Below are 121,078 nucleotides of genomic sequence, written 5' to 3'. Positions count from 1 at the left end.
ATCCCAGTACTTTAGTGGGACTTATTTCACCCCAAAATCAGGGGGCATAACCCTAATACAAGCCCCTGGAGAAGCCCCATCCAAGCACCTAAATGGGACTTATTTCACCCTAAAATCAGGGGGCATAACCCTAATACAAGCCCCTGGAGAAGCCCCATCCAAGCACCTAAATGGGACTTATTTCACCCCAAAATCAGGGGGCATAACCCTAATACAAGCCCCTGGAGACGCCCCATCCAAGCACCTGAATGGGACTTATTTCACCCTAAAATCAGGGGGCATAAACCTAATACAAGCCCCTGGAGAAGCCCCATCCAAGCACCTAAATGGGACTTATTCACCTCCAGAAGCAGAGGGGCACAACCTCAGTATGAGCCCTCAGAGAAGCTCCATCCCAGCACCTAAATTGGATGTATTCACCCCAAATCCAGGGGGGCACAACCTCAGTATAAGCCCTTAGAGAAGCCCCATTCAAGCACCTAAATGGGACTCACTGACCCCAAACCCAGGGTGTCACAACCTCAATACGAGCCCCTGGAGAAGCCCCATCCAAGCACCTAAATGGGACTCACTGACCCCAAACCCAGGGTGTCACAACCTCAATACGAGCCCCTGGAGAAGCCCCATCCAAGCACCTAAATGGGACTCACTGACCCCAAACCCAGGGTGTCACAACCTCAATACGAGCCCCTGGAGAAGCCCCATCCAAGCACCTAAATGGGACTCACTGACCCCAAACCCAGGATGTCACAACCTCAATACGAGCCCCTGGAGAAGCCCCATCCAAGCACCTAAATGGGACTCACTGACCCCAAACCCAGGGTGTCACAACCTCAATACGAGCCCCTGGAGAAGCCCCATCCAAGCACCTAAATGGGACTCACTGACCCCAAACCCAGGGTGTCACAACCTCAATACGAGCCCCTGGAGAAGCCCCATCCAAGCACCTAAATGGGACTCATTGACCCCAAACCCAGGGTGTCACAACCTCAATACGAGCCCCTGGAGAAGCCCCCGCCGCCGTTTCTCTGGTTTTTATTACAAAAGCAGCCGGTTTGGTGTCGCTTTGTGGAGTTTTCCGGATCAAACCCGAGTGGGAACGCCGGGAACAGCCCCGAGGGTACCAGGATGTGGTGGGTGTCACCACAACGCTGTTGGTTGTCACCAAAACGTCTTGGGAGATGCCACCAAATCGCTGCTGGATGTCACCAGAATGCATCGGATGTCACCAAAACGCTGTTGGCTGTCACCACAATGTCTTTGGTTGTCACCAAACCACGGTTGTTGTCACCAGCACATGTTGGGTGTCACTGGTACACTGTTGGGATGTTGCAGAATGTTGCTGGGTGTCACCGAACCATGGCTGAATGTCACCGGAACGCTGTTGGATGTCACCAAACCATGGCTGAATGTCACCGGAACGCTGTTGGATGTCACCAAACCATGGTTGCACGTCACCGGAACACTGTTGGATGTCACCAAACCATGGTTGCATGTCACTGGAACGCTGTTGGATGTCACCAAACCGTGGTTGGACATCACTGGAATGCTGTTGGATGTCACCAAACCATGGCTGAATGTCACTGGAACGCCATTGGATGTCACCGAACCATGGTTGCACGTCACCAGAACACTGTTGGATGTCACCAAACCATGTCTGAACATCACCAGAATGCTGTTGGATGTCACCAAACCATGGCTGAATGTCACCGGAACGCTGTTGGATGTCACCAAACCATGGCTGGACGTCACGAACCTGTTGGATGTCACCAAACCATGGCTGACGTCACCAGAACCTGTTGGATGTCACCAAACCATGGCTGAACATCACCGGAACGCTGTTGGATGTCACCAAACCATGGCTGAATGTCACCGGAACGCTGTTGGATGTCACCAAACCATGGTTGGACGTCACCGGAACGCTGTTGGATGTCACCAAACCATGGCTGAATGTCACCAGAACGCTGTTGGATGTCACCAAACCATGGCTGAATGTCACCGGAACGCTGTTGGATGTCACCAAACCATGGTTGGACGTCACTGGAACGCTGTTGGATGTCACCAAACCATGGCTGGACGTCACCAGAACACTGTTGGATGTCACCAAACCATGGCTGAACATCACCGGAACGCTGTTGGATGTCACCAAACCATGGCTGAATGTCACCGGAACGCTGTTGGATGTCACCAAACCATGGTTGGTCGTCACTGAACGCTGTTGGATGTCACCAAACCATGGTTGGTCGTCACTGAACGCTGTTGGATGTCACCAAACCATGGCTGCACGTCACCAGAACGCTGTTGGATGTCACCAAACCATGGCTGCACGTCACCGGAACGCTGTTGGATGTCACCAAACCATGGCTGGACGTCACCGGAACGCTGTTGGATGTCACCAGACCATGGCTGAATGTCACCGGAACGCTGTTGGATGTCACCAAACCATGGTTGCATGTCACTGGAACGCTGTTGGATGTCACCAAACCATGGTTGCATGTCACTGGAACGCTGTTGGATGTCACCAAACCATGGTTGGACATCACCGGAACGCTGTTGGATGTCACCAAACCATGGCTCACGTCACCAGAACGCTGTTGGATGTCACCAAACCATGGCTCACGTCACCAGAACGCTGTTGGATGTCACCAAACCATGGTTGCATGTCACCGAACGCTGTTGGATGTCACCAAACCATGGCTGGACGTCACCAGAACGCTGTTGGATGTCACCAAACCATGGCTGGACACCACTGGAACGCTGTTGGATGTCACCAGATCACCTTCAGACGTCACCCAAATGCATTGGTTGTCACCAGGAGCTGCATCGCGCTTGGGGTGGGGGGAGAGGAGCCGCTGTCGGAGGATTTGGGTTAAATCTGAGCAGATTTGGGGCAATTTGACTCATTTTAAGGACAATTGCAGCCATCTGGGGGCTATTTGTCTTTCTGGGGCAACTTCAGGGCTATTCTGGTCATTTTGGGCCTATTTCAGGAACTTTTGGGGCTATTTTACTGATTTGGGGATAGTTTCAATCATTCTTCATACTATTTCAGTCATTTTAGGGCTTATTTTGGGGCTATTTCAGTAATTTCAAGGACTATTTCAGTCATCTGGCAGCTATTTCGGTCATTTTGTGGGCTATCTCAGTCATTTTGGGGGCTACTTTGGTCAATCTAGGGGCTATTTTGCCCATTTTTTAGCTATTTCAGTCAATGCAGGGGCTATTTCTGTCATTTTTAGGTTATTTCAGTCGATTTTGGGGCTATTTTGCTCATTCTAGGGCTATTTCATCCATTTCTGGGGCTATTTCAGTCATTTTGGGGGCCATTTTCATCCCTTCGAGCCCCTTTTCCTGCTCCTGGGGCCTGTTCTGGGGGGTTCTCGCCCCCATCCCGACTGGCTCCTCTCTGCTGGGGGGTTCGGGGGGGGGGAATGGGGGTGCAGGCGGTGGGGGGGGGTCGGAGGTAGGTGTTTTTAAGTTGATTCTTACAAAAACCAGGCACATTCAGTCAATGGGACCCTTGGGGGGGGGGGGGTTGGGGTGTCCCCATGGTTGTTTGGGGCTGAAAGCGGCTTCTCACCCCCCCCCCCCCAAGCCCCAGATCAAACCCTGTGTGATGGGGGGGGGGGGGCACTGAACACACCAGGTCCAGGGGTTCTGCCCCATGGGGGGGGGGGTGGGGGGTCTAAGGCCTCGTCTGGGGGGGGGGTGGTAAAAATGAGGGGGAAAGGGGAAAATAAAGCAGGAAATGAAAGACTGAGGGCTCCAAAATGGTCAAAAGTGAACAAACCCCACCAAAACCTGAACATAAAACCCTAAAACTGAACGAAACCCGCCCAAACTGAACAAAACGCCCCAAATTTAACCAAACCCCCATGAAGTTTAACCAAGAAACCCCAAAACCGAACAAAAAATCCCCAAACCGAACAAAAAATACGGAATCTAATAACCTCCCCCATTTTAACAAAAAACCTCAAAACTGAAGAAAACCGCCCAAAATGTAACAATCCCCCCCAAACTGAACAAAAATGCCCTAAACCTAAGAAACCCACAAAACCCAAAACTGAACAAAAAGCCCCCAAAAAGGAACCCACCCAAAATTCATCAAAACCTTCGAAAATCAACAAAATCCCCCAAAATTAACCAAATCCCCCCAAATTTAACAAAGCCTCAAAACGGAACAAAATCCTCCCAAATCTTAAAAGGCCCCCAAATTTAACAAAGAAAAAAAGCCAAACTGAACAAAAAAAACCCCCAAATTTAACAAAAAGCTCAAAGTTTAACAAACCCCCTGAAATTTAACAAAAAAAAAATCCCGAAACTGCACAAAAAAGCCTCAAAATGAACCAAAAAGCCCAAAACTGCACAAACAGCCCCACCCCCCACCCCCAGCCCTGCATGTGCAGGGACCTGATGTGTCCCTAAGGAAAAGGGGGACGGGAAGGGTCTGGAACGCTGCAGGGCAGGGATGGGGCTGGAAAGCCGGGAATGGCAATGGGAAAGGCGGCCCTGTGCCATGTGCAGCAATGGGATCCATAAGGATGGTGGGATGTCACCATGGGTCGTGTCCTACGTGGTTGTGAGGGGGGAGATAAAGCCTCATGGGGCAAAATCCCATCAATCCCAAGCCTCTTCCCAAGGGACTGAGAGGAAGAAATCCAAATCAATGGAAAACCAAAGGGAAGGTTTAAAAAAGAGGGGGGTGGGAAAGGGGGGAAATGAAAGAGGGAAGACCCCAAACCAAGAGGGAATCGTGTGGAACGGGGGCATCGGGAAGCGCATCCCAACGGAGCGGGATCAGGAATTGTTCTGGTTCTGGTAGATGGAGGCTTTTTCCTTCAGCAGATCCAGACACAAGTGGCAGCTCCAGCTCCCTATGGATAGATGGAGATGAGGGTGAGCCGGGAGTATTCCCATTGGGAATGAACCTTCCAACCTTCCCCGTTTAACCTCCCTGGGAAGGGGGCCAGAGGAGGGGTTGATAATTAATCCTGCTGGGATTAATGATCCCTGAGGGATCATCAGGGTCTCCTGATGGGAACACTGGGAGGGGATTTCTGCTTGGAAGGCGTGAGTCAGCACAAGACCAAGAGGGGAGGAAGAGGAGGAGGAGGAGGAAGGATCCTGCTTGGCTTCACCAGCCCATAGGGAGAGCTTGGGATGGGAGGGATGGATTTTCCCACCCCCAAATCCATCTCTCCCATCCCAAAATCCATTCTTCCCATCCCAAAATCCATCTCTCCCATCCCAAAATCCATCTCTCCCATCCCAAAATCCATTCTTCCCATCCCAAAATCCATCCTTCTCACCCCAAAATCCATCCTTCCAATCCCAAAATGCATCTCTCCCAAAATCCATCCTTCTCACCCCAAAATCCATCCTTCCAATCCCAAAATGCATCTCTCCCATAATCCATCCTTCCCACCCCAAAATCCATCTCTCCCATCCCAAAATCCATTCTTCCCAACCCAAAATCCATCCTTCCCACCCCCAAATCCATCTCTCCCACCCCAAAATCCATCTCACCCACCCCAAAATCCATCTCTCCCATCCCAAAATCCATCTCTCCCACCCCAAAATCCATCTCTCCCATCCCATAATCCATCTCTCCCACCCCAAAATCCATCTCTCCCACCCCAAAATCCATCTCTCCCATCCCAAAATCCATCTCTCCCATCCCAAAATCATCTCACCCACCCCAAAATCCATCTCTCCCATCCCAAAATCCATCTCTCCCATCCCAAAATCCATCCTTCCCATCCCAAAATCCATCTCTCCCACCCCAAAATCCATCCTTCCCACCCCAAAATCCATCTCTCCCACCCCAAAATCCATCTCTCCCACCCCAAAATCCATCTCTCCCATCCCAAAATCCATCTCTCCCATCCCAAAATCCATCCTTCCCACCCCAAAATCCATCTCTCCCATCCCCAAAATCCATCCTTCCCATCCCAAAATCCATCTCTCCCATCCCAAAATCCATCCTTCCCATCCCAAAATCCATCTCTCCCACCCCAAAATCCATCTCTCCCACCCCAAAATCCATCCTTCCCACCCCAAAATCCATCCTTCCCATCCCAAAATCCATCCTTCCCACCCCAAAATCCATCTCTCCCATCCCCAAATCCATCCTTCCCACCCCAAAATCCACCCTTCCCACCCCAAAATCCACCCTTTCCACCCCAAAATCCATCTCTCCCACCAGAGCAGAGGAGGAACAATGGGAAGAGCTGGAATGCTGGAGCCTATGGCATGGGACAGGTCCCTGGCTCCCCTCCCAGAACCATGGGCAGAAGCAGGTGGGAAACCTGCACTGAATTCCCAGTGCTTTTCCCATTCCAGCATGGGAATTCCATTGGGAAGGGGCACTCACCCTCGGGAGGCTCCGACATGGGGGGGGTCAGGCAGTACATGTGGTACCCGCGGTCGCAGTCGTCGCAGAACAGCAGCTGATCCTGAGCCAAAGAGGGGGAAAAGTGGGAATATCGGGATGATTCAATGTGCCTTCGGATGGGGACAACAGGGAAGGGACAAGGATCCCTTGGGATTGGCAGCGACCCCAGAGCTGAAGCCCTAAGATCCCTCCAAGACTCTCCCATTGGTTTTGGGGGGGTATTCCCTTTATTTTGGGGGTACTCCCATTGTCCCAGGGGTTATTCCAGCTGTTCCAGGGGGTTATTCCCATTGTCCTTGGGGGTATTCCCTTTGTTTCTGGGGGTACTTCCATTACCCCAGGAGTTATTCCAGCTGTTCCAGGGGGTTATTCCCATTGTCCCTGGGGGTATTCCCTTTGTTTCAAGGGGTACTTCCATTATCCCAGGAGTTATTCCAGCTGTTCCAGGGGGTTATTCCCACTGTCCCTGGGGGGGGATTATTCCCACTGTCCCAGGTCAGTATTCCCATTGTCCCTGGGGATTATTCCTGTTGTCCCTAGGCATTATCCCAACAATCTTGGGGTTCATTCCTGCTGTCCCTGGTCAGTATTCCTGCTTTCCCCAGAGGTCATTCTCAGCATCCCAGGTTGGCATTCCCATTATCCCTGGGGGCTCATTCTCACTGTCCCAGAGGGGGAGATTCCTGTTCTCCCAATAGTATTCCTACTATCCCCAGGGGATTATTCCCACTGTCCCCAGTTTACTCCCCTGTCCCTGCGGGGTTATTCCCAGTGTCCCAAGGGGGTTATTCCCACTGTCCCAAGGGGGTTATTCCCACTTTCCCAAGGGGGTTATTCCCAGTGTCCCAAGGGGTTATTCCCAGTGTCCCAAGGGGGTTATACCCACTGTCCCAAGGGGTTATTCCCACTTTCCCAAGGGGTTATTCCCACTTTCCCAAGGGAGTTATTCCCACTTTCTCAAGGGGTTATTCCCACTTTCCCAAGGGGGTTATTCCCAGTGTCCCAAGGGGGTTATTCCCAGTGTCCCAAGGGGGTTATTCCCAGTGTCCCAAGGGGGTTATTCCCACTGTCCCAAGGGGTCATTCCCAGTGTCCCAAGGGGGTTATTCCCAGTGTCCCAAGGGGTTATTCCCACTGTCCCAAGGGGGTTATTCCCACTGCCCAGGGGGGTCATTCCCACTGTCCCAAGGGGTCATTCCCACTGTCCCAAGGGGGTTATTCCCAGTGTCCCAAGGGGGTTATTCCCACTGTCCCTAGGGGGTTATGCCCACTGTCCCAAGGGGTCATTCCCAGTGTCCCAAGGGGTTATTCCCACTGTCCCAAGGGGGTTATTCCCACTGTCCCAAGGGGTCATTCCCAGTGTCCCAAGGGGGTTATTCCCACTGTCCCAAGGGGGTTATTCCCACTGTCCCAAGGGGTCATTCCCACTGTCCCAAGGGGGTTATTCCCACTGTCCCAAGGGGTCATTCCCACTGTCCCAAGGGGGTCATTCCCACTGTCCCAAGGGGGTTATTCCCACTGTCCCTGCGGGGTTATTCCCACTGTCCCAAGGGGGTTATTCCCACTGTCCCAAGGGGTCATTCCCACTGTTCCCAAGCTGTATTCCCACTGTTCCCAAGCTGTATTCCCACTCTCCCAGGCCTCACATCGTTCTCAGAGGTCCCACAGATGTTGCAGCACTTGCACTCGATGCACTGCCAGCGATAGGTCTTGACGGCTGCCATCATCACTGGTGTGAACTGGAGGCAGGATGGGTGTCCTATGGGAACGCGACTCGGCATCAGGAACAGCCAATTCCCATCTTTTCCCATGCTCCCACCCGGATCCACACCGCTCCCAGCCCTACCTGAGCGCCCACAGTCGGAGCACGACACCAGCTCCTCCGGTTGTCCCGTTTTCTTGTTGATCTTGGAATCCCCCAAGCAGAAGTCGCAGTAGTTGTTGGGCAGGGCCAACCCATCCGGACCCTTTTTAGCTGGGATAAAAGAGTGGGAATACTGGGATCTGTACAAGGGATTTCCATCTGGGACACCAAAAAAACGCTTCCCCACCACCACATCTTGATGTTTGGAGCTGCTTTTCCAGCCCCATCCAAGCGCTTGGGGGGATGCCAATGCATTGGGATGGGGATGCCGCTCGCTCTCGGCGCTGGCACATGGGATTTGGCAGTTTTCCCTTGGGATTCGGGCAGGGAAGGGGGTGTTTTCCTTACATTTCTGCTCCTCGGATCGCTGGGAAACGGGAGTCGGGGGTTGGGAATCGTCCTTGTCGTCACCTTCCTCCTCAGCCAGGTGGGAATGAGCGTAGTGGTAGCTCAATCCCGGCCGGTTCTTGTACCGCTTCCCACAGACTAGGGATAGAACCGGGAAGGAATCAGCAGGGAGCGGCATTCCCATAGATCCCAAAGCATCCAGCACCCCCCCCTCCCCTCCAAGGTCCTGTCCCTGGGCTTTGAGCATTGGGAGCTGCTCCCATTCAGCCCCCAGAAGCACTTGGGAGGTATTAATATCCACCTCGGAATTCCCTAAGGAAAGGGGGTGGAAGCTCCGGATCGGGGATGGAGAAGCCTCCGCTGCGCATCCCACTGGATTTAGTGGGTGTTTGGGAGCGAAGCCACACCGGGATCAATCCAAGTGGGAAACCCCTCATTGGAATGAGGCTCTCAGGGTGCATTTCCCACCCCAAACCCCGTCTCCTAAAGCAGCTGGCTTGAATTCCAGGCTGCTTCCGAGGTGAAGCAAGGGGAAACTTCCATGTTTTGGGAATCCAAGGGAACATCCCAGCTCTGCTCCCTCCTGGATCCATTCAGCTCTTTCAGATGTGCCTGGGGAAACCACACCAGGAACTGTGCACATTCCACCCTGTTCCTTAAGGAGCTTCCTTAGGGAAAGCTCTGAGCATCCATGGATTGGGAAGCGCCTTCCTGGCCAGGGAATGGGCTCCTCAGTTGCCATTTCCAGGGTTTCTTTTGGGAACTGGGAGGCTCCAAACCCCAATTCCCAGCCTGGATAGGCTCAGGCAGGAAGAGCACAGAGCCGGCTTCCCACAGCCAGCACGAGGATGGGATTGGGTTGAAATCCCTCTGGAAAAAGCCAGAGCAGGATTTAGGAGCAGATTTAACAATGGATTTCCCCACATCTTTCCATCGTGGCATCCGGGAAAACCAGGGAAAAGGTCACTTTGGGATGAGATTCCCTAAGCTTGGAGCTCTTCTGTAACATCCCAACCTTCCTGGATCCTTGTTTGAAGCATGGAAAAGGCTCCCAAACTAATGGGAAGCAGCCGGGAATGGGGTTGGAGCCCCATGGAAGCAGCAGCGTTGGGTTTGGGGGATCAAACCCCCTTGGGGCAAAGGGATCTGCTGGAACTCCGCATGGGCAGGTCTGGAATGCCGCAGGCCCAGCGGAGGAGGCCAAAAGCAGCCCCAGAACCAGCAATTACAACCTTATTACATGGAATTCCAAGGCTCCGGAGCCAAGCAGGGGCATGGCAGGGTCAGGGCCCGGAGCAGCCACCCGGAGCTGGCAGGAGGCGGCTCCTTCCCAACCCCCTGCAGCTTAAAAGTGCCTATTTCCAACCCCCAAATCCAGGCAGGAATGTGAACACAAACCGGGATCTTTCCAGCCTTTCCATGGGGAAAAAGGGAGCCGCTGCCACGGCCATTCCCAGCTTTCCAAGCCCCCCAGTATCCACTATCCCATAGCCGCTTTGGGAGCGTCTTTTAAGTGGGAAAGGGGTGTTGTTTTAGGCAAGAGAAGCAGCATTAAAGCCGTTGGCGGCTCTTCAAAGGCCGCGGCGCATCCCGGGATCCAGGAACCGGGAAGGTTTTAGTGGATGCTCCATGTTTTCCCTCCCAGCCCCGCAGCAGGAGAGGGATTCATCTTTGTTTTCCCTCTCGTGCCGGCACGCACGCCCGCTCTTCCCTGCTGGAAAAGGGTCAGGAGAGGAGCAGCGAGGTCGGTGGTGGCCTTTGGCTGTGTCCTTCCCTCCCCCTTTCCCCCCATGGGTGCAGTGAGGTTGAAAAAGGGGGGAGAAATCCCTGATTTTGGGAAGGGAATCGTTGGGAATAGGAAAGGCAGGAAGTATAAAAGCAGACAGAGAGTGACTACCTCGGTCGGGAGGTTTCAAGGAATGCTTTTGTTTGTAACTATCTGAAACACAGAAAGAGAGTCGTGAGAACACCCCACACGCACACACGCATCCCAGGCCATGCTTCCAACAGGGAAAAAAAGCAGGAAAAACACAACTCTTTTGGGATCAGGCTTGGGAAAAGGGGTTGGGGGGGGAGAAGGAGGTGGCAGGTCATGCAGGACAGGAGGAAGAAGACAGAAAGGGCATTCCAAAGCCTCACTTGCCCCTTGGGTTTGCTGCTTTCCCTATTAAATTCCTTAGTTTTCCCACCCAGTTCCTCTTGAGGAAGCATTGGGCTCGTGGAGGAGTGGGACTGGGAAGTGGATTCGAACCGGAGCGGGAGCGTTGCGTTTCACAGCTACAACCTCAGGATGTGGCTTTATGGATGGATGAGAGGCCGAGGGTGGGATAATGGGATCTGAACCGGATCCAGACTGGGCTGAGGGACACGGATCCCAGTAGGAAACCAGCACAGGGGCTGCTTCCCACCTTTCCAGGGCTGTTTGCAACACCAGGAGAGGTTTATCCTCATTGTTCCATGCACAGCCCTTCAGTCCGGGTAAGATGCCGGTATTCCCGGTGGGAAAACTCCATCCATCTCCACCCACCAAAGAATGGAGAGTCCAAGGGGGTCTAAAAACGCCCTCCCCCAGGATGTGTAAAATTCCCTGGGTTTTGGGGGTTCCAATCCCAAATCCAATGGATCTTCCCCAAACAGCATTCCCGGCTTTCCATACTCACTGTCGCAAGCGTAGGGTTTATCCCGGTCTTCCAAGATTGCTGCATCCAGCTTCTTCCGAGCCCCACTGACGCCTTTGCCCTGGTTAGGGTTAGGGTTGGGGGGAAGAAGAGGGAAAAAGTGGGAATAAGCCAAATTTGAGGGAAACTTGTGCCCCAAAAAGCTCCTGGATTGAGGACACGGACACGGCTTGATCCCACACTGCCACACAGTGGGAATAGTTGGGAATTGCCGCTGGATGTGCATGGACAAAGCATCCCTTGGGATGCTCAGTGACTCTTGCCCCACTTTGGGAAGGGGTAGGAACACCAACACCCCCCCTACCAGTGGATTCCAGGGTGTTGGAAGTGGGTTTTCCATGTCCAACGTTCCTTAGTGGTGATGGGACACGAGTTATCCCAAACCAAGGGGGGGGTTCCCTTTATCCCACCCACAGCCTCGAGCACATCCCAACACGGACACAGTGGAGCCCTGGGTGGTGTCGGGGCTGTTTTGGCATCGGCAAAGTCATGGATTCACTGGGAATTGCCACTGAAAGGCCTGGATCCAGCCAAAGCCCACCTTGGCCTTCCCCTTCCCTCGTCGCTTCGGCGTATCCTCCTCATAGTCTTCATCATCCAAATCATCCAGGAAATCATCCGGCTCCAGGATCCGCTAGGAAAGAGGAGAGGACATTGCGGATAACCCCTTGGGATTGAGGGGAAAAAGGGGGGGAAACTGGGATCTGGGATACTCCAGCATGGGCCCGGCTTCTTGGCAGCAGCCGAATCCATTCCAATGCCTGTGGAAGGGGTTAGTGGGAGACCAACCTCCCTTGGGAGCACTGGGATGGGAAGAGTGGGATTTGGTGGTGGTGGTCTCCAGCCCGGCATGATCCGGATCAGGCTGGGCTGGATCCATTAAGCCAAGCGCTTCCCACCCCATGGATCGTGATGGGATTAAAGTCCCATGTGTGGCTTCGAAGGGAAAAGGGGAACTGAGAATCCCAATGTCCATTAAGAACATTCCCCTGGGATTAAACCCCGGGAACTGCAAGAGGAAAAGGCCAAAGCATCAGCGGAATCTGCATCCCTATGGATTTCAGGATCAGAAATTTCCTTTAATTCTGATGCTGGAATCTCCCTTTCCCTAAATTCTGAGCCCACAATCCCCCTTTCCTTGAATTTCAGCACCAGAATCCCCCTTTCCCTTAAATTTGTGGACCAGAATTTCCCTTTCCCTAAATTCTGAGCCCAGAATCCCCCATTCCTTGAATTCCAGGACCAGAATCCCCCTTTCCCTTAAATCTGTGGACCTGAATCTCCCTTTCCCTAAATCCTGTGCCTAGAATCCCGATTTCCTGAATTTCAGGACCAGAATCCCCCTTTCCCTGCATTTTGGGACCAAAATCCCCTTTCCCCTTAATTTTCAGACCAGAATCTCTCTCCCCCTGAACTTTGGGAACAGAATCCCCCTTTCCCTGGATTCCGGGCCCAAAATCCCTGAATTTCTGGACCAGAATCCTCCTTTCCCGGAATTTTGGACCCATAATCCCCCCTTCCTTGAATTTCAGGACCAGAATCCCCCTGTCCCTGGACTTTGGGACCAGAATCCCTCTTTCCCTAAGTTTTCAGACCAGAATCCCCCTTTCCCTGCATTTTGGGATCAAAATCCCCTTTCCCCTGAATTTTCGGACCAGAATCTCTCTCCCCCTAAATTTTGGGAACAGAATTCCCCTTTCCCTAGATTTCGGGACCAAAATCCCCTCTTCCCTCAATTTTCAGACCAGAATATCTCTTCCCATGAATTTTGGGAACAGAATTCCCCTTTCCCCAGATTCCAGGCCCAAAACTCCTGAATTTCTGGACCAGAATCCCCCTTTCCTTGAATTCTGGGACCACAACCCCCCCTTTCCCTAAATTCTGGGCCCAGAATCCCCCTTTCCTTGAATTCTGGGACCACGACCTCCCCTTTCCCTAAAATCTGGGCCCAGAATCCCCTTCCTTGAATTTCAGGACCAGAATCCCCCTGTCCCTGGACTTTGGGACCAGAATCCCTCTTTCCCTAAATTTTCAGACCAGAATCCCCCTTTCCCTGCATTTTGGGATCAAAATCCCCTTTTCCCTCAATTTTCAGACCTGAATCTCTCTCCCCATGAACTTCGGGAACAGAATCCCCCTTTCCCTGCATTTTGGGACCAAAATCCCCTTTTCCCTGAATTTTCAGACCAGAATCTCTCTCCCCCTGAACTTTGGGACCAGAATCCCCCTTTCCCTGCATTTTGGGATCAAAATCCCCTTTTCCCTTAATTTTCAGACCAGAATCTCTCTCCCCCTGAACTTTGGGAACAGAATCCCCCTTTCCCTGCATTTTGGGACCAAAATCCCTGAATTTCTGCACCAGAATCCCCCTTTCCCTGGACTCCGGGCCCAGAATCCCCATTCCCTGCACCCTGACCCCCTCCTCCCCCCCCCTCCATCCCATTCCCAGCGTCGGGAAGCGGCACCTTCCGCGCGCGGCTGTTGGTGACCGGGAACTCGCCCAGGCTGTCGTCATCCAGGCGCGGGTCCGGGATGCTCCGCTTCTCCAGCGGCTCCGTGCGGAGCAGCGCCTCCAGGCTGCTGCCATCCTGGGCCAGGAGCCCGTCCTTCTTCAGGCTCTGCTCTGTGTCTGCAGGGAGAGCTGGGATCAGTTGGAATCCGGTGGGATCCCATGGAGAAACCCCCCCCCACCACCACCACCACCACCTCCCAGCCCTGGCTCTATGGAAGGTGGCCTTGCCCGTGGTGGTTGGATCTGGATGAGCTTTAAGGTTCCATCCAAGCCAAATCATTCCAGGATTCCAGGACCCACCTTAGAACTGCTCCTAAATGAGCCTCCAGATGGAAACCATTGACCAAGGCTATGACTAAGAGAAGATCCAGCTCCAGTGGGGTTCCATCAGGGCCTCAGGAAGGGATGGGACCCAACCTGAACCTCACAACCCAACAGAACCTCCCTATTCCCTACGTTGCTTCCATTATCCATAGCTACGCTTGGATCCAGCTCCATTAGGAGTTTAGGAAGGGATGGGACCCAACCTGAACCTCAAAACCCAACTGGGGGGGGTTGTCTCCATCACCCTGTGGCCTCTGTGTCCAGAACCTTCAGCTTGATGCCACCTCGATTCCCCCTTTGTGGGCACAAAGAGGGGAACCACCACAAGAGGACCACAGAGGTGAGGAATGTGAGGAACCACCGCAAAAGGAACATCAGGAACCACAAAGGAATGTGGAGGTGAGGGACATGAGGAACCATAGAAGAACACGGAGGTGAGGAACGTGAGGAACCACAAGAGGAACATCAGGAACCATAGAGGACCATGGAGGTGAGGAATGTGAGGAACCACCACAAAAGGAACGTAAGGAACCATAGAGGAACAACGACATGAGGAACCACAAGAGGAACATAAGGAACCATAGAGAAACATGGAGATGAGGAATGCTGAGGAACCACCACAAGAGGACCACAGGCAACCATAGTGGAACATGGAGGTGAGGGACATGAGGAACCCATGGAGATGAAGCCCATGAGGAGCCATCACTAGAGGAACATAAGCAACCATAGAGGACCATGGAGGTGAGGAATATAAGGAACCACAAGAGGAACATAAGCAACCATAGAGGACCATGGAGGTGAGGGACATGAGGAACCACAAGAGGAACATAAGGAACCATAGAGGACCATGGAGGTGAGGAACATGAGGAACCCATGGAGATGAGGCCCATGAGGAACCATCACTAGAGGAACGTAAGCAACCATAGAGGACCATGGAGGTGAGGAACATGAGGAACCCATGGAGATGAGGCCCATGAGGAACCATCACTAGAGGAACGTAAGCAACCATAGAGGACCATGGAGGTGAGGAACATGAGGAACCACAAGAGGAACATAAGGAACCACAGAGGACCATGGAGGTGAGGAACATGAGGAACCACAAGAGGAACATAAGGAACCATAGAGGACCATGGAGGTGAGGAATATGAGGAACCCATGGAGATGAGGCCCATGAGGAACCATCACTAGAGGAACATAAGGAACCATAGAGGACCATGTAGGTGAGGAACATGAGGAACCACAAGAGGAACATAAGGACCCATAGAGGACCATGGAGGTGAGGAGTATGAGGAACCAGAAGAGGAACACAAGGACCCATAGAGGACCATGGAGGTGAGGGACATAAGGAACCACCACAAGAGGCCCATGGAGGTGAGGGACACGAGGAACCACCACAAGAGGCCCATGGAGGTGAGGGACACGAGGAACCACCACAAGAGTCCCACGGAGGTGAGGGACACGAGGAACCCCCAGAGATGAGGCCCATGGGGAAGCAGAGGCCCGGGAGGTACCTGGTTTGATGGAGGGGAAGGAGAGGCGCGGGTCCTCCGGCGGGTGAGCGCGGCGTTTCTTCCTCCAGCGCCGTGCGGGGTAGGAGTAGAGCTGCCCAGCGGCTAAACCTGGAACCCAACCGAGCCCAGCCTGCTGTGAGTCCATGATCCAGAGGCCACGGCATTCCCATTCACAGTATCCCAGTATCCCAGTATGCTAGAGACTGGAAGGGACCTCAAAGGATCATCTAGTCCAATCCCCCTGCCGGAGCAGGAACACCTAGATAAGGTTACACAGGAGCCTGGACTCCACAACCTCCCTGGGCAGCCTGGTCCAGTGTTGTCACCCTCACTGAGAAGTAGTTTAAGTGGAACCTCTTGTGTTCCAGTTTGTACCCATTTCCCCTTGTCCTATCATTGCCACTGAGAAGAGCCTGGCTCCATCGTCGTGACACTCCCCCTTTATATATTTATATACACTAATAAGGTCACCCCTCAATCTCCTCTTCTCCAAACTATAGAGACCCAGCTCAGCCTTTCCTCATAAGGGAGATGCTCCCCTCCCTTCATCATCTTAGTTGCCCTAAGTCCAAGTGGATGACATCAATAGGTGGACGACACCAACTGCTCTACCCCTGTCCATCAGTTCCTTATCCCCATCATAGAAGGCCACCACATTGGTCAGGCAGGATTTGCCATGCTGGCTGTCCCCAAGCACCTTGTTGTTTTTCAGGTGCCTTAACATGCCTCCCAAAGATTTTGCCAGGCACAGAGGTGAGACTGACTGGTCTGTAATTCCATGGATCATCCATTTTCCCCTTCTTGAAAATGGGGGTTATATTTCCCTTTTCCAGTCATTGGGAACTTCACCTGACTGCCATTATTTTTCACATACAATGGACAGTGGCTTAGAAACTCCATTTACCAGCTCCTTCAGGACCTGCAAATGGATCTTCCCCAGCCCTACTCCCACGTACCGGGCCCACGGTGCCGCTTCTCCATCCAGATGTAGCAGTTGCTCTGGGCGACACCGGTTTGGGAGTCGAGGAAGGGGAGGCGGACGCTGCGCTCGGCGCAGAGCCGTGCGTTGTAGTTGTGGCACTGCTCCATGGCATCCCGGTAGTACTGCTCCCCCAGCCTGCGGGACATGGCATTGAGAGCTCATTCCCGACCCCATTCCCGACCCCATTCCCAGCCCTGGGATGCATCTGCACTCACCCAAACCCACCCTGGAGGAGGAGCAATGGGAATGGTTTGGGTTGGAAGGGGACTTAAAGCTCAACCAGGGATACCTTCCACTGGAGCAGGATGCTCCAAGCTGGCCTGGAACACTGCTGGGAATGGGGCAGCTCCTCCATTCATCCCATTCATGTCCCACCACCCTCCCAGTGAAGCTCTTCCTCCCAAGATCCCATCCAACTCTTCTTCCTTCCAGTTGGGAGCTGCTTCTCCTCATCCCATCCCTGCATCCCTTATCCAAAGCCCCTCTCCAGGTTCCCTGTAGCCCCTTTAGGACACCCCTCCCCTTCCCAACCATATAGGGGGGAAATTCCCACTCTTATGGGAATAAATGCATCCCATGGGATATGTAGGATGCTCCCACAGGGATATATGGGGATGAACCTGTTCTCTTGGCCTCTGTAAGACCCTCTCATAGAGATATAAAGGGATAATTCCCCCCTCCCAATAGGATACTTTACTGAAATGTATAGGGAAAACCCCTTCCTTGACCTCTATAGGACTCTTCCACAGGAATATAAAGGGATAATTCCCCCCCCATGGCCTCTATAGGACCCTTCAATTGGAATATAAAGGGATAATTCCCACACTCCCCCCCCCATGGCCTGTATAGGACCTTTCCACAGGGATACAAAGGGGTAATTCCTCCCCATAGTCTGTATTATGCCTTTCCATAGGGATACAAAGGATAATTCTTCCCTTTGCCCCTACAGGACTCTTCCATAGCAATATAAAGGGAAAATTCCCCCCCTCCATGGCCTGTATAGGGCCTTTCCACAAGGATACAAAGGGATAATTCTCCCCCATGGCCTCTACAGGACCCTTCCATAGGAATACAAAGGGATAACTCCCTCCCTCCATGGCTTGTATACAACCCTTCCATAGGAACATAAAGGGAAAATTCCCCTCCTCCATGGCCTATATAGGACCTATCCACAGGGATAAAGGGATAATTTTCCCCCATGGCCTCTATAGGCCCCTTCCATTGGAATATAAAGGGACAACTCCCCCCCCATGGACTCTACAGGACCCTTCCACAGGAATATAAAGGGATAACTCTCCAAACTCATGGCCTGTATAGGCCCCTTCCATAGGGATATAAAGGGAAAATTCCCCCCCCCATGGCCTCTAGGACCCTTCCATAGGGATATAAAGGGATAATTCCCACCCCCCCCCCATGGCCTGTATAGGCCCCTTCTATAGGAACATAAAGGGATAATTCCCACCACCATGGCCTGTATAGGACCTTTCCACAGGGATAATTTTCCTCCATGGCCTCTATAGGCCCCTTCCATAGGGATATAAAGGGATAATTCCCCTCACCTCCCCCATGGCCTGTATAGGCCCCTTCTATAGGAACATAAAGCGATAATTCCCACCACCATGGCCTGTATAGGACATTTCCACAAGGATAATTTTCCTCCATGGCCTCTATAGGACCCTTCCGTTGGAATATAAAGGGACAACCCCCCCCAAACCCCCCCCATGGCCCCTACAGGACCCTTCCATAGGGACATAAAGGGACAATCCCCCCCCCTTACCTCCACAGGACACCACCTCCCCTCCTCCCGGCGCCATTTTGAGGTCTCCCCTCACGCCCCCCCCCTTTTTTTACCTCAGCAAAGTTCACCCCGAACAATGACCGCCCCCCCAACAACCCCCCCCCCCCCCCCGTCGCGCACTTGGTCCCGCCCGCAACACAGGCGGGGCCGGGTGGGGGGGGAGCCCCGTTTCTAGCGCTGGACCGAACCATTCGGTACCCTGGGGGGGGGGGGGGGTTAAACCCGGCGGGGGCCGCACTCACAGCTTGACCACATTCTGTACCACCGCCGCCATCTTGCCTCCGCCGCTAGGGCCCGGCGCCGCCCAGCGCGCATGCGCGGCGGGCGGCCGAGGGGAGGCGGGGTGGGAGAGGGTGGCGCGGCGCGCATGCGCGCAGATGGGGGGGATGGCGGGAAATAAGGGGGCGTGCCGGGAAATGGGGGGAGTGGCGGGAAATGGGGGGGGTGGCGGGAAATTAAGGGGAAAGGGGAAAATCCGGAGGGAATGGGAGGGGATGAGGATGAAGGTGAAGAGGATGAGGATGGAATGAGGGATGGATGAAGGCTGGGGGGGGTGGTCCTCAACGTCAAATCCCTGTCCCTCCCCATAGAGATTCCCCATGGAAACCCAGCCTTACCCCTATAAATCCATGTGGGAACCTGAAGTTTTGGGGCTCTTTTCCTTTCCCATCAAACTGGAATTACCCTGAGATCCCAAACCTCATCCCATGGGATGCAGCCCCGGGAACAGCTTCCAGGTTGATTCCCCTATGATTTTCCTGCTCACTTCCACTTCCCAAGGTCTTTTTTCCCTGTTTGCTGGGAAATTGGGGGTTATTTCACCCGGGTTATCCAGGTGCTCCCAATGTCCCCATTGCTCCCAGCATTCCCATTGCTCCCAGTGTCCTTATATTCCAACACCCCCCAGTGCTCCCATTCACTCCCATTCCCCCCCTCCCAATTAGTGAGTCCCCCATTGACTGAGCCACAGCATTCCCAATCCCATTCCCACCTCCTGGAACCACGATGGGATAATGCAGGAATTAAAGGGTTAAGCAAACAGGGTGGGAGGAGCCAGGGGCAGGAGAATCCACAGGGATTTTATTGCTAATAATGAAAGATTAATTCCAGAAATGGAGTTTTGTGTAGCTCAAATGAAGAATTACACCTGGAAAAATGGGGGAAAACCGGGATTGGGATAATTCGATATCATTTGAAACCATATAGAGCCCAAGAGGGGGAGCAGGGAAGTGCCAAATCCATGCCCCAAATCCAGCATCTTAGAGCAAAGCTGGGGTGAAACAAGAGGATTTTGGGCTTTTACCTGCATGGGATTATCTCAGAATTCCCAATCCAGGCAGCAACTTTCAGGATTGCTGCTTGGAATTATGAGGAAGTTGGGCCAAAGGGGAACATCCCCATTCCAATGCAGGGTGAAATCCATGAGATTTGGTGTTTTCCAACCACATGAAGACACTGGAATACCAAAACTCCCATAAAACACTTGGAAAACCACCCAAAATTACCCAATCCCGTTTTTTTTCCCCTCTTCAGATTGGTTGACAAACCAACTGGGAGGAAAGAGGGGATTTGGGAATGGTGCTGGATCTCCCATTGGAGCTTGGATTGGGTGAGAACAGAGCTAGAAGAGCCTCAAGTGAAGCTGAAGCCCAACCCAGCGTCTAGACCCGGCTTAATGGAAAGTTGGGATTTGGGTGGAATTCCAGGTTTTGGGCTGTTGCCACCCAAAAGTGGCCAGAATTCCCAGAAAGGGTGGAAAATAGTGGGAGTTTAGTGCTGGAGTCCAGGAGATGAGGCCACGCTTGCTCCATAGCCAGAATGACAGCGGTTCCATGCGGATTATCCCATAAAAGCAGCAGAGCTCGGAATCCCGAAGCCTCTCACCTCTCATCCCTCCATCCAACGGGGATGAATGGCGCTGGTGAGGATGGATCCCACTCCCCAGCATGGGGAATGGGGCCTGGTGGTCACTCCTTGGTTGGGTTTCTTTTTGCCTTCCAGTTGCACCCCCCAAAACTCCAACCATGGATTTTATTCCCAGAATCCATCCCAAGAGGGATTTTGGCTTCCGGTGAAGCCATTTTTGCCATGGGAACGTTGGGATTTGGGTGATGCTCCAAGAGTGCCACCACCACCTCCAGGACTTGGGTGCTTGGTTGAACTTCACCATGGCCAAGCTCCAACCATGGCCCTTCTTCAAGCACAACCCCCTTCCCAACCCCCCCCCAAGCGAGTGTCAATGGCACCGTGTCCATGCTCTGGAGGTGGAGAATCCATAGGGATCCATTGAGGAACCAACTTCACCCCATAGAACACCCCCCCCACCCCACAACCAACCATTGCCCAACGTCTACCCCCATGGTTGACCTTCACGTCAAGCTCTCCTGCAGGCCTGAAGCTGGTGGAGATCCACCCCCCCCCTCTGCTTGGTGCTTCTCCATCACCTGCAGGACATCCTCCAGGATGGACGGTCCCAAATCCACATGGAGGGAGAGGAGGGATCCCGCGTGCGATAGGAAGGGCTCCGTGCTGCCGGCCTCTTCCTCAAGGGGGAATCCATTGGTTGGGGTGGTGCCCATCGCCTCCTCCTCTTCCTCACCCCTCTTCCCGAGCTCCTCCAGGTGGAGCCGGGGGGGTTTGGGAGGCGCCGGTGCCGATGGGAGCGTGATGGCTTGAGGACCACCGATGGTGGGCAAGGAGATGGCGTTCTTCAACAGCGGGGATGGAATTCCCGGTGTTTCGTGCCCGGATACGGTGGAGGTCCTGGCAAAGGAGAAGCTGGGCTGGGAACGGGGCAGGAGATGGAGCTTGCCCTGGAGGAAGGAGATGTCCCCAAAGGTGTCCCCTTGGCCGGCGCTGCCGATGTGGATCGTGTGCCTGAAGTCACCCAAAGGGGGGCTGATCATATCCGAGGAGAGGATATCCCGGAGCTTCTCCTTCTTCCCCTTCCTGCTGCCCCTCTTGAGGTAGATGGGGGCCTTGGTGGACATCTCAGTGGGTTCCTGAGCAATCCCGGTGTTGGCTCCGGAGCCGGTGGCTTCCCTGCATGAAACAATGGGAAAGAGAAGGAAAACTCAGTGGATTCCAACCCATCCCATGGGGATCTTCCAGGAAACTCATTCCAGATGTTCCCCAGCTCCGAGGTTATCAAGGAAATCACCCTAAGAATGGAATCTGGGAATTGCCTCCAGTGGGAAACCGGCCTCCTGAGCTGGAAATCCCAAAGGATTCGGGGGGTTGATGGGGAACCGTTGGGGCTGTGGGGGGGAGGTTGTGGGAAGCGGAATTCCAAGCCTCAGCTTGGAGGAGGTTTGGACGCTTGGATTCCTTCTCCTCTTGGCCACATCCAACCCCACAAATCCATCGGGATGGAGGTGGGAGGGGGAAGGAAGTTGGAGTTTTTCCCTGGTTTTAGTCCTATTCCCTCAATTCTTGGCAATTCCCACCTCAGTTCCAGGCTCATTCTTCAGCTGTGGGGGGGAAAATGAGGGGAAAAAAGGGGTTTTTTAGGGGATAACAACGATGCATCCGACTCAGAGCCGTGCCAGTGGGACAGGGAAAGGGATGGAAACAGGTTTGGGATGCTTGGGAAGCAGCAGTAAAGGGGAAGCTGTTTGGAATGCTGCTGGAAGCGCTGCCAGCTCATCCCAAGCCTCCACCCTGCAATCCATCCTTCCAACTGGCCCCAAAGAGATGGAAAACCCCACATTCCCCTTCCACCACCTGGAAATGGGATCGTCCTGGTTGTGTTGCTCCATTCATTCCCTCTTTGCCCCCCCCAATTCCCTCTGGGTGCTGAGGAAACCATTCCCATCACAAGCAGAGACCTACGCTAGAGCCGGAGCCGTTCCCAATGGGATGCCAGCAGGGTTGAGGGGATGGAGATGGAGAGGTGGGAAACCCCCCATTGAGCTCCAAAGGAAGCACCAGCATCGGGAATGCGGCTCCAGGGAGGAACAACAGCACCGGGAGCCCGTTCCCAGTGGCTCCAGTTGGGAATGGAGTGCTGACACTGCAGGATCCAGTGGTGTTAATCCCGGATGGATTAATGCAGTGATGCTGCTGGCGTGAAATCCAGGCGCCGGGAAGACACCGGGTGGGAAGATGATATTGGGAATGTGGATTGGGAATGCTGCTGGGTGCGGGGCTACGAGTGCGTCCCTTGCATGGGAAGCTGGGGGAAAGCATCAAATCCCTTAAAACCCCCCCAAAACAAGTGGATTTGTAGGAAGAATCCCCTTTAGTCGCCTGGAAGTGGTTTAAGTTTCCAGGATTTGGGATGATGCTGATGGGGATGGGGATTAGGAAGTGAGATTCCCCTGGGCACTGACCTGGAATCGCTCTCCCTCATCCCAGTTTCTTCCTCCTCTTCCCAGTCTGGGCTCCAGCGGATCAACCAGAGCCCCACTGGGGCTGGGAGGGTGCTGGGAACATCAGGGAATGTGGGAAGTGTCCCTCATCCCACAAAAAAACACCTTGGAAAAGGCCATTTGCCTCCAGTAGGCCCCAAAGACACTGGGAATAGCCCAGTTTGGACCCTTTTCCCCAGCATTTCCCAGTGCTGACAACCAAGCAGATCCATTGGGAACATGGGAGGAAAAGGGGATGGAAAAGAAACAAAGCTCCAAGACACCCCTGGAGAACTCATGGATGGGTGCTTCCGGCTGCCTCCTGCCCCACTGGATGCATCCCCAGGGATTTCAGGCTTTATCCCACTGATCCAAGGACTCCAACTCCATCCATGCCCCACATTTGGCTTCCCCACAGGAAGAAATGGGCTCAAAGTGCCTGATCCCACAACGCTCCACTGGGATACCCCCCCCCCCACCGCTCCCATTTGCCTTTTTTCCTTCCTTATGGAATAAAATCCCATCCTTTTCCACCCATTTCCATCATTTCCAGCATCAGCAGGTGCCGTTTGAGTGCTTTTCCAGCAATTTTTGGCCTTTTAAACTCTGCTTTCCAACCAAATTCCAGGTTTTCCCCCCATTTCCAAGTATTTGGGCTTCACTATGGGAAAATCCAGGGTTTTTTTTCACCCAATTCCAATTATTTCACCTCTAGAACATGGAAGTTTATTTCCTTCCCACTCCATTCCAGCCATTTCTGCCTCACTCAGGGAAAGCCAAGTGGGAAACAAACCCAATTCCTTCCATTTTTCCTGCTTTTTGGGCCTTCTTGAGGAAAATTTGCCCCTGGGAAGAGGTTTTGCTCTTGCATCCCCCTGGAAAAAGGGATATTCCCATGGGAAGTGAAAACACCCCCCCTTTTCCATGGGCTCAGCGAGGTGGGGTATGGAAAAGGGCCCTTTTGGGATGTGGATGATGGATATTCTGGAGCACTGGGAAAAGCCTTTTGTGGATACAGGTGTGGAGGGACTGATCCAGCATCATCCCAGTTAACAGAAGGGATGGAATCAGCTTCAATCCCAGGGAATCCCAGTGGGATCCTGGGGCTGTCCCTGTCCTACCTGGAGCAGCCGGCACCGGATTGGGATGAGGGACGAGCCGGTGTGGACACGGGATTGGGTCCTCCAGGATGAGGGGAACACCGAGATCCGGGATCTTTGCCAATAAGGAAAAGCCTGGGATGAGGAAATGCTGGGACACGGGTGGAAAACGCGGCTGACCCCGTCCCGTGCCTCAGTTTCCCCCCTGCGATGACCAATGGAAGGGGGGGGGAATGCACCCGAACGCAACTTAAATCCAGGGAAAACAGCTTAAATCCAGGGAAAACCGCTTAAATCCAGGGAAAACGACTTAAATCCAGGGAAAACAACTTAAATCCAGGGAAAACAACTTAAATCCATGGAAAACAGCTTAAATCCAGGGAAAACCACTTAAATCCAGGGAAAATGACTTAAATCCAGGGAAAACGACTTAAATCCAGGGAAAACGACTTAAATCCACGGAAAACAACTTAAATCCAGGGAAAACAACTTAAATCCAGGGAAAAGAACTTAAATCCAGGGAAAACAACTTAAATCCACGGAAAACAACTTAAATCCAGGGAAAACGACTTAAATCCAGGGAAAACAACTTAAATCCATGGAAAACGACTTAAATCACGGCTGGAAAACGCGGCTGACCCCGGGGAAAACAACTTAAATCCATGGAAAACAGCTTAAATCCAGGGAAAACCACTTAAATCCAGGGAAAACCACTTAAATCCAGGGAAAATAACTTAAATCCAGGGAAAACAACTTAAATCCAGGGAAAACAACTTAAATCCAGGGAAAACAACTTAAATCCAGGGAAAACAACTTAAATCCAGGGAAAAGAACTTAAATCCAGGGAAAACAACTTAAATCCAGGGAAAATAACTTAAATCCAGGGAAAACGACTTAAATCCAGGGAAAACGACTTAAATCCAGGGAAAACCACTTAAATCCAGGGAAAACGACTTAAATCACGGCTGGAAAACGCGGCTGACCCCTTCCCATGCCTCAGTTTCCCCCCTGCGATGACCAACGGAAGGGGGGGGAAATGAATCCAAACGCAACTTAAATCCATGGAAAACAACTTAAATCCATGGAAAACAACTTAAATCCGGGGAAAACAGCTCCAAGCCCCACCCGATGCCAGGGGGAGCGCCGGGAATTCCCGGGCAGGGAGGGCGGTGCCGGAATTCGGGTGGGATGAGGGCACAGGTCGCTTCCCTTCCCTTGGAATAGGGTGGGAGCCCGCTCCGGCTGCCCCAGCAGCGATGAGCCCTGGGTTTAAATGATCGTCATCCATGGATCCAGGGAAAAGCCTCCCTGGATAAAGCCCGGAGCTGGATCCGGCCTTGGCTATTCTGGGGATCCTATTTTGGGGATCCTATTTTGGGGATCCTATTCTGGGGATCCTATTTTGGGGATCCTATTTTGGAGATCCTATTTTGGGGATCCATCGGCTAATCTGATCCGGGAGCAGCTGGTGGCGGCAGGGAGGGGGGGATCCGGGGTTGTTCCCTTGGGAAAAGGAGGGATTCCCCCCCTCCCTCCCTCCCTGAACTGAGGGCTCTGGGATGCGATAGGGACAGGAAACCATCCCAAATCATGGATGCAACCCCTCCATCCTCAGCATCCCAACGCAGGGCCCGGATTCGGAAGATGGGAAGAGACACCCGACACCCCCCCCCCCACCATTGTTCTGCTGTCTCCATCCCCATCCCCACATTCCATAGGGAATGGTGCTTGGGATCTCACCGGAAAAACACCCCCGGAGCCTCCCGGCGTCTTCCTGCGGAGCCGGAGCCGAGGAGCGCGGCCGTTCCGATCCGTTCCGATCCGTTCCGATCCGTTCCGATCCGTTCCGATCCGTTCCGATCCGATGCTCCCAGCGCCGGCGCAGCCCCAACGCCCCACCCCGGGGCCTCCGCTTTTCCTTCCTGCTCCCTTCTCCTTCCCCAAAAAGCATGGAATTTGCCACCGTTGGATTCTCACCGGGATGAAGGGCGCGGGTTGGGGTTTTCCCTGTTATCCTCCCGTTCCCCAGCTCCGGCGATGAAGCGCTTGGATACAGGCAAAATCCCTAGGGAAAGAGAGAGAAAGGTGGGAAAATCCCTGCTGGCTCCAAAGGGGGATTCCCTATGGAGCAGAGCAGCTTTCCACCCCCCCCCTCCTCCACAACACCTCCCCAGTGGCCAACTGGGAATGCTGGAGCTGACGCTCATTTAAATCCCAAATGAGCCTCGTCCTCAAGGATCATTTAATGAAGAGGGAAACAAGATTCCAGCGCGTTGCTCCCGATGGGTTTGGATTGGGATTCCCCCCGATGCTGCTCCTGTTGGAAGCAAATCCGGTGGGTTTATGGGGGAAACTGAGGCAGGGATAGGAATTGGGGGGGGAAGCTGGAAAATAAGCTAAAACATGGGAATAAAGCAGCTTTTTAGCCACGTTAGGAAAAATCAGCGTGGATTTTGGGGTGAAAAGCACCAAAATGGGAAAAAACTTGGAATTGTGAGCATTGAAGGAATGGAAATGATCCCATTGGCACCGCCCTGGGATGTGGGGAGAAAACAGGGATTTTCTGGCCCATCCCAGAGTTCTGCAGTGAAACCGTATGGGAATCCCCCTCCCCGGATCCCATTTCCCCTCCCTTATGGGATTGGATGGGGCTTCCAGAGGGAGCCTGGAATGAGGCCTGGAATGAGGGTGATCATGTGGATAATGGAGCCACCTGATGAGGCTGTTTTCCACCCCACGGCGGAGACAGTTATGAAACATCCTCTTTCATCCCATTGGATTTAGCTTTATTCCAGCCCAAAAAAGCCTTTTCCCACCCTGGGATTGGAGCTTAAGGAATGTCGGGAGAACACTCAGATCTGAATTCACTTTCAGCTTCCCCATCAGGAATTGGAGGGGAAAAGGAAGGAAAACTGCTTCAAGCCCAACCCTGTGCTGGGATATTCCCAGTGTCATTCCCTGGTGCTGGTGGATTGTTTTCCAAGTGATTAAACTCCATATCCCATAATGAGGAAGCTCGGACACAAACATCACCCAGGGGGTGAATCCAGGACAGCCGAAGATTCCAGCCTCTTTTCCATGCCAGGATTCCCCTTTTCCATAGGGAACACCAGCTGGAGCATCCCTTTGTCAGCATAAGGAGTGGGACAACGTAACCAGCCCATGAACAACCCCACAAGCCAACAGCCGCTGTGCTGAGGGTTCATCAACCCCTCAGTGATGAACAGGCGGAGCAGAGCCCCAGCTGTGTCCGGGTGTTGCAGGAGGAGGGTGGGCTCCTCACAATGGGAGTGGTTGGGGTGTTGTTGAGCACAGTTCCAGGTGGGTTTGACCAGTCCTGGTGTAGCAGTTGGGTTGTAGGTGGTTGGATTGAGGAATTCCATCCTGGTCACTTAGATCTTCACAACCTGAGCGGTGACACAGGGGCTCCTGCGCTCACCCCCTGTGTTGTCCCGCTGTAGGTACAGGCGGCCATAGGTACCCCCGACCGTCCCCTTCGTCAGCCGCCCGGGGTTGATGCAGACACAGCCCAGCACTTCCTGTGGGGATACCAAAGCTGGGTGCTGAGGGCTGTTGACTACAGCTGATCCAATGCCAACACCCATCCGGCTACAGCCAATCCGGGTGCTGATGGCCACAACCCATTGGCTGCGGTCAAGCTGGATGCTGACAGCCACCCAGCTACAGCCCAACCGGATGCCAACAGCCCCCTGGTTACAGCTGACTGGGTGCCTATGGCCACAATCCACTGACTACAGTCGACCTGGATGCCAAGGGCTGTGACTTACCAGCTACAGCCCATCCAACAGCAACCCAGTTACAGCTGATTGGGTGCTGACAGCCAGGACCCCCCAGCTACAGCCCATCCAGATGCTGAGGGCTGTGACCTATTGGTTACAGCCGATCTGGATGCAACAGCCACCAGGTACAGCTAAGAACTGTCATCCATCAGCTACAGTCAGCGCTGTGTTCCGGCTGTAACCTGGGGTTTGCCCATGCCTGATGGGTTTGGGGGTACTTGAGCGGGTGTTTGTGCTCCGCCTGACCTTGACAAAGTACCGCAGCTCCGAGGGGGTGACGAGGACATCCGGGGTGACCGGTAATGATGCGTAGCTGTAGAAACTCTCGTAGTCAATGTTCAGCTCCTCCGAGGGGGGGTACAATGGGTAGTAACTACCAATGGAAGGGGGGGGGAAGAGGTTACCACCGTCAGGAACAACCGCGTCCGCCTGTAGGAACAGGCCTAGGACACACCAATGGGGTGGAAGTGTTGTTTGTGGGTGTTTTCGCCATCCCTGAAGCAACCTTGGGCTGGCTGACATACACCATGCTGAAGGATTTAGGGTAAAACCTTTGGAATCTGGTTGTTAATGGGGAACAAACCCCAAAAAAGCAATGCTTTAGGGTCAGGAAGAGACTTCCAAAGGGAAGATGGAGGGAATGACATAGAAAACCCCTTGTTTGGCCCCCAAAAAAGCCCTTTTAGGGGTCTGAGTGGTTGGAGCAAGGCCTCACCTCCTCTGTGTCAGGATGTGCTTCAGGATCCGCGTGAACCGGTCCGAGATCCCGGAGGAGCTGTAAAACCATTCAGGAAAGAATGGGAAAGGCCAAAGATCAGACTGTGAGTAACGAGACACGAGGCCATTTACAACCAGGAGCTGCTGTGCTGGGTGGGAACACCCCTGGATCCTGTGGATCTGGGGCTGGATCCATTCACCACCAGCAGGAGATTCCTGAATCCTGGCTTTGGGCCAGTACCCACCTGCTGATCTCCTCGGCTCCCATATGGAAGAGAAGGTCGGTGGAGGTGAGGCCCAGCACGATGCCATTCACCTCCAAGGTGCAGGGGTCCGATACGAAGTGCACGCGCTGTGGAGACAGGGGTGGGCTGTGGCTGAACCCACCCAAACCAGCCCTAAACGAGTCCCAAACCAGCCCTAAACCAGTCATAAATCACCCAAACCAGTCATAAACCACTCAAACCAGCCCTAAACCAGTCATAAACCACCCAAATCTGCCCTAAACCAGTCTTAAACCACCCAAACCAGCCCTAAACAAGTCCTAAACCAGTCATAAATCACCCAAATCAGTCACAAACCACTCAAACCAGCCCTAAACCAGTCATAAACCACCCAAATCTGCCCTAAACCAGCCCTAAACCACCCAAACCTGATCTACACCAGTCCTAAACCACCCAAACCAGCCCTAAATGCGTCCTAGACCAGTCATAAATCACCCAAACCAGTCACAAACCACTCAAACCAGCCCTAAACCAGTCATAAACCACCCAAACCAGTCATAAACCACCCAAATCTGCCCTAAACCAGCCCTAAACCACCCAAACCTGATCTAAACCAGTCCTAAATCACCCAAACCTGATCTAAACCAGTCCTAGACCAGTCCAAAACCAGTCATAAATCACCCAAACCAGTCATAAACCACCCAAATCTGCCATAAACCAGGCCTAAAGCACCCAAACCTGACCTAAAGGAGTCCTAAACCACCCAAACCAGCCCTAAACCACCCAAAACTGACCTAAACCACCCAAAACTGACCTAAACCAGCCCTAAACCAGACAAACATGACCTAAATCATCCCTAAACCACCCAAGCCAGCCCTAAACCAGTCCTAAGCCATCCAAACCTGCCCTAAACCACCCCAAACCCAGTCTAAATTGCCCCAAACCTGCCCTTTAAACGCTGTAATCACTGTTGAGTTTTCCTTCAATACCCCTGAAACAGTCTAAAACCACCCCAAACCTGACCTGAAACATCACAGTCACATGGAACTTTCTTTAAACACCCCAAACCCCATCCTAAAATGCCCCAAATCTGCCCCCAAATGCCCCCAAACCCACCACAATCACTCTGAGCTTTCCTTAAACCAATCCAAAACCACTCCAAATGCACCCCAAAATACCCCAAAAAGCTGCCATCACACTCAAGTCTTCTGGAAACATCCTTAAACAAGTCCTAAATCACCCCAAATTTATCCTAAAACCCCTTTAAACAGCCAAAATACCCCCTAAGGGCATCCAGCAGCATGGCTGGATTCCCAGCAGGAGCAATAAAAGCTGCTCCCTCGGCATAAAATGAGTTAAATCAAGGAATTTTAACCCAAAACAGGCTGGTTTCCTTGAGCTCCATTCCCTGTTTGCCAGGTTTCCATTCCCAAACCCCTTCTCCCTAAAGAAACGAGGTTTTTGCTCCCAAAAGGAATATTCTAGGGGCAAGAAATCACTGCTGGGTGGGAAAGAAGAGGGGGGAAACTCAACGAAAAAAGGGATTTCACCCCAAACTTCATCAGGATCGAAAGGATTTGATGGATTTGTTGGGATCAGAAGCATGGCAATGGGGGAAGCTGAGGGGTTGGTACCTGCTTGTCCTCCTTGGGTAGCTCTGGGTAGCAGAATGGGGGCTGTGGGTAGATGCAGTCGTGGTGGACATCGCGTGCCGAGGGCACGAACACGAGCTGGGAGCCGGCGCTGTTGGAAAACCAGGGATGGGAACAGGGAATTCCTCCACAAACACAGGAACGGCCTCAAAAGGGACCCCTTCAGGGGAATTCCAGCAGGGAAAAAGCCCCAAAATTGGTTGAAATCCCCCCAAAACACATTGGGGTGCTGAGGGTGGGGTGGTGCATTCCCCCATGAAGAGGGTTTGAGGGTGGAATGAGGTGGTTTGGGGTATTTTGAGGGGTGAAATGAGGTGTTTGGGGGTGACAGGAGGTGTTTTGGGGCATAATGAGGTGTTTTGGGGATGACAAAGGTGGTTTTGGGGCATAATGAGGTGGGTTTGGGTGTTTTGTGGGTGACAGGAGGTGTTTTGGAGCATGAAGAGGTGTTTTGGGGGTGACAAGAGGTGGTTTTGGGGCATAAAGAGGTGGGTTTGGGTGTTTTGGGGGTGACAGGAGGCATTTTGGAACATGAAGAAGTGTTTTGGGGGTGACAAGAGGTGGGTTTGGGGCATAAAAAGGTGGGTTTGGGTGTTTCAGGGGTGACATGAGGTATTTTGGAGCACGAAAAGGTGTTTTGGGGGTGACAAGAGGTGGTTTTGGGGCATAATGAGGTGGGTTTAGGCATTTTGGAATATGAAGAGGTGTTTTGGGGGTGACAAGAGGTGGTTTTGGGCATAAAGAGGTGGGTTTGGGTGTTTTTAGGGGTGACACGAGGTATTTTGGAGCATGAAAAGGTGTTTTGGGGGATGCCGAGAGGTGATTTTGGGGCATAATGAGGTGGGTTTGGGTGTTTTTAGGGGTGACACGAGGTGTTTTAGAGCAGGATGGGACATTTGGGGGTGTTTTGGGGTGTCCCCCACCCCTCAGCATGCATCACCCAGCATCAGGCCGTGTTGTTGCCTCCTTGCTCCTCATCCATGCTGTCCCCTCACACCACCCATTCCCAGTTCTTTTCCCCTTGGATTTGCCCCCCATCCCATAGGAACGTCCCCACCTTCTCGTCCCTTCGATGATCATCTTCAGGCAGAGCTTGAAGACCTCAGGGAAGGACCCCAGGAGTTGGCAGTTCTGGGATTTAGGGGGGGAAAACAATGGGATTTGCCCCATTCCATTGTCTTTTGGGGTGTACCTGGGGGATGACCCCCCCCAAATCCTCCCTCACCTCCACTTGCTCGTGTTTGGCATCCAGGAATGGCCCAAACTGGAAAGAAACAGGGGAAAATGAGGGAAATCCCAACAAGAGGGGACCCAAAGGTGGGGCTTCTTATTTCAACCCCCAGTTTTATCCCGTAATCCCAAAGGATTCAGGGAAAAGTGAATCTGGGTGGGAAGATGGATGAAAGAAACGTGGTTTTCCCAAGCAGGAACTCAAGCCTTGAATCATGGGGTGCCCAAAAAGCCAAATTTGCTCTTAATAACAGGAGAATTAGTCATTTTAGGGTGAAAAATGGGTTTTCTTGGTCATTTAGGGTGAAAAAAATGGGTTTTGGTCACTTCAGGATGAAAACAAAGGGGATTTGGGGCACTTTGGGTGAGAAATGGGATTATTTTGGTCACTTTAGGATGAAAACTGGGTTTGTTTGGTCACTTCAGGGTGAAAACTGCGGGGTTTGGGTCACTTTAGGTTGAAAAACGGGGTTCTGATCACTTGGGGTGAGAAATGGGGGTTTTTTGGTCACTTCAGGGTGGAACCTGGGGGATTTTGTTCACTATAGGGTGAAATCTGGGGACTTTTGGTTGTTTTATGGTGAAAACTGGGGGGTTTTGGTCACTTCAGTGTGAAAATGGGGGTAGTTTGGTCATTTTGGGGTGAGAAGTCTGGGTTTTTTGGTCACTTTAGACTGAAAACCAGGGGGGTTCGTCACTTCAGGGTGAAAAACAGGGATTTTGGTCACTTTAGGGTGAAAACTCTGGGGTTTTTGCTCACTTAGGGTGCCAAAAAGGTGGTTTGGTCACTTTAGGGTCAAAAATAGGGTGGGTTTTGTTCACTTTAGGGTGAAAATGGGGGTAATTTGGTCACTTTAGGGCGAAAACTCTGGAGGTTTTGGTCACTTTAGGGTGAAACACTGGGGTTTTGGTCACTTTAGGGTGAAAAGTAGGGGTTTTGGTCACTTTAGTGTGAAAACTCTGGGCTTTTTGGTCACTTTAGGGTGAAAAGTGGGGGTTTTGGTCACTTTAGGGTGAAAACTCTGGGGTTTTTGGTCACTTTAGGGTGACAACCAGGTGGTTCGGTCAATTTAGGGTGAAAACTGAGAAGTTTGGTCACTTTAGGATGAAAACTAGGGGGGTGTTCGGTCACTTTAGGGTGGAAATGGGTGTTTTGGGGTCACACCAAAGGCACCTCTTCCCCCCATGGCTGCCTGTGGAGGCTTTGCTGCTCAGGTACCACGTTACTGACACCAGGATCCAGTGGGGCCTCACCAGGATGCAGACATCGGGGCGGTCACGGGTGATGACGGTGACGAGGTCGCTGAGTGGGTCATAGCCGATGCTGTCGGATGGGGTATAGGGACCACAGGCCACCAGCACCATGCACTGCTCTGGGGGGGGAACAGAGGGGTGTGAGGCACCAAAGGGGGTTTAGGGGGTGGGAAAAGGAGGTTAGGGGGCAAAAAGGGGGGTTGTGGGGCAAAAAAGGGGGGTTTAAGAGATAAAAAGGGTGTGAAAAGGGGTGTTTTGGGGATGAAAAGGGGCGTTTGGGGGATGGAAAGGGGTGTTTGGGGGATGGAAAGGGTGTTTGGGGGATGGAAAGGGGCGTTTGGGGGACGAAAAGGGGCGTTTGGGGGACGAAAAGGGGCGTTTGGGGGACGAAAAGGGGCGTTTGGGGGACGAAAAGGGTGTTTTGGGGATGAAAAGGGTGTTTGGGGGACGAAAAGGGGTGTTTGGGGGATGAAAAGGGTGTTTTGGGGGATCAAAAGGGGTGTTTGGGGGCCTGGGTGGTAAAAAAAGTGGGGGATAAAATAGAAAAAGGGGTCAAAAAGAAGAGTTTGAAGAGCAAAAAGGGGGCTTTAGGGTCTGGGGTGGTAAAAAACAGGGAATGGGGGACAAAATAGAGGTTTGGAGGACAGAAAAGGGGGTTTGAAGGACAGAAATGGACAAAATGGGGGGGTTGGGGACAAAAAACAGGGTATGGAGGGACAAAAAGGAGATTTAAGGGGGTTGGAAGACAGGAATGGGGCTTAAGGGAACAAAATGGGATAATTTGGGGTGAAAAAGTGAGGTTTTTTGGGGAAAAAAGAGCATTTTGGAGGGCCAGAAAGTGGGGGGTTTGGGTTCACCTGAAGCCGGCTCTGGTGGTGTGTGGAAAGGAAGAGGCACCCCCTGTGGAGAAACCATCAATGGCCTCAAAATCCCCTTTTTTCACCCCAAAACCAGGCCCATTGTGGGGATGCTGCCGTCACCTCATAGAGTTTGGAGACCACCATCATCCTCCCAGTGCTGTTGGTCCCCTCCAGCGCCACCACCTATGGGTAGGGGAGCAACCAGGGGTGAGGAGGAGTGGGGTGAGGGAGGCTTAGGGGGGTCCCAGCCCCCCCAAAACCCCACCTGGCCTGGGAATAGGGAATATTCCCTCAGTTCCGATAGATCCAAGGGGATTTGGCCACCAGAGGAGTGCTCCCGGTCGCCCTCCAGCACCACAGACTTGGCATTGAGCTTCCCATTGGAATCGCACCCAATCTGGCCCAGCACCGTCACTGGTTCCTGTGGGACAACAGCACCCCCAAAACCAGTTGGTTTCACCCCAAAACATGCCCTTGGATGGTGGTGAGGGATCCAAGGATGCCTTTGGAATGGTGGGGATGGGATCACCTGTGCTGGAAGCGACACTGAGGTGAAGTCCTCGAGGTGATGGTGGTTCTTCAGTGCCTCACCGAGCTCCTCAATCCTCCACAACAACACTATGGGGTGAGGACAACCATCGGCTACACCGCAACGGTGACTGTTGGGGTTGCACCCCCCCCCAATTCCAGGCTCTGGGCATCACCTTCCCGGACATCGAGTGCTTTTTGGAACATGAATTTGTAGGTTTTGGTCAGGTTTTCCTCCGGAGAACCAAAGAGCCCCAAGGTACAACCGCGACCACCGTGCCCGCTCCAGGAGGGACCTTGGATGGAGCCGAAGGAGGCCACCACCTCCCCACGGCTGCTGCGCGCGCTGTACTTCTGCGAGGGGGTGACGCTGTGGGGACAACAGGCGGAGTGATGGTGACAACCCCGATCCGGTCCCGACCACCACCGGTGGTCCCCGGTGTCGTTACCTTAGGGAGAAGCTGCTGGGGGAGAAGAGTGTGTAAGGGGTACGGGAGGAGAGGCTCCGCTTGGGCCTTGGCGTCTCCGGGGTGGAATTGGGGCGTTTCTGGGAATTCTGATGGAGAAAAAGAACCATTCGAGGTTATTTTGAGGCAAAAAACGGGAGGTTTGGGGGTGAAGGCATTTGGTGCGCACCTTGGACGGCGTGGTGTAGGCATCCAGCAGCTCATCCTCCTCTTCCTCATCAAGGCTACCGGGTTGTTAAGGAGCACCCAAAGCTCTTGTTTATGGGGGACACACACCAACACCCCCCCCAATCCAATTCCTCTCCTTAACAAGAGCATGGAGCACCTTAAAGCCCTGTTTCTTTATAGGAATCACCCCCAAATCCATTGGGATACAGCTCCTGGAGAGAGTGGATGTCATGGAGACCACTGTAGCGGTTGTCCCTCTTCTGAGAGGCTCTGCTGCTGCGCTTGATGAGGACCTGGAGGAGGAAAGGGGTGAGCATCATCATCACACCCCCCCTTCCTCTGGGGTTATGGGGGTATTGGGGACCCCCCCACCTCATGCTCAAAGGCGTCGAGGCTGTCGTTGGAGAGCTCAGTGTCGAGGTCCTTGCTGGTGACGAAGGCCAAGAGCTCGTTGGCCAACGCCACCGGGCCCAGGCCGTGGGTCAGGCACAGCTCCACCACTGTGGGGAGGGGTAATGGTGTTCTGGGTGTAGCCAGAACCCCTGAAGCACCCAAAACCCCCTCCAACACCCCTAAACCCCCTCAAATACCTCCATGACACCTTTAAGCCTCCATTACCCCCCCAAACACCTCCATGGCACCTTTAAACCTCCATTACCCCCCCAAATACCCCCATGGCACCTTTAATCCTCCATTACCCCCTCAAACACCTCCATGGCACCTTTAAACCTCCATTACCCCCCCAAATACCCCCATGGGACCTTTAATCCTCCATTACCCCCTCAAACACCTCCACGACACCTTTAAACCTCCATTACCCCCCCCCAAACACCTCCATGGCCCCTTTAAACCTCCATTACCCCCCCCCAATACCTCCATGGCACCTTTAAACCTCCATTACCCCCCCCAAACACCTCCATGGCCCCTTTAAACCTCCATTACTCCCTCAAACACCTCCATAGCACCTTTAAACCTCCATTACCCCCTCAAATACCTCCCTGACACCTTTAAACCTCTATTACCCCCTCAAACACCTCCATGACACCTTTAATCCTCCATTACCCCCTCAAATACCCCCATGGCACCTTTAATCCTCCATTACCCCCCCAAACACCTCCATGACACCTTTAAACCTCCATTACCCCCCCAAATACCCCCATGGCACCTTTAAATCTCCATTACCCCCCCCAAACACCTCCATGGCACCTTTAATCCTCCATTACCCCCCCAAACACCTCCATGGCACCTTTAATCCTCCATTACCCCCCAAATAGCTCCATGGCACCTTTAATTCTCCATTACCCCCCAAACACCTCCATGGCACCTTTAAACCTCCATTACCCCCCAAACACCCCCATGACACCTTTAAACCTCCATTAGCCCAAACACCTCCATGGCACCTTTAAACCTCCATTACCCCCCCCAAATACGTCCACGACACCTTTAAACCTCCATTACCCCCTCAAATACCCCCATGGCACCTTTAAACCTCCATTACCCCCCCAAACACCTCCCCTATCACCCCACTGCCACCCAAACCTCCCTCAAACAAATCCCTTGACACCCCCGGAAGGTACCTGAGCCCCCTCCAACCCCCCCTCCCTCTCCCCGTTGTCCTCACGCCTGGCGGGGACGTCCTCGCCCCGGCAGCACAGCTCGAACAGCCGCAGCTCCCTCAGCACCGCCTCGGCCGACACCGGCTCCGGTGGCTCCGCTCGCTCCGGCTCCGCCATGCCGGCACCGAAAAGCCCGCGCGGGCGCGACACTGCCGCGCTTGACGGCAGAGGAGGAAAAGGGAGGGGGACATGCCTTATTAGGAAAGAGGCGGTGCCGCCCTGCGAGGGAGAGGCGGGGTTATGCAGATTAAGGGGGTGAACTGACCAATCGGAGGGGGTAGGTGGGGAGGGGGCGTGGCCGGGGAAACCCAGACTGCCCTAGTTCCGCGGGAAAGGGAAAAAAAAGGCGGGAAGTTTCCCATCCTCCCGGGGATTCCCTTAGCAGATCCCACAGGATCCATCACCAATAGGATCCAAACTTATCCCTAACAGGATCCACCCACAGCCCTGGAAGGACCCATCCCTATCCCGACAGAATCCATCCCTATCCCGACAGAATCCATCCCCTCCCTTTACAGGATCCATCCCTGACAGAACCCATCCCTATCCCGACAGAATCCATCCCCTCCCTTTACAGGATCCATCCCTGACAGAATCCATCCCTATCCCGACAGAATCCATCCCTTCCCTTTACAGGATCCATCCCTGACAGAACCCATCCCTATCCCGACAGAATCCATCCCCTTCCTTTACAGGATCCATCCCTGACAGAACCCATCCCTATCCCGACAGAACCCATCCCTATCCCAACAATCCATCCCTTTCCTTTACAGGATCCATCCCTGACAGAACCCATCCCTATCCCAACAGAATCCATCCCCTCCCTTTACAGGATCCATCCCTGACAGAATCCATCCCCTTCCTTTACAGGATCTACCCCTGACAGAACCCATCCCTATCCCGACAGAATCCATCCCCTTCCTTTACAGGATCCATCCCTGACAGAACCCATCCCTATCCCAACAGAATCCATCCCCTTCCTTTACAGGATCCACCCCTATCCCTGACAGGATCCCAAATATCCCTACAAAATCCATCCCTAAACAGACATTCTGGCACCTGGGTGGAAACAGGCCATTGGCTTCTCCTCAACTCCCAGTGGCTCGGAGCGGGAATGGTGGGATTCACCCCACGGGTACAGCTGGATGAGGGGGAAGGAGCAGTGGAAAACCACTTTAATGAACATTCCTTGGAATTTTATCCCTTGTTTTTAATTTATATTGTAAAAAATCACTATTTTGGCACCCGGGAAGCAGAAGATCCCTGTTGGAGGTGGAAGATCCCTGTTGGAGGCGGAAGCGGGAAGCAATGGCGGTTGTGCTGGGGGGTCCCAACACCCGGTGACCCCCACTCTGGCTCCTTCCGTTATCTGAAGAAGCACCAAAACCTTGGGAATTCCCCCCAAAACCTCCATGTGGAGGCGGGGGAAGGAGTGTTTCCTTGGCAAAGCGCGACCGGGTGTCCCGGTATCCCGGTTTGGGGGTGATTATGGTGCCTCACGCACCCCACCCCCCCCCAAAAAACACCCTTCTTGTGCTGGGAAACAAGGAAAAAGCCACCAAAGAGGGAAAATCCAGCGCGGTGACGCCGGTGGTTCCGGCTGGGAAGGCACTTGGGGTCTGCTCAGGCGAACATGGTGAGCTGGAGCCACTGCGAGGAAGAGGAGGGTTGAGGAAGGGGCTGGAGGGTGTTGGGGGGTGTTGTTGGGGGGTGTTAATGGGAGATGTTGGTGGGGGTGTTGGTGGGGTGCTATTGGAGGTGTTGAAGGGTGCTTGAGGGTGGTATTGGGGTGTTGTGGGGTGCTGTTGTGGGTGTTGAAGGGTGTTTGTAGGTGGTATTGGGGTGTTCTGGTGTGCTGTGTGGTGTTGTTGGGGTGCTGTGGGGTGTTTGTAGGGTGCTATTGGGGTGTTGGGGGTGTTGAAGGGGAAGGGTGTTTGTAGGGTGGTATTGGGGTGTTGTGGGGTGCTGTTGGAGGTGTTGAAGGGTGTTTGTAGGGTGGTATTGGGGTGTTGTGGGGTGCTGTTGGGGGTGCTGAAGGGTGTTTGTAGGGTGCTATTGGGGTGTTGTGGGGTGTTGTGGGTGTTGAAGGGTGTTTGTAGGGTAGCATTGGGTTGTTGGGGGGTGCTGGGGGATGTTGTTGTAGGGTGCTAAGGGTGTTGTGGTGTTGAGGAGTGTTACTGGGGAGTGCTGTGGGGTGTCAGCACCCGCCGGTACCTGCAGCAAGTCGAAGGTGACGACACCGTCCTGGTCCACGTCCATTGCTTGGAAGAACCCTGCAGGAGGGAACAGGAGGTGACTCGGTGGGAAAAGTGCAGAATGGGGAGGATTTAAGGGGAAAAACTGGGTAAAAACAGGATTTAGGGGGAAAAGTTGGGAAAAAAACAAGATTTAAGGGGAAAGTTGGGAAAACCTAGCAGGATTTAAGGAGAGAAATTAGAAAAACAGAGCAGGGTTTAAGGGGAAAAGTTAGAAACCGAGGCAGGATTTAAGTGAAAAAAAAAAAAAAACAAACAGGAAAATGAGGAAGGATTTAAGGGGAGAAACTGGGAAGAAATAGGATTTAAGGGAAAATATGAGAAAACCCAGCAGGATTTACGGGGGAAATAAAAAAATGGGAAGGACTTAGGGGGAAAGTTGGGAAAAAAACAGGATTTAAGGAGATGTCAGGAAAAAACCTCAGAATTTAAGGGGAAATTTGGAAAAAAGCACTTTTTCTGTGGGGTTTTGTCACACTTTTCCTGTTTGATTCCATGGAAAAGTTAAATTCTGGGAGAAGTTGGGAAAACTCCAGGGGAGCTGAAGGGGAAAATTGGAAACTGCAGTTGAACAGGAAAAAGTGCAAATAACAGGAGGTTTCAGGAGGGAAACTTGGGAAATCCACTTTTTTTCCCATTACAAAGTCCAAAACCCAGTTGAATTTTACTGGAAAAGCTGGAAAATGGGATTTAAGAGGAAACTGGGGGGGGTGATTGACTTTTGAACTTAAATCCTGCTTTTTTTGCACTTTTCCCCACTTTCCCCTCAACGCCCATGGGGTTTTCCCATGGAACCGAATGAGAAAAGGGACTAAATCCTGTCAATCCCGGGTTTCCCCCTTTTTCCCTGTTCCCAGGGTGGGAATGGCGCTCACGGAACATGGTCTCCAGGCGCACGAGGCAGCAGACGAAGTTGTCGAAGTCGATGGCGAGGTCGGGCTCTGCGTACCGGGTGATGATCAACTCGTGGAGCTTCTTGCTCAATTTATACCCTTTTGGGGCATCAAATCATCCATAAAACAAACTTAAAACCACCGGAGGGAAGGTGGGAAAGGTGGGAATTCCATCAGGAATCCCGGGACGTACCCGCCGCTTCCAGCGCCATCCGCATCTCGTAGCTGCTCATGCTCCCGGATTTATCCAGGTCAAACTTGCGGAAGATGGTCTGTGCCCCCCCCCAAACACACAGAAAGGGGTCACCAGGAGGGGGGACACCCCCAAATCCCAGCCTTATTCCCCTTGGAATTCTCCCCCCCGGTCCGGACCCACCAGGTAGTTGCGGATCCGGTTCCACAACACATTGAACTCCACCAATCCCAGCTTCCCGCTACCATCTTTCTGCAGGGTGGAGGTGTTAAGGGAAATTGGGGAATCCATGGGGGATCCATGGGGAATGGGGTGAGGGCGTTGCACCCCCAAACTCAACCCCATGGCCGGGGGTGGTGGATACATCCATGAGGTTGACCATGCTGCGGCAGGACTCGGCGCTGAAGCCTTTGGTTCGGAGATCCTTATCTGGAAATCAGCCGGTGGTTACTTGAGGGAATGAGTTTGACCCCATCCGAAGAGGGTTTTCCACTCGTCTTCCCGGTGAATCCCAAGATCCCGCCCCGGCGGCTCACGTTTGCCAATGATGCGGTTGAGGATGGTCTGAAGCTCGGTGACGCTGATCTCCATGTCCTGCGGGGAGGAAGGAGATGGGGTGTTGTCCGTTGAACCCCATCCCAACAACCCCCGGTGCGCCCATCACCGCGCTTACCGGTCCAGCCAACTGCTTGAAGAGCGCCTTGAAGTTGTCATCGATTTGGCTTTCAGAGAGCACTTTCTGAGGGAGAAAAGGGCTGGTTTGGTAAAGAGGCAGCACCACGGCACCGTGCAGGGGCCGGCTCCACTCACTTCATCCGGGAGCGTCGCTTGGATCTTGTCATCCATTTCCCTGTGGAGATAATAAAGAGGGGTTTGGCCTCTGGATCCGGCTGAGGGCTTCATTGGTGCTGAGGAAGCATCTCCCACTCACTCAGTGCCGGCTTTCTTCTCGGAGAAGACGCGGAGGACGAAGTCTCCCTCCCTGTTGGGCTCGAAGGTGGAGGGTACCACGATGTATTCACCCGGTGGGAGCCGGAACCGCGTGCTCACCTCCCGCAGGTTGATGAACTGCTCCGAGCGGGCGCGCGAGGCGTTGGCCAGGAAGAAATCCCGCTTGAGGTGCACCCCCGACTTCCCCACGTGCTGCCGGGAGGGAATGGAACGGGGTTCCCAGTGCAACAACTGAAATAACACCCGCCCGGCCCACCAAAAACACCCTCCGGTGCTGCCTGGTTTGGCGTTGGTAGCATTGATGCACCCACCTCAGGAGGAACCTGTAGGGAGAGGAGAGCAGAGGTTGAGGGCACGCAGTTGATGCCAGTTGACACCAACTAATATTGGTTGACATCAGTAGACACCAATTGACATTGGTTGACACCAGTTGACATCAGCTGACACCAACTGACATTGGTAGACACCAGTTGACATCAGTTGACAGCAACTGACATTGGTAGACACCAGTTGACACCAGCAGACACCAACTAACATGGGTTGACACCAGTAGACATCAGTAGACACCAACTGGCATTGGTTGACCTCAGTAGACACCAACTGGCATTGGCTGACCTCAGTAGACACCAACTGGTATTGGTTGACACCAGCAGACACCAACTGACATGGGTTGACTCCAGTTGACATCAGTAGATACCAACTAATATGGGTTGACACCAGTTGACATCAGTAGACACCAATTGGCATTGGTTGACACCAGCAGACACCAACTGACATTGGTTGACTCCAGTTGACATCAGTAGACACCAACTGAGGTTGGCTGATGTTTGCTGACACCAAGTGACAACAGTTGATGTCATCTAACACTGATTGACGCCAGCTGACATCAGTTGACGCCGGTTGACGCCAGCTGGCTTTGGTTGACACCAGTACCTCATAGACAGCGAACCCGATGGTCTCCATGTCCTTGCCGTAGCGGCGCTCACGGCGCCGGTTCTTCTGCATCAGCGCCAGGAGGAAGCTGCAGCCAGGCTCGCGCCCACCATCCTCATCCCTGGTGTCGTCCACCTCTTCCAGCTGGATCTTGAACTGTGGGTTTATCCAGAAAGTGGCTGGAAGAAGAGCCAAAAGGGGTTAAATCAACACCAAAACCGGTGGGTTTGGGGGTGAAACTCCTCACCAACAGCGCCTACCGGGGTAGTTCCTACAGCCGCCAGCCGTGCTGCCGCGGCGCCATGTCCCGTCATAGAGGCGCGTGTTCCACTTGCGGAATTTGCGGGATTGGAGCGCGTCCGGGGTGAGGTTACAGATCTCCAGGCGGGTGAATTCCCGCAGGAAGTCCCGGAAGGACATCCTAGAGGAAGAGGAAGCACCGGAGGGTGGGAGCGGAAGGTTTTCCCTATTTTCCTGGTGTGAAACAGTCGGGAAAAGGTGGGGGGGTTTCCTTCATCCCTCATTGCTCACCAGAATTCCCCATCCTCCATCCTGACCATCAGCTGCTGCCGCAGCGCCGGCTCCACCGCGTTCCACTCGGATGAGCTGCCGGTGGCAAACGGAACTCACCCAAGGGCCAACCCATGGTGTTACCACCAACGTAACCCCGGCTGGGTCCTCACCTATCGCTCCACGGTCCCGTCCACTCCACTTCTCCCCAGGGATTGCGCATACGGATCAGCCCCAGGGATTGCCCGCGGTAGTTGATCTGGGAACGGTACCGTCAATCCCCTTGATCCCAAAACTGCCACTTTTCACCCCAAAACAGTGTCGCCTCTCACCTGCTTGGCTCCCGTCACCGAGTACGCGTGTCCCTTCACCAGCTTCTTGAACGTCACCGCCTCCATGTCAAAGGCGCTTGTTATCTGCAGGGCAACACGGCAGTGGCGTTACCACCTTGCCACACCGGTGGTGAAAGAGCCCCAAAAGGTGATGTTTTTGCCCCAAAGCAAGGCCCCTCACATCGATGGAGCAGCCGAGCAGGGAGCCGCGTTCCAGCGCCTTGAGGATGATCTGGTAGAGGTCCGCGGGGGGCTTGCGGAGGTCGTACCACTCCGTCACGCCGCCGGTGAAGTCCTCAAAGCCCTCCGAGGTGCTGCCACCTGAGAGGGCCTCGTAGCAGCCGTTCACCCTGCAGGATTGCACCGTTCCAGGAGGTATTCAACCCAAAACGAGGAGGAGGAGGAGGAAGGGGACGCACTTGGCGTAGGCTTTCTCCAGCAGCGCGCTCCAGAACTCACTGCCCTCGGCTGAGTGCACGAAGAGCAGCTTCCCATCCTTGGTGGGCAGGTAATCATCCACCACCACGTCCAGCCACTCGCCGAACTGCCAGATCTGCAGAGAGGAGGAGGAGGGAACCCCCGTGGGTTTTGAAGCTCAGGATGGGGGGTTTTGGGGGAGAAAAGAGCCCTTTTGGGGGTCCCTGGGAGGGCGGTGCAGCAAGGAGATGGTGGTGGTGGCAAAGGTAGAGGGTGAACTTGGCAGATGTTTCGTGGTGGAAAGCGCCTGATTCGGCACCAAAGCAGTGAAGGGAGACAAAATTGCAGAGGGTAAGCCCAAAATGGCTGATTTGATCCCCAGAATCGTGGTGAGGAGCCCCAAATGAGGATTTGAGCCCTAAATGTGGATTTGAGCCCCCAAATGGCAGAGGGGACCCCAAAATGGTTGATTTGATCCCCAAAATAGTGGTGAGGAGCCCTAAATGTGCGGATGAGCCCCAAACTGGTGAATGTGATCTGAAAACAGTAGAGGGGACCCCAAATTGATGGATTTGAGCCCCAAACTGGCAGATTTGAGCCCCAGACGGGTGGATTGGAGCCCAAACGGTGGCACTGGGGGTTGAGCCGCTCACCTGGAAGTGGAAGATCCCGGCGTATCCGTGCTGGAAGCTCTGCCCATGCGGGACCACGCGGTGCAGGAGGGTCTCATTGAGCGTGAGGGATGCGATGGCTGCCAGCAGCCAACAGTCCCCTGGGGGCAGTGGCCACCGGTTACCGGTCACGGTGTGGCCACGGCCCACAGGTTGATCAAAGCCCCCCCTCCCTTCCATTGTCTGAAAGGGGTTATAAGGATGCTGGAGAGGGATTTTTGATCAGGGACTGGAGGGATAAGACAAGGGGTGATGGGTTCAAACTGAAACAGGGGAAGTTTAGGTTGGAGATAAGGAAGTTCTTCCCCTTAGGGATGGTAGGACATTGGAATGCGGTGCCCAAAGAAGTGGTAAATGCTCCATCCCTTGCAGTGTTCAAGGTTGGACAGGCCTTGGGTGATATGGTCTGGTGTGAGGTGTCCCTGCCCATGGCAGGGGGGTTGGAACTGGATGATCTTAAAGTCCCTTCCAATTCAAACCATTCCATGACTCCATGAAAACTGGGACAAGGCATCGTGGTGGCATTCCCTACCCAGAGCTCCTTGGCAGATGTCGGTGCGTGTGGCTCCATCCACGATGAACTGCGGGCGCGAACACAGCTCCTATGGGAAAAGCCACTGGGTCCATCACCAGAATTCACCCAAAACCCCCCCAAATGTGGAGGTTGAAGGGGTTTTCCAAGCACGGATCCGGAATTACATCCCAATTGGTGATGCTGAGGAGCGCCGCTACTCACTGTCGGCCTCTTCCATTGGACACCATAGGTTTTGGAGGTGCCGGGGCCGAGCTCGCGGAAGCCGAGGGAGCCGGGTGCCGGTGGGAAGGTTGGGTCACGGAAGAGGCTTCCGGAATCCCGGCATTCCTCGAGCAAGCGCCCGTAGTCCTGCCCCAGGTAGCGCACGGCGTTCTCATGCTGGCCCAATCCCAGTGCCTTGGCCCGCTGCCGCTGGACCTGCGCCGAGACGCCGGTGCAGTACACGGGCACGATGGGCGGCTCCGCCATCCTGGGATGCGGGAATACAGCGGGATATAGGGAAAACTGAGGGCTGGAACCACCTCTGCTGAAAGGATCAAGGGAGAATTGGGAATTTGGGGGAGATTTTGAGAATTTGGGGGGGTTTTGGTGTTTATTTGGGGTGGAATTGTGGATTTCTTGAGGGATTTGGGGGATATTTGAGGATTTTAGTGGGAATTTGGGGATATTTGGAGACGATACGGACATTCTCAGAGGGATTTAGGGGGAGCTTGGGGGTATTTGGGGAGGATTTGGCCATTTTGTTTGATTTGGGGGGGATTTGAGGACTTTTGGGGGGATTTGGGCTTTGGGGGGTGTTAGGGGATTTTTTAGGGGGCCTGTAGATTTTTGTGGGAATTTGGTGGAGGGTTGTGGGTGTTTGGGGGGATTTTCCAATCTTGGGGAGTATTTGTGAATTTTGGGGAGTCTTGGAGGATTTAGGGGGAAATTTGAGGGTATTTAAGGGGATCTGGAGTGGATTTGGGGATCTTTGGAGGGGGATTTGGGAATTTGGGGTCCTCTTTAGGATTCCCCAAGAGCAGCTTGGACAAAAAAGGGAGATTTTACCCCAAACTCCCCTTTTGGGTGTTACTAAACGCAACTCTGGCGATCCTGGGGAGGCCTGATTCTGGGGGGAAACCCCTCTAAAAGTGGGCTGTAACCCCCCCAAATGTGGTGCCCAGCCTGAGCCCCATTGGGGTGATTTGGGTGAAACCAACACTGCCATTTTAGGACAAAACCCCGGAATTCCGGGGGCGGGGAACCCCTCCCCCTCCTCACCCCCCCCTTTCCCCCCCCCCGCCGCAGCTGCTCCCCGTCTGTCACTCAGTGAGCCCCAAATCCTCGTGTTTCACCTCAAAATGGCCCCGGAGGGGATGAAGCAAACCCCAATGATGGGGATTCCAGCAGTGAGGAAGCCTCAGATGGTGCCGGATCCAGGGGGAAACGGCTCCAGGAACCGGTCCTGCCGGTCGAGGCGTGTGCCGGGGCCGCTCCCCGCGGCTCAGCCCCGGGCGCTGCTCTCCCTGCGCCCCTGAAGGCCTCAATGACACCCGGGGGAGCTTCATTAAGCACCCAGGAGTTAATGAGGTGCTCATTAGAGCGGCTCAGGGAGTGCCAGGGAGGTGACAGCGGGGCTGCCAGCGTGGGTCCCACCAATATGGATCCGGAGGGGGGGGTTCCGTCACCCCAAAACCCAGCCCAACATTGGGGGGGGGGGGCTGAGCTCCCAAAATTAAGGATTATACCCCCAAAAAGCACTAATTATGCCCCAAATTAGGAGCGAGAAGTGGGGAAAGTCCCTAATCCCCCCCCATCCCCACCCCAGAGCAGATTCAGGGGGGCACAGCTGAGGCCTAACTCATGGGGTGCTCATGGGACAGCCCCCCCTAGAGTGGGACCCCTCCCAAAACATACGGTTTTTGGCACAGCAGGACCGAAATTGGCTCTTTTCAGCCCGTTTCCAGGGTGCCGGCGCTCTGGCAGGTGCCGCAGGGCAGAGCCTGGGCCCGGTGAGGGCGGCACTTCGGCGGCCGCGTCTCCTCCAGCGGCACTGGGGAGAAAATGAAGATAAAACATCCCCCAAATGCCTCAATTCTGAGCAAAACCACTTAAAACCACTCAAAATCCCCCATTCCCCCCCTTCCCGGGATTAACAAACCCCAAAAAAGCACTTTTTGGGGGTAAAACAACAACTGGGAGGGAACACAAGGGACCCCCAAAGCTCCCAACCCCTTCCCAGTGCTGCAAATGGAGGAAACCAGGCCCCCAAACGCTGGGATTTGCCCGTTTTCCATGGGTTTTGCCCCGATCCGGAGTTGTGTAAGTTGCAGAGCAGGGAAACGGCTCCAGCGCTGTCACACAGCCATGGGGAAGCCAGGGACCACCCCCACCCCCCCCCCGTCACAGCCCCCCCCACCCAGGGACACTGGGACGTACCTGGCTGCAGGGGGGGGTGGGGACACACTCCCGGCCTCCTTTTGGGGTGAAATCAAGGGAAAAGAGGCAAAATCCCTTATTCCCCACAAGTCTTCCCCGAGGAGGAAGGAGAGACTGGGGTGAACCCGCCTCCCCCCTCCCCCCGACTCCGCCCAGCACCGCCCCGCCCTTGGGGGGGGAGGGGATGGGGTGAAAAGAGTGGTTTTAGGGGGTGGTTTTGGGGCTGTTTCTAACGTTTTGGTGTCTCTTGTGCTCAGCGTTTTGGCTGCAGGGGGCTGGGCAGTGGCACACGTGTGTGCTGAGGGCTGGATATGCGTGTGGGGTGTGTGTGCGGAGGGCTGGGACACACGTGACATGTGTAGAGGGCTAGGATGTGTGTGTGGGTATAGGCACATGCATGGGACACACATGTAAAGGGACAGAACACGCATGTGCGGGGTTGGGACACATGAGGACACACATGTGACATGTGCAAAGGGCTGGGTATAAATGCTACATACACCTGAGGACATGGCTGGGACATGTGCATGGGCTCAGGACATGTGTGGAGATCAACATGTATGAAACATACGTGTGCAGAGGATCAGGACACGTGTGCTGAGAGCTGGGACACATACACAGAGTGAACACACACATGCAGGGGGCTTGACCCCCACTGTGTGCAAGCCTGGGGCACATGTGGCATGTGCCAGAACATGTATGTAACACAACACGTATGTAGCACCTGTGTCCCTACCTGCCCCTGGGAGGGCTCCCTTATACTGGCAGCTGCTGCTGTGGGGAGAGAGGAACAGCCACAGGTTGGGGGAGCAAAGGGGGGCAACCCCCCTCCCCAGCCCCACATTTTGAGGTCCCACCAGCCCCTCCCCTCCCTTTTTACCCATTTCCCCTCTTTCCCCACACACAAACCACAAAAATAATCATTAACACATCACGTTTAATACTCTGTTGCCCATTTTCCCTGCTTTTTGAGTGAAAAAGGGGGTGGGGAGGTGGGTGCTGAGCCTCACATAAGAGGGAGATACATGAGTTTTGAGGCAAAACCCAAGAAAAATAGGGAAAACCATCAGGCAACAAGTATAAAACAAGCAATTGGAGGTGATTTTTATCTACCACGGTTATAAATAAGGGGGGATATGCCAAAATAGAGCATTAAAACCCCCTGCGGGGGGGAGACACACACAAAAAGGTGCATTGGGGGCACGGAGAGGCCCCAGTTTTGGCTGGTTTCAGCCCAATTCAGTGCCTTTTGGAGCAGCGGAGGATGAAGCCGTTGCTCTCCTCTTCCTCCTCGCCCCGGTGGTGGGGGCGCAGGGCCCCGCTGTACTGGAGGGGCCGCTCCCGCAGCCAGGCCCAGTGCTGGGGGGCAGCTGCCATCACCTGGGGGGGGTGCAGAGCTTTTGGGGTGAAACCCAGTGGTTTAGGGACTTATTGCTATAACACAGCTCCCCGTCCCTCCCACCCTCCCTGGGTGTTTTGGGGTGATAATAAGAGTATTTCAAGGGCAAAAACGCCACATTTAGGGATGGGTGTCAAACCCACCACATTTGGGGCTCAAAAATGCTTCATTTGGGGGGAAGGTGTCAAACCCCCCACTTTTGGGGAAGACTGTCTCAAACACACATGCTTTGAGGCTCAAAACCACCGTATTTGGAGGGGATTGGGTCCAAAATGCCACTTTTATGGGAGATTGGCTCAAAACCACCACTTTTAGGGGGAGATCAGCTCAAAGATGCCACTTGCGGAGGGGGACCTTTGGAGAAATGAAAACCGCTCCATTTCGGGGGTCGAAACCATCACTTTTGGAGGGGATTGGGTTAAAAAGGCCACTTTCACGGGAGACTGGCTGAAAGCCATCGCTTTTTGGGCCTCAAAGCCACCACATTTAGAGGGAATTGGGTCAAAAATGATACTTTCAGGGGGAGATTGGCTCCAAAACGCCACTTTTGGAGGGGGACTGAGTCGAACCTGTCCCACTTTGGGGCTGAAACCCACCCCATTTCATCTCTCTTTTGGATTTTAGGGGCTCCTTAAGGCCCAGTTTCCCCTCAGGGGGTGTCTCTGGATCATCCCTGTGATTTTGGGGTGAGTTTAGGGTGTTTGGGGGCTCTCACACCCACCTCCTCACAGGAGGACCGGCTGACGGCCGCCCGGTAGCTCATGCGGGCCCAGAGGCGGTCGCGGCGCTGGAGGAAGAGGGGGAAGAGCCGGCGCCAGCGGCGGCCCAAGGCCCATGGGAAGATGCGGTACTTGTGGTGCTCCTCATCCTCTTCCATGTCGCTCGCCAGGTACCTGCATGGGGAAGGATGGGCTGGGATTGGTCAATGAGAAACCAAACATGAGTTGGCTTTGGCACGAGCTCGAGCTCGGGAATCAACCATATCCTGGGCAGGTCCAAGGAGGGGATCCTTCCCCTTTGCTCCCATGAGATCCCACTTGGAGCACTGCCATAAGGATATGGAGCTGTTGGAGCACAGCCATGAGGATGCTCAGGGGCTGGAGCACTTCCTCTTTGGAGCCAGGCTGAGGACATTGGGGCTGTTCAGCCTGGAGACCTCAGAGCAGCTTCCAGTGTCTGAAGGGGGCTGCAAGGATGGATCCTTCATCAGGGATTGGAGCGATAGGACAAGGGGTGATGGGTTCAAACTTCAACAAGGGAAGTTTAGACTGGATATAAGAAACAATTTCTTTACTGTAAAGGTGCTGGAATGGGGTTGTCCAAGGAAGCTGTGAATGCTCCATCCCTGCCAGTGTTCAAGGCAAGGATATGGAATGTTGGGGTGACATAGTCCAGTGCAAGGGGTTTTGGAACTGGATGATCTTGAGGTCCTTTCCAACCTGAGCCATTCTATGACCCTAAATCCCAGGCGCTGGCAATGATGGGAAGAGGATGAGGTGGCTCCCAGGGTGCCATCATGGCTCAGGGTTGGGGGTCAACCCCATAACGGCATCATTAGAGCCTGGCTTCGTTAGTGAGCACCCTCATTAGCACCCCAAGGGCCCCACCAACAGCTCACAGGGCAGCGAAGAGGTTGATGCGGGTGTACTCGCTGATGGGCAGCCCAGCACGCTTGAAGTACGTCAGTGCCATGGCCAACAGGTACTGGAAAAGAAGGCGTAAAAAAAGGGGAATTTTAGGCAAAAAAGGGCTAAATTCAGGCAAAAACAAAGGGGTGTTTTTTTGTTTAACAGAACAGAACAGAAACAGAATTGTTTAACAGAACAGAACAGAAATGGGGGCTATTTGAAGGCCTGACCTTATCAGAGATCCTGCAGAATACATCCTTAGAGAAGAACTCCTTCACCACTTTGTCTTCTGCAAGAGAAAAAGAAACTGTTCTGTAAAAAATAAGGATTTTTTGGGGGGGAAACTCCCAGTTTTGGGGTTTCTAGTGGGGGGGGGGTTGGTTTTCCTGGTTTTCAGGGGATCCCGGGATCGGCTCTCACCCAAGAGGCTGAAGAAGGCATCTTCCTCCCTACAGTGCAGGCAGATGCTGCAGGGGACTCTGGTGGGGTTGGGGGGCTCCTCATCAGACCCCCACGTTTGGGGGTGGCTTTGTAGCAGGGGGTGCTTCATGGAGCGGGTTGCTTGTTCTGAGGGAGAGAGGAGAGGTGGGGAGCATCCCAAAGCCCCCCCACCCGAGCCTTTAATACACTTAAAGCAAGCTCCGAGTGCCCCCAAATGAAACCTTTAACCCCCAAAAGCCCCAATACTCCCCCAAGTCAGCCCAACTCGACCGCCAAAACGCTTGAAGCCCCCCCAAAACCAGACCAACCACTGAAACACCCCAAAGCCCCTCCAGAGTCCCCAAAAAGACTCAAGCTCCCCCAACCAAACATAAAGCACCCCAAAAACAGCCCAAATGCCCAAAACTGTCCCAAAACCAAGCCAAATGTCCCCAAGTCCCCCAGCCCAGCCCTTTAACTCCCCGAAAGGACAGACCAAGCACCCCAAAACCAAGCCCTTTTACGCCCCAAGCCCCCCCAACCCTTTAACACCCCAAAGCCTCCCAAAACTCTATCGCATCACACTCCAACCCCCCCAAAGAATAAACCATTCAAACCCCACAACCCTCCCCAAAATAACCCCAAATCCCTCAAAACCGACCCAAACCCCCCAAAAAACTCCAAAAAACTGACCCAAAACCCCCAAATTCGCCATCCAAATCCCCCCTGCCATTGAGCCAAGTGACACAGCAGCAGCATCTCGAACCCAACCAAAACCGAGCACTTTTAAGAGGCTCCTTTGTCTCAAATCCTGCTTTTTCCAGCAGTTCCAAGCATCAGGAACACCCCCCAACACTGGCTCCTTAGCGAGCGATAACCCCATTTGAAGCCCAAACCCACCATTTTAAGGCTGGGGGTCCCTTTCCAGCCATTTCCAAGCTCTTCAGACTGCCCAAATTTAGAGATTTTACATAAAAATGAGGAATAATTGTGGTTGAGGTCAATGTGCAAGCGAGTTTTAGCAGGGAATACCGAAGGCTTCATCCCTAGGGAAGCCTAAGGTTAGGGCTGACCCAATTCTCTCCCCCTATTTACTATTTTAAGTAGTTTTAAGGTGGTTTTCACCTTTATTATTAAGACAAAAGAAAAAAAAAGCCATATATTATAATATACTCAGGTTTAACCCACTGTGGTTATCAAACACCAAAGAAAGAGCAAAAAATTCCCTCCTTCAGCCCCAAATTTGGCTGAAATAAGGTTTCTCCACAAGAAAACCACCATTAAAGCCTCGTTTTATATTCAAATCACCTGAAATCCCTATTTTCCAGGCAGATTTTGGGTGCTGATGGTGCCAAAACACCCCCTTGAATCAAAGTCACCCCAATTTCTCCTCACCCCCCCATTTCCTCACTTCTGTTTGTCAATTTGGGGTGTTTTCCTAATATTTCATTAGTTTGGTGTTATTTTAGAAGCCAAATGAAGTGAATGGTGCCTGCTTCACACCATGGGGGACAAAGGGAGCATCCAGCCCAAATCGCTTTCAAAAGCCCCAAATGCCTCAAAACTCATCGACCCAACAACATAAACTATGAAATAAACGTTAAAACCCCCTTTTCTTTCCCATTTCAGGGCACAGCATGAGAATCACTCCCGTGTCCAGGCACAGACTGGGACTTTCCTCACAAACCATCACAAATGATGACAAAAAGAGGAGGTTTAGTCCCATATCAGCACATTCTTGTTCAGAATGATATATTTGTGCTCACGGACACTAAAATTCAGCGTTAATGCTGTGGAAAAAGGGTGTTTTTTATCCTCAGTCCCAGCCTCAGAGTTTCCGCTTCTCAAAGCAGGATTAAAAGGACATAAAACATGGAGACGGAGGCCTCAGAGCTTGGAGTCCCCCTCAACCCACTCCCCTCACCGCGATGAGCGCCATATTGCTTCCTCACAAATCAAGGAGAAAAAGGGGAAAAGGGGGATTTAAAGGGTTTTTTTCTTCACTTCGCAACACCGGAGCTCAGCTTCCCCTCACTAAATAAGGGAAAAAAGGGGAATTTACCTTACGGAGCTCCCTTTCCCCCCCTCGTAACAAGGATAACGAGAACGAAGCCCCACAGGGAGCGGCGCCGCTCTTCCCGCCCTTTTCCCTCACCTGAGCAGAGCGTGCAGAGAAACCACGCCCCCTTCCCCGGACTCTTCTTCTATAGGTTGCCCGTCGGCGGAGCCACCCAATCAGAAGGCGGAGACACCCGCCGGTACCTGTCATAGGCGGGGAGGCGGGACGATGGGTGGTGATAGCGAATCAGAGGAGCGGAGTGGCAGCCCTGGCGTCGCTGATAGGCTGGGTAGAAATGCGAAGGGTGGGCGCAGGAAGAGGGGTTTTGAGGTAAAAAAGGAGGAAAAAGGGGCGGAGTGTGGTGCGAGGGGTGGAAAAGGGGCAAAAAAAGGCGAATTCGGTTCAATTTGGGTCTGTCTGGGTGGCTATTGGGGGGAGCTGATGCCTAGCGCAACTCGTCTCCCTTTCCTCTCCGTCACCTAGCAACAACCGCCGATTGGTCTGCGCCACACAGGGGATTTTTCTGATTGGTCAAACACAGCGGGGGCTAGCCAATGAGAGCGAGACACGGGACTCTTGGCGTTTCCGCCCACCCAAAGCCGCTCGGACCGTACCAAGTACAGGCGCAGGGGGGGAGAAGCGCAGCGTGTTTTTGCTGTGCGGGGCTTCGTAACCCTCGTTTAAGGGGAGTAACGGGAAAGGAGAACCCGCAGCAGCCCCCTTGAAGGAAGCGGTGATGGCGCAGAGGGGTGGGAAGTGCTGGGGGGAAGTAACGAGGAAGTGACCCCCACCTTTTCCGACCCCCCCCCGGCAGCGGTTAGTAGGGCCCAGGCGGAAGTGAGGTGTCGTGCTCTGAGGCGGCTTCCGGTGGCGGAGCGGCGGCGGTGGCGGGGCTCGGTCCGAGTGAGTGCGGGGCTGTGGGGGGAACGGGGCTCCCGGTGACACCGGGACCGAGGGGCAGGGAAGGGCCGGGGGGGGCTCGGGAGGAGCCGAAGAGGAGGGAGGGCCCTTGGGGGGGCGGCATGGAAGAACCTGTGACACCGGGACCGGGGGGTCTTCGGGAGGAGCCGGAAGGGAGGGAGGGCCCCGGTGGGGGGGGACATGGAGGGACCGGTGACATCGGTGGAGATGGGGACGGGAGGGGAGGGGCGCGGGGCAGGGACATGGGGGGGCTTTTGGTGGGGTGGGGGGGAACCTAGGGACACGGGGGGGGCAGGTGGAGGGAGGGAGGGAGGGGGTGCATGGGGGTATTGGGGGTGGGTAAAGGGGTAGGAGCTTGTGGGGCTGGGGGGGCTATGGGTGGCTTCAGAGGGGAGCAGGGACATGGGGGGGGGGTTAAGGTTGGGAATAGGGTTTGGAGGGCTGGGATGTTGGGGGGGGGACACTTGGAGGTCTGGAACATGGAGGTGGCACCTAAAGAAGCAGGAGATGGAAGAGGGGGGGACATGGGGAGGCTGCAGTGGGATAAAAAGGGGAAGAGCGATGGGGACAGGGGCAAGGAGGTGGGGGGTGACACTGAGGATGTAGGGGCCAGGCTGGGAGCATTTTGGGGCAGAAAAGCTCCATTTGAGGCCACACATTGTTCATTTCCTGCAGCAATTGTTAGGTTTTGGGTCTCATGGTGAACCTAGACCCCTCCCCACCAAAGGGGTTTGTCGCTGTTTCACGAGGGGGGGAAGTGGCTTTTTAACCCCTCATTTTACCCTAAACGATGCTTTTTTCCCCCCAAAATCCCCTCTTTGGCTGGTTGGCCTTGGCAGGCCGGGCCGGGGAGATGCTCTGCACCGCGGTGGTGATGGTGGGGAGCCTGGCACTGACGACGGCCGTGGTGGCTCATGCCTATTACCTGAAGCACCAGTTCTACCCCACGGTGGTTTACCTCACCAAATCCAGCCCCAGCATGGCCGTAAGTACTCGCCTCATCCGTAGCAATGGGGCCTTCAGCCCACTTCTGCTTTTGGTGGCCAAAATGGGTAACTGAGACCGTCAACCCTGGGAGCCAAACACCCCCCCCCATGCATCCGGTTGTCACCGTGTTTCCTTCCTCATCGCCCCCTTTCCCCATCCCTCCCCATTCCCACTTATTCCCCTGCAGGTTCTCTACATCCAGGCCTTTGTGCTGGTTTTCCTCCTGGGGAAGTTCATGGGCAAAGTGTTCTTCGGGCAGCTGCGGGCGGCGGAGATGGAGGTGAGGGATGGTGGGAATGGCTGGAATTCCATGCTGGGCATGGGTGGATGAGGTGCTTTTGGAGGGGTCTTTGATGCCATTTGGACCCAAGGAGACTTCCAGCACCTTTTGAGGGGGATTTTGGACCTTAAGAGGTGTTTGATGCTGTTCTAGGGGGAGGATTTTGATCTCTGAGTGGTTTTTGACTCTGTTTTGGGGGGGGGGGGTTAAATCCCAAGAGACTTTCAGCACCATTTGAGGGGGGTTGAACCCCAAATAAGGCCTTCGTTGCCATTTGGGGGGAACTTTGAACCTAAGGAGACTCTTTGTTCCTATTTGGAGGGGAACTTGAACCCCAAGGGGTCTTTGATGCCCTGGGGGGGGGCAGTTTGAAATCAGTTTGAAATCTAAGGTTTTTGGTTCTATTTGGAGGGGGATTTTGAATCCCAAAAGACTTTTAGGTACCGTTTTGGGGGGGTGGATTTTGGACCCCAAAATGCCTTTAATGCCATTTGGGTGGAGCAATTCGCACCCCAAGTTCCATCTTTGATACCCCAAGAGACTTTCAGCTCCATTTGGAGCTGGATTTTGAGCCCTAAGAGGCCTTTAGCTCCATTCTGGGAGGAATTTTGACCCCCGTGAGGCTTTTAGGCACCAATTGAGGTGGGGGGGTTGACCCCTGAGAGACCTTGGGCCCCATTATAGGCTCAAGGGTGTGGGGCAGAGGCTATGGGGATCCCCCCCCATCACCTCCTCTTTCCCAGCACCTCCTGGAGCGTTCGTGGTACGCAGTGACCGAGACCTGCTTGGCCTTCACTGTCTTCAGGGATGACTTCAGCCCTCGCTTCGTTGCCCTCTTCACCCTCCTCCTCTTCCTCAAGTGCTTCCATTGGTTGGCTGAAGACAGGGTGGACTTTGTGAGTGCTGGAGGGGGGGGGGAATGAGAGGATGCCCCCCAAAATGCCTTTTTTGGGGGGGGAAATCTCAACCCTTCCCTTTTGCAGATGGAAAGGAGCCCAAACATCTCCTGGCTCTTCCACTTCCGCATTGTCTGTGAGTATCTCGGCTTCCAGGACCCATTCATTGAGCCCCTGGTTCCAACCCTGGAGGATCCCATTCTCCTGGTGGGATACATGTGGGATGTGACCCTCAAAGCTTGAGTTTTGGGGGGCTCTTCCACTTGGGATCTCTTCATCCTGATTCCCTTCCCCTCTTGCCACAGCCTTGATGTTCCTGCTGGGCATCCTGGACTTCCTCTTCGTCAGCCACGCGTACCACAGCATCCTCACACGAGGAGCTTCGGTCCAGCTCGTCTTTGGCTTCGAGGTAGGAGGTGGTGGCTTCTTCTGGAGGCCAGGCAGACCTCCAGGTCCTGGTACCCACCACGCTCTCCCTCCTTGCAGTACGCCATCCTCATGACCATGGTGCTCACCATCTTCATCAAGTACGTGCTGCACTCCATCGACCTGCAGAACGAGAACCCCTGGGACAGCAAAGCCGTCTACATGCTCTACACTGAGCTCTTCACCGGTACCTTTGGCTTCTGGCCCCTTATTCCCTTCTCATCCCCACCTTTGGGGCTCAAAGGGGTGGTTCCCATCTGGTTGTGGCCTGATAACAGTTATTAGGCCACCCATTAACAAAGAGGTGGAGTTGGGGGGTGCTCAGCAGCACCCCAAGGGCTGATCCATCGTTGTGAATGACCTCAGTGATGGAGCTGAGCATCCCCTTGGTGCCACCAAAGCAGGTGGAGGTGATTGATGCATCTCCATCCAGAGGGACCTTTTCCAGCTGGGAAATGATCCCAGGAGAACCTCATGAGGTTCAAGGAAGGGATGAGCCAAATCCAGCAACACACTGGGCTCTGGTGGACGCTGCCTTGAGCACAAGCCAACAGTGAAGGGTGAGGGAGGTGATCAGGGGTGGTGAGGCCACTTCTGGGCCTCCCATTCTGAGGGATACAGGGGCATCCTGGAGAGCATCCAGTAAAGGGCCACCAAGGTGAGGAAGGGAATGGAGAAGCCAAAAGAGCTGGGGCTGGTGCTCAGAGAGGTGGTAGCATCTCCAGCTTCTGAGATGCTCCAAAGCTTGTAGGTCCCCATCCTCAAGGAGCAGCTCTTGGTGACCTGCTTGAGTGGATGACATTGGAAATCCCATCCCACCTCAACCAACCTATGCTTGGCCAAGACCATGGGACGGGATGACCTTGGAATTCCCATCCCAGCTTAACGCACTCATGATTGACCAAGACCAAGACCTTGACGTGCTTCCTTCCTCCAGGCTTCATCAAAGTCCTGCTCTACATGGCCTTCATGACCATCATGATCAAAGTCCACACGTTCCCACTCTTCGCTATCCGCCCCATGTACCTGGCCATGAGGTGAGTTGGGCTCCGGCGCGGGCTCCGGCTCCGGCTCCATGGATCCCACCAGGCTCCTGTCTCCTTGCAGGCAGTTCAAGAAGGCGGTGACCGATGCCATCATGTCCCGCCGGGCCATCCGCAACATGAACACGTTGTGAGTGCCCTCCCTGGGGGGGTTGAGGGGGGAAACCCACCCAAATGGGAGGAAAATCCCTGATTTCCACCTGGGAAAAGGTGGGAAGGATGCTGGGGGGGGGGAGGGGAGCAGGGGGTACCCCCCATTCCTGCCAAATCCTTCCATTGAGCCAAAAAGGAGTGAGCTGGTGGGAAGGATGTGGATGTCCCACAACCTTCCCATATCCCCCTCAATCCCAATGGGAATGGAAACCCACCCAAATGGGAGGAAAATCCCTGCTTTTCCACCTGGGAAAAGGTGGGAAGGATGCTGGGGGGGGGGGAGGGGAGAAGGGGGTACCCCCCATTCCTGCCAAATCCTTCCATTGAGCCAAAAAGGAGTGAGCTGGTGGGAAGGATGTGGATGTCCCACAGCCTTCCCATATCCCCCCTCAATCCCAATGGGAATGGGCTCACCATCCCGGTGCTTCCCGGCACAGGTATCCCGACGCCACCCCGGAGGAGCTGCAGGCCATGGACAACGTCTGCATCATCTGCCGCGAGGAGATGGTGACGGGCGCCAAGCGCCTGCCCTGCAACCACATCTTCCACACCAGGTGGGTGCGGAATGCTGGTGCCGTTCCGGCATTCCCAGTGGCTGTGGTGCTGGGGGGGGGTCTTTGCCATTGCCATCACCATCACCCTATGGTGTGGTCGCCACCATCCATCTCCTCCCCAGCTGCCTGCGGTCGTGGTTCCAGCGCCAGCAGACGTGCCCAACGTGCCGCATGGATGTGCTCCGGGCATCCCTGCCGGCACAGCCGCCTCCGGAAGCACCGGAACAGCCCCCCCCACCCCCTCAGACCCCCCAAATTCCTCAGCCCCCCAACTGTGAGTCTCCTCCTTCAATCCCCCCTTCATGGTGGCACCGTGCTGGTCAAGCCTTGGGAACAGCCAACCCGGTGCCCTCTCTCTGCTCTGCTCTCCCTCCATAGTTCCCCAAGGAATCCTGCCCCCATTCCCACCGGGAATGTTTCCCTTCTGGCCCCCGGTTGCTCCCTTCCCACCAGTTCCTGGCGTTCAACCACCCAACGGTGCCGAAAACGCCGCCTCGGGCTCCGGTGCTGCCGCGGGTGAGTTCCGTCTCCATCCACAGGCTTGGAGCTGCCAAAGTGGGGCTCCCTCCTCTCCCTCTTCCCCTTCCTCTTCCTCTCCATCCTCCTCTTCCCTCTTTCCTTCTCTTCCTCCTCTTTCTTCCTCTTCCACCTCCTTTCCCTCTTCCTCCTTCTCTCCCTCTTCTTCCTCTTCTTCCTCTCCCTCCTCCTTCTTTCTCCTCCTCTTCCTCTCCCTCTCCTTCTCTTCCTCCTCTCCTCTCCCTCCTCCTCCTCCTCTCCTCTGTTTCCTTCTCTTCCTCCTCTTTTTCTTCCTCTTCCACCTCCTTTCCCTCTTCTTCCTCTCCCTCCTCCTTTCTCCTCCTCCTCCTCTCCCTCTCCCTCCTCCTCCTCCTCCTCCTCCTCCTCTCCCCTCTTTCCTTCTCTTCCTCCTCTTTTTCTTCCTCTTCCACCTCCTTTCCCTCTTCTTCCTCTCCCTCCTCCCTCTTTCTCCTCCTCCTTCTCTCCCTCTCTTTCCTTCTCTTCCTCCTCTCCCTCCTCTCCCTCCTCTCCCTCTTTCTTTCTCTTCTTCCTCTTTTTCTTCCTCTTTCACCTCCTCTCCCTCTTCTTCCTCTTCCTCTTCTTCCTCTTTCTCCTCCTCCTCCTCTCCCTCTCTTTCCTTGTCTTCCTCCTCTCCCTCCTCCTCCTCCTCCTCCTCTCCCCTCTTTCCTCCTCTTCCTCCTCTTCCTCCTCTTTTTCTTCCTCTTCCTCCTCCTCTCCCTCTTCCTCTTCCTCCTTCTCTTTCTCCTCTCCCTCTGCCTCCTCCTTTTCCTGCTCTTCCTCCACTTTCTCTTCTTCCTCCTCACTCTTCCACCTCCTCCTGCTCTTTCTCCTCCTCCTTTTCCTCCTCCTCCTCTTCCTCCCCCCTCACATCCCTCCCATCACCGCAGCCGCCCGTCCCACTGACACCGGCACTGCCACATCAGAACCCACAGCCCCAGGACCAGGTCTCCCCGTGCCACCACCATGGATGGGAATGCCGTGGCCACCCCTCTTTGGTAAGCCAGGGTGGGGGGTTTGGGACCCCCCCCATTCCCCTTGGGCTTCTCCTCACCCCTTTCCCACTGCAGGCTTCCCACCGATGCCGGTGCCACCGCCCGGCTTTGCCGGCCTCACCGAGGAGGAGCTTCGGGCCATGGAAGGCCACGACCGGCAGCACCTGGAGGCCCGGCTGCAGTGCCTGCAGAACATCCACACCCTTCTGGATGCGGCCATGGTGCAGATCAACCAATACCTCACAGTCCTGGCCACCATCGGGTAACCACAACAGGGGCCCAAACTACCCCAAATTCAACCCAAAATGCCCCAAAACGTGGACTTTTCTCACTTCCCCTTCACAGGTCACCGCGGCCCGCTCCTCAGCCCCAGCCCGGCACTGGGGAGGCGTCCACCCCGATCCGTACGGATACCGGCACCGGTGCGTGAGGAGCCAGGGATGGGGGAAGCACTGGTTTGAGCCCATCATAGGGGGGAACTGGGCTGAGCCGGTGCCTTTCCCTGTGCCAGATCCCGGCGCGCCGGCAGGCGCCGAGGGCTTCACCGCGCCGGCAGAGGAGGAGGACGAGGAGGAGGAGGAAGGTGAAGGCTCATCCTCAATGGAGGAACCGGACACAGCGGAGCTGCGCCGGCGCCGGCTACAGAAACTGGCAGCACCCTCCCATTGACACCGCCGGCATTCCCGGCATTCCCAGCTCCTCACACGCTGGGAGAACCGCTCTGGTTCAGCCGCTTTCCATCCCTTTTTCCACCCAAATCCGTGTCCAGAAGCAAAACCAAACCCTGGCTGCACCCAGAACCAAACCTGGCTCCTTCCACCGTGGCAAAGAGCCGCTTTCCAGGCCCGTTTTTCCCTGGTTTTCCCTGTTTTTCCCCCCTAGTTCTCTACCTCTCCAACACAGCGGATCCGGTGCGTGCTTCAGCACCAGCATTGCCTGTTCTGGCGGCACCGCTCCGGCTGGCACTGAGGCCAAAGGGGAGGTTGAACCGCGGTGACTGTGGCCGATGCCGCTCAAACAGGCTCCGAATCACCCATTTTTAACCCCAAAACCCCCCCTTTTGGAGACTCAATAAACCCCCCCTCCCAGTGCCGGGCTGCGGCCAAACTGGTTTATACTGGTTCCTCTCTGCCCCCGGCACCAATAAACAGGGGGGGGTTGGGGTGATTTTGGGTCTCTTTTTGGCACCTTCCACCTCGGTTGGTGGCCACCCCTTCACCCACCGCGACTTCAGTGCCTCTTGGAACCCAAAAGGGCTTCGAGGAGCCCAAATATCTCAGGGAACAATGGAATTTCTCGGCATCCGGAGCCTTTTTGGGGTGGAAAGGGCCGGATCCGCACTGGAGCCAGCGCCGGCTGGGTTTGGCCTTGGATTTGAGGTGGGAATGGCTCTTTTTTGGATTTTCTTCTCCTTTTCCTTCACTTTTGGGCTCTCGTTGCCCCAGATGGGAGCGCATCCATGCGGAATCCCATAGCACCGCCAGAGCTTCCCTTTTCCTCCTTTTTCCTTTGTTTTTATGCAATTTGAGCCAAATTCGTGAAGTTTTGTGGCTGGTTCTGGTTGATGGGGAGAAGTTTTGGGTGGATTCCTCACGTTTTCCTTCGTTTTGGGGTGGCAACCACATGGAGGGGAGGGAACAAAGACATGCAAGCAACTGGACTGGGGGTGTTAGACCCCAAACCTTGTTTTCTTTGACCCCCAAACCTGTTTTCTTTGACCCAAAACTGGGTTTTTTCACCCCGAACCCATTTCCTGGTCTTCTTTGGGTGGCGTCAGCATCGGGGACTTATTTAATTTGTAAATAATGTATAAATTTTTAATAGCTGGATTGTAAATAACGGCGGAATAAAGGTTGCAGGAAAGCTGGTGCTGCTCCTCCATCGAGGTCAATGGTGCCCCAAAGGTGGGTTTGGGGGGGACATTGGGACAACAGCACCAGAGGAGGCCATGGGGATGCTGCAAGGGCTGGAGCAGCTCCAGGGCCTAAAGGAAACTTGGGAGAGGGGCTTTGGACAAGGGATGCAGGAATGGGATGAGGAGGAATGGCTCCAATTGGAAGAGTTGGATGGGATACTGGGAGGGAGATCATTGGGAGGGTGGTGGGACGCTGGAATGGGTTGAAGGGAGAAGCTGCGCCATCCCTGGGCCAGGTTGAAGGGGCTTGGAGCTGGATCCCTGCCCTTTGGATCTGGGTGAGCTTGGAAGCTCTCTTCCCATCCAAACCATTCCATGACTCCATGATGGTTGCGCAACACCTCCCGCCCAGCAGGGGGCGCTGCGGGCTCTTCATCCCTTCTCTACTCTCTTCCCCCGCCTCACTGGTGGCGTCATCCGGGTCTTTACCCCGCGCACGCGCGCTCCTGAGGCGGCGGGACAAGATGGCGGCGGAGGGGCCGGAGGCTCCGGCCAGCCCCGGCCGTGGCGGAGCCGAGGGAGCGCTGGGGGACGGCGGGGACGGCGCTACCGGACCCCCCGGTGAGCGGGAGGGCCGGGTGGGGGGGGCATTGGGGGTGAGGTGAGGCTTGGGGGGGTTCTGAGGGGATTGGGGTGGGGGTGAGGTAAATCGTGGGTCTTGGGGGGAGGGGTGAGGTAAACTGGGGGTCCTGAAGGGACTGGGGGGATGGTTGAGGTAAATTCGGGGTTCTGAAGGGATTGGGGGTGGGTGTGAGGTAAATTGGGGGTCCGGAGGGGACTGGGGGGGGGTGTGAGGTAAATTGGGGGTCCTGAAGAGACTGGAGGGGGTTGAGGTAAATTGAGGGTCCTGAGGGAATCGGGGGGGGTCTATGGGGTTGTACGGAGGGGCCTGGGGACAGATGGAACTGGTGGGGGTGAACTGGGGGGGGCTGAGAGTGGCAATGAAGGGGGTGGGATGGGGTTGGGGGGCCGCAAAGGGGGATGGGGCAGAGCCAGGGGCTGGGGTGGGGCTCACAAGGGGTTTCTGGGTGCACCCCGCCGTTAACTGGGGTGCCCCTATGTGCCTCCTCCACAGTCCCAGCCCCAGAGCTGCCCCTCCCGGCCCCCAACCCCCCACCAGAGGAGCCAAGCGACGCCACTGCCCCCCCTCAAGCCGCCCCCCCAAGCTGCAATGGAGCCACTGTTGCTGCCGCCCCCCCTGAACCCCAGGAGCCCCCCCCGGCTGTGGAGCCCCCCCAGGAGCCCCCCCCGATGCCGGCTGAGGAGCCCCCCCCCACCTACCCCATGGACTTCGAGAAGTTCTGGCTGGCGGCGCAGAGCAACCCCCACGACTTCACGGCCTGGACCGAGCTGCTGCAGTTTGTGGAGCAGGAGGTGAGGAGCCCAGCTCCGACCCCCCCCCGGACCCCGTTAGAACCCACCTTAAACCCCACCCCCCACCCCATTAGAACCCACCTTAAACCCCCCCACCCACCCCGTTAGAACCCACCTTAAACCCCCCCCCACCCCGTTAGAAACCCACCTTAAACCCCCCCACCCACCCCGTTAGAACCCACCTTAAACCCCCCCACCCCATTAGAACCCACCTTAAACCCCCCCCATTAGAACCCACCTTAAGTCCCCCCCATTAATACCCACCTTAAGCTCCCCCCACCTTGTTAAAACCCACTTTAAATTCTGCCCCATTAAAGCTCCTCTTAAATCCCCCCCACCATGTTAAAATCCACCTTATACCTCCTCCACCCCCTTAGAACCCACCATAAACCCCCTTCCCCATTAAAATACACCTTAAATCCTCCTCTCCCCATTCAAACCCATCTTAAACCCCCCTATTCCTTTAAAACCCACCTTAAAGCCCCCTACCCTATTCAAACATCCCTTAACCCCCCAATTCATCAGAGCCCACCTTTAGTCCCTCTTGTTAGAACCCACTTTAAATCTCCTCCACCCCATTAAAACCCACCTTAAATCCTCCCACCCCATTAGAACCCACCTTAAACCTTCCCAACCCGTTCATATGTCCCTTAAACCGCCCCACCTCATTAGAACACACCTTAAGCCTCTCCCATTAGACCCCACCTCAAGTTTTCTCCGTTAGAGCCCACTTCAACTTCCTCCACCCCATTAGAGCCCACCTTAAGTCACCCCCATTAATATCCACCTTAAGTTCCCCCCACCTTGTTAAAACCCACTTTAAATCCCTCCCACCCCATTAGAACGCACTTTAAATACCCCCACCCCCATTAAAACCCACTTTAAGTCCCCTCCACCCCATTAAAACTCACTTTAAATCCCCCCTACCCCATTAGAACCCATCTTAAACCCTCCCTCCCCATTCAAACCCACTTTAAATCCCTTTCACCCCATTAAAACTCACCTTAAACCCCCCACTCCTTTAAAACCCACCTTAAATCCTGCCCCCCCTTCAAACCTTGGTTACAGCTCCCCCCAAATCTCCAGCCCCTTTAAACCTGGGTTAAAACTCTGCCTTATCCTATAACCCCCTTAAAAGGCTCACTAAAGCTCATCCTGAGCCTACAATTGAGTTAAAGCTCCCCTTGCCTCCCCCATCTCCATTAAAACCCTCATTAGAGCCTGCCCCAGGTATTGGGCCCTATAAGACCTCCCTTAAGTCTCATTCCCAGCCTCCAACCCTGTTAAAAGCTTCATTAAAACCCTTTTTAAGCCACCACCCTCATTAAAACCAGTCCTGAGCCCATGGCCCTATTACAACCTTTCTTAAGCCTCACCCTCAGCCTACAACCCCATTAAACCTTCCTTAAATCCCAATTTGAGACAGCACCGTTGTTCCAACCTTCCTTGAATCTCACTTTAACCCTTAGCATCATTAAATCCTTCATTTAAACCCATTTCAAGCCATCAGCTTCATCCAAACCCCTATTAAATCCCATCCCAAACCGCCAGCATCCTTCACTCAGAGGCAGTTCCTGCTGTGCCGTTCCTAATCCCAAGCTCAGAACAGCTCCATCTGCTCATCCCTGCTTTGATTGTCCCAAATCCCTGTGTTTTCCCCCCAGAACCACCTCCTGGCTGCCCGCAAAGCCTTCGATGCCTTCTTTTCCCATTATCCCTATTGCTACGGCTACTGGAAGAAGTATGCGGACATGGAGCGGCGCTTCGAGTGCGCCCGCGAGACTGAGGAGGTGTCAAACCCCATTGTCCCCTTGTTGTGGGGGGTAAAAGGGGGAGTTTGGGGGTCCCCAGGGGATTCAAGGTGTCCCTGGGGTGTTTTGGGGGGTCCCCAGGGTGGTTTTGAGGGGTCCTTGAGGTGTATTTGGGGGGGGCTCCAGGGTATTACTGAGGGTTACTGGGGGGTTCAAGGCATCCCCAGAGGTGTTTGGGGGGGTCCCATGGGTGTTTTAGGGGTCCCATCGTACCCCATGGGATTCTGGGGGAGGACATGGGGCATTTAGGGTGTTCCTTGGGTGTCTGGGGGGGGGTCATGGGGTGTTTTGCATCCTCTCCACCCCACTTTTCCCACCAAACTAGCATTTCCAATCCCTTTTGGGGTTGCAAATTCCAGCCCCTATTCCAATTGGAATTGGAAACTCCCCAATTCCAGTCCCACTGGTGGATTTTTGGGGTGTTTCCCCCCCAGTTTGGTCCATGGGACCAGGTCCCCCAACCCATGAGGGTGACGTTGGGTGTCCATCCCCCCCCCCATACTTCCATTAGGTGTTTGAGAGGGGTCTTCAGTCCATCCCCCTCAGCATGGACCTATGGATCCACTACATCTCCTACCTCCAATCCACCCTGGATATGAGCCTTCCCGAATCCATCCAGAAGATCCGTGGGTGAGCATCAGGAGCAGCCAATGGTGGCTCCAGCAGCGTCTGGTCCTCATCCCCATCCTCATCCTCATCTCTTCCCCATCAGCGTCTTCGAGGCGGCGGTGGCAGCAGCCGGGATGGATTTCCGCTCGGATAAACTCTGGGAACTCTACGTGGAATGGGAACGGGAACAAGGCGACCTTCGTGCCGTCACCGGGATCTACGACCGTGTCCTCTCCATGCCAACCCAGCTCTACAACCATCACTGGGAGAAGTATGTGAGCCCGGACTCCAGCACTAAAACATCCCCATGGAATATCCCACGGCTTCCTGCTGGGAATTCCCTCCCTCCCACCACCAAATCCTTGCTGGTTTTGGGGTCCCCCCCCCATTATTCCCATTTTGTCTCCTTATAGGTTCAAGGAACACGTTCTCCACAACCCCCCCAAGGACATCCTATCCCCAGAGGAGCTCCTCTGGGTCCAATCCAAGCTGGCCACCGATCCCGTGCCGAAGCCTCCGGAGCCGGAAGGGACGGAAGTGCCGCCGGGAGAGGATTTGCCACCCGGTGTGGAGGGGAAAGGGGCAGCGGCAGCGAACGCTCAGGTAGGCACCAAAGCAAGGATCCCAATAGTGTCAATGGGGGTGTTGGGGGGATCCCACCCACATCCCGCTTCATTCCCAGGAGGATCTAGACCAGGAAAAGATCCGGGAGCTGGTGATTTCCATGCGGCAGCAAATCTACGCTCAGAACGAGGCGGAAGTCAGCAAACGCTGGAATTTCGAGGACGGGGTAGGCGCATTCACCCCGTTATCCCTTTAAAACCCCTTTTGAATCCCATCTCCATCCCAATCCTTATCCCTCACCCCAGATCAAGCGTCCCTATTTCCACGTGAAGCCCTTGGAGAGGGCCCAGCTCCGCAACTGGAGGGATTACCTGGATTACGAGATGGCAGCGGGCTCCCACGAGCGCACCATCGTCCTCTTCGAGCGCTGCGTCATCGCCTGCGCCCTCTATGAGGAATTCTGGATCAAGGTGAGCCCATTCCCCCCTTCCCATCCCGTTTTCCCTCTTTCCACTTCCCAAAATCCCTCTTTAAAGCAGGAAAACCCAACCCCCCCCCCCCCCCAACCCCCATTGGGGTCATCCGAGGGTGTTTCCCCACCCAAACCCTTTAAAAAATGAACGGTTTTAACTCTTTTTTTCCTCCCGGAAACGCCGTTTTTCTAACACCCGTTTGTTTAACTCCCGCTGCTGCTTCCCCCCCTGCCCGCGGCACCTTCCCCCCCTGCCTAAGAGCCCGCAGGAATGTCGGAGCAGAGGGGCCTTAACGTGAGTGCCCCCCACCCGATTGAGCGCATCCCATGCCCGCCCGGGCGGCGGGGGGATGCTCACGCGTCCGTCTCTTTGGCCGTGTCCGTGTTCCCCCCCCCCCCCCATCGTTGCCCCTCTTCTTGGGTCCACTTCTTTATTCCCTGCAGTACACCAAATACCTGGAAAACCACACGGTGACGGGAGCCCGGAGCGTCTTCCAGCGGGCCTGTGGCTATCACCTGCCCAGGAAGCCCAACATCCACCTCCTGTGGGCTGCCTTTGAGGAGAAACAAGGTAGGGGAGCCCTGAAAGAGACCCAAACCACCTCGTTTTGAAGCAAAACCACCACGTTTCCTTCCTCAACACTATTCTAGGGCAAAGTGGGCGTGTTTTGCCCAAAATCACTGTTTCAGACTGAAATGACACATTTCGCCCCAAAATGCGCTTTTTTTAGGGGTTGAGGTGGTGGATAGCAGCACAAAAGATGGATTTGGGGCTGAAATTTAACTTTTATCCCAAATCGCTCCTTTTTTTGGGGGTTGAAATGTTCTATTTCACCCTCAAATGCCCCATTTCACCCCAAAATGTGCCATTTGGGGTCCAAAATGCCACATTTCACCCCAAAACGCTCCATTTAGGGTCTGAAATGCCACATTTCACCCCAAAATGCTCCATTTCGGGTCTGAAATGCCACATTTCACCCCAAAACGCTCCATTTAGGGTCTGAAGTGCCACATTTCACCCCAAAACGCTCCATTTAGGGTCTGAAATGCCACTTTTCCCCAAAAAAATACTCATTTTGGGGGTCTGAAATGCCATGTTTCACCCCAAAATGCTCCTTTTTGAGTCTGAAATGTTATATTTCACCCCCAAACACTGTTTTCAATCTGAAATGCCATATTTCATCCCAAAAGACTCCACTTTTTGGTCTGAAATGACACATTTCACCCCAAAACATTCCACTTAGGGTCTGAAATGCCACATTTCACCCCAAAACGCTCCTTTTTGGTGTCTCAAAAGGTATATTTCACCCCAAAATACTCCTTTTTGGGGTCTGAAATGTTATATTTCACCCCCAAACACTGTTTTCAATCTGAAATGCCACTTTTCACCCCATAATGCTTATTTTGGAGGTCTGAAATGCCATGTTTCACCCCAAAATGCTCCTTTTTGAGTCTGAAATGTTATTTTTCACCCCCTAACACTGTTTTCAATCCGAAATGCCACTTTTCACCCCAAAATGCTTATTTTGGGGTCTGAAATGCCATGTTTCACCCTAAAACCCTCGTTTTTGGGGTTGTAGTGTTCTATTTCACCCCAAAACCCTCTTCTTTGGAGGGGGGGGGGGTCTATGGTACCACCTCCATCCCAGAGCCTCCCCTCTCCCACCCTTCCCACCGCAGGCAACGTGGAGGAAGCGCGGCGCATCCTGCGCTGCTTCGAGGAGGCCGTGCCGGGCCTGGCTATGGTGCGGCTGCGGCGCGTGAGCCTGGAGCGGCGGCACGGGCAGCTGGAGCGCGCCGAGGCCCTGCTCACCGAGGCCATGGAAGCCAACGCCGGGCTGCCCCTGGCCTCCTTCTACGCGGTCAAACTGGCGCGCCAGGCCTGCAAGGTGCAGCAGAACCTGGCCAAGGCCCGTAGGGTGCTGGTGGAGGCGCTGGAGAAGGAGCCGGTGAGGAGGGGAGCTGGGGAAGGGGTTTTAATGGGGGTTTAGGGGGGTTAATGGGGGTGTAGGGGGGTTGGGAGGGGGTTTGGTTGGGTTTTAATGGGGGTTTAGAGACCCCAAACCCCACTTGCGGCACCCCAAGCCCACTGGAGACTCCCAAGCCCCATTTGAGGCATCCCAAAACCCTACTTAAGGCTCCCTAGGTCCCACTGGAGACCCCAAACCCCACTTGAGGCACCCCAAAACCTCACTTAATGCTCCCCAGGTCCCACTGGAGACTCCAAGCCCCACTTGAGGCACCCTAAAACCCCACTTAAAGCTCTCCAAACCTCACTTGGAGTCCCCCAAACCCCACTTGAGGCACCCCAAAACCCCACTTAATGCTCCCCAGGTCCCACTGGAGACCCCAAACCCCACTTGAGGCACCCCAAGCCCCACTGGAGACCCCAAACCCCACTTGAGGCACCCCAAAACCCTACTTAATGCTCCCCAGGCCCCACTGGAGACCCCAAACCCCACTTGAGGCACCCCAAGCCCCACTGGAGACCCCAAAACCTCACTTGAGGCACCCCAAAACCCCACTTAAGGCTCCCCAGGTCCCACTGAAGACCCCAAACCCCACTTGAGCCACCCCAAAACCCCACTTGTGGCTCCCCCAAACCCCACTTGTGCCCCCCCACCACCCCCATGACCACCCCTGTGCCGTGGGGCAGGACAACGCTCGGCTCCACGCCAACCTCCTGGAGATGGAGTTTGGGGCCGATGTGGGGCAGAACGAAGGCAACACCATGCGGTGCTTCGAGCGGGCGCTGCGCAGCCCCCTCCCCGACGAGGCCAAGCTCATCTTCTCCCAGCGCCGCGTCGAGTTCCTCGAGGACTTTGGCTCCAGCATCCATAGGTCAGGCTTTGGAAGAGGGGGGGGGGCACCCCAAAAAGGGTCCCGGTCCCCCCTCTTTGAGCTGTGGTTGTCCCCCACAGCCTCCTCACGGCCTATGATGAGCACCAGAAGATCCTCAAGCAGCACGCGGCGCGCAAGAGGGCCCCCGAGAATGGGTGAGGGAATGGGGGGGCCCCCTTGCACCCCCCCATTGTGTTCCCCCCAATCCTTCCACCCATTCCCATCCCCTCATCCCTCCCATTTCATCCCAGTTTCTCCCCTTTCTGCCCCCATTTTCCTTTATCCCCCATTCCCCTGTCTGTATATCCCTGATTTCAGCTCTTTTATTCCAAATTGCTCCCCGTATCCCCAGGTTTTCCCTTTTTACCCCAAATTATCCTTTCTATTATCCCTTTTAATTCCAAATCTGATCTTTTACTCCTATTTCCCCCCTTTTATGCCCATTTTTCCCCTCTTATACCCATTTTCCCCTTTTATGCCCAGATTCTGCTCTTTATCCCCTTCCTTTTTATTCCCATATTTCACCCCTTTTATCCCAAACTTGTCCTTTTAGCTCTATTTTTCCCCTTTATCTCCCATTTCTGCTCTTTTATTGCATATGTCTTTTATATCCCCATTTCTTTTCTTTTAGCTCAATTTTTCCTTTTTATTCTGATTTCTGCTTCTCATCCCCAAATTCTTCCCTTTTGTTACCAAATTTTCCCATTATCCCAAACTTCTCTTTCTGTCCCAGATCCTTCCCCTTTTATCCCGAAATTCTGCTCTTTATCCCCAATTTCTGCTGTTTTTTCCCTATTTTTCCCCTTTTATCCCAGATTTCTCCCTTTTCATCCCAATTTCCCCCCTTTTATCCCCACATTTTTCCACTTTCATCCCAAACTTGTCTTTTCATTCCCGAGTTTTCTCTTATCCCCAATTTCTGCCCTTTTATCCCCATTTTTTTTCCCTTTTATCCCAGATTTTTCCCTTTTTAGCCCCAAATTTCTCCCCTGTGATCCCAAACTCGTCCTTTTCTCCCTCTTTTCCCCATTTTCCCCCTAACTTCTCCCTTTTCTCCCCCATTTCTGCCCTTGCCCAGCTCGGAGGAGCCCGAGGACAAGCGGCTCCGGCCCGACGATGGCTCCGGCATGGGGGGGGGCCCGGTTGGGTTCTCCTCTGTGGGGGGGGACAACACCTCCAGCCCCTCCTACAACTACTGGTACCAGGTCAGTTTGGGTTGGGGTCATGATGGGGGGAGGGGGAATGGATTTGGGGGGTCCCAGTGATGCTGATGACCCCCCCATTGTCCCCCCCCCAGCACGGATACGGCTCCTACAGCTACCAGTCCCCATGGAACTACAACCAGTACTACCCGCAGACCTGAACCGGACCCTGACCCCCCCCAACATCACCCCCACCCCCCTTTTCTACCCCCTCAACCCCCTTTTTCTGTACATTTTTGGGGTCCCCCCCTAATTTTGGGGGGGGAAGTGTAAATAAATGAAGTGGCTCCACCACCAGGAGCTTCCCATACTTTACTTTGGGGGTGTCACAAGGGCTTTTTGGGATCCCCGGTGCAGTTTGGGGTCACAAGTGGCTTTGATCCCCATTTCTTGGGGGGGACCCCCCCCAAGGCATGAACAGCTTTGAGTTTGGGGTTCCCCACTCTGTGTGAAGACCTTCAGTCCCATTTTGGGGTGTATTTCAGGGTTCAAGGTGTGTTTTGGGGTGTTCTGGTGTATTATGGGGTGTATCTGAGGTAATTTGGGGTGTATTTCGGGGTTCAAGGTGTGTTTTGGCGTGTATCTGGGGTGTGTTTCAGGTTGTATCTGAGGGTGTTCTGGTGTATCATGGGGTACACTTGGCGTATTTTGGGGTGTATTTCAGGCTTCAAGGTCTGCTTTGAAGTGTATATGGGATGTATTTCAAGGTTCAAGATGTGTTTCAGGGTGTATATGGGGTATATTTTAGGGTTCGGGGTATATTTTGGGGTGTATTTTAGGGTTCAAGGTGTGTTTCAGGGTGTATCGGGGGGATGTTCTGGTGTATCATGGGGTGTATCTGGGGTATTTTGGGGTGTATTTCAGGGCTCAAGGTGTGGTTTGGGGTGTATCTGGGGGTGTTTTGGTCCATGATGGAGTGTATCTGGGGTATTTTTCAGGGTTCAAAGTGTGTTTTGGGGTGTATTAGAGGTATTCTGGGGTGTATTTTGGGGTTCAAGGTGTGTTTTGGGGTATACCATGTGTATCTGGGGTATATTTCCAGGTTTAAGGTGTGTTTCAGGGTGTATCTGTGGGTGTTCTGGTGTTATCCTGTGGTATACTTGGGGTATTTTAGGTTTCAAGGTGTGTTTTGGGGTGTATATGGGATGTTTAAGGGTTCAGTGTATTTTGGGGTGTATTTCAGGGTTCAAGGTGTGTTTCAGGGTGTATGTGGCGGTGTTCTCTTGTATCATGGGGTATTCTGGGGTGTATTTCAGGGTTTAGGGTGTACTTTAGGATATGTTGGAGTACCAGGATGTGTTTTGAGGTGTATTTTCCGGTGCTGTGGGGTACTCTGTGCTGTGTTTCAGGGTGTTCTGGGGCATGTTTCGGAGTGCACTTCACCATTCAAGATGCATTTTAGGCTGGTTTGGCGTGTCCTGGTTTATTATGGGCTGTCTCGGGGTTATTATGGGCTATCTCAGGCACTAGAAACCCTTCTGCAGCAGCCAGCGCCGCAGCTCCGCACCCCAATGCCCCCTGATCCGGAGCCTGCCCGTGACTTCATTCACCTGCACCTCCGGCTCCAACACCCCCAGTGACTGCAGCAGCTCCCGCACCTCCCGCTCCAGCGCCTGGTGGGGGGGGATCACACACACAAAAGGGGGGTCTTTAGCACCCCAAAACCTTAACTCCCCCCCCCTCTCCTTATCCCCAAGGCCTCACCCAGAGGTCCCCTTCCACGTGCTGCAGGTCCGTGAGGCGCCGGTTGCCGCTCACCACCCGCTCGTACACCGGGAGGTTGTGGTACCGGGAGCGCTGGATGAAGTAGGGCAGGGCTGGGGGGGGGTCTGGAGAGGGGGACATCCCATAATGAAGTGTGTCATGTGCCCCACCATGGGGTAATAACCTACCCATGGGGGTAATAATGCCCCCCCCCAGGGGTAATAACCCACCACTGTTGGGGGTAGATACACCAGGCAATGGGCGATGCTCCCCCTCAATATACACCCCCAAGGAGTAACCCCCTTATTGCCCCCCCAGTAAATAATTGCCCCATAATAAAACATTTAAATTTACTTGCCCCCCCAATGTAAATATCACCCCTCATATCCCCCAGTAAATAATTCCCCCTCAATAGGACATTTAAATCCCTTTATTGCCCCCCCCCCCAGTAAATACACCCCCCTAGGGGCAATAACCACCCTAAATTGCCCACCCCAAGGATAAGTACCCCCCATGTTTGCTCAAACGAGTAAATACCCCCCTAAGGAGTAAATACCCCCCTAAGGGGTAAATACCCCCCTTTAGGGGTACATCCCTCCCCAGTGCTATTACTTAGGGCTCAGCACCTCCATGGGGTGTTGCTTTGCCCTGAATGGGGGGGATATTAAGGAGGGGGGGGTGTCACTGACCTGCGGGGGGGCTCCAGCCTGATGGAGTGGGGTAGGAGGGGTGCGGGGGGGGGTCGGGCACGATGCTGGGGGGCACCAGCCGCTCCACGAAGATGAAGTCAGCCGAGGACTCCTCATAGGGGGGGGTCTGCGATCCGGGGGGGTTCTGCGATCCAGGAGGGGTCTGCAAAAGGGGGGGGGCATTCCCTTCAGAATCCCTTATTTTACTTCAGAACCCCCCATTTCCCTTCAGAATTCCTTATTTTAACTCAGAACCCCCCATTTTACCTCAGAATTCCCGCATTTCCCTTCAGAATCCCTTATTTTACCTCAGAACCCCCCCATTTTACCTCAGAACCCCGTATTTCCTTTCAGAATCCCTTATTTTACCTCAGGACCCCCCCGTTTTCCCTCAGTACCCGCTTCATCTCCCCCCAAACCCCTTCCCCATATTCCCCTTTGCCTCCCTTCAATATCCCGTCCCTACCTGCACCCTCCTGCACCCCACCGCCCTCCCGAGCGCCGGCAGCAGCCGCCGGCCTAACGCCGCCATGGCCGCCATCTTGGAAACACCTCCTTCCTCCTCCCCGCCGTCAGCACGCACGTACGTACGCGTGACGTCAGCACGCAGCCGCGCAGGCGCAGAGCCGCCCTTTCCTGAGGCGCGATCCCCGTCGGCTGAGGGGCCGCTGAGGTGAGGCCGCGGCCGTAGGGTGCCTTAAGCGGGTTTAGGGCGTTATTGGGGGGCTCTAAGTGGGGTTTGAGGTGTGGGGAGAGCCTCTGAGGGGTTCTAGAGGTGTCTGGGGTGGTTATTGTGGGGGCTGAGGGGCGGAGTGATGCTTTTAGAGGCCTTGGATGGGGCTGGGGTGGGGGTTATATGGGGTAAATGAGGGTCTGTGAGGCTTTGGGTGAGTCTGAAGCGTTGTGGGGGCTCTAAGTGGGGCTTGGGGTGAGGGGAGGGCACCTGAGGGGCTTTATGGGGGTCTGGGGAGGTTTGAGGTGTGGGTACAGGCCTTCTGGAGGATATGGGGGGGTTCTTAGGGGGATTTGGAGGGGTCCTGAGGTACGGGGAGGCCTTGAAGGGGACTGCAGGGGTGTATATGGGGTCTGGGGGAGGTCATAGGGGATGTGGGGTGCTCTGGAGGGTTGTTGGGGGCCTCAAAGTGGGGCTTGAGGTGTGGGGAAAGCCGCTGAGTGGCTTTAGAGAGCATTGGAGGGGTACCATAGGGGGGTTATTGGGGGTCTGGGGGCCTCAGGTGCTGCTGGGATGGGGCACAGCCCCTTTGGGCTCCTGACAGCCCAGCACAGGTTCGCTCTCCCAGCCCTTTGTCCCCAGGGCCCTTTGCCAGGTGCCAAAGTCCTTTTGGGCAGGGAATGGCAGCAGAGAAACCCCATTAACCCCCCCAGAGATGATTGGGAACCCCAGACCCGTCCCCCAGTGTTGCACCCCAGGGTGATTCAGGAGTTGTGTGGGAGCAGTTACAGCCCCCCCCTTCACACTTTCCTGGGGTCCCCCATTTAAAGGAGGGGGGGCACCCCTAAACCTTTTGACACACCCCCCAGTAGATCCGATGGGGCTGGGAGACCCCCGCGGGATGTTCCATAACTTGGGGGGGGGGATGTGGGGGTCCCCCTTTGTTGTATTTAATGGGGACACCCCTAAATCCTCCCCCCTTTTCCCCCTTCCTCAGCCACCATGCAGCTCTTCATCCGCGCCCAGGCCCTCCACACTGTCGAGGTCTCCAGCACCGAGACCGTCGCTCAGCTCAAGGTGAGCCCTTACCTAAATCATGGGGTACCCCCCCCAAATAAACCCCATTTTGGGGATTAAACCCCCCCCCCTTTGTGTGTTCCCCCTTCCTCTAGGAGCGGGTGGCAGCGCTGGCCGGTGTCCCCCCCGAGGACCAAGTGCTGCTCTTCAGTGGGACCCCCCTGGACGATGATGCTGTGCTGGGACAGAGCCCCCTCCCCGAATTGGCCACCCTCGACCTCTCCTCGCGACTCCTCGGGGGTATGTTTGGGGGGGGACACACTAATTATTGGGGTGCTCATTAACTTAATGACCCCCCAACACCTCATTTTCCTCCCCATCCTTAGGGAAAGTCCACGGTTCCCTCGCCCGCGCTGGCAAAGTGAGGGGCCAGACCCCCAAGGTGAGTGTTGGGGACCCCCCCCGCTATGGATTTAAGGATCCCCCCATCGTGTTTTGGGGACCCCCCCCGACTTTCCTCCTCCTCCATAGGTGGCCAAGCAGGAGAAGAAGAAGAAGAAGACGGGCCGGGCCAAGCGGCGCATGCAGTACAACCGCCGCTTCGTCAACGTCGTGCCCGGCTTCGGCAAGAAGAAGGGGCCCAACGCCAACTCCTGAGCGGTGGCACCAGTAAACGGGAACCGGATTGGGGCCAATTCCCAGCAGTTTGGGGCTTTTTGTGGGTCTTCTTTTCCTTTAGGGGGTTTAGTTTGGGGGTATCGAGGGGGTTGTGGGGTTAAACTGGTGCTTTGATGGGGTTGGTGGGTTGCTGAGCGGCTCTTAGGGCCGTCAGTGAGCGCTGGGTTGAGAAGGGCTTTAATTGCTGTTAATTAGGGGCACGGAGGGGGTGGTGGTAATTAGAGGGCTCAGCACGAAGCTGTGTGCGGCGTGGTTCTGTATGGGACGGGCGGAAACAGCCGAGCAGTGCCGGAAATACCCGAGCAGCGGAGGGCGGGGAGAGCCGAGTAGGGACGGAAGGAGCCGATTGGCTGGGAGAACCGAGTCGAGTGAGGTCGGATAGAGCCGATTGGCGGGGAGCGGGAAGTACCCGGAGCACGCCGAGCGCTGGCGAAGATGCCCGAGCGGTGGTGATTGGCGGAGGGGGTCGAGGGGCGGGGCAAGCGGCCACAGGAGCCGACGCAAGACGGGGGCTCCCCGAGCCCTTCCGAGCGCGGCCGGAAATACCCGAAGTGGGGAGCAGAGGATGGAGGGGTTCTAAAGGTGAAAGATTGGGGTGTGGGGTCAAAGGTCAAGTTTAGGGTTAGAGTTGCAGATGCTGCATCCCTTTATCCCTCAAAAAAAACACCATATGCAACCAAAAGAGCCAAAATCAGAGTTTTTTGCCCCAATTTCTGATCCCTCCCCCTGTTCACCCCTCCTGTGTCTTCCGTTTCTTGCCCCGTTTCCGGGGGGTGGGGACTGTTTCCATGGTGTCCCACAGCGCATCCTCCTCTTCGTCCTTCACCTCCACCGTGGGGGATGGCTCCTCCTCGCTCTGAGAGTGGCAAAAAGGGGGGGGTAACAGGGCATGGAGACCCCCAAAGCCCAGCCTTAGGGTACCCCAAACCCGGGGGGGGGGGGGTGCTCACCTCCCAGTCGTGTTGGGTGCTCAGCAGCAGGCAGTTGAGCTGGGACTTGAGGTAGACCTGGGGGACAGCAGTGTTAATGGGGGGGGGGGGTTGAGGGGCTCTCAGGGGGTACTGGGGGTGTTTTAGGGGCTCCTGAGGGAGTTTGGGGTTTCAGGAGCTTTAATGAGGGGGTTTGGGGGGGGTTGAGTGCAGCTGGGGGGGGTCAGGACGGTTTCAAGGGGTTTTGGGGTAGCAAAAGGGGTTTTGGGGGTGTCAAAGGGAGGGTTTGGGGAGGATCAGAAGAGGATTGGGGGGGGTCACAGGGGGTCAAAGGTCACCTTGTGGCACAGGCGCCCCTCCCCCAGGTGGTGCAGGCGCAGGAAGCGGTCGAGGCCGCAGGAGGCCACGAGGGGGCCCTGGGGGTGGCACTGGAGCCCCCGCACCCCCCCCGCGGCCCCCTTCAGGCAGCGCAGGACCCGCCCTGGGGGGAGGGGAGAGGAGAAGGGGAGGATGGGTGAGCTGCGTGGGGAGGGGCAGCCCCACCCCCCCCCCATGGGGTGACCCCCCCCTCACCTTTGCGCAGGTCGATGACAGCCAAATCCCCCCGGGCGCTGCCAACCACCACCGAGCTGGGGGGGGTGGGGAGGTCAGGGTCATCCCCAGCCCCACAGAAACCTCCTGTGCCCCCCAGTCCCCCCAGTTACCCCATAAGCCCCCCCCCGGGGCACTTCTGAGCACCCCAAGGTGCCCCGTAACTCCTCTGGGCTGTTCCATAGCTCTTTAAGGACCCCCCTATAACCCCATTACCTCATTGCCCCCCATTGACACCCTCAGGGCCCCCCTCCAGATCCCCCCATAAACCCCAAAGGGGCACATTTGAGTCCCCCCTTCAGGCCACCCTCAACAGCCCAGGGTCCCCCATAGCCCCCACAGCCACTCTCAGGCACTCCCAATTGCCCCATAACCCCCTCATTGACACTTTCAGACCCCCCATAACCCCCATATTGACACCCTCAGACCCCCCGATAACACCCCCATTTACACCCTCAGACCCCCCCATAACCCCCCCATTGACACCCTCAGCCACCCCCATAACCCCCCATTGACATTCTCAACCCCCCCATTGACACTCTCAGACTCCCCCATAAACCCCCATTGACACTCTCAGACCCCCCCATTGACACCTTCAGACCCCCTCATAAACCCCCATTGACACCCTCAGACTCCCCCATAACCCCTCCACTGACACTCTCAGACCCCCCCATAACCCTTCCAATTGACACTCTCAGACCCCCCATAACCCCCCATTGACACCCTCAGACTCCCCCATAAACCCCCATTGACACCCTCAGACCCCCCCATAGCCCCCCCAGCCCCACTCACGTCTCCCCGGGCACCACGGCCAAGGCCGTCAGCGGCCCCTCCCCGAACGTCGCCTCCAGCACCGGGCGCCGCTGCGGGGATCCAGGGTCATAGAGACGGACCTGGAGACATGGGGGGGGTATGAAACCAGGGACCCCAAAACACCCCTCCCCCCCACCCCCATTGTGTGTACCCTCCCATTCCCACCTGGCGATGGGCCGTGCAGGTGACGATGCGGCCGGAGCCAGGCAGGAATTGGAGGTCCCGGTCCCAGATGGGGACGCGAAGGTCGAGCCAATCGTTCCTGACCTGATGGGGGGGGGGGAATGGGGATGAGAAGGGGGGGTGACACAAAGGAGGGTGTGTGTGAAAAGGGGGGATGGGGGAGAGGGGATAACGGGGTGGGGGAGGGGATGACGGAGTGGGGAGGGATGGGGGAGGGGTGAAGAGGTGGGGGAGGGAATGCGGGGAGTGAATGAAGGGGAGAGGGAATGAAGGGGTCGCACAGGGCATGGGGGAGGGGTGAAGAGGTGGGAGGAGATGAATGGGGGGAGGGCTTGGGGGAGGTAATGAAGGGGTGGGGGAGGGGATGAAGGTTGAGGAGGGATGGGGAAGGGGATGCAGGGGTGGGGGAGGGGCGCCGCTCACGTTCTTGGCGCGGAACACGGGCTCCTCGGGGCGCTGCAGGTCCCAGACCTTGAGCCCGTTCTCGCGCCCCCCGGTGCCCACCCTCTGCGGCAGCGCCGGGTCCTGGCACATCCGGTTCAGCCCCGGCCCCGCCTCCAGCGTTACCTGCGGGGGGAGGGGCGGAGGGGGTCAGTGTGGGGGGAGGGGCACTCCCAAATCCTCCCCCCCTCTATAAACACTCACGTGCTCGGTCCCGTCCTCCCCCCACACTTTGATGAGCCCGGACTCGACACAGGTGATGATGGAGCTGGCGGGGGTGGGGGGTGGAGGTGGAGGAGAGAGAAAAAGAAACGTGGGGGAGGGGTCTTATAGCAACACCCCTCCCCCACAGTGTCTCCCCTCCCCCCACCGTCGGTACCTGCCGAGCGTCGCGAGGCCGCAGAACGGCCCCTCCCCCCCCGGGCAAGGCCGGGACTCCGTGAACTTCCCCTTCTCGGTGCTGAACAACCGGACGCAGCCGTCGAGGCCGCCAACGAGGAGCTGCGGGGGGGGGGGGAAGATTAAACCGGGTGGGGGAAGGGCACCTTTACCCCTCCCCAAACCCCCCCCCCTTTGACCCCTCTCACCTCGGTCTCGCCTGGGTCCCCCCAGCAGAGCGCGCGCACGGCCTCCCCCCGCCGCAGCCCCGCGCCGCTCGTGAAGTTGTTGGCTCTTTGCTTGCGGAGGTTCACGCCTGGATGGGGGGGGGAAAGGGGGTCAATGTGGGGGTCATCCCCTCCTTGCCCCCTCCCCCCTTCCCGGTCCATCCCCGTCCCTCCGCCACCTTTCAGAGCCCCGGTTTCGGATCCGACCCAAACGTGGTTCCAGTGAGCGGGCGCCGCCATGTTGGATGTGTATGAACGTGAGTTCCGGGTGAGAAAAGGTACCGCGCGATGAGGTTCCGGGTTAGCGGTTGCGGATGTGCACGGTTTACAGCCGGACGCGTTTTGAAGGGACGTGACCCGGATGTAGCAGAGCGAGGGAAGCCTCGCCCCGAGCGCAGATCACGAGGGGGGGTGCCTGGCTCTGGGACCCGCCCCCTTCTTGAAGCCGCGCCCCCTCGGAACACAGCATGCAGCACCTCCCACCCAGCAGGGGCGCTGCTCCCCATCCCCCCCAAATCAAGGCAAAAAACCGTTTTTTGTATCAAAAATAATCAATTTTATTTAACATTTAACACGAAGCCGCGTGTTCCGTCAGGCATCTGGAGGCAGCAGGACCGGATCTGACGGGAGGAAGCACAAAGCCCGGTGTCAGTGTGTGCTATCCCCTCTCACCCCGTAATGGTCCCTCCCGTCTTCCCCCCCACTGCGCCTCAGGTGGAACCGCTCAGTCACGGGATCAGCCTGGGGCGGTATCGTCTCATCCTCGGCACAGGTCCCGCCCCCTTCCCCTACAAACCCCGCCCATCCTCACCTTAGGCCCCGCCTCCAGCTCATGCCACCTGTGTGAAAGCAGATAGGGGGATAAGGAAGTGGAATGAGTGCCTCCCCTCCTCCATTCCCACCTTTTCCCCCCGTTTATCCCAATTTTTCAGCCATCCCGGGTGTTTTCAGGAGTCAAGGTGAGCTGGGTGTGACATCATCACCAAAACTGGGGTGGGGAGAAGTGACGTCATCGATGACATCGTCACACCCGACACGTACCTCCTCCCATTGGGTCTTCAGGGCTGGGCTGTGAGGACACAAAGAGGGGAGAGGTCAGGGGGTGCAGTTAGGGTGGGGGAGGGGCCCCATCCCCATTTCTCCCCCTCCCCCCTGGGATCAGTGGTTGTTTCTCAACAGCAGGTTCAGCCGAACGAGATTCAATTGGGGTCATCACATGGAAAAGGGGAGGGGGTGGGGGACATCCCAAAACCAACCCCCCTCCCCGGCCCCCTCAGACCGTCCATCGGGACACAGCATCCTCCTCCCCTCCCCCCGCCAGCACCAGTGGGTTCGACCTTGGGCAGGTCCTGGTGGCCAGGGGGGGGTCAGACGCGTGGGGTTTTCCTCATCGGGGGCCAGCGGCTGCAGAGACAAAGGGGTTGGGGGGGTTCGGGTCAGGTCTGGGTTTGGGGGGGACGACACACTGAGGGGGGTCAGGACCCCACAGTGTCCGATCAGGGCTTTGGTAACTCGGTGCTGCCATTGACCAGTGTCGTCCAGCCCAAGGGGGTCATCGCTTCGGACGGGGAGGGGAGCACAGGGGCTAGGGGCAGGTTCATGCACTCACCCTCATGCACAGCCCCACTGTCCATCCTGGGGTTCATTCATAGTGACTTGGGGCTTCAAAACCCCCCGCACCCCTGTAAATACGAGCATAAATTAGGGTTGGTTCACTAATTAACACACGCATACCCCCATGCCACCGAACCCGCTGCTCTCAGTGAGGGTTTGGCATCAGGGTCATTCAGCCATATGCTTGTCGGTTGTGAATCGTCACCGAACAGCGATAAAATACCCCCAAAAACCCTAACCCCCCCCATAGGAACCCCCCCACATTGGTCTGACTCCCCACACACACACACACACACAATCCAGCGCCACTCAGAGCCTGATGGTGTTTCTCCAGCGCGGTCAGGAAGAGAGAGTTCCAGGGATCATCCCCGCAGCGCTGCAGCCCCGCTCCCATAGGGATTTCCCAGCCCCGACAGCACCCGTGTCCCGCTGTGTGCGCGGGGACGGGGACACTCACCGGTGGTAACGGCTCCATAGCGGGGGCTGAGCCTGGAAACAAAGCGACAGAGGCGTTATAAGAGAGCGATAAGCGCGGGTTCCGCAGCAGCCCTGAGACGAAAAGCGCGGCTCCATCAGAACCATACGAGCCTTCACCCCGCGGTCAGTTCAGGTCTGTGAATGGGCTCATCACGGAGCAGGCCCCGCAAAGAAAGGGGGGAACGGAGCGGCACAATCACCCCACCAAACCCATTAAGGAATAGGGGAAGAACGATCGCTCCCATAAGGCTCTAAATGCAAGCTTCATGAACGCAGACAAACACAGCCTTTACCCTCGCACCCCAACCCTGACAAGCACCAACCGTATCCGGTCCCATTGATTAAATAGGATAAAGAACCCACACCAACTACTCACCCACCCGCGACGGCTGCGCGGACAAAATGGCCGCAGCTCTTCCGCTCTCGCCTTTAAATAGTCCGCGGGGAATCATGGGAAGGGGCGGGAGCAAGGGCCTAAGTGGGGGAGAAACGGCGGGAAAAGGCTCTAAAAGGTTCGGAATAAAAAAGCTTTTTTCTTTTTAAGCCATTTTATCGGTTTTGATCAATTCCGTTGGTTTTGTTGTAAAATTCGCTATTGGTATCGGTGCAATCGAAAGCAGCGCCGCGGCCCGACCCCTCGGGGCGGAGTCGATGCAAATATCCGCTCGAAATGGCTGCCGGGATCCTCCGGGGCCGTGGTTTCGGGGGGCTGCCGGAGTCGGTTCCCCCCTTCCCGAGGCTTGGGTCCGTTCACGAGCAGGGGAAGGAGGTAATGGGGTGGGAAACCGGACCCGGTGGAGGTCACCGCGACGTGGGTGACAGCCGATGGCGGTGTCCCGGCTGCGGCACCAGCTCGCGGTATCGCTTCTCGGCCTTTTGGCTAAGATCAAGTGTAGTATCTGTTCTTATCAGTTTAATATCTGATACGTCCTCGATTAGAGGACTTTATATTAAACGGATTTTTGGCACTGGGAGTTGGATCCGGAGCTTGCTCCCTCCGCTCCGCGCATCGTCCCGGTATTGCAGTGCCTCCGGGAACGGTGCACCCCCTTCGGGGGACCTTTAAATGGTAAAAAACAGACTAAACTCATTTAAATCCCTCTCTCACTTCTATGTGGTGGCAACTCCCCTCCCACTGTTCCTTGTGAAACGGCGAGTGCGTGTGGGGAAAGGTAATAAATACGCTGAAAGCAAAGCTCGCCTTAAACGTGCGCAGTTTGGCGCTCTTAAGAGTTGAATTCCGTGCATTGCTTCTCCCCCGTTTATTAATCATTATTAGCACAATAATCGCTATATTAATTAATTAATTAGTATTGTGGGTTTATTTATTTTATTCCCGTCCCTACCTCAGCGCCGCTCTCCCCCCCGCCTTCTTCAGGCGCCCAGACAAAATGGCCGCCGCGCCTCAGCGGGCGGGAAAGCGGCCGAGCAGCGCGCTCAGCCAATGGGAAAGCAGCATCCCCGCGTCGCTAGGTAGAACCCGTCCCTTCCGCTCCTTCTCAGCCCTGCGATAGGGCGAGGCGGGAACCAATCAGAAAATAGGCGCCGAGCGCGCGGATGCCTTACGCACGTCGGTAGAGGCTGGTGGAGAAAGGGGGGGGGCAGCGCGCGTGCGCTTGTTGAGTTTGCGGCGAGTGCGCATGCGCTGCGCGCGGGTCTGGGAGGGGGCGTTTTGACGCATGCGTGGTGCCGCTTGACGCATGCGCGGCGGCGTCCGGGGGTGTCGTGAGGCGGCGGCGGGTGGCGGCGGCGGCGGCGCAGGCGCGGAGCGAAGCGGCCGAGAGCGGGCACCGGGCACCGGCACCGGGCAGGGCAGCAGCGGGGACGGCCGGGCCCCGGCTCCGGCCTCCGCGCTCTCCCGGCCGCGGCCTTTCCGCCAGGCCCCGCCTTCCCCCCCCCCCTTCCCCTTCCCTTTCCCCGCCCCGGGGCCTAGGCCCGACCCCCGCTCGCCGCTGCCGCCGCCAAAGGCCTCGTCGTCGCCGCCGCCTCAGCGCGCCCTCGCTTCCGCTTCCCCTCCTTCCCTTCCCCCCCCCCCACCCCTTTCCCTCCCCGCCGTCGCCATGGACGTGAAGCGGCTGAAGGTGACCGAGCTCCGGGCCGAGCTGGGCCGGCGCGGCCTGGATTCCCGCGGCCTGAAGGTGGAGCTGGCGCAGCGGCTGCAGGAGGCCCTGGACGCAGAGATGTTGGCGGCGGGGCCCGAGGAAGGAGGCCCCGCCGGGCCTGGGGCCTGCGCCGGGGAAGCGGGACCGGCCGGAGGCCCCCCCGCGCATCACCACGGCGGGGGGGGCGATGAGGAGGAGGAAGAGGAGGAGGAGGAGGAGGAAGAGGAAGAAGAAGAGGAGGAAGAAGAGGAGGACGAGGAAGCGCTCTTGGCTGACGAAGAGGAGGCGGCCGTGGCCACGGCGGGAGCAGCAGCGGCGGCCCCCTGCGAGGTGGAGGCGGCCGAGCCCGGCCCCCAGGAGGAGGAGGAGGAGGCGGCAGAGGTGGAGGAAGCGGCGGTGGAGGAGCAGCAGCAGCCGCCGCCGCCGCAGCAGCAGCCGCAGGAGCAAGCGGCGGCCGAAGTGAAGCCGGAGCCCGAAGGGCCCGAAGGCAGCGGCGTGAACGGAGCCGAGAGGCCGCAGGAGGAAGGGCCCAGCGGGGACGAGGCCGCCGCCGCCGAGGTCAAGGAGGAAGGAGCCCAGGCCGGTGAGCACCGGGAGGGACCCGCAGCAGCCCCCGGCCCCCTCCCAGCCCCGGTTCTTGCCCGCCGAGGCCTTGTTCTCCCGTTGGGTCTCGGCTTCCTCCAAGGGGGAGCCGCGCTCCTGCCTGCCCCTGCTTCGTTTTCCCACCTGATGCCCCCCAAAACCTTCCCTAATCCCCATGGATTCCGCTCCCATCTCGGCCTCAGGCGCTTCCCACCCCGTTTAGATCCCATTTATCCCACTCTAAATTCCCGCTCTGTCCAGTCCATGAGCTCCTTCCCGTCCGTCCCCCCCCAGCGAAGGATGCCCTGAGCCCCTCACCCGCTGCTGGGCAGCAGGAGCCGCTTCCCCCGACCCGGTCTGGGAGAGGCTGGAGTCCAGACGTTGTTGCTTCGGCCGGGATTGGGATGGGAACAGGGAATGGGATGATCTGGGACACGTTTGGAGGGAAAATCCGGGGGTTTTGGGGTCGTTTTTTGTCCCGGAGCTGTGCACCCGGTGCCCATGAACCGGATCTAACCCTTCCCGCTGTACTGGGAAGCATCAGAGGCTGGCGGGGGTGGGATTGTTCCTTTGGGAAGCACGGCCCGAGCCGGCTGCTGGGATTTGATCATTTATTAGGAGAAAAATCCCTCTTTTTGGAAGGATTTGGGGCTGGGGATGAGCCTGTGCTGCCAGCGGGGGGAGGAAACAGCCGGGATAACAAACTCATTGCTTCTGTTGGATTAAAACCAGGATTTGGGCAAAACTCCCTGGATTTAGGGCTTGGGAAAAGCAGGTTTTTGGTGGATATTCCCAGATGGAGCAGGTTATGTCCCATTGATGTCCTAGGGATCGCGAGGGTTCAGGTTCCTCCCGGCAGCCCTGGGCTCTTCCTTTCCAGTGATGGATTCTTTGGTGCCCCAATGGGAGCCGGGATTCCCATTAAGGAGGCTTTAACTGGGATTTTCCCGGTGTTGAGGTTATCCTGATGCTTCCTCACCTGCATCCCTTGGGAGCCGCCCCCTCCGCGCCTTCCAAACCCATTTCCCATCCCGTTTGGGATTGGACGGATGCTGCGGGCGGGCGGGAAAGCCGAATTCCCTGCTGGAATGGGGCCGTTTCCAGCTCACGAGCGTTGCTTTTCCGCGGCCTTCAGGCGACGAGGACGACAAATCCAAACCCGCCGGCTCCGACGGGGAGAGGCGCGGGGTCAAGCGCCAGCGGGATGAGAAGGACGAGCACGGCCGCGCCTACTACGAGTTCCGTGAGGAAGCCTACAACAGCCGGTGAGCTGGGAGCAGGATCCTGCTTTTCCTTTCCATTAGGCTTCATCCCAACCCCTTTTCCCAATGGTTTTCCTATTGCTTGGGTAGATCCAAGTCTCCGCCGCCGCCAGAAGAGGAGCCGAGAGAAGGGGAGGACGATGAGAGCGTCGTCATCTTGGACACGTGTACGTACCTTGGGGGGGGTTTGAGGTGGAATTGGGGTGGGATCGAGCACAAATAACGTGGGATTGATCCCGTTTTCCTCTTCAGACACCTCGGATCTGCACTTCAAAGCCAGCAAGGATCGTTACGGGGGTCAGCCGCTCTTCTTTGAGAAGTTCCCAGCTCTCTGGTCCGGCGCCCGCAGCACCCACGGCGTCACCAAGGGGAAAATCTGCTTTGAGGCGAAGGTGTGGGGCTGGTGGGAGCTTTGGGAAGTGGGAATAGCAGCGGGAAAAGGGGGATAACGGGATCCCTATGGCTCCGGCAGGTGACACAGTATCTGCCAGTGAAGGAGGGCAGCACCGAGGTGCCGCTGTTCCGCGTGGGATGGTCGGTGGATTTCTCCCACTCGCAGCTAGGTACCAGGGCTGGGAGGTGGGAATGGCATCCCAATGGAATCATCCCCCCCCGCCCCTTCACCCCTGGGGCTGCTCATTGGTATTAATGTGGGTCTGTGTTCCCCCCCCACCCCGGGCAGGGGAGGATGAGTTCTCCTATGGCTTCGATGGGCGAGGGCTGAAGGTGGAGAATGGGAAGTTCGAGGAATTCGGGCAGAGCTTTGGAGAGGGAGATGTCATCGGCTGCTTCGCTGTGAGCTGGGAATGGGGTGGGGAGGGGGGAAATAGGGATTGAAGGGGGGAAAGGGGGGATTGAGAGCGGAAGGCGGGGATGGGAAGAGGGAAATGGGGGGATGATGGAAGGGAAAGAGTTGGGAGGAGGAAAAGGGCATGGATGCAGGGGAAAGTGGGGGTGGGAGGGGGATTGGGGGAACAGGGATTGGGAAGGGCGAAAAGGGGATAGAGAGGGGAAAAGGGGGAATTGGGGAGGGAAGGGAGATGAGAAAGGGGAAGTGAGATGGGGGGAAGGAATTGTGGGGGAAAAGGGAGGAGAGGAGGTGAAAATGGGATTGGGAAGGGGGAAAAGAGGATTTTGGGGAAGTGGGAAGGAGAGAGTAGGGATTGGGACGGGGAAACGGGGATGAGAGCAGCGGAAAATGGGTATTGGGAGAATGGAAATGGGGATGGAGAGGGGTGAAACAAAGGAATTGGGGGTGAAATGGGGAGTAGGAAGGTGGAAAACTGGGATTGAGGGGAAGGAAAAGCAGGATTGTGAGGGAATTCCAGGTGGGATGATTAAAGGATAAGGGAAATAAGGAACAAGATGGGAAAAGAGTTCTTGGAGGGGGTGTGATCCCCAACGTGGTTTGGTCCCCCCCCCACAGAACTTCGAGGGCGAGGAGCTGGTGGAACTTTCCTTCTCCAAGAACGGGGAGGAGCTGGGACCGGCATTCCAGGTCGGGAAGGAGGCGCTGGGGGAGCGGGCGCTGCTGCCCCACGTGCTCTGCAAGAACTGCGCCGTGGAGCTCAACTTTGGGCAGAAGGAAGAGCCCTTCTTCCCCATCCCGGAGGGTTTCGTCTTCATCCACGCCGTGCCCGCCGAGGAGCGCGTCCGCACCCCGCTGCCCCCCAAGACCACAGAGGAGTGCGAGGTGAGCGCTCATCCCGCCCTCGGGAATGCCGCCGGGGCTGATCCGTTGCATCCCATCCGTTCATGCTGGTGCTTCCCACTGCAGGTGCTGCTCATGGTGGGGCTGCCGGGCTCTGGGAAAACCCAATGGGCACAGAAACAAACCCAGGAGAGCCGGGAGAAGCGCTACAACATTTTGGGAACAGAGACTGTTCTGCACCAGATGCAGGTGAGCGGTGCCTGGAATGGGTTCCCCCCTCGCATCCGGCTTTTCCTCCCTCAGGTCTTGCTTTCCTGCCCATCAGATCCAGCTTTTCCCACTGCACAATTCCCCTTTTCCCCTTATTGCAATCCCCATTTACCACCTCACAAATGCCCCTTTCCTTCTCTCAAATGCTGCTCCCCCCCCCCAATCCCCTTTCCCCCCGCTTCAAATCCTGTTTTTCTCCCCCTCACAATGCCCCATTTATTCACCCCCTATCCCTATTTCACCCATCATGTGCTTGTTTCCCTATTCTGTGCCCCCTTCCTTCTATTCCGCCCTTCCTATTCCGCCCTTCCTATTCCGCCCTTCCTATTCCGCCCTTCCTATTCCGCCCTTCCTATTCCCCCCTTCCTATTCCCCCCTTCCTATTCCCCCCTTCCTATTCCCCCCTTCCTATTCCCCCCTTCCTATTCCCCCCTTCCTATCCCCCCTTCCTATCCCCCCTTCCTATCTCCCCTTCCTATCCCCCCTTCCTATCCCCCCTTCCTATCCCCCCTTCCTATTACCCCCCTTTCTATTCCCCTGTTTTATCCATTCTTTTATCCCCCCTTTCTATTCCTCTGTTTCTACCCCCATTTCTGAACCCCCCCCTTCCCCCTCTCCCATTCCCTCTCATTCCCCCCTCACATTCCCTATTCCCTGTGGCAGACGCGGGGCCCGGCAGTGGAGGAGCTGGATGCCAAGAGCAGAGACCAGTTAACCCAGCAAGCAGCTCAGTGCCTTAGCAAGCTGGTGCAGATCGCGCCCCGCGCCAAGCGGAACTTCATCCTCGACCAGGTTCCTCCCAAACCCATTCCCAACCATTCCCAACCCTTTCTCCTCCCCAGTTCCGCTTCCTCGATGCTCACTTCCCACTTCCGGGTGGGTTTTCCTTCCACTTCCCAGTGCAACGTCTACAACTCGGGGCAGAGGCGGAAGCTCTTGGCCTTCAAGGGCTTCTCCCGGAAGGTCGTGGTCGTTGTCCCCAATGAGGAGGACTGGAAGAAGAGGCTGGAATTGCGGAAGGAGGCGGAAGGGGAGGACGTTCCCGAGTCGGTGATGCTGGAAATGAAAGGTGGGATTCTGGGAAAGGGGCTGGGGGGGAGGAGGGGACAGGAGAAGTGGCAGCTTCCACAAGGATATTTCTCCTGGGTTTTTTTCTTCCTTCCTTTCTGTTTTGTCTCCTCTCTTTTCCTTGTTTTCCTTTTTTCTGTCACTTTCTCTCTTTGCTTCCCCTTCCTTGTTTCTTCCCTCTTTGCTGCTTCCTTTTCCTTCTTGTCTTCTCTCTCTTTGCCCCTTTTTCTCCTTTTTCCCTTCCATATTTCTCTTTCTGTCTTCATCCCCTCCTTCCCTTTTCCCCCATTCCTTCCCTTTTCCCCCATTCCTTCCCTTTTCCTCCATCCTTCCCCTTTTCCCCCATCCCATGCTTTCCCTTTTCCCCCATCCCATCCTTTCCCTTTTCCCCCATCCCATCCTTTCCCTTTTCCCCCATCCCATCCCTTCCCTTTTCCCCCATCCCTTCCCTTTTCCTCCATCCCCTCCCTTTTCCCCCTTCCCTTTTTCCCCATCCTTTCCCTTTTCCCTCATCCCATCCTTTCCCTTTTCCCCCATCCCTTCCCTTTTCCCCCATCCCCTCCCTTTTCCCCCTTCCCTTTTCCCCCTTCCCCTTTCCTTTTCTCCCATCCCATCCCTCCCCTTTTCCCCCATCCCTCCCCATTTCCCCTCCCCTCACTTCCCATTTCCACCCCCATTCCCTCCCCAGCCAACTATTCCCTGCCGGAGAAGAGCGATTACCTGGACGAGGTGCTCTTTGCGGAGCTGCCCAAGGAGGAGGCGCAGCCGCTGGTCACCAAGTACAAGGAAGAGGCCCGGAAGCTGCTCCCGCCCTCGGAGAAGCGCCAGAACCGCCGCAACAACCGCAACAAGCGCAACCGCCAGAACCGCAACCGCGGGCAGGGATACGGTGAGCGCCGGCCCCGCAGCCCGACGCCTTCCCAACGGCTTCCCGGCACCTTCCGGCTCTGATCCCTCCCTTCTTCCGCTCTCCTTTCCCCCCCTGCAGTCGGTGGCCAGCGCCGTGGCTACGACAACCGGGTCTATGGGCAGCAGCAGTACTGGGGACAGCCTGGAAACCGAGGGGTGAGCCCTGCTTCCGTCCCACTTCCCCATCACTTCCTTACCCCACAATGCTTCCTTCCTGTGTTATTTGTTCCCCCTTTGTTTCCTTCTCCATCACTTCCCCTTCTCCCATCACTTCCTCCCCATTTTATTTCCTTCCCCCATCCCATTTCTTCCTTCCCCATCGCTTCTCCTTCCCTCTTTGTTTCCTTCCCCATCACATTTCTTTTCTGCATCACTTCCCCTTCTCCCATCACTTCCACTTCCCACAATTCTTTCCCTTTCCCCTGCATCACTTCCCCCCCATCACTTCCCCTTTTCCCATTTCTCCCCCTTCCCCATCACTTCCCCCTCTCCCATCCCTTCTCCATTACTCCCTCTTCTCCCATAGCTTCCCCTTCTCCCATCGCTTCCACTTCTCCCATCCCTTCTCCCATCACTTCCTCTTCTCCCATACCTTCCCCTTCCCTATTGCTTCCCTTTCCCTCCCATCACTCCCCCTTCCCCATCGCTTCCCCCTCTCCCATCTCTTCTCCCATCGCTTCCCCTTCTCCCATCCCTTCTCCATTGCTCCCTCTTCTCCCATCGCTTCCCCTTCTCCCATCGCTTCCCCTTCTCCCATCGCTTCCCCTTCTCCCATCGCTTCCCCTTCTCCCATCGCTTCCCCTTCTCCCATCCCTTTGCCTTCCCTCCATTATTGCCTTCCTCCATCACTTCCCTTTCCCCTCCATCACTTCCCTTCCCCCCCATCACTTCTTCCCCCTTCACTTCCCCCCAAACCAGACAAAATCCCCTTTACCAACCCCCTCCTCCCATCCCAACCCCTGCAATAACCCAGGAACACCCCCAATAACCCCATTCCCCCCCAAAATTCCCTTTTCCAGGGTTACCGCAACTTCTACGACCGATACCGCGGCGACTACGACCGCTTCTACGGCCGCGACTACGACTACAACAGATACCGGGACTATTACCGGCAGTACAACCGGGAGGTAACGGCATTCCCACCGGGATCATCCCCCCCCCCCAGTTCCTGCTTTTCCCCCTTCCTTTCCTCCCATAACATCCCCTTTTCCCCCCAGTGGCAGAATTACTACCAGGATAGAGACCGATACTACAGGAACTACTACGGCTACCAAGGGTACCGGTGAAACCGTCCGTTCCCAAACGGCCCCCGACGGATAATGGGGATGGGAGGGGGTTGGGAATGGGGTTGGGGTGGGGGGAAAGAGGGGGGGTTGGGAATGGAAACGGAGAGGGATGGGGGGGGGAGGGGTAAACAGCAAAAACGACCCGAAAAAAAAAGCCGAAAAATGACAAAAAAAGGAAGAAACTGTAAATTTTTTTTTAAAGTTTGTTGAAAAAACCGAGGAATTGTCTCGTTCTATGGAAGTGTTGAGGGAGGAGGGCGGGGGGAGGGTGCAGAGAAAAGCTTGGAAAACCCCCCAAAAATGGTGGAGAAAGGCTCAAAAATGGCAAGAAAAAAACCCAAAAATGGTAAAAACCGCAAACTGGTAAAAAAAAAACCCTCAAAAATGGTGGGGGAAAAAAAAAACAACAAAAAAGGTAAAAAACAACCCCAAAATGGTAAAAAGAAAAAAAAAAAAGGTAAAATCCCTAAAAATGGTAAAAAACCCCAAAACCACCCCAAAAAGAGGGTTGTAAATGGCAAAGGCCAAGTGTTGGCTCTAACCCTTCTCATCTCCTTCCAGGTAAAGCCTTGGGGGGGGGGGTATTTGGAATTGGGGGGGATGGGGTCGGGGGGGGAATTTGGGGCAAAACCCCACAAATCCTGGAGGAATTTTGGTGGGAAGAGGCTGGAATCGCCCCTCCCCCCCCTTAAATCCCTTCCAACCGCTGCTATTGGGGCCTCGTCTTTTGGGGAGATTTCAATGGATTTGATGAATTTAAATGAATTTTGGGGTAGAAACCCCCCCAAATCCCTGTTCTTCCCCCACCCAAGGACCTCCTGGAATGGGGGCATGGGAATGATGGGGGGATTTGGGGGAGTTTCCTGGAATTTTGGGGGTTTTGCCTTTTTTTCCCTTTTTTCCTGTTGGAAATTCAACGTCTTTGAATGTTCTGCTTGAAAATTGGGTGGATTTTGGGGGGTTTTGACCTTTTGGGGGAGTTTTTGGGTTTGTTTTAATTTGGGGGTTATTTTTTTCTTATTTTGTTCTTTTTATTTTTGCGTGGTTTGGGGTTTTTTTCCTTCCATTTTGGAGTTTTTCTGATTCTGTTGGAGTTTCTTTTGGGGCATTTCCTTGCTTTTTGATCATTTTGGGGTTATTTTTGTTTCTTTTTGATGACTTTTGGGGTTTTTTTGGGGACATTCAATTATTTTGCTCTTTTGGGGGGTTGTTTCTTGCTACTTTTGTCTTTTTCCCTGATTTTGGGGTGGTTTTTCTCATTATTTTTTCCAGTTTGGGGGGGGGGTGTTTGGTTTTTACCATTTTGGACTTTTTTTTGTTGCTTTTGTGATCATTTCCCTCTTTTTTTCCCCATTTTGGTTGGGTTTTGGGGTTCTTTTTACTCCCCCTCCGAGCACCAAAGGGGGAGGGGGGAATGGGAGCAGTGGGGGGAGGGGTGGCCAGGAAGGAACTTTTGCCTCCTTTTTACATAAAACAGAACAAAAAAAGGCAAAAAAAAAAAAAAAGCTTAAGAAAATCATGATTAAAAAATGAAAAATCCTCTTTTTTCATTTTTTGTTGTTTTTTTCTGTATTTTCTTCCGTTTCTGGATTAAACCCCTTCCCCCCCCCACTCGGGGGGGTTCACTGCATTTCTCTTGAGTTTTGGGTGTATTTTTGTCGTCGTCAAGAAATAATTCCGAATCTTTCCAAAAACCCGAATAATAAAGACAAAAAAAGTCCCTTTTTTGACACACCCCCCTCCCCGGGTTCCCCCCATCCCCCCCTCTTTGTGCCGCGGGTTCCTTCCTGTAACCCCCCCACCACCACCGACCCCCCTCATTTTGTCTGTTTTTAGAATAAAAACCGTTCGCTCGACTCGAGGCTCCGCTCTATGTGTGGGGCAGGATCTGGGGCTCGCTATGGGGCTGGGGTTGGGGACCTGGGCCTGGTTGTGGGGCCGAAGTCCGCGCTTTAGGCCTAGTCCTGGGGCTTGGGCCTAGTTGGGGGGGACCTGGTTTCCATGGCAACAAGGGGGGGGTGTGAGCGCCGCCATCTTGGTGCCGCCGCACAGCGACATGGCGGCCGCGGTGCCTCTCCCCCCACCCCCCCCCACCGCCGCCATTTTGGAGGCGGGCTCAGAGGCGTCCCTGCGCGCCGGCATTTTGGGAGGAAGGGAGGCGCCATCTTGACGCAAAGCGCAGGCGCGGGGGATCATGGCGGCGCCGGGCAGAGGGATGGGGGAGAAGCCGCTGTGGGCGCCGCCATGTTGAAAGCGGGCAGAGGGGCGGAGCCAGGCCTGGCGCTGCGGGGTGGGGCTGGGGAGGGGACCATAGGGTCCTATGGGGCTGGGGAGGGGGCCATAGGGAGGGTTCTTGAGGGGAGGAGTATTTGGGGCTCATGATTCCTCATTAACCCCCGTCCAAATCCCCCCTTCCTGCCCCCCCTTTTGACCCCTTAATTTGGGGTCCATTTATCCCCCCCCATTGATGTGGGTCCATCCATGGACCCCTCTGCCCCCCAAGTGAACCCCCCCCACGTGACAACCCCCCACCCCACCCCCCCAATTCCAGCTCCAGTTGTTGGTGATGAACCCAAGAGGTTTTATTTCATTCCATGGGGCTCCTGTGGGGCAGGCGAGGGGCACTTGGGGGGCAGGGGGGAGGGAACCCCATATACCCCCCAGGATGGGGCTCATGGGAAACATCCCATTGCATGTAGTGGGGCAGAACCCACGCTGAGGGGGTTGTGCGGCTGCCCCCCAACTGTGGGTCAAGTTATGGGGCTGCCCCCCAAGTGTGGGTCTAGCCCAAAGTGCAATTCTTCCCTCCACCCCCAAGTGTAGTTCTGCCCCCCAAGTGTGGGTCTTCCCCTAGGTTATGGATTGTGCTCCCTCCCCAAGTGTGGATCTGCCCCACAAGTTATGGGGCTACTCCCCATTTATGGAGCTGCCTCATAAGTTATGGGTCTACCCCCCCGGTAGGCATCTACTCCCAGGTTAAGGGTTCCCCCCCCCCAAGTGTGAGTCTGCCCCGTAAGTTATGGGTCTACCCCTTAAGTGTGGAGCTGCCCCATAAGTTATGGCTCTGCCCCCCAAGTTATGGGTCCCCCCAAGTGTGCTTTTATCCCATATATTACAGGTGTCCCCCCAAAGTGTGCTTCTACCCCCCAAGTGCAGCTCTGCCCCCTAAGTTATGGCTCTGCCCCCCAAGTGTGGCTCTGCCCCATGAGTCTACCCCAAGGTTATATGTTCCCCCCCAAGTGTGCTTCTACCCCATAAATTACAGGTGTCCCCCCCAAGTGCACTTCTGCCCCCCAAGTGCCCTTCTGCCCCCCAAGTGCAGCTCTGCCCCCTAAGTTATGGCTCTGTCCCCCAAGTGCGGGTCTGCCCCGTAAGTTACAGGTGTCCCCCCCAAATGTGTTTCTGCCCCCCAAGTGCAGCTCTGCCCCCCAAGTGCAGTTCTGCCCCCCAAGTGCAGCTCTGCCCCCCAAGCGCAGCTCTGCCCCCCAAGTGATGGCTCTGCCCCCCAAGTGCAGTTCTGCCCCCCAAGCGCAGCTCTGCCCCCCAAGTGCGGCTCTGCCCCCCAAGTGTGGGTCGCTCAGAGGAGGGCGCAGAAGAACTTCTTCTCCCGGAAGGGGTTCTCGGAGGTGGGCACGGGGGTGATGAGCGGATCCTCGCAGGCGTGAGCATCGCAATAGGTCAGCAGCTCCGCCGCCGCCTTCGACACCTATGGGGTGTGTGGGGGGGGGGTAGTGTCACTTATGGGGCACTTGTGGGGCAGAGCGGGGTCACTTATGGGGCCCGGCATCACCCTCTCAGCACCTTGATCCGGCACATGCTGGCCTCGATCTTGAGCTGCTCCACCATCTTGCGCGCCTGCCCGATGCTCATGGTGCTGTTCACGGGGGTCTCGCCCTTCATGGGGGGGTCCTTATGGGGGGGGGGAAGGAAGGGGGTGAGTTATGGGGTGCCCCTCACCCCCCCCATAACCTACACCCCATAGAAGGCCAATGGGGGGGGTGGGGGTACAATGGGATGCGCCCCCCCCCATGGCACAGCCCCATTGCACCCTCAATATCCCCCCCATATCCCATCATCCCCCCTCCATATTCCCACTTCTCCACTCCCAAATCCCATCCCCTCCCATTTATACCCCCCCAAATGCCCCTTCCCCTCATATTCATTAACAGCCCCCCTTAATTAACCCCTTTCCTCACTAATTACCCCCAAACCCCCCTTCCCCCCCAAAAAAAACCCTCTTTCACGCCCCAAATCCCCATTTTCACCCCCAAATCCTCCTTTCACGCCCCCAAATCCTCCTTTCCCGCCCAATTCCCGCGTTTCCCCCCGATATTAATTAACACCCCCCATAATTAACCCTTTTTCCTCATTAATTAACCCCTTTTCCTCATTAATTAACCCCTTTTTGCCCTCCCCCCCCCCATTTACCTCAGGGGTCGGAGCCGGAGCCGCGATCGGTGCCGGGCGATGCTCGGAGCGGGCGGAACCACTTCGGGGGGGGAAGGGGGGGGGGAAGGTTTGGGGGGACACGGCCCCGCCCCTCCCCCCGCCCCTCCCCCCACTCTGGTTATTGGGGGGTCGCGGGTTGGGGGGAGGGGGAAGGGGTTACTCCCCCCTCCCCCCCCCATGGGTGGGACTCGAGGATGCAGCACGGGGGGGGGCGGGGTCATGGGGACACCCCCCCCAACCCCCAATGGGCCGCCCCATGGACCCCTCCTGTTGCCATGGGGACGACGGGCGGGGCCCGGCGGGGCCGCAGTGGGCGGGGCTTGCGCCCGGAACGGGCGGGGTTAGGGGCGGGGCCCCGCCTGTGGGGACCGGGACGCGATCGGCGCCGGCTCCGGTAAAGGCCTGAAACCGCCGCTGCCCCATAGATGTGTGGGGCGGGGGGAGCGGCTGCCCTATAGATGTGTGGGGCAGGGGTCTGGGGTTGTGGGGCGGGAGCTGGATGGGGTCAAGGGTAGGGCCGGCGCCCCACGGATTGATGGGCAGGAGGGGAAGGGGGGTGTTGGGGGTGCCCCACAGATCTATGGGGCTGTGGGGCTGGAGGTGTGAGGGGGAGGACAAGGGATGGGCGCCGCAAAGATGTTTGGGGCTGGAGGTGGGATTGGGGGGGATCAGGCCTATGGGGATTGAGGGGGTTGGAGACGTGCCCGATAGATCTATGGGGCTGGAGCTGGTTGTGGAAAGGCAAGGGACGGGTGCCCCATAGATCTATGGGGCTGGAGCTGGTTGGAGAAAGGCAAGGGACAGGTGCCCCATAGACCTATGGGGCTGGAACTGGGATCAAGCGTGATTGGGCCATTCCCCCCCCCTCCATCTATGGGGCAGCGCAGGGCCTGAGGCCTCTCTATGGGGCACAGCCCCGCCCCTGCCGCACCCAACCCTCCCCCCCTTTCCCCTCATGTGCAGCCGCCCCATGGGGCGCTCATGGCTGTGGGGCCGGCGCAGTGGGGCCAGGCCGCGGGCGCGCTGCTGCGTGGGGCCCGGCGGGCGGCGCTGCGGGCCGGGGTCGCGGCCTGCGCCGCCCTCCTCCTGCTCTGGGCCTCGCTCTTCCTTTACGGCACCTTCTACTACTCCTACGTCCCCGCCGTCGCCTTCGTCCGCCCCGTCCATTACGCCTTCCGGTAATGGGCCTCAATGGGGGGGGGTGGTGGTTATGGGGCACTTATGGGGCTGCCCCATAGGGGTTTAACCTCTTCGTGTGCTCGTTCGTGCAGGACGGATTGCGGCTCCCCCGGGCCGGAGCTTTGCTCCTTCCCCACTGCCAATGTGTCCTTGTTGGGAGGGAACAGGGAGAAGGTGAGTGGGGGGTGCCCCATAGATGTGTGGGGCTGGAGGAGGGGTGGGGGTGTAGATCTGTAGGGCTGGGAGATAGAATAGATCTATGGGACTAGGGAGAGCTCTTAGATGTGTGGGGCTGGAGGTGGGGCTTAAGGGGCTCTATGGGGCTGGAGCTGGGTCTGTAAGGAGGCGGGATGTCTGCCCCATAGCTCTGTGGGGCTGGAGCTGGGTCTGTAAGGAGTTGGGACATCTGCCCCATAGCTCTATGGGGCTGGAGCTGGGTCTGTAAGGAGGCGGGACATCTGCCCCATAGCTCTATGGGCCTAGAGGTGGGTCTGTAAGGAGGCAGGATGTCTGCCCCATAGCTCTATGGGCCTAAAAGTGGGTCTGTAAGGAGGCGGGATGTCTGCCCCATAGCTCTATGGGGCTGGAGCTGGGTCTGTAAGGAGGCAGGACATCTGCCCCATAGCTCTATGGGGCTGGAGCTGGGTCTGTAAGGAGGTGGGACCTCTGCCCCATAGCTCTGTGGGGCTGGAGCTGGGTCTGTAAGGAGGCGGGATGTCTGCCCCATAGCTCTGTGGGCCTAGAGGTGGGTCTGTAAGGAGGCGGTATGTCTGCCCCATAGTTCTGTGGGGCTGGAGCTGGGTCTGTAAGGAGGCAGGACATCTGCCCCATAGCTCTATGTGTCCATTCTCTGTCCTGCCCCCCAGGTGCTGCTCTATGGGCAGCTCTACCGCATCTCCCTGGAGCTGGAGCTGCCGGAGTCACCGGTAAACCGGGCCCTGGGCATGTTCATGGTCACCATCACCTGCTATGGGGCAGGCGGGCGCCCCCTCGCCTCCGCCGCGCGCCCGGTCAGTGGGGCAGGGCTGTGGGGTGGTGTTGGGGGGGGGTATTTTGGGGTGCCCCCCCCTTATTGCCCCCCATGTCCCTATATATCCCCCCCCTCCACCCCAGGCCATGCTCCATTACCGCTCCCGCCTCCTGCGCACGCTGGACACCGTGGCCTTCGCCGCGCTCTTCCTCAGCGGCTTCGCGGAGCAGAAGCAGATGGTGGAGGTCGAGCTCTATTCCCATTACCGCGAGGACTCGGTGAGCGCCGTGGGGCTGGGGGGATGTGGGGCAGGTTGGGGGGGGTCTGACCCACACCATCCCCTGCTTCTCGCCCCCATTCAGTACGAGCCCACGCTGGGGGCGGTGCTGGAGATCCAGAGCAAACGCATCCAATTGTACCGGGCCCAGCTGCGGGTGCACGCGCACTTCACCGGCCTGCGGTAAGGGGGAAGATGTGGGGCTGCCCCATAGGGCTGCGTCCCTATAGCACTGCCCCATAGAGCTGTATCCCTATAGCACTGCCTCATAGGGCTGTGTCCCTATAGCACTGCTCCATAGAGCTGTATCCCTATAGCGCTGCCCCGTAGTGCTGTACCCCTATAGCGCTGCCCCGTAGTGCCGTACCCCTATAGCACTGCTCCATAGAGCTGTATCCCTATAGCACTGCCCCATAGTGCCGTACCCCTATAGTGCTGCGGGTGCACACGCATTGTACCAGCCTGTAGTAAAGGTGACCCATAGGCTGCCCCGTAGCCCAGCCACACAGAATGGCCCTATAGCACAGCTGCATAACCCAGCCCCATTGCACATTCCCCCCATAGCCCTGCCCTATAGCCCAGCCGGCCATAACCCAGCTCCGCAGCCCAGCCCTATAGCACAACCCCCCCATAGTACTTCCCCATAGCCCAGCTCCCCAGTTCAGCCCTATGCACCCCCCCCCATAGCTCTGCCCTATAGCGCACCTCCCAAACCCAGCCCGATAGCAGAACCCCCCATAGCACTGCCCTATAGCCCAGCTCCCCAGCCTGGCCCTATAGAACAACGCCCCATAGCTCTGCCCAGCTCCTCAACCCAGCCCCATAGCATAGCCCCCCATAGTATTGCCCCATAGCCCAGCTCCCTAACTCAGCCCTATACCACAACTCCCCCATAGCTCTGCCCTATAGCCCAGCCCCATATCCTCACCCCATACATAGCACAACCCCCCATAGCCCGCCCCAAACCCCGCCCACCGCCGCTAAGCCCCGCCCCTCCCGCTTTGGCCCCGCCCCCAGGTACCTGCTCTACCACTTCCCGGTGACGTCAGCGCTGCTGGGCGTGGCCGGGAACTTCGCGCTCCTGAGCCTGCTGCTCCTCGCCGGGTACCTGCAGTGGGCGTGGCCCCGCGCTCGCCCCGCCCCCGCCGCCACCCGCAGCCAATCAGCACCCGCCACACGGGAACCAGAGGAGGAGCAGGAGGAGGGGGGAGGGGAGGGTAGGAAACCGGGGGAGAGGGGCGGGGTCATGGGGGGAGGGGGAGTTGAGGGAGGGGAAGTTGGGGTGGGAAGGACGGGCTAAGGGGTGGGGGAGGGGAAATTTTTGGGGGGCACAGGGGGTGGGGGAGGGACTTTAGGGATGTGTCCAATGATGCCCCTCCCCCCCTCAGCACCAGCGCCCCCCCCGGAGCTCCTGGGCCCTGTGGAGCCGGATGCAGGTGAGAGAGGGGATGGGCCCCCCAAACCACCTCCCCCACCCCCCAACCCCTTCTTTGGGGTGGGGGAGGGGCTCCACCATCTCCCCCCTCCCCCCAGAGACCGAGCCCCCCCCGGAGGCCGAACCCAGCGCCCCCACCGCGGAGGAGGAGAAGGAGGAAAAGGAGGGGGAGGGGCCAGAGGAGGACGTGGGGGAAGGGCAGGAGGACCAAGGGGCGGCCCCGCCCCCTCTCCCCTCCCCCCGCCGGCGCACCGTGTGCTCCAGCTCCTGAGCGCCCCTCCCCCCTGTGTCGAGACATTCCCGCCAATAAACACCCCTCTCCGCACCCACGTGACAGCAGCTTTGGCTGGGGGGGGGGAGGGGGCAGGCACAGACATGTGACCAAACAGCAGCACGTGACAGAGGTTATTTGGGGGGGCAATGAACTGATGGGGGTGTCAACCATCATGGGGGTTTGGGGGTCCCTGAGGATTTTGGGGGGGTCCCTAGGGGCAGCTGGGGTTTTGGGGGGACCATGGGGGTGTTTGGGGGAGTCCTCATCGATGCCTCCCCCCCTGCCTGCCCCATACACCCCCCAGCACACAGCATTGGGGTCACGGGGTTCAGAGCAGCTTTATTGGGGTGTTACACCCCATTCCCCCCCCCGAGAGTCCATGTGACATCAGGAGGGATCTGGATGATGTCATAGGTATCCCGGTGACATCATGGCTCCTTGCGCATCTGCTTCCCAACGGGATCCACTAGGATAACGACGCCCCAGGCCCCCACACCTGGGGTCACCAGAGGTCATGGTTACCCCCCCATGGGCTGTTGCTATGGGGGCAATTCCCTGGTTGCCATAAAAACCACCCTATCACCTCTCCCAAGCCCCGCCCCATCGTTGCCATAGCGACACGCGTTGTCCCGCCCCCGAGTTGATGGACACCCGCAAGGCCCACCCCTTCCCCCCCCGGTCGCAGGGGCACCCAAGCCCCGCCCCCTCGTTGCCATGGCGACATGTGTTGTCCCTCCCCGGCGTTGATTGACACCCCAAGCCCCTCCCCTTTCCTCCCGTTCCCATGGAGACGGCGCTGTAACGCCGCTCCTTGTTCACATGGAGACCGCGCAGCCACGCCCCCGTTGCCATGACACCTCGTCCCCGCCCATTATTGGCTCCGCCCTTCCCCGTTGCCATGGTGACACCCAGCCCCCCCCCCCCCCCGCCTTTTCCGGCGCTCACTGAGGGCGAAGGTGATCTGTGCGATGGTGCCCATGGAGGGGGGGATCCCGCGTTTCATCCTCATCCGCGGGCCCTGGTAGATCCAGGCCGCGGCCAGGAGGAGTCCCGCGCCGCTGAGGAGCCGGCAGCTCCAGCACCCCCCGAACAGCGGCTTCGGAGGCCCCTCCGTGCTCGGCTCCATGGCGGCGGCGGGAGGATGCGGAAGTGGCCGGTCCGCTCACAAAAGGGTCCGTCGGCCACGTGCTGATAGTTCCGGGCTCCAACCGCTGCCCGCGCGTTGGATTCCGCTGGGTTCAGGAGGAGGAGGTCACAGGGGACAAGGGGGTTAAGGAGGGGTGGGGGGGTGTCACGGTGCTGAGGTCACTTCCGCCACGGCACCGGCCGCTGTGCCACGTTCTCGTTGGTCTCGGCCGCCTCCCGCAGCGCCGCCATGATGAGCCGGTTGTGGTAGCGCCGCTCCGCCAGGACCTCGGGGTTGGCCTCGGGCAGCTCCTGCGGGAGGCCCGGGGTGGGTTCGGGACCGGGGGCGGCGCCGTTACCCCCCTCCCCCACCCGCTGTGGTCGCGGTCCCGTTCGTACCTTCAGCATCTGCTGACGCTTCTCGTCCCCCGACTCCATCACGACCCACAGCAGGTACCCGATCGCGGCGGGCACCGAGCCCCGGAGCAGTGCCAGGGCCCAGCGCCGCAGCGCCGCCATCCCGGTCACCGGGAGTGGACGAAATTCGTCCCGCCCCAACCATAGAGACGGGGCTTGTCTGCCCCGCCCCTAACCATAGAGACGGCGCCTGTCTACCCTGGGCCGTACCATGGAGACTAAGACTTTCTCAGTGCCCCATGTACGAGAGACGGGCGGCCTGGAGGACTAAGCCCCCCCACTAACTCGGGGCCGAGCACACACGTGTCCCCCCCCCCCACCCCGCGGACCGTAAGGAACAACGAAGCAACTACGATCGGTAACGAGTTTATTAACGGTGAACGAGGCCAAAACGGCCTCACCGAACACCCCCAACATGTCTTCTGGGTCCTCCGGCGTCCCCGTCCCGCGGCGGGCCCTGCGGAAGAGAAAGCAGCGGTGTCGGTGAGCTGGGCGGCCAGGCCCCACCGCAGCTCCCGGCGGAAGGAAGCGGCGTGTCCCGGCGTGTGAGGGTAGGACCGGCGGAGGCGGCCACCGGCACCGAAGACTTCGCGCCGGTCGCTTCTCTGCCTCCGTAACATTACAGGCCTCGGCACGGGGCCGCCGAGGCCCGCCAAGAACGGGAGGTGCAGCCAGAGCCTCCCTCAACCCCTCACCCCGCTCACCTCAGCGCGAAATGGCGACTGCCGCCCCTCGCTCAGCCTTTTATAGCCGGTGCGGTGGGCGGGACTTCAAGGGAGCGCCACCAATCAGAACGAAACCCGCGAAGCGGCGGGCCAATGGAAGGGAGAGGTGGGGAGGAAAGTTACCGGAAGTGGGGTCAAACCGGAACCGGGTCCTAGCGCACACGATGGGGATCGGGGGGAAGATCAACCGGCCGCGGACGGTACCGGGGGTCCCGGGGCCGATAACCGCGGCGGAGGGGGGGGGAGGGCAAGGGGTGCATAAACGGGACGGGACGGGAGGGCTGATACGGTAGAACCTCCTATGGGGGTGCACCTCCGATAACGGTCCGTGTCCCTCCATAGGAGCTCAAGAAGAAGCTGTTCAAGCGGCGCCGGGTGCTGGCGCGGGGGGGGCGGCAGCAGAAGCGGAAGTGAGTGCCCCCCCCCCCAGCTCCCCGGTGTGTTTGTGCCTCACCCCCTTCCGCGGCCGTTACCGGGGCCTTACCGGACACCCGGGGGGGGGGTTCTCTGTGCTCAGGCCGCTCCGAAAGGACAACGACCCCGCGCAGCTCTGGGGGAAGCGGCGGCGGAAGGTGCTGAAGCGGCTGCGGGCGGCGGCCCGAGGGGGTGAGCAGCGTGGACGGGGTCAGCGGAAGGGGCGGGATATAAAGGCACCGTTCTTGACCCGTGCTCCCGTCCCTGCAGTGCCCGTGTCCCCCCCACCCGCAACCCCGGAGCCGGGGGAAGCCCGCGGGGAGCGACCGGAGGCCGGGAGCGTTTCGGACGTGGAGATGGTGGAAGCGGCGGCGGTGGAGGGGGGTGACCCCCCCCAGCAATAAAGATGGCGGAGGCTCCGTCTGCCTGTCCCTGTGTCCGTCTGTCCTTAGGGGGGGAGCGGATCCGGAGCGGTTGGGGGTGCAGGGGGGGGTCGGAACTTGAGTGCGGGCGGAACCTTCGTGCGGAGCCCGGGGGGGAACGGGGAAGGGTACAGGGAGGCCCCGCCCTTGCCCCGCGCATGCGCATTCCCGCCGCCGCCGCAGCCATGTCGGCGCTGTGCGACCCCCCCGGCGCCGCCAGCCCCCCCCGGCCGCCCCCCAGGTACCGCCGGGACCCCCCCCCTCCGGGCCCTGCCCCATGGAGCCCATCAGGGACCCCCCCCATGGCCCTTCCACCCCCCCTCCCCGAGACCCTGCCCCATTCAACCCATGAGGGACCACCGAGCCCTGCCCCATGGGGCCCCCCCCGGGCCCCCCCTCCCCGAGACCCTGCCCCATTCAACCCATGAGGGACCACCGAGCCCTGCCCCATGGGGCCCCCTTTGGCCCTTCCACAGCCCCCCGGGAACCTGCCCAATGGAACCCATCAGAGACCCCCCCCCCAAAATCCCTTTGGAGCCCCCCCACCACCGACCCCAGCCCCTCATTTCAGCCCCCCAGCCCCTATTTCTGCCCTTCACCCCCATGGAACCACTCCAGGGCCCCTCTCCTAACCCCAGGCTCTGCCCCATGGATCCCTTCAGTGATTTTCCCCCAACCCCAGACCCTCCTCACAGTCCGCCCCATGCCTTTCACTCCCTATTGAACCCCTTAGGTCCCTTTTCCTCCAACCTGATCCCCCCCTTTCTCACTTCCTATGGGGCTGCTGGGTTCCTCATTGTATGTGCCCATGTTCTCCCCATTGCAGCGCTCAGGAGCTGGCGCAGGAGGTGAAGGCTTTCCTGAGCGGTGTGGACCCCGCGCACGGGACCAAGCTCTCACCTCAGGACCACGCTCGCTGCGCTCTGCTGCTGCTGCGGAGCCTTCCCCCCGCCCGCCACGCCGCCCTCCAGCACCTCCGCGGCCTCTTCGACGAGCAGGTCTGTGCCCACCTCCTGGCCCGCGACAGCCCCGGCGCCCCCGGCAACGCCGCCCTGGAGGAGGTGGTGCAGGAGGTGCAGCGCGTCCTGGCCGATTTCATCCGTGCCAACCCCAAGGCTTGGGCCCCCGTCGTGTCGGCCTGGTCCATCGAGCTCATGGGCCAGCTGAGCAGTAAATACGCCGGTAGGCACGGGGTGCCCCACGCCGCCAGCCTCAACGAGCTCCTGCAGCTCTGGATGTCCTGCAAGGCCACACGCACCCTCATGGACATCTACACCCAGTGCCTCTCGGCCATGATCGGCGGCTGCCCCGACGCCTGCGTGGACGCGCTCCTGGACACCTCGGTGCAGCACTCGCCCCATTTCGACTGGGTCGTGGCGCACATCGGCTCCTCCTTCCCCAACACCATCATCAGCCGCGTCCTCTCCTGCGGCCTCAAGGATTTCTGTGCCCACGGAGCCGCTCCCGGGGATCTGCTCTTCCCCGGCGCCAGTGCCGACAAACGGGTGCCCAAAATCGCCTCCGTTGTGGGCATCTTGGGCCATTTGGCTTCGCGCCACTCGGGCAGCATCAAGCAGGAGCTGCTGAGGATGTTCCACGAGAGCTTAGGGCCCACCAGGGACCAGCACCAAAAAGCCACCGTCCCCTTCCTGCTCCAACTGGCGGTCATGTCCCCGGCGCTGCTTGGCACCGTGTCGGCCGAGCTGGTGGATTCCCTCAAACCCCCCGTCCTCAACCAGCTCCACCAGCACTTCGCCTCCCTGCCCCGCGAGGAGCTGGACAACACCGTGAGCATCGTGGTGCACCTCATCTGCCAAACCTCAGCCGGCGCCCACCGCATCCTGCAGTTCCTGGTAAACACGGCCATGCCGGCCTCCGTCATCACGGCACCGGGGCCGCCGCTGCAGGACGGGGTACGCGAGGCCTGCGACCGCGTCATCCAGCTCCTGCTGCTCAACCTCCAGAAGCTCGTTTACAACCGGGGCAGCCCCAACCCGGCCGAGGCCCCGCTCCCGCGCCCGGTGCCCTTCCTGGACGCGCTGCGGCCGCACGTGCGGGAGCTGTGCGTGGAGACGCTGCGCCTGGAGCGGAAGCGTTTCCTATGGCAGCACCAGCTCCTGGCGCTCTTGGCCGTGTACTCGGCGCCGCACTGCGCCACGGATGCGCTCTTCCACCTCCTTACCCTGGCCCGCACGCAGGACGAGCTGGCTTTGGCCACGCAGCTCCACGCCGTGCTCAGCTCCTGCCTCACCGCCCTGCTCCCGGCCACCGTCAAGACCTGCGTGTGCCAGATCCACGCCGGGCGCCTGCCGGACGCGCAGGTGGCTCAGCTCTTCCGCAACCTGGCCTCTGTGGTGCAAGGGGACACCGGGGACGGGGGCCCGGCCATGGGGCCGCAGCTTGGCCCCGTGCTGGCGCGGCATCTCCATGACCTGAGCCAGCTCCTGCTGCACCGTGATGCTGAAGTGGCTGAGGCCGCCTGCCTGCTGCTGTCGGTGCTGCCATTGCCACGCGCCCCGGCCCCTGCTCAGCTCCTGGGCACCGTGCGAGCCGCTTCCCACCAGTTCTTCCTGGTTCTCCGGCATCAAAACGCCACCAACCTGGGCTGCAGCTCCCGGCTGCTGGCCCGGCTCAGCGCCGTGTCCCCGGCGGCCGCCAAGGCCGTGCTGCAGCAGCTGGTGGAGGGAGCGCTGCGCCGCGGCAACGCCGAGCTCTTCGGTGCCTCGCCGGAGAAACCCAGCCAAGGGGAGGAGAGCAGCAGCGGCGGCGCCGGGGTTTCCTTGCTGGACACCAACCGGCGCTTCACGGCCGCCGTCAACTTCTCCGGTGGTGTCTGGTCCGTGTTCCACGCCGGGGTCATCGGCCGCGGGCTCAAGGCGCCACCGGGCCGGGGTGAGCGCCCACCCGAGGAGCTGGCCAACAACATCCAGACCTTCCTGAGCCTCCTCCTGCGCTGCAGCCGCGGCGCCCGGGCCGGGGAAGCGGGATCCAACGGGATCCATCCCGAAGCCGCTAAAGCCGTGGCCGCCGCGCTGGTGGAGAACGTGTGTCCGGAGGCGTCGGGTGCGGAGCTGACGTGGCCGCCCGAGGAGCAGGCCCGTGGGACGGTGGAACGGGATCTCCGGATCTGCCGCCGCTTCCGGGATCACCCCTTGCTCTTCCCATTGCTGCGGCTGGTGGCCGCGGGCCGCCCGGCGCTGTGCTACTGCTCCGTGCTGCTCCGCGGGCTCCTGGCCAGCCTCATGGCGCACTGGGAAGCGTGTCGGGATAACGGCACCACCGGCTCGCCCTGGCACCTGCAGGCTTCGTGCGCGCTGGTGGCTGCTATGGCCGAGGGCTCGCTGCTGCCACCCGTGCTGGGGAACATGCATGAGCTCTTCCCGCACCTCGCCCCCTTCGAGGTGCATCTCCTGCTGCTCAGCCTCTGGGATTACCTGCGGGAGAACAGCCCCCTCCCGCAGAAATTCACCTTCCAGCCCGAGCGCGGGCTCTTCCTGCGGGATTTCACCCGGGATGGGGATGTAGGCAAGCACTTGGCTGTGCTGCACAGCGTCCTGCACAAGAACATCCACCGCCTGGGGCTCCTGGCTGGGCGGTTCTGCCCTTAAACACCCCCATCCAAGGACACCCCCCCCGCCCCCATCGATTTGGGGGCTCAGCCCCATCCCCATTCCCAATCCGTTTTCTGAATAAAAGGGAGCAGAAGTGGATGTGGAGTCTGGGAGGGGTCGGGATGCTGCAGGGACCCCCCAGAGGCTTGTTTGGGAGGGTCTAGAGGGATGTGGGGGTGGTGGGGTGCTCAGGTTGAGTTTAGGGGTGCTCATGAGGGATGCTCGGGGGGGTTCTAGGAGCCTCAGGTGGGTGTGGGGGTGCTTGGGGGGGGGTCCCAGGGCTGCTGGATCATGCTCAGGGCAGGTCTGGAGCTGCTGGGGGGAGGCTGGGGAATACCTGGGGGGGTCCCCAGGCTGCTGTGGGGATACCATGGGTGTTTGGAGGGTTCGGGGGGGTCCCAAGGCTGCCTAAAGGATGCTATGGGGGGATATGGGTGCTTGGGGGGGTCCTGAGAGGGTTTGAGGGTCCCTGGGGATGCTCAGGGGGTCCCTCAGCCTTTCCCTGTCAATCACCTGCTTCCTCCCTCCCATTGGCTCTCCCTCAGCCAATCACCGCCTGCTGCTCCCCTTAGCCCCGTCCCGTGTCTGGTCCTTCGCTTTCCCTCCTTCCCCACGGCGCATGCGCAGGAGGTGGGCGGTGCTCCGCTGCTTAGCAACGCGCAGCTCGCCGTTGACCAATCGGAGCTAATCTGAGGGGCGGGGCTTAGCGGCCCGCGCGCTACTTCCGACCCGGTGACGGCGGCGGCGGCAGCGGGAGGATGTTCTATCATGTAAGCGGCGGCGGGGTCACGTGTACTACCGGGAGAGTCACGTGTCTTACCGGAAAAGGGGGGGGGTGGCGCCTCCAAGTGGGTCCCGGTGCACTGATGTGGGTTCCGGTACGTACCCGGTCCCCAGATCTCGCTGGAGCACGAGATCCTGCTGCACCCGCGGTACTTCGGGCCCAACCTCCTCAACACCGTCAAGCAGAAGCTTTTCACCGAGGTGGAGGGGACCTGCACCGGCAAGTGTGTGATGGAGCGGGGGGCGCACACCGGGGACCCCCTAAGACACCCCCGCCGGCACCCCCAAACCCCCCGAGCACCTTCAGAACCCCCCAGGCCTCTTCTAGACCCCCCCAAGCACCCCAGAACATCACTAAAGCGCCCCTAGAACCCCCCAAACCCCTCAAGGGCACCCCGAAGACCCCAGCACCACTAAGACCTCCCCAAAGGATCCATAGAACCCCTTGAGACCCCGCCAGGCCTAGCCTGGAGCCCCCCAAACACCTCCAGGACCACTTAACTCCCCCAAGAATACCACTAGGAACACCCCTGAGCATCCCTAAGACCTCCTGAAGCACCCCCAGACCCCCTCAGGACAGCCCAGAGATTCCATGGACCCCCTCCAAGACACCCCAAAGCACCCCTAGAACACCTCAAAACCCCTCCAGGACACCCCTAAGCACCACTGGATCCCCCCAGACACACTCAGGACCCTCCAGAACCCCCGAAGACACCCCAAAGTACCACTAACACCCCCCCCAGACACCCTCAGGACCCCCCAAAACCCCTCTGGGACTCCACTAAGACACCCTAAAAACCCTTAGACCCCCTTAAGCACTCCTGAGACACCCCAAAGCACCCCTAGACCCCCTCAAACACCCCCAGGACAACCCTAAGACACCCCGAAGCACCCCTAGAACCCCATAAGCTCCTCCAGGGCACCCATAAGACACCCCAAAGCACCCCTAGAACCCCTCAGTCACCTCAAGGACCCTCTTAAGACCCCCCCAAAACCCCTCCAGGACACCCAAAAGCACCCCTGGATCCCCCCAAACACACTCAGGACCCTCCAGAACCCCCAAAGTACTCCTAGCACCCCCAAAAACACTCTCAGGACCCCTCAAAACCCCTCTGGGCCCCACTAAGACACCCTAAAGCACTCTTAGACCCCCTTAAACACCCCCAGAACACTCCTAGGACACCCCTAGCACCCCATAAGCTCCTCCAGGGCACCCATAAGACACCCCAAAGCACCCCTAGACCCCCTCAAACACCACCAGGACAACCCTAAGACACCCCTAGAACCCCTCAGTCACCTCCAGGACCCTCTTAAGACCCCTCCAGAACTCCTCTAGGACACCCCAAAGCACCCCTAGATCCCCCCAAACACCACCAGGACAACCCTAAGACACCCCTAGAACCCCTCAGTCACCTCCAGGACCCTCTTAAGACCCCCCAAAACCCCTTCAAGACACCCCAAAGCACCCCTAGAACCCCCCCCTCCCAAACACCCCCCCATGGTGTCGTCGTTGTCCCCCCAGGTACGGCTTCGTCATCGCTGTCACCACCATTGACAACATCGGGGCCGGGGTGATCCAGCCGGGCCGTGGGTTCGTGCTCTACCCCGTTAAGTACAAAGCCATCGTGTTCCGGCCCTTTAAGGGCGAGGTGGTGGACGCCGTCGTCACCCAGGTCAACAAGGTGAGGGCTGGGGGGGTTCCTGGGGTGTCCCCGGTGCTATGGGGCCGGTGGCACCCCCTGATCCATCCATCCCCCCCCCCCTCCAGGTCGGGCTCTTCACAGAGATCGGCCCCATGTCCTGCTTCATCTCCCGCCATGTAAGGGGGGGGTGCTTGGGGCTCCTCCTGACACCCCCAAACCTCTCCTGCCCCCCCCCCATTTGGGCTCCCCCATCCCATCAGGGACCCTGTGACCCCCACCAAGAAACCTCCCTATTGGGGCTCCCCATTCACCCCCCAAACCCTCCAGGGCTTCCCCCACCTTGAAGTTCCCCCAGTTCCTCCTCCCCCATCCAACATGGGCCCCCCCAAAACCACTCCTTTGGGACACCCCAAGAGCCCTTCAATACCCCAAGGACCCCCAATTCCACCCCTTGCCCCCCCCTCAGCCCCAGGGACCCCCATTTCCCATCCAGGGTCCCCTTTCCCCCCCCAGGGACCATTAAAGGCCCCCCCCACAGGGACCCTTAGACCCCCCACATCTCCCTCTGGGGATCCCCATGGGCCCCACTGTTTACCCCCATGGGCCCTGGCCTCCCTTTGCCCCCAATTACCCCCACCCCAAGCCCCCCCTGACCCCTTGTCCATCCCCCCCCCCAGTCCATCCCCTCAGAGATGGAGTTCGACCCCAATTCCAACCCCCCCTGCTACAAGACAGTGGATGAGGTGAGTCCGGGGGGGTTCAGGGGTCACCCCACTCCCCTCCCCCCACCCAAATGTGGGTTCTGGTTTGAGGGGGTCTCATTCCCCCCCCCCCCATAATGATTTCCCCCCCCAGGACATCGTTATCCAGCAGGATGATGAGATCCGCCTGAAGATCGTGGGGACACGAGTGGATAAGAACGACATCGTCAGTGGGGGGGGGCAGCTTTGGGGGGGGTCCCCAGGTCCATTGTGGGGGGTCCCAGATCTGGGGGGGTGATTCCTATCCCTCCTGAAGAGGAGGCCCCCAGCTACATGGGTGTCAATGAGGGGAGGGGATCAGCTCCATGGGGGTGCAGTTTGGTGGAGGGGGGGAGCAACTCTTGGGGGGGCCTTCACCCCATGCTGGGGTTCACCATTGCCTTCCCCCCCCTTTCCAGTTCGCCATTGGCTCCCTCATGGATGATTACCTGGGTGAGTTATGGGGGGCACTTGGTACCCCCCAGAGGCTGAAGGGGGCTATGGGACATTATGGGGGGGTGGGGGTCTCTCCTTTCTCATTCCCTTTTCCTCCTCACAGGCCTCGTAAGCTGAGCACAAGGGATGGTTCTGCACCCCCCCCCCCCATCAGTTGTGCCCCCCCCCAAACCAGGGCTGTTGTTGGGGGCACCCCAGAGGCTGGAGGGGGGGTTCTGCCCTTCCAAGAGCCGCTATTCCCAATAAAAGCCGTTGTTTTGTTCTACTGCATCAGCCTCTTTCCATGGGGAGGGAAGCGGGGGGCGGCTGGGGATACCGGGGGGATTCCTTATGGGCGGTGGGGTCCACACCGAGTGTTGCCACTTTAAGGCGCGTCGCCGTTTTAAGCGGATAGGGTGCGCGCCCCTTTCCCCAGGTTCTTCCACCCCCTCCCCTCCCGTATCCACGGCAACCGCCAGGTCGTTTCGCTTTACGTCGTCTGCCTCAACCGCCGCGCGGCAGTCGCGCTTACCAGCACTTCGCTGCTTTACGGCTGCGCGGCACCACCTCCTTCCCTCCCTCCCTCTCTCCGCTCGCCAAGATGGCCGTGGCCGGGGTGAGTGCGGCGGCCCGGCGCTGCCATCCGCCTCCATCCGCCACCGTGCGGCGCTGCCGCTGGTACCGGGGGGCTCGCAGCGGCCGGGGGAGCCGAGTTGCGGCGGGTGCGGGGAGCTGGAGCCGCGATGCTGCGCTCCGGGGCCGGGGATGGTGAGGGGCGGCCGGCGGGGACCCGAGGAAGGAGCAGAGGCCGCGGGGCCGGGGTGGGAGCGCGGTGCCGGTTCCCCCCCCCAACGTGTGCCCATCACCGTTGCCGTTAAAAGCCCCCTCCGCGGCGCCGTTGTCCCCTCATTGCCCTTGGTTGTCTCCACCCCCCCCGCAGTCGTCTCAAGTCACCTCAATGCCCTTAACGCCCCGCCTAGTCGCGACAGCCCCCACTCGGTCGTGACAGCCTCGCAGCCCCACGGCAGCGAGTTTTTTCCCCCTTAGCGGGCCTTTAACAGCCCTGCTGTTGGTCATAGTGACACCCCCCATTCTAATACTCCTCCCCCGCAAGTCCCGATCCCCATCCTGTGTCGTGACCCCCCGCTTAAGTCGTGATATTCCCCCCTCCCAGACCCTCTACACCTACCCGGAGAACTGGCGAGCCTTCAAGGCGCTGATCGCGGCCCAGTACAGCGGCGCCAAGATCAGGGTCCTCTCCTCGCCCCCCCACTTCCACTTCGGGCAGACCAACAAGACCCCGGAGTTCCTGCGCAAGTTCCCGGTGGGGAAGGTGAGGCGGGGGGGGGGGGAATCTGGGAATGGGGGGGATAAACCTGGGAATGGGGGGGAATAACCGTGGGAATGGGGGGGTGGTGGGCATGGGGGCGGGGAATGGGGGGGGTAAATCTGGGAATAGGGGGGGGATAAACCTGGGAATGGGGGGGATAAATCTGGGAAGGGGGGGAGATAACCCTGGGAATGGGGGAGAATAAACCTGGGAATTGGGGAGGGGGGGGGATAAACCTGGGAATGGGGGGGATAAACCCGGGAATGGAGGGGGATTAACCTGGGAAGGGGGGGAGGAATAAATGCGGGAGTGGGGGGGAGATAAACCCGGGATTGGGGGGGATAAACCTGGGAATGATGGGGGGGATAAACCCAGGAATGGGGGTGCACATAGATGGGAACATTTGGGTTCTTCCACCCCAGGTCCCGGCGTTTGAGGGTGACGATGGCTTCTGCGTCTTCGAGAGCAACGCCATCGCCTACTATGGTGAGTGGGGGGCTCCTCATGAGCTCTGCTCCCCCTACCAAGATCTATTCCTCCTCAATGAGCCCTATTCCCCCCTATCCTTATCCCTTTCCCAGTCATTTCTAACCCCCCCAACAGGTTTTGTCCTCCCTGCAATGAGATCTGCCCCCCCCAGCCATCCTTATCCCCCCCCAAGGAGCTCTATGCACCCCCCCAGCCATCTTTGTCCCCCCAGTAACCATCTTTATGCCATTGCAACCATCTTTATCCCACCAAGGAGCTCTGTCCCCCCCACAACGAGCTCTATCCCACTCAGCCATATCTGTCCCCCCCCAAGGAGCTGTATTCCCCCCCAGTCATCTCTATGTCCCCCCAGCCATCCTTATTCTGCTGCAACCATCGTTATCCCCCCAAGGAGCTCTGTCCCACCCCCCCCAACCATCCTTATCCCCCCACAACCATCCCTATCCTCCCCCAGCCATCTCTATTCCCCCCCCCAACCATTCTTATCCCCCCCCACCATCCTTATCCCCCCCCAAGGAGCCTTGTCACCACTTCCAGCCATCTCTATCCCCCCACAAGGAGTTCTGTCCCCCCCCAACCATCTTTATCCCCACCCAAAGACCTCTGCCCCTCCATCCCTATCCTACCCCAACCAAACTTACCCCCCCCATAGAGCTCAGTCCTCCCCCAACCATCTCTAGCCCCCCACACCGAACTCTGCTCCCCTCATTAGCTCTACACCCCCTTAATGACTTTTAACCCCCTCCTTAACGAATTTCACCCCCTTTTTTGTGCCCCCCCCCCACAGTCAGCAATGAGGAGCTCCGTGGGGCCACCAAGGAGTCGGCTGCACAGGTTGTGCAATGGGTGAACTTTGCTGACAGCGACATCGTGCCCCCGGCCAGCACCTGGGTCTTCCCCACACTGGGCATCATGCACTACAACAAGCAGGTGAATGGGGAGAGGGGGGTGTTTAATTGGGAGTGGGGGGCTCATTTTGGTGGTGCTGGACCCCCCCTCCCTATTCAGCATCTTGATACTGGGGGGTCCCCAATTCATCACTGGTTTTGCATGGAGCTGCTGCTGTTGGATGAGGGGGATTCTCTCATTTTGGAGGTGCTGGACCCCCCCCGCCATGGTCAGCATCTTGATACTGGGGGGTCCCCAGTTCATCACCGGTTTCACATGGGGCTGCTGCTGTTGGATGAGGGGGATTTTTTGTGCCACTTCCCACCCACACTTTGGGGGGGTCTTTATCAGCCCCATATTTCATTTTGGGGACACCCCTGGGCTCCCAGCCCCATATTTTGCCTAAGAGGGGGTGTCTTATGAATCCCGGAGGTGTATATTATATGGGAGGGGAGGCTCCCATGGATTCTAGCTCTGTTTATTACATGGGGGGAGGATTCTATGGATTTCAGCCCTATGTTTTACATGGGAGAGCACCTATGTATCCCAAATCCTTAGTTTTTATGGGGAGAGGGTTTCCATGGATCTCAGCCACGCATATTACATAGGGAATGGGGCTCTTGCATGTCCCATCCCTATATTTTATCTGCGGGAAGGGGTCCCATGGATACTTTATGGGATCACCCTGACTCCCTCAGTTGCTCCAGCACTGATCCCAATCCCGGCTGTTGCTCCCTTTCCCATTCACCCCAACACAATTCCCAGGGGATGGAGCCCAGGAAGGGGGGATCTTAGTTTACAATGGGGGATCCCATTGCTGAGCATCCCTTTTCTTTTCCTTATGGAGGCCACGGAGTTTGCCAAGGAGGAGGTGCGGCGCGTGCTGGGGGTGCTGGATTCCCACCTCCGCACCCAGACATTCCTGGTGGGAGAACGCGTGTCCTTGGCTGACATCACCGTGGTCTGCGCCTTGCTCTGGCTCTATAAGCAGGTCTGAGGGGGGGACACACCATAGAGGGAGCTGGGGGGGGGGTATCCATGGTCCTGGGGGGTGTTTTCCATGCATGGATCCCTGTGGATGCAGGTGCTGGAGCCCGCGTTCCGGCAGCCCTTTGGGAACGTCAACCGATGGTTCGTGACGTGCCTGAACCAGCCCCAGTTCAAGGCGGTGCTGGGAGAGGTGCAGCTCTGTGAGAAGATGGCCCAGTTTGATGGTATGGGGGGGGGGACACACAGGGACCCTCATTGGGGTTCGGGGGGGGACACACACGGGGCCATGGCCCCCTCCTGGCTCCCATCCCTGGGCTCACCCCCAGGCTTTGGGGTTGGGTTTGGTTGTCCCCAGCCAAGAAGTTTGCGGAGGCGCAGCCCCGGAAGGAGCCCCCCCGTAAGGAGAAGCCCCCCCGGGAGGAGAAGAGGAAGGAGGAGAAGAAGGAGGAGAAGAAACCAGAGCCTGAGGAGGAGCTGGATGAGTGCGAGCAGGCGCTGGCGGCCGAGCCCAAGGCCAAAGACCCCTTCGCCCACCTGCCCAAGAGGTGGCATTGGGGGGGGGGGGTCCCCAGAAGGGATCTGAGCATCCTATGGGGGTGTCTTATGGTCCCAAGGGGGTGTTCTGGGTGTCCCCAGTGGGGGTTTGAGGGGGTCTTGGTGTCCATTGGGGGATCTCAATGTCCCCATAGTGGGGGTCTCAGTGTCCCACTGTCCCCATGGGGATCTTGGTGTCCCTGGGTTCATGGAGGGGGGGGTCTGGGTGTCCCATGGGTGTTATCGATGTCCCCATAGTGGGGGTCTCAGTGTCCCACTGTCCCCATGGGGATCTTGGTGTCCCTGGGTTCATGGAGGGGGGGGGTCTGGGTGTCCCATGGGTGTTATCAATGTCCCCATAGTGGGGGTCTCAGTGTCCCACTGTCCCCATGGGGATCTTGGTGTCCCTGGGTTCATAGGGGGGAGGGGTCTGGGTGTCCCATGGGTGTTATCGATGTCCCCATAGTGGGAGGTTTCAGTGTCCCACTGGAGCCTCTGGATGTCCCCATGGGGATCTTGGTGTCCCTGGGTTCATGGGGGGGGTCTGGGTGTCCCATGGGTGTTATCAATGTCCCCATAGTGGGGGTCTCAGTGTCCCACTGTCCCCATGGGGATCTTGGGGTTCATGGGGAGGGGGGTCTGGGTGTCTCTGGGGGATGTCTGAGGTTCTCCCTGTGCCTCCTCCCTGCAGCCCCTTCGTGCTGGACGAGTTCAAGCGCAAGTATTCCAACGAGGACACGCTCTCGGTGGCGCTGCCTCACTTCTGGGAGCACTTTGACCCCCAGGGCTGGTCCCTCTGGTACTGCCAGTACCGCTTCCCCGAGGAGCTGAGCCAGACCTTCATGAGCTGCAACCTCATCACCGGTGAGAGCTCCTCATCCTCTTCATCCTGCTCCTGCCCTCGGCGTCCTCAGCTTCATCCTGCTCCTGCCCTCAGCGTCCTCAGCTTCATCCTGCTCCTGTCCTCAGCATCCTCATCCTGCTCTCCTTGTTCTCATCCTGCTCCTGCCCTTAGCATCCTCATCTTCATCCTGCTGCTGTGCTTAGCATCCTCATTCTGCTCTCCTTGTTCTCATCCTGCTCCTGCCCTCAGCATCCTCATCTTCATTCTGCTCCTGTCCTTAGCATCCTCATCCTGCTCTCCTTGTTCTCATCCTGCTCCTGTCCTCAGCATCCTTATCCTGCCCTCCACATTCTCATCCTGCTCCTACTCTTAAGTATCCTCATCCTGTGCTGAGCATCTTCATCGTGCTCCTGCCCTCAGCACTCTCATCCTGCTCCTGCCCTTAGCATCCTCATCCTGCCATCTTCATCTTCATCCTGCCCTCAGCATCCTCATCCCACTATCCTCATCCTGTTCCTGCTCTCAGCATCCTTATCCTGCCCTCCTCATCCTGCTCCTCTGCTCAGCATCCTCACCCTCACTCTTGCTCCTCATCCTGAACTTCCTCTGCTCCTTTTTTTCCTCTTGCCCCTCCCTCTGGCTTTTCCTCCTGCTCTTTCCTCCTCTCCCCCTTTCCTTTCTCATTTATTTTCTCTTTCCCTGAGCTCTTTTCCCTTTTTTTTTTCCTTTTTCCGCTTTATTTTTTTCTGTTCTTTCACTTTTTCCTTCCCCCTGTTTCTTCTTTCCTCACCACGTTTTCTCCTTTCCGTGCTGTTTCCTTTCTCCGTGTTCTCCCTTTCCTTTCTCTTTCTCTTCTTGCATTTACTCTCTATTATTTACTCTCTTCCTTCTTCCTTCTCCCCCTTTTCCCTTCTCCCCCTTTTCCCTCCTCCCCCTTTTCCCTTCTCCCCCTTTATCCCTTCTCCCCCTTTATCCCTTCTCCCCCTTTATCCCTTCTCCCCCTTTATCCCTTCTCCCCCTTTATCCCTTCTCCCCCTTTTCCCTTCTCCCCCTTTATCCCCTCTCCCCCTTTATCCCTTCTCCCCCTTTATCCCTTCTCCCCCTTTTTCCCTTCTCCCCCTTTTCCCTTCTCCCCCTTTTCCCTTCTCCCCCTTTTCCCTTCTCCCCCTTTTCCCCTCTCCCCCTTTTCCCTTCTCCCCCTTTATCCCCTCTCCCCCTTTTCCCTTCTCCCCCTTCATCCCTGTCCCCCCCTCCAGGCATGTTCCAGCGCCTGGACAAGCTCCGGAAAAACGCCTTTGCCAGCGTCATCCTGTTCGGCACCAACAACGACAGCAGCATCTCGGGGGTGTGGCTGTTCCGGGGGCAGGAGCTGGCGTTCCCGGTGAGCCCCGCACTGGGATCGGGAGCCGGGATCGGGATCTGGGATAGCTGGGGCTGAGCCACCGTTTCCTTGCAGCTCAGCCCGGACTGGCAGGTCGACTACGAGTCCTATTCCTGGCGGAAGCTGGACCCGGAGAGCCAGGAGTGCCGGACGCTGGTCAAGGAATACTTCACGTGGGAAGGGGAGTTCCAGCACGTGGGGAAAGCCTTCAACCAGGGCAAGATCTTCAAGTGATTCCCCACCTGCTTCCCGGAAATAAACCCGCGCCGGCCACGGTGCGGCACCACCGGCCCTGCAGTGCTGCGGCAATGGGAATGGGGGGCATGCGGGCACAAAGCGGGGGGTCAGGTACCCCTGAAGTGGGGTCAGGCACTGTAAAAGAGGGACAGAGCACCCTTAAAGTGGGGTCAGAGACCCCTAAAGTGGGGTCAAGCAGCCCGTAAGTGGGGTCAGGCACCCCTAAAGTGGGGTCAAGCAGCCCGTAAGTGGGGTCAGGCACCCCTAAAGTGGGGTCAAGCATCCTGTAAGTGGGGTCAGGCACCCTAAAAGAGGAACAAAGCACCTCTAAAGTGGGGTCAGGCACCCCTAAAGTGGGTTCAAGCAGCCTGTAAGTGGGGTCAGGCACCCTAAAAGAGGGGCTAAGCACCCCTAAAGTGGGGTCAAGCAGCCTGTAAGTGGGGTCAAGCACCCTAAAAGAGGGATTAAGCACCTCTAAAGTGGGGTCAGGCACCACTAAAATGAGGTCAAGCAGTCTGTAAGCGGGGTCAGGCACCCTAAAAGAGGGACAAAGCACCTCTGAAGTGGGGTCAAGCACCCCATAAGTGGGGTCAAGACACACTAAAAGGGACTAAGCACCCCACAAGTGGGGTCAGGCACCCTAAAAGAGGGATTAAGCACCTCTAAAGTGGGGTCAAGCACCCCATAAGTGGGGTCAGACACCTTAAAAAGAGGGACTAAGCACCCCACAAGTGGGGTCAGGCACCCTAGAAGAGGGACAAGGCACCCCACAAGTGGGGTCAGGCACCCTAAAAGAGGGACTAAGTACCTCTAAAGTGGGGTCAAGCACCCCAGAAGTGGGGTCAGGCACCCAAAAAGTGGGGTCATATGGCCAAAAGCGAGGGGAACATGGAGGAGAGGGGCTCCCCCCACCTTTAGCATAGGGACAGCACAGCCACCATGAGCCCCAGGGCTGAGCCTGCTGTGGGGCTGGGCCATGGGGCTGAACCATGCTTGTGGGGCTGGGTTGTGGCTGTGGGGCTGGGCCATGGGGCTGAACCATGCTTGTGGGGCTGGGCTATGGTTGTGGGGCTGGGCCATGGGGCTGGGTTGTGGCTCTGGGGCTGAACCATGGAGCTGAACCATGCTTGTGGAGCTGGGCTGTGGCTGTGGGGCTGGGCCATGGGGCTGGGCCGTGGCTGTGGGGGGCAGAACACCCCCCCCTCCGTGTCGTGACTAATCTCGGGGCTGGTGACTCACCCCAGAACTGCCACCCCCCCCCCCCCCTTTGCTCTGCCCCACAGCGTTTGGGGGGCCCAGCCCCACATCACACCCTGGGGCTGCTTTTGGGGGGGGGGGGGCGGTGTTAATCCCTTCCATTGAGAGACACACACACACACGGGGGGAGGGGGGAAGGCACCCAGTTTAAACCAGCAGCTCCCCACCCCTCCCTGGTTCCTTCCTGGTGCGGGCGGGGCCGCGTGACCGCTGCCAGATCCAGATGTGGCCGGACCCACGCGCTCGAGGGCGGGGCCTGCGTGTGTGTGTCCGTGTCCCCCCCCGTCCCCGTCCCCCCCCCCGGCCACATCTGGATCCAGTTTGGCTCTTGCTCAACGCGGCCGCGCCCGCCTGAGTCACCGGCCCCGGCCGCGGGCAGCGACTGGAGCCGGGCAGGGAGCGCTGGGGCCGTGCAGGCAGCTCCTGGTCCCATACAGGCAGTGAAGGGAGCAGCCCGGTGCAGGCAGCGTCTGGTTCTATGCAGGCAGCACCCATCTGGGTGCATGGAGCACCCAGGGGTGGGCAGGAAACAGCCTGGTGCAGGCAGCATCTGGTTCTATGCAGGCAGCACCCATCTTGGTGCATGGAGCACCCAGGGGTGCGCAGGAAACAGCCTGGTGCAGGCAGCATCTGGTTCTATGCAGGCAGCACCCATCTTGGTGCATGGAGCACCCAGGGGTGTGCAGGAAGCAGCCTGGTGCAGGCAGCGTCTGGTTCTATGCAGGCAGCACCCATCTGGGTGCATGGAGCACCCAGGGGTGGGCAGGAAACACTCAGCCTGGTGCAGGCAGCATCTGGTTCTATGCAGGCAGCACCCATCTGGGTGCATGGAGCACCCAGGGGTGCGCAGGAAAGAGCCTGGTACAGGCAGCATCTGGTTCTATGCAAGCAGCACCCAGCTCAATACAAGCAGGTTCTGGTCCCATGCAGGCAGCACCCATGTCGGTGCATGGAGCACCCAGGGGTGGGCAGGAAACACCCAGGCTCGTACAAGCAGCTTCTGGTCCCATGCAGGCAGCTCGGTGCAGGCAGCACCCAAGGGTGTGCCCAGGGCCATGCAGGCAGCACCCAGCCCTGTGTAAGCAGTTCCTGGTTCCATGCAGGCAGCCCCAACTCTATGCAGGCAGCAGCCAGGACTGTGCAGGGAGCACCCAAGGGTGGGCAGCACCCACTCAGTGCAGGCAGCACCCACTCAATGTGGGCAGCACCCAAGGGTGGGCAGCACCCACTCAATGCAGGCAGCACCTTGTCCCATACAGGCAGCTCCATGCAGGGAGCACCCAGGGCCTTGCAGGCAGCACCCAGCTCCGTACAGGCAGCGCCCAGGGCCATGCAAGGCAGCACCCAAGGGTGGGCAGCACCCACTCAATGCAGGCAGCACCCAAGGGTGGGCAGCACCCACTCAGTGCAGGCAGCGCCTGGTCCCATCCAGGCAGCTCCATGCAGGGAGCACCCAGGGCCTTGCAGGCAGCACCCAGCTCGGTACCGGCAGCGCCCAGGGCCATGCAAGGCAGCACCCAAGGGTGGGCAGCACCCAGGCCTGTGCAGGCAACGCCCGGCTCAGTGCAGGCAGTTCCTGGTCCCATGCAGGCAGCGCCCAGGGGTGCACAGGCAGGTCCCGGCCCCATGCAGGCAGCCCCCATCCCGCCCCACACTTGTGGGTCAGAGCCCCCCGTTCCCCGCTGCCGCTCCCTGCCCGCTCCCCCCCTGCCCCGGCCCCTTCGGCCGCCCGTGACCCCGCTGCCAAATTCCTGCCTGTTTACTGGCAGCGGGAGCGGCGGCGCGGCCAGAGCGGGGGAGGCGGGAACGGCAACGGGAGTGGGAATGGGAATGGGGACAGGAATGGGAACGGGAGCAGCGACAGGGAATGGGAACGGGAACGGGAATGGGAACGGGAACGGGAATGGGAACAGCAACAGGGAATGGGAACGGCAGCAGGAACAGCAACAGGAATGGGAATAGGAACAGCGACGGGAATAGGAATGGAAACAGCAACAAGAACAGGAATGGGAATGGGAACAGCAACAGGAACGGCAGTGGGAATAGTAATGTGAACGGCAACGGGAATGGGAACGCAACAGGAACAGGAATAGGACTTGGAATAGGAACAGCAACGGGAATAGGAATGGAAACAGCAACAAGAACAGGAATGGGAATGGGAACAGCAACAAGGAACGGCAGTGGGGCAATGGGAACGAGAACGCAACAGGAACAGGAATAGGACTTGGAATAGGAACAGCAACGGGAATAGGAATGGGAAGAGCAACAAGAACAGGAACGGAAAGGGAACAGCAATGGGAACGGCAACAGGAATGGGAATGGGAATGGCAACAGGAACAGGAATGGGAATGGCAACGACTGGGTGCAGGCAGGGAACGCCGGGTGCAGGCAGGGCCACGGCAATTCCCAGTCACGGGCAGGGCCGTGGTGATTCCCAAGGGACAGGCAGGGGTCACCCAGGATCCCGGTGACAGCACGAGGGGGGGGTCCCCCTGACACCCCCTAATCCCGGCCCCCCTCCGGTTCCGGGCCCTGCGCACCGGGAAGCGCCGCCGTCCCCATCCCAATCCCGTCTCTTGGCACTCGGCGCCGCGGCAGCTCCAGCCGGAATCCCAAACATCCCCCCGCGCTGAGCGGGGGGGGCACGGCCCATCCCATCCCATCCCATCCCATCCCCCCCCATCCCGGGATCGGGGGGTTCCGGGGGGGGATCCAAGAGGAGGTTCCGGTTGGGAATGGGGGAGCTGGAACTGGGGGGCTCCCGTATAAAGGGGGAGGATGCAGGAGGGTTTGAGGGGTTGTGGATGAGGAAGGTGCTGAAGTGGGGAAAGAAGAACCGCAGGGACCAGTGTAAACTGGGATCAAACTGGGAATGGCCCCATGGAGGGGTGGGGGGGTGAGGAACATCGAGGAAGTGGAGGAATGATCCAGGAGGATCTCAAGGGGGGGGTGGTGTCAGGGAATGGGGAAGGAGACTGGGAGGGACTGGGACATACTGGGATGTACTGGGAACAACCAATGGAAAGGGGGGACACACCGTGGGGGGACCTGTCTCAAGTGGGGGGGGGGGTGAGGGTTTGGAGTTCACCTTGGGGGGGGTCTTGGCGGTGACGTCATTGGGGGGAGTCCTGGGGTTACCCTGGGGGGGGGTCCCCTCCATGGGGGGGGGGGTCTTGGGGTTTATATCGGGGGGGGTTGGTTTGGGGTGAGCGGGGGGGGGGAGAGACGTGGGGGGTCCCCAAAAGGGGTATTTGGGGAGGGGGTGTCCGGGGGGGGGGTCCCGTTCCGAACCTGACGGCGCCTTATGGGGGGGGGGGGTCGGGGGTCGGTTCCCGTTCCGGTCCCATCGCGGGTCGTCCCCCCCCTGTTGCGGCACCGGGGCCGGGCCCGTCCCGGGGCGTCGGCGATGGGGCTGGTCCCTCCCCGGGGGGGGCGGGGGAGGCTCCGCCGCTCCCGTTACAAGAGCCCGGCCCCGCTCCGGGCGCGGCCACTCGCTGCGATCCCGCCGCCCCGCTCGGATCGGCCGGGACCGGAACCGGGACCGGGATCGGGACCGGGATCGGGACCGGGGCAAACACCGGGATCCGCCGCCAGGAATCCGGGAGCGGGAGGGGCCGGCACCGGGCATGGCCCTGCCGGGGAGCTGAGCGCAGGTACCGGGACTGGGGGGGGGTGATCCGGGGGCGTTACGGGGGGGTTGTCCCGGTGGGAGTCTCCGGTTGTCCCGGGACGATCCCATGGATGCGGGGGGGGGGGCTCCGGAGGGTCCCGGTGTTCCCGGTGCTATCCCGGGAGTTAAAAGTGGGGGGGGGGGGTCCCGGTTGTTCCGGGGGTCCCGTTTCGGGCGGGCTCCGATAGTTCCGGGTATCCCCGTGGGGGGTGGTCCTGGGACTGTCCCGGTTATGGCGGGGCGAGGGGGGGGGGGATGTCCCGGGACTGTCCCATGAGTGCCCCGGGTGGGGGGGGGGGTCAGGGGGGTCCGGCCGCGCCCCGAGGCCCCGGTGTTGGGCGCGCTCAGGGCGGGGCCCCCCCCCACCCCCCCCTCCGTTTCCCCCCCTCCTCGGTCCCGGCCGCCGCGCCCGGGGAGTCCCCGCTCGGGGCGGGGCAGCGGAGATTCCCCCCTTCCCCCCCCCCCCTCCGAGCCTCCGGCCCCGCCCGAGCTCTGGGGGAGCCCCCCCCCCCCTCGGGGGGGATCCCGGTACCTTGGGGGAGGGGGTCTTGGGGGTTAAATCCGTGTTGGGGTGAACTTGACCCCCCCCCGCCCCTTGCACCCAATGGGTTTGGGGTGCGGCCGGTGCCTGCGCGCCATTTTGGACCCCCCCACAGCCATTGGGAACCCCGAATCCATGGGGACACCCCCATCGCTGTGGGGATCCCCCCGCAATCTATGGGGTAACCCCCTCCCAACCCTTAGGATCCCTTTCAATCCATAGGAACCTCCCTAACTCATAGGGGCTCCCCGTTCTCCATGGGGTCCCCCCTCATTCACAGGGACCCCCCCACCCACCTCCATGAGGACCCCTTAGCCCATAAGGACTCCCCTACCTCTATGGGGCTCCCCGCACCCCATAGGAACACCACCAGCCCATAGGCACCCCCCATGCCCATGAGGCTCTCCCCCACCTATAAGGAACCCCAACTCCATGCCCCTCCATCCCTGCACCCCCTGGAGCAGGTCCTACTGCAGCGAGTGCCCCCCCATGAACCCCCAAATCCACCCCCCATACAGAGCGGTGGTGATGGTGGTGATGGGCTCCGAGCACCCCAAAAACCAACACCCCGAATCCCAACTTTCGGAGGCGCACGTGGCGCTTCGGGAATGGGCTCGGGATTGGGAAGAGGAGCCCAGCGTTCCAATGGGCACCCCATGGGCACCCCATGAACACCCCATGGGCACCCCATGAACACCCCAACGCCCGACGCCGTCCCTGGCCGCCGGCGGAGGCCCCTGCAGCCGGTGGAACCGGTCCGGGAGCAGCCGCGGTGGCGGGATCGGGATCGTTCCCGTCCCCCTCCCGCCCGCGGGACTCTCGCTCCGGAGCCGGTTGGACCGGTACGAACCCCACTTGGGGAACCCGGTCCCCCCCCCCCCCCCATATTCCCGGTGTTTTCCAACGCT

The 121,078-nt window shown here is 57.5% G+C and overlaps 20 protein-coding genes, 2 long non-coding RNA genes and 5 other non-coding genes across 37 annotated transcripts in view; 12 read left to right on the top strand and 15 right to left on the bottom strand.

Moving 5' to 3' along the window:
* Window positions 1-4,320: 4,320 nt before the first annotated feature.
* DPF2 (double PHD fingers 2) lies at window positions 4,321-18,739 on the bottom strand. 2 transcript variants are annotated; one of them, XM_061348635.1, is made up of 12 exons: window positions 18,653-18,739; window positions 16,587-16,747; window positions 15,631-15,738; window positions 13,749-13,912; window positions 11,825-11,917; window positions 11,266-11,344; window positions 10,503-10,544; window positions 8,606-8,743; window positions 8,240-8,368; window positions 8,040-8,152; window positions 6,374-6,455; window positions 4,321-4,874 (listed from the first exon to the last, which is right to left on the bottom strand). In XM_061348635.1, the coding sequence occupies exons 1-12, from the start codon at window positions 18,682-18,684 to the stop codon at window positions 4,798-4,800; spliced, it is 1,218 nt and encodes a 405-aa protein (XP_061204619.1). In that variant the 5' UTR covers window positions 18,685-18,739; the 3' UTR covers window positions 4,321-4,797. The 2 variants fall into 2 exon arrangements, with proteins under 2 accessions (XP_061204619.1, XP_061204620.1); XM_061348636.1 differs by lacking the exon at window positions 10,503-10,544.
* Window positions 18,740-20,735: 1,996 nt separating this feature from the next.
* CDC42EP2 (CDC42 effector protein 2) lies at window positions 20,736-23,926 on the bottom strand. The gene is made up of 2 exons (XM_061348602.1): window positions 23,881-23,926; window positions 20,736-21,452 (listed from the first exon to the last, which is right to left on the bottom strand). Exon 2 carries the CDS (start codon window positions 21,398-21,400, stop codon window positions 20,780-20,782), a length of 621 nt encoding a protein of 206 aa, XP_061204586.1. The 5' UTR covers window positions 21,401-21,452; window positions 23,881-23,926; the 3' UTR covers window positions 20,736-20,779.
* Window positions 23,927-26,618: 2,692 nt separating this feature from the next.
* POLA2 (DNA polymerase alpha 2, accessory subunit) lies at window positions 26,619-36,527 on the bottom strand. The gene is made up of 18 exons (XM_061348633.1): window positions 36,381-36,527; window positions 35,132-35,259; window positions 34,967-35,052; window positions 34,761-34,815; window positions 34,574-34,680; window positions 34,301-34,494; window positions 34,126-34,214; window positions 33,862-34,017; window positions 33,717-33,779; window positions 33,594-33,636; window positions 32,737-32,855; window positions 31,478-31,516; window positions 31,310-31,383; window positions 30,235-30,343; window positions 28,622-28,728; window positions 28,375-28,434; window positions 27,906-28,032; window positions 26,619-27,398 (listed from the first exon to the last, which is right to left on the bottom strand). The coding sequence occupies exons 1-18, from the start codon at window positions 36,490-36,492 to the stop codon at window positions 27,252-27,254; spliced, it is 1,815 nt and encodes a 604-aa protein (XP_061204617.1). The 5' UTR covers window positions 36,493-36,527; the 3' UTR covers window positions 26,619-27,251.
* A 1,037-nt stretch (window positions 36,528-37,564) lies between these two features.
* CAPN1 (calpain 1) lies at window positions 37,565-46,608 on the bottom strand. Its single transcript, XM_061348628.1, has 23 exons — window positions 46,484-46,608; window positions 45,962-46,097; window positions 44,267-44,534; window positions 44,063-44,132; window positions 43,513-43,631; window positions 42,862-42,995; window positions 42,624-42,792; window positions 42,443-42,526; window positions 42,284-42,369; window positions 42,132-42,206; window positions 41,861-42,021; window positions 41,601-41,779; window positions 40,979-40,990; window positions 40,648-40,859; window positions 40,527-40,566; window positions 40,390-40,455; window positions 40,253-40,310; window positions 40,081-40,145; window positions 39,900-39,968; window positions 39,717-39,795; window positions 39,506-39,622; window positions 38,590-38,648; window positions 37,565-38,025 (listed from the first exon to the last, which is right to left on the bottom strand). The coding sequence occupies exons 3-23, from the start codon at window positions 44,531-44,533 to the stop codon at window positions 37,999-38,001; spliced, it is 2,148 nt and encodes a 715-aa protein (XP_061204612.1). The 5' UTR covers window position 44,534; window positions 45,962-46,097; window positions 46,484-46,608; the 3' UTR covers window positions 37,565-37,998.
* Window positions 46,609-47,424: 816 nt separating this feature from the next.
* Window positions 47,425-51,017, bottom strand: SPDYC (speedy/RINGO cell cycle regulator family member C). Its single transcript, XM_061348637.1, has 6 exons — window positions 50,831-51,017; window positions 49,931-50,077; window positions 49,741-49,799; window positions 49,501-49,586; window positions 48,604-48,775; window positions 47,425-47,863 (listed from the first exon to the last, which is right to left on the bottom strand). The coding sequence occupies exons 2-6, from the start codon at window positions 50,058-50,060 to the stop codon at window positions 47,723-47,725; spliced, it is 588 nt and encodes a 195-aa protein (XP_061204621.1). The 5' UTR covers window positions 50,061-50,077; window positions 50,831-51,017; the 3' UTR covers window positions 47,425-47,722.
* A 2,674-nt stretch (window positions 51,018-53,691) lies between these two features.
* SYVN1 (synoviolin 1) lies at window positions 53,692-60,645 on the top strand. 2 transcript variants are annotated; one of them, XM_061348631.1, is made up of 15 exons: window positions 53,692-53,895; window positions 54,085-54,177; window positions 54,921-55,073; window positions 55,161-55,209; window positions 55,379-55,482; window positions 55,560-55,686; window positions 56,437-56,536; window positions 56,607-56,672; window positions 57,133-57,249; window positions 57,372-57,523; window positions 57,628-57,765; window positions 58,674-58,781; window positions 58,854-59,040; window positions 59,124-59,200; window positions 59,290-60,645. In XM_061348631.1, exons 1-15 carry the CDS (start codon window positions 53,701-53,703, stop codon window positions 59,445-59,447), a joined length of 1,824 nt encoding a protein of 607 aa, XP_061204615.1. In that variant the 5' UTR covers window positions 53,692-53,700; the 3' UTR covers window positions 59,448-60,645. The 2 variants fall into 2 exon arrangements, with proteins under 2 accessions (XP_061204615.1, XP_061204616.1); XM_061348632.1 differs by lacking the exon at window positions 59,124-59,200 and having other exon boundaries at window positions 53,693-53,895; window positions 59,290-59,474.
* A 478-nt stretch (window positions 60,646-61,123) lies between these two features.
* On the top strand, window positions 61,124-69,860 carry LOC133209815 (pre-mRNA-processing factor 39-like). 2 transcript variants are annotated; one of them, XM_061348629.1, is made up of 14 exons: window positions 61,124-61,254; window positions 61,775-62,067; window positions 63,732-63,857; window positions 64,390-64,508; window positions 64,591-64,758; window positions 64,901-65,090; window positions 65,170-65,277; window positions 65,357-65,521; window positions 65,968-66,094; window positions 67,204-67,472; window positions 68,180-68,364; window positions 68,445-68,519; window positions 69,443-69,569; window positions 69,662-69,860. In XM_061348629.1, exons 1-14 carry the CDS (start codon window positions 61,158-61,160, stop codon window positions 69,725-69,727), a joined length of 2,115 nt encoding a protein of 704 aa, XP_061204613.1. In that variant the 5' UTR covers window positions 61,124-61,157; the 3' UTR covers window positions 69,728-69,860. The 2 variants fall into 2 exon arrangements, with proteins under 2 accessions (XP_061204613.1, XP_061204614.1); XM_061348630.1 differs by having other exon boundaries at window positions 61,143-61,254; window positions 61,847-62,067.
* Window positions 69,861-70,386: 526 nt separating this feature from the next.
* On the top strand, window positions 70,387-70,896 carry LOC133209793 (uncharacterized). The gene is made up of 3 exons (XR_009724768.1): window positions 70,387-70,438; window positions 70,616-70,647; window positions 70,830-70,896. It is a non-coding gene; the product is annotated as an uncharacterized LOC133209793 (long non-coding RNA).
* Window positions 70,897-70,970: 74 nt separating this feature from the next.
* MRPL49 (mitochondrial ribosomal protein L49) lies at window positions 70,971-72,500 on the bottom strand. Its single transcript, XM_061348624.1, has 4 exons — window positions 72,426-72,500; window positions 71,960-72,104; window positions 71,271-71,395; window positions 70,971-71,179 (listed from the first exon to the last, which is right to left on the bottom strand). The coding sequence occupies exons 1-4, from the start codon at window positions 72,498-72,500 to the stop codon at window positions 71,033-71,035; spliced, it is 492 nt and encodes a 163-aa protein (XP_061204608.1). The 3' UTR covers window positions 70,971-71,032.
* A 55-nt stretch (window positions 72,501-72,555) lies between these two features.
* FAU (FAU ubiquitin like and ribosomal protein S30 fusion) lies at window positions 72,556-74,349 on the top strand. Of its 2 annotated transcripts, none has more exons than XM_061348619.1 (5): window positions 72,556-72,632; window positions 73,630-73,709; window positions 73,805-73,949; window positions 74,036-74,091; window positions 74,181-74,349. In XM_061348619.1, exons 2-5 carry the CDS (start codon window positions 73,635-73,637, stop codon window positions 74,304-74,306), a joined length of 402 nt encoding a protein of 133 aa, XP_061204603.1. In that variant the 5' UTR covers window positions 72,556-72,632; window positions 73,630-73,634; the 3' UTR covers window positions 74,307-74,349. The 2 variants fall into 2 exon arrangements, with proteins under 2 accessions (XP_061204603.1, XP_061204604.1); XM_061348620.1 differs by having other exon boundaries at window positions 72,612-72,621.
* Window positions 74,350-75,011: 662 nt separating this feature from the next.
* On the bottom strand, window positions 75,012-78,197 carry WDR74 (WD repeat domain 74). 2 transcript variants are annotated; one of them, XM_061348600.1, is made up of 11 exons: window positions 78,069-78,197; window positions 77,872-77,978; window positions 77,664-77,785; window positions 77,489-77,552; window positions 77,267-77,410; window positions 76,826-76,927; window positions 76,640-76,740; window positions 75,830-75,885; window positions 75,595-75,737; window positions 75,278-75,334; window positions 75,012-75,183 (listed from the first exon to the last, which is right to left on the bottom strand). In XM_061348600.1, the coding sequence occupies exons 1-11, from the start codon at window positions 78,127-78,129 to the stop codon at window positions 75,058-75,060; spliced, it is 1,083 nt and encodes a 360-aa protein (XP_061204584.1). In that variant the 5' UTR covers window positions 78,130-78,197; the 3' UTR covers window positions 75,012-75,057. The 2 variants fall into 2 exon arrangements, with proteins under 2 accessions (XP_061204584.1, XP_061204585.1); XM_061348601.1 differs by having other exon boundaries at window positions 76,640-76,710.
* Window positions 78,198-79,042: 845 nt separating this feature from the next.
* Window positions 79,043-79,109, bottom strand: LOC133209826 (small nucleolar RNA SNORD30). Its single transcript, XR_009724774.1, has one exon. It is a non-coding gene; the product is annotated as a small nucleolar RNA SNORD30 (small nucleolar RNA).
* Window positions 79,110-79,115: 6 nt separating this feature from the next.
* On the bottom strand, window positions 79,116-80,021 carry LOC133209791 (uncharacterized). Its single transcript, XR_009724767.1, has 3 exons — window positions 79,961-80,021; window positions 79,499-79,571; window positions 79,116-79,293 (listed from the first exon to the last, which is right to left on the bottom strand). It is a non-coding gene; the product is annotated as an uncharacterized LOC133209791 (long non-coding RNA).
* Window positions 79,158-79,285, bottom strand: LOC133209827 (small nucleolar RNA SNORD22). The gene has a single exon (XR_009724775.1). It is a non-coding gene; the product is annotated as a small nucleolar RNA SNORD22 (small nucleolar RNA).
* LOC133209825 (small nucleolar RNA SNORD26) lies at window positions 79,808-79,877 on the bottom strand. Its single transcript, XR_009724773.1, has one exon. It is a non-coding gene; the product is annotated as a small nucleolar RNA SNORD26 (small nucleolar RNA).
* An 819-nt stretch (window positions 80,022-80,840) lies between the features above and the next one.
* On the top strand, window positions 80,841-81,031 carry LOC133209824 (U2 spliceosomal RNA). Its single transcript, XR_009724772.1, has one exon. It is a non-coding gene; the product is annotated as a U2 spliceosomal RNA (small nuclear RNA).
* Window positions 81,032-81,926: 895 nt separating this feature from the next.
* On the top strand, window positions 81,927-89,176 carry HNRNPUL2 (heterogeneous nuclear ribonucleoprotein U like 2). Its single transcript, XM_061348613.1, has 14 exons — window positions 81,927-82,665; window positions 83,800-83,929; window positions 84,017-84,093; window positions 84,179-84,318; window positions 84,399-84,489; window positions 84,609-84,721; window positions 85,353-85,619; window positions 85,704-85,826; window positions 86,511-86,639; window positions 86,748-86,916; window positions 87,604-87,804; window positions 87,904-87,980; window positions 88,844-88,951; window positions 89,042-89,176. The coding sequence occupies exons 1-14, from the start codon at window positions 82,041-82,043 to the stop codon at window positions 89,108-89,110; spliced, it is 2,319 nt and encodes a 772-aa protein (XP_061204597.1). The 5' UTR covers window positions 81,927-82,040; the 3' UTR covers window positions 89,111-89,176.
* Window positions 89,177-92,586: 3,410 nt separating this feature from the next.
* On the bottom strand, window positions 92,587-93,691 carry GNG3 (G protein subunit gamma 3). 2 transcript variants are annotated; one of them, XM_061348622.1, is made up of 3 exons: window positions 93,542-93,605; window positions 92,912-93,019; window positions 92,587-92,816 (listed from the first exon to the last, which is right to left on the bottom strand). In XM_061348622.1, exons 2-3 carry the CDS (start codon window positions 93,008-93,010, stop codon window positions 92,688-92,690), a joined length of 228 nt encoding a protein of 75 aa, XP_061204606.1. In that variant the 5' UTR covers window positions 93,011-93,019; window positions 93,542-93,605; the 3' UTR covers window positions 92,587-92,687. The 2 variants fall into 2 exon arrangements, with proteins under 2 accessions (XP_061204606.1, XP_061204605.1); XM_061348621.1 differs by having other exon boundaries at window positions 92,588-92,816; window positions 93,539-93,691.
* Window positions 93,692-93,800: 109 nt separating this feature from the next.
* On the top strand, window positions 93,801-97,745 carry BSCL2 (BSCL2 lipid droplet biogenesis associated, seipin). Its single transcript, XM_061348615.1, has 9 exons — window positions 93,801-93,953; window positions 94,523-94,737; window positions 94,831-94,912; window positions 95,605-95,748; window positions 95,852-95,986; window positions 96,071-96,168; window positions 97,003-97,202; window positions 97,374-97,421; window positions 97,519-97,745. The coding sequence occupies exons 1-9, from the start codon at window positions 93,804-93,806 to the stop codon at window positions 97,689-97,691; spliced, it is 1,245 nt and encodes a 414-aa protein (XP_061204599.1). The 5' UTR covers window positions 93,801-93,803; the 3' UTR covers window positions 97,692-97,745.
* A 268-nt stretch (window positions 97,746-98,013) lies between these two features.
* Window positions 98,014-98,908, bottom strand: DMAC1 (distal membrane arm assembly component 1). The gene is made up of 2 exons (XM_061348598.1): window positions 98,640-98,908; window positions 98,014-98,190 (listed from the first exon to the last, which is right to left on the bottom strand). The coding sequence occupies exons 1-2, from the start codon at window positions 98,818-98,820 to the stop codon at window positions 98,123-98,125; spliced, it is 249 nt and encodes an 82-aa protein (XP_061204582.1). The 5' UTR covers window positions 98,821-98,908; the 3' UTR covers window positions 98,014-98,122.
* A 66-nt stretch (window positions 98,909-98,974) lies between these two features.
* Window positions 98,975-99,376, bottom strand: LOC133209789 (ubiquinol-cytochrome-c reductase complex assembly factor 3). Its single transcript, XM_061348597.1, has 2 exons — window positions 99,219-99,376; window positions 98,975-99,131 (listed from the first exon to the last, which is right to left on the bottom strand). Exons 1-2 carry the CDS (start codon window positions 99,336-99,338, stop codon window positions 99,000-99,002), a joined length of 252 nt encoding a protein of 83 aa, XP_061204581.1. The 5' UTR covers window positions 99,339-99,376; the 3' UTR covers window positions 98,975-98,999.
* Window positions 99,377-99,767: 391 nt separating this feature from the next.
* Window positions 99,768-99,902, bottom strand: LOC133209828 (small nucleolar RNA SNORA57). The gene has a single exon (XR_009724776.1). It is a non-coding gene; the product is annotated as a small nucleolar RNA SNORA57 (small nucleolar RNA).
* A 49-nt stretch (window positions 99,903-99,951) lies between these two features.
* Window positions 99,952-100,779, top strand: CUNH11orf98 (chromosome unknown C11orf98 homolog). The gene is made up of 4 exons (XM_061348593.1): window positions 99,952-100,161; window positions 100,304-100,371; window positions 100,479-100,567; window positions 100,646-100,779. Exons 1-4 carry the CDS (start codon window positions 99,952-99,954, stop codon window positions 100,777-100,779), a joined length of 501 nt encoding a protein of 166 aa, XP_061204577.1.
* Window positions 100,780-100,866: 87 nt separating this feature from the next.
* Window positions 100,867-104,459, top strand: INTS5 (integrator complex subunit 5). The gene is made up of 2 exons (XM_061348609.1): window positions 100,867-101,038; window positions 101,624-104,459. The coding sequence occupies exons 1-2, from the start codon at window positions 100,956-100,958 to the stop codon at window positions 104,403-104,405; spliced, it is 2,865 nt and encodes a 954-aa protein (XP_061204593.1). The 5' UTR covers window positions 100,867-100,955; the 3' UTR covers window positions 104,406-104,459.
* A 642-nt stretch (window positions 104,460-105,101) lies between these two features.
* On the top strand, window positions 105,102-108,292 carry POLR2G (RNA polymerase II subunit G). 2 transcript variants are annotated; one of them, XM_061348610.1, is made up of 8 exons: window positions 105,102-105,178; window positions 105,306-105,415; window positions 106,714-106,873; window positions 106,960-107,010; window positions 107,512-107,577; window positions 107,690-107,761; window positions 107,994-108,027; window positions 108,134-108,292. In XM_061348610.1, exons 1-8 carry the CDS (start codon window positions 105,167-105,169, stop codon window positions 108,145-108,147), a joined length of 519 nt encoding a protein of 172 aa, XP_061204594.1. In that variant the 5' UTR covers window positions 105,102-105,166; the 3' UTR covers window positions 108,148-108,292. The 2 variants fall into 2 exon arrangements, with proteins under 2 accessions (XP_061204594.1, XP_061204596.1); XM_061348612.1 differs by lacking the exon at window positions 106,960-107,010.
* Window positions 108,293-108,477: 185 nt separating this feature from the next.
* On the top strand, window positions 108,478-114,756 carry EEF1G (eukaryotic translation elongation factor 1 gamma). The gene is made up of 10 exons (XM_061348614.1): window positions 108,478-108,625; window positions 109,184-109,342; window positions 109,762-109,825; window positions 110,616-110,758; window positions 111,564-111,707; window positions 111,801-111,930; window positions 112,062-112,251; window positions 112,932-113,104; window positions 114,341-114,465; window positions 114,541-114,756. Exons 1-10 carry the CDS (start codon window positions 108,611-108,613, stop codon window positions 114,697-114,699), a joined length of 1,302 nt encoding a protein of 433 aa, XP_061204598.1. The 5' UTR covers window positions 108,478-108,610; the 3' UTR covers window positions 114,700-114,756.
* A 4,756-nt stretch (window positions 114,757-119,512) lies between these two features.
* AHNAK (AHNAK nucleoprotein) overlaps window positions 119,513-121,078 on the top strand; it is a 22,022-nt gene continuing 20,456 nt past the window's right edge. For all 4 annotated transcript variants that reach the window (XM_061348608.1, XM_061348607.1, XM_061348606.1 and 1 more), the window contains exon 1: window positions 119,513-119,612. The gene's annotated coding sequence lies outside the window, so the exon portion shown is untranslated. The remainder of the gene's footprint in view (window positions 119,613-121,078) is intronic.

Source organism: Neopsephotus bourkii, unplaced genomic scaffold (genome assembly GCF_033783945.1).
Source record: "Neopsephotus bourkii isolate Nb327-2 ecotype Australia unplaced genomic scaffold, CSIRO-AGI_Nbou_v1 NB_365, whole genome shotgun sequence".
NCBI classification, from domain to species: Eukaryota; Metazoa; Chordata; class Aves; order Psittaciformes; family Psittacidae; genus Neopsephotus; species Neopsephotus bourkii.
Note: the sequence above shows the minus strand (reverse complement) of the source record. Positions and strands in the feature narration are given on the sequence as shown.

Bases quoted from the DNA above. Each gene is read 5' to 3' on its own strand.
- DPF2 (XM_061348635.1), bottom strand. From the start codon at position 18,684: ATGGCGGCGGTGGTACAGAATGTGGTCAAGCT. The intron at 11,345-11,824 runs GTGGGCTTTGGC...AACCCTAACCAG, and splicing joins GAGGGAAGGGGAAGGCCAAG to GGCAAAGGCGTCAGTGGGGC. The intron at 8,744-10,502 runs GTAGTCACTCTC...TTCTATCCCTAG, and splicing joins CTTGAAACCTCCCGACCGAG to TCTGTGGGAAGCGGTACAAG.
- CDC42EP2 (XM_061348602.1), bottom strand. From the start codon at position 21,400: ATGTCCACCAAGGCCCCCATCTACCTCAAGAGGGGCAGCAGGAAGGGG.
- POLA2 (XM_061348633.1), bottom strand. From the start codon at position 36,492: ATGGCGGAGCCGGAGCGAGCGGAGCCACCGGAGCCGGTGTCGGCCGAG. The intron at 32,856-33,593 runs GTGAACCCAAAC...TTCCCCCCCCAG, and splicing joins ACCACCAGAGCCGGCTTCAG to AGCAGTGCATGGTGCTGGTG. The intron at 30,344-31,309 runs GTGGGGACGTTC...GTTTTCCAACAG, and splicing joins ATCATCGAAGGGACGAGAAG to CGCCGGCTCCCAGCTCGTGT.
- CAPN1 (XM_061348628.1), bottom strand. From the start codon at position 44,533: ATGGCGGAGCCGCCCATCGTGCCCGTGTACTGCACCGGCGTCTCGGCG. The intron at 42,370-42,442 runs GTGAGAGGCGAC...TACCGTTCCCAG, and splicing joins CGGTGACGGGAGCCAAGCAG to ATCAACTACCGCGGGCAATC. The intron at 40,146-40,252 runs GTGAGCCGCCGG...GCTGATTTCCAG, and splicing joins CAACCGCATCATTGGCAAAC to ATAAGGATCTCCGAACCAAA.
- SPDYC (XM_061348637.1), bottom strand. From the start codon at position 50,060: ATGAAGCACCCCCTGCTACAAAGCCACCCCCAAACGTGGGGGTCTGAT. The intron at 49,587-49,740 runs GTCAGGCCTTCA...CTTCTTTTCCAG, and splicing joins TCTGCAGGATCTCTGATAAG to TACCTGTTGGCCATGGCACT. The intron at 47,864-48,603 runs GTGGGTGTGAGA...CACCCCCCCCAG, and splicing joins GCCGGTCCTCCTGTGAGGAG to GTGATGGCAGCTGCCCCCCA.
- SYVN1 (XM_061348631.1), top strand. From the start codon at position 53,701: ATGCTTTTTTCCCCCCAAAATCCCCTCTTTGGCTGGTTGGCCTTGGCA. The intron at 55,210-55,378 runs GTGAGTATCTCG...CTCTTGCCACAG, and splicing joins CTTCCACTTCCGCATTGTCT to CCTTGATGTTCCTGCTGGGC. The intron at 56,537-56,606 runs GTGAGTTGGGCT...GTCTCCTTGCAG, and splicing joins CCCATGTACCTGGCCATGAG to GCAGTTCAAGAAGGCGGTGA.
- LOC133209815 (XM_061348629.1), top strand. From the start codon at position 61,158: ATGGCGGCGGAGGGGCCGGAGGCTCCGGCCAGCCCCGGCCGTGGCGGA. The intron at 61,255-61,774 runs GTGAGCGGGAGG...CCACAGTCCCAG, and splicing joins CGGCGCTACCGGACCCCCCG to CCCCAGAGCTGCCCCTCCCG. The intron at 68,365-68,444 runs GTCAGGCTTTGG...TGTCCCCCACAG, and splicing joins TTTGGCTCCAGCATCCATAG to CCTCCTCACGGCCTATGATG.
- MRPL49 (XM_061348624.1), bottom strand. From the start codon at position 72,500: ATGGCGGCCATGGCGGCGTTAGGCCGGCGGCTGCTGCCGGCGCTCGGG. The intron at 72,105-72,425 runs GTAGGGACGGGA...CCTGGATCGCAG, and splicing joins TGGGGTGCAGGAGGGTGCAG to AACCCCCCCGGATCGCAGAC. The intron at 71,180-71,270 runs GTGAGGCCTTGG...CCCCCCCACCAG, and splicing joins ACGTGGAAGGGGACCTCTGG to GCGCTGGAGCGGGAGGTGCG.
- FAU (XM_061348619.1), top strand. From the start codon at position 73,635: ATGCAGCTCTTCATCCGCGCCCAGGCCCTCCACACTGTCGAGGTCTCC. The intron at 73,710-73,804 runs GTGAGCCCTTAC...CCCTTCCTCTAG, and splicing joins AGACCGTCGCTCAGCTCAAG to GAGCGGGTGGCAGCGCTGGC. The intron at 74,092-74,180 runs GTGAGTGTTGGG...CCTCCTCCATAG, and splicing joins TGAGGGGCCAGACCCCCAAG to GTGGCCAAGCAGGAGAAGAA.
- WDR74 (XM_061348600.1), bottom strand. From the start codon at position 78,129: ATGGCGGCGCCCGCTCACTGGAACCACGTTTGGGTCGGATCCGAAACC. The intron at 77,553-77,663 runs GTACCGACGGTG...CACCCCCGCCAG, and splicing joins GGCCTCGCGACGCTCGGCAG to CTCCATCATCACCTGTGTCG. The intron at 75,738-75,829 runs GTGAGGGGGGGG...CCCTCCCCCCAG, and splicing joins TGTCATCGACCTGCGCAAAG to GGCGGGTCCTGCGCTGCCTG.
- HNRNPUL2 (XM_061348613.1), top strand. From the start codon at position 82,041: ATGGACGTGAAGCGGCTGAAGGTGACCGAGCTCCGGGCCGAGCTGGGC. The intron at 85,620-85,703 runs GTGAGCGCTCAT...TTCCCACTGCAG, and splicing joins AGACCACAGAGGAGTGCGAG to GTGCTGCTCATGGTGGGGCT. The intron at 88,952-89,041 runs GTAACGGCATTC...TTTTCCCCCCAG, and splicing joins ACCGGCAGTACAACCGGGAG to TGGCAGAATTACTACCAGGA.
- GNG3 (XM_061348621.1), bottom strand. From the start codon at position 93,010: ATGAAGGGCGAGACCCCCGTGAACAGCACCATGAGCATCGGGCAGGCG. The intron at 92,817-92,911 runs GTGCTGAGAGGG...CACACCCCATAG, and splicing joins CCAGCATGTGCCGGATCAAG to GTGTCGAAGGCGGCGGCGGA.
- BSCL2 (XM_061348615.1), top strand. From the start codon at position 93,804: ATGGGCCGCCCCATGGACCCCTCCTGTTGCCATGGGGACGACGGGCGG. The intron at 97,203-97,373 runs GTAGGAAACCGG...TCCCCCCCTCAG, and splicing joins GGAGGAGGGGGGAGGGGAGG to CACCAGCGCCCCCCCCGGAG. The intron at 97,422-97,518 runs GTGAGAGAGGGG...CCCTCCCCCCAG, and splicing joins CCCTGTGGAGCCGGATGCAG to AGACCGAGCCCCCCCCGGAG.
- DMAC1 (XM_061348598.1), bottom strand. From the start codon at position 98,820: ATGGAGCCGAGCACGGAGGGGCCTCCGAAGCCGCTGTTCGGGGGGTGC. The intron at 98,191-98,639 runs GTGAGCGCCGGA...TGGTGACCCCAG, and splicing joins ACAGATCACCTTCGCCCTCA to GTGTGGGGGCCTGGGGCGTC.
- LOC133209789 (XM_061348597.1), bottom strand. From the start codon at position 99,338: ATGGCGGCGCTGCGGCGCTGGGCCCTGGCACTGCTCCGGGGCTCGGTG. The intron at 99,132-99,218 runs GTACGAACGGGA...GGCCTCCCGCAG, and splicing joins AGCGTCAGCAGATGCTGAAG to GAGCTGCCCGAGGCCAACCC.
- CUNH11orf98 (XM_061348593.1), top strand. From the start codon at position 99,952: ATGGCGACTGCCGCCCCTCGCTCAGCCTTTTATAGCCGGTGCGGTGGG. The intron at 100,372-100,478 runs GTGAGTGCCCCC...CTCTGTGCTCAG, and splicing joins GGGCGGCAGCAGAAGCGGAA to GCCGCTCCGAAAGGACAACG. The intron at 100,568-100,645 runs GTGAGCAGCGTG...CCGTCCCTGCAG, and splicing joins GCGGGCGGCGGCCCGAGGGG to TGCCCGTGTCCCCCCCACCC.
- INTS5 (XM_061348609.1), top strand. From the start codon at position 100,956: ATGCGCATTCCCGCCGCCGCCGCAGCCATGTCGGCGCTGTGCGACCCC. The intron at 101,039-101,623 runs GTACCGCCGGGA...TCCCCATTGCAG, and splicing joins CCCCCCCGGCCGCCCCCCAG to CGCTCAGGAGCTGGCGCAGG.
- POLR2G (XM_061348610.1), top strand. The intron at 107,011-107,511 runs GTAAGGGGGGGG...CCCCCCCCCCAG, and splicing joins CCTGCTTCATCTCCCGCCAT to TCCATCCCCTCAGAGATGGA. The intron at 107,578-107,689 runs GTGAGTCCGGGG...TTCCCCCCCCAG, and splicing joins GCTACAAGACAGTGGATGAG to GACATCGTTATCCAGCAGGA.
- EEF1G (XM_061348614.1), top strand. The intron at 109,826-110,615 runs GTGAGTGGGGGG...CCCCCCCCACAG, and splicing joins CAACGCCATCGCCTACTATG to TCAGCAATGAGGAGCTCCGT. The intron at 113,105-114,340 runs GTGAGAGCTCCT...CCCCCCCTCCAG, and splicing joins GAGCTGCAACCTCATCACCG to GCATGTTCCAGCGCCTGGAC.